Source organism: Dipodomys spectabilis, unplaced genomic scaffold (genome assembly GCF_019054845.1).
Source record: "Dipodomys spectabilis isolate Male_0828 unplaced genomic scaffold, ASM1905484v1 ptg000095l, whole genome shotgun sequence".
NCBI classification, from domain to species: Eukaryota; Metazoa; Chordata; class Mammalia; order Rodentia; family Heteromyidae; genus Dipodomys; species Dipodomys spectabilis.
This window is the reverse complement of record NW_024870772.1, coordinates 41,339,669-41,483,847: the sequence shown is the minus strand read 5'-3', so window position 1 is coordinate 41,483,847 and position 144,179 is coordinate 41,339,669. Positions and strand designations below refer to the sequence as shown.

Sequence of the window (144,179 nt, the reverse complement as noted above, 5' to 3'; positions counted from 1 at the left end):
AAAAAATGTCTCCCTGTTACTTCTTCTTGCTCATTCTTTCTTGAATATGTGTTTGTTTTGGGCTTATTATCTGCCTCTCTTAATAGTCTGTGAGCTCCACAAGGCAGAGGGCATGCTTGCTTATTCACCAATGGATGCTAAAAGTCAAAATGTCAAATGGTGTCTGTTCTAAGCACTCAATAAACATTGGTTGCATGAATGAGGAAGAATGACTGGAATTGAGTGTGGAATGTGACCTGGTACCCAGAGCTTAGGATATGCAATTTATGTTGGTAAATGGCAAAAGGTGAGGATGAAACAACATAAGAGGGAAAAAAAGGAGTAGGAAAATCTGGGTGGGTGAGGACAGTAGTGCAGACATGTCAGAGTGGACATACAGAAGATGTGAGCAAAGAGCAGCACAAAGTGGTTTGGGAAGAGAAGGCCAGATATGGTGGGTCTTGCTGTGGGTCTTTCATGATCTCAAATAGAATGGTAAGTCTCAGGTGAATGCCATGACCGTTTTTCAAAAGCCTGTGTTTGTTCTGTGTTTGTGCATCATATTGTCCACCCTGAGACATTTCACACCTAAGCACAATAATCTACGTTCATGAGTGCTGTTCATGACACCTCTCACATAGTTATTCAATATCAAGAAATCTCTAAAGAAAATCTGAACGAAACACTGGAAGGAATGTGTCTGTAACAAGGCAATAACATGAAGAGAATAACTCTTGGCAACTGTGGGACTATTTATTAAAAGTTTACAGCAGGAGGTGGGCACTAGTTGAGGCTTGGAGATGTCACTGAGAAGACATTTAATTCTCTGTCTCTATAACTGACATGGAATTAAAACACCAGAGCAACAATACCCAGCCTATTTATTCCTCCAGAGAGAAATAAATTATAGTGTTTATGGTAAATCTGATCATTGTCACAGGATCCTCAGCCTCATTCCAACTCATTAATCCTACAGCAAAAGGCCAGGTGGATGGGACACAATCCATGCATTTACAGTGATTCAGATTACAGCCAAGTTTTTAACTGGTTTGACTAACATACCTAAGAGACTCGGTGTGGATATAAGTTTAGGAAAGCGAGATTGGAATGATGAACTGGGTTGAGTTTCTTAGGCCAGAGAAAGAAAGGGTAATCATAAACTGGAGAGGAACAATCTTTCTGTTTTATTCCTTTGGTATGTGAAGGCAGGTATGAGAGAATAATGCTGGCATCATTTCCAAGATGCTTATTATGCTCTTGTGGAGAATGGGAGTGGAATTTTAAGCACACTATTGTGTGAATTGCTCACCTGTAGGAAATGATAGGCATATCCAGCAAGCACTGGATTCTTTACCCTCTTTAGCTAACTGATTAATGGTTCACCATTCCATTCTGGTATGTTATGACAGAGCTGGGCCAAGGTACAGTGCACAATAAAGTTCAAGTCGTCAGAGCTCTTGAAGATCTAGTCCAAAGAGTTATTTGAAGAGACATTTAAAAGCTGCCAGTCCTTCAGGGTTAGAATTCAAAGTTTGAGAAGATGGATATCTGTAATATTTCATGATCAGGTGATACGATTTAAATAAAAGCATAAGAATATGAAAGGAAGGGGTAGGGTATGATGGGCTCAGATAAGTAAGATGCTCCTGGACCAGATCAGCCAGGTCTCTGCTCTTAAAGTTATGATTGTATATCATGACCCAGAACAAGGAGCTATCATACTATGCCCCAGAGATAACTGATCAGAGGTAGCCTGCAATTTCTAGGTTCTTTCATTACTGATTCCTCTTTTATGTGGTTTGGATCTTGAGTGCTTCAGAAAGGCCCTGTGCACAGAATGAGGTTATTGGAAGATGGTGGGAATGTTAGAGTGAGGTCTAGTGGAATGTCTTTAGGTCTTTGAGGATGTTTCTTTGAAGAGAATAATGAGACCCTGGTTTCTAGTCCTTCTCCTCCTCCCCATCCTTTTCCTTCTCATCCTTCTCTTTTATCTCCTGGTCATGAAGTGACTGTGTTCCTCCATTGCTCTTTGCATGAAATGTTGCCTTGCCACAGTACCAAAGTTATGGGACCAATTAATCATGACCCAGAACCTCCAAAACCATGAACCAAATTGTTTCTCTTTAAAGCTGATTATCTCAAGTATTTTGTTACAGTGCTAGGAAGCTGATTAATGTACTACCTAAATCTCTGAGAACAGAAGAACTTCTTCTCAGTTATTTGACCTAGGGTCTGCTCATAGCTAGAACCTCTATTCATAAAACTCACCTTCATTCGAGACGTGTGACAGACTTAGATTATCTTTGAGAGATAGACATTTCTACTGGTTCCCCATGAACATTGCTATAATTTCCCGTATTTACTAGCCCAGTAACTAGAGATTCCCTCAACTCCAAAACTCTAGCTACAACACACTTATAGTGAATTTCATTAAAAGAATAAATATTAACAAACTTTAGTTACCTTAAAGCTCACATGTTATAATTTTTATGGTGACTCCATAAATGTTTACAACTAACTAAGCCTAATGTTACTTAATTGCCTACCAAATACTGCTGGCAGAAGTTTTCATTCCTCTCTACACATGTCTGGAGATTACAGTTCTACTTGAAGTGTCCCAAGTTTCTCTTATTCAGAATTCTACCTGAAGAGAATATGTAGAAAGATAATCCATTCTTTCATTATCATCTGTAACAAAATATCCAAGATACTCACCTTAAGTGGTAAGATGGACCATCTGCTTCTTGAAATTTGTTTAAAGTTTTTTTATTGTGAAAATACTGTACAAAGAGGTTATACATGAGCAAGGTAATGAGTACATTTCTTATCCAGCATTGTTGCCTCCTTTGTTTTGCTCCTAGCATCCCTTCCCTCCCACCTCCTCAGCTACACCCCCGACCCCTGCCTAAATAGTAAAGTTCATTTTTTGCTATAGTGTCTTATACAGCTCATTGTTGCAATGGGTCAATCTGTATCCCTATTTAAACAATTCGTTTTTGAAATTTTATATAAAAGTAAAACATGTAAACCTTAAGAAGGAAAGTATCAAAGAATATAAAGCAGTGGTTTCCAAACCTAAGTGGTAATAAATTTCTCAAGAAGCTTTTAAAGATGAAGACCCCTAATACCTTAAAAACAACAACAACAAAGAAAGACCTCTTTTGTTTCCTTTGTATATTCTTCCCACTATGGTATATCCCTTGTAGTCACTGTACTTGGTTTTGGCAGGTACCTTGCATCTTGTATATACATTTGTCCAATGGGGGGAAGGGAAGAGGAATAACAAAATGCTGAAACAAGGACACTGTGTGACCCATTGCAATAATGATACCCACAAGATACTATGTTGGAAATTAGCTTTACAACTTTGGGTGGGGTAGGAGGAGTGAAGGAGGTGGGGGAGGGGAGGGATAGTGGGAAACAGCAAGGGAAGGGCTAAGAATGCTCTACAAGAAATGTACTCATTGCCTTACTCATTTAACTGTAACCCCTCTGCCTATCATCTTTACAATAAAATAAGATTTTTAAAAAAGAATGAAGAAAAAATGAAAGAAAAAAAGATGAAGACCCCTGGACTCTTAACTCACAAAATTTTGATCACATAGGTCTATAATGTAATGAAGAGTTCTGTATTCTTATATCCACTCCCACAAATAATTCTTTTGGATACTGGATCTGCTAATGTATCACCACGTGGTTGGTTTTTAAAAACCTTGCTATTTTTGAATAATCACCGATTAACAAGTAATTGTAAGAAATAACACAGAGATACGATATACCATTTGCTTAGTTTTAATACTAACATCTTGCACAACCACACACCCAACCCAGATATTGAAGTGACACCACCCACCATTTTTTTTCAAATTTCTCCAGGTGTGGTTATACTTATAGATGTTTGTGTTTTCACTCTTCAGTTTTACCTATATGTAGGATTATGTATGCAACACCACAGTCAAGATATGAGCAGTTCCAGTTGGTTTTGGGTAGCTGTACCTACCCTGATCCCCCCTCTCATAACAATTGCTAATCTTTTCTCTACATCCACAATTGTGTTATTTCTATAATACTATCTAAAGGGAAATGCGCCACACTGCAAGAGACAAAATAATACATCTCCCAGCACCTTTGAATATACTTTACTTGGTTAAAGATACTCTCTGTAAAGTGTAATCAAGAATCATGAGCTGAAGATCATCTTGGATGATCTGGTTGTGTTTAATGTAATCAGAAATGTTATGAAGTAGAAAAGAAGGTTGGAGATGCAATAGTAGAAGAAACAGAGATGGAACAGTTGGGAGTGTTCAAGGAGGGGAACTGCAAACCAAGAATAAAAGGCATCCTCTGAAAGCTGAAAAGACAAGGAATAGATTCTCCCCTACAGGCTCCAGAAAGAAGCAGCCCAACTATTAAATAGTAAATTCCTATTATTTTAATCACCAGGTTTATAACAATTTATAATAGCAGAAACAAGGAAACTAGAGCAATATGTAACTTTGGGGACATTGGCGTCCCCCCTCAAGATAAAAGTTGTGTAAAACAATAGACAATTTTTTCTTTTTTAAAATATATATTTTTGTTGTAAAGATAGTGTACAGAGGGGTTACAGTTACATGAGTAAGGTAATGAGTACATTTCCTATCGAGCATTGTTACCCCCTCCTTTGTTTTTCTCCTTCCTTCCCCACCTCCCCAATTTCTTGTCCCCCCCACGAAGTTGTAAAGTTTTGTTTTCAATATAGTGTCTTATACATCTCATTGCTACCATGGGTCAACCTGTATCCTTATTTCAGCATTTTGTTATTTCCCTTCCCCTCCCAAATTAGAAAAATGTATATACAAGATGCAAGACCCTGGAATCAAATACAGTGAAAACTATGGGGGAAGAACACACAAAAGAAACAAAATAATCACATAGTACATTATTATATGTATATAAAAAAACAACAGCAAGAAAGAAAAAACTTCTCATGTCCTTATCTTGGGGTTCATTTCGCTTAGCATCACCTTTTTTATCTTGGCTAATCTTTTTTTTAATAAATAAGATTTTTTTATTGTGAAAATACCATGCAGAGGGGTTACAATTACATGAGCAAGGTAATGAGTACATTTCTTATCAAGCATTGTTGCCTCCTCCTTTGTTTCCCCTTACCATCCCTGCCCTCCCATCTCCACCCCCCCCCCCCCGCCCCCGGCCCCTGGCCAAAGTTTTAAAGTTTGTTTTTTGACATAACGTCTTGTACATCTCATTGTTGCAATGGGTCCACCTGTATCCCTATTTAAACAATTCATTTTTTCCCTTCCCCTCCATAAATTATACCAACATCAAATACAGTGAAAACAAGGGTTATACTGTGGGGAAGGGACATACAGAGCAACAAAGAAATCATCTTATAAATATGTTAGAAACAAAAGCAAGAAAGGAGAACCATTTGAGTCCTTATCTTGGGGTTCAATTCACCTAACATCAACTTATCTGACCCCTTTGCTTGTCTAAGACACATACTAGTTATTGCAAATGAAGGAAACCATAGGACCTATGTATTTTTGGGCCTGGCTTACTTCACAATATAATTTTTTTACAAGTCTTTCCATTTCCTGACAAATGGGGCAATGTCATTCTTTCTGATGGAGGCATAGAATTCCATTGTACACACACACACACACACACACACACACACACACACACACACACACACACACACACACACACACACACACACCACATTTTCTTGATCCATTCATCTACTGAGGGGTATCTGAGTTGATTCCACATCTTAGCTATGGTGAATAATGCTGCGATAAACATAGTTGTGCTGATAGCTTTCGTATACCCTTGTGTGTGATTGTGTAAATGCTTAAAAGTGGGATTGCTGGGTTATAGGGGAGCTCTATGTGGAGTCTTTTGAGGAACCTCCATACTACTTTGCAAAGTGGTTGAACAAGTTTACACTCCCACCAACAAGGCAGTAGGGTTCCCTTCTGTCCACATCCCCTACAGCATCTGTTGTTGTTAGAGTTCTTGATTATAGCCATTCTAACTGGAGTGAGATGGTATCTCAATGTTGTTTTGATTTGCATTTTTTTATGACTAGAGAAGTTGAGCATTTCTTCATGTATCTATGGCCATTCTTCTTTTTTTTTTTTCTTTTTGGGTCCGCTCATGGGATCTAAAACTCTGGGCCTGGGCTGTCCCTCAGCTCTACACCTCAAGGCTAGCGCTCTAGCACTTGAGCCACAGAACCACTTCTGGCTTTTTTTCTTTTTGCTTACGTGGTGCTGAGGAATCGAACCCAGGACCTCATGCATGCAAGGCAAGCGCTCCACCGCTGAGCCACCTTCCCAGCCCTCTATTGGCCATTCTTGTGTCCTCTTCAGAGAAGTCTTTCTTTAAGTCTTTAGCCCACTTATTTATTGGGCAGTTGTTTCTTTGAGGATTTTTTTTTTTTTGAGATTTTAAGTTTTTGAATTCTAAGTATATTTTAGATATGAGACCCTTGTCCGTTGTATGGCTAGTGAAGATCTTCTTCCAGTGAGTGGTTTCTATTGATTTTGCTAGCTATGTCCTTTGCCATGAAGAAGTTCTGCAGTTTCATGCAATCCCATTTGTCCAACCTTTCTTTGATTTGTTGTGTTTCTGGGTCTTTAGTAAGAAAATTTCGGCCTGTGCCAAGGAGCCCTAGAGTTTCTTTTATTCCTTCCTGTAATATTTTCAGGGTGTCTGCTTTGACTTTGAGGTCTTGGATCCAATTTGGAGTTGATTCTGGTGTAGGGTGATATATAAGGATCTAGCTTTAGTTTTTTACAGGTGATTAACCAATTTTGCCTGCACCATTTACTGAAGAGGCTGTCTTTCTTCCATCTTAATTTTTTAGCTCTCTTATAGAAGATTAGGTGGCTAAAGGTCTCTGGGTTCATTTCTGGGTCTTCAGTTCTATTGTATTGGTCCTCAGGTCGGTTCTGTGCCAGTTCCAGGCTGTTTTGATTACTATGGCTTTGTAGTAGAGTTTGAAATTTGGTATTGATATTCCTTCAGCACAGTTCTTTCTGCTAAGGATTGATTTTGCTATTAAGGGACTTTTATTGTTCCATATGAATTTTTGTGTTGCTTCTTCTATTTCATTGAGGAATTAGGTTGGGATATTGATGGGTATTACATTGAATTTGTAGATAGCCTTCTTTAGTTCTGCTTTAACTTCTTTTTTCATGTTTTTAAAGTTTTCATCATAGAGGTCCTTCACTTCTTTAGTTAACTCTTAAGTATTTTATTTTTTGTGAGGCTATTACAACAGGAGTTGCTTTCCTGATTTCAGCTGCGCTCTTCTCATTATTGGCATACAGAAAAGCCATTGATTTTTGATGGTTAATGTTATGTCCTGCTGCTTTGCCAAAGTTTTGGATCAGCTCCAGTAACTTGGGAATGGAGTCCATGGGGTTCTTTAAATACAAGATCATGTCATCTGCAAAGAGGGAGCGTTTACTTGCATCTTGTCTTATTGCTCTAGCAAGCACTCTAATATAAATTGAAGAGAAGTGGAGAGAGTGGACATTCTTGTCTCGTTTCTAAATTTCGATGAAATGGCTTTAGCTTTTCACCACTAAGTATAATACTGGCTGTAGGTTTGTCATACACAGCCTTTATTATATTGAGGAATGTTCCATGGATTCCTAGTTTTCCAGAGCTTTCATCATAAAGGGGTGTTGGATCTTTAGACCATTTTTTTTTAATGGATAAGTACTATTCCAGTATATGTATATGCCACAGTATGTTTAAGCATTCATGATTGATAAAAACCTAGGTTGTACCTACCTTGGAGGTATTACGAGTAAAGCTGCTGTAAGCATTCCTATACAGATTTTGGTATGAACATATATTTCCATTTCTTGGGGTGACTGTCAAGGTCTGAATTTCAGGGCTTTATGACAAATGTATTTCATAAACTATCAGTGTGTCTATATACTCCTACCAAAAACATATGAGTGATCAGCGTCTGTTGTCACCACTCTATTTTCTAGAGAGTCTGATGGGAAGGTAGAAATACTCGGTGTAGATTGTAATTTTCATCTTCCTATGAACTAGTGATCCAAACTTTCTTTCAATACATATATTTTCCTGTAAATCCTCTTAGATGAAACTTCTCTTCATAACTTTTGGTATTCTATAGATGCATTATTTGTATTTTTACCTTTGGGAGGGTTCTGATTCTTTTTTTTGTTTGTTTGGTTTTTGCTTGTGGAAGTACTGTGTTTTTTAATTCAAGGATTCACACTTACTAAGCAAGCATTCTACCGCAAGCAATGCCCCTAGCCTTCCTCTGCTTTTACTTTTTTCATAAGAAAGTTCATGCTTTTTTGCCAGAGGCTAACCTCAAACTGCTATTCTTCTACTTCTACCTCCAAAGTGGATGGGATTATAGGCGAGTACCATCACATTTGACCTACTTTTAATTCTAGAGAGTATTTAGGCTATGTGGATTTTTAAACATATGGTTTGAATATATAACATCTCTTCATCCTGTTAACAACATATTTTGTAGAACTAAAAGTAGTTTTCTTGTTTGTTTTGTTGTTGTTGTTGTTTGGATGAAGTCCAATTTATCCATTCCCCTTTATGGATCCTACATTTTTCATCAAGGCTTAAATATGCTGAAATTTTCTTTTCAGTTTTTTTCTACAAGTTTTATGTTTGATATTTTATTTGTAAGTCTGTGGTATATTTGAGTTAAGCTTTGTATGAGATATGAGGTTTAACTTGTGTTTAACTCCTTTTGTGTTTAACTCCAATTCTTCCAGCATCATTTGTTGAAAACCCATCCTCCCTCGAATTGCCTTTTACTTCTCCCAAAAGCTGAAAGCATCTACACACATTAATTTGTGTCTACATTGTCTATTCTGATGTACAATGTATAGTTCTGTCCTTCTACCAATACCACAGAGCCTTGCTACTCTTCTATATTGTTCTTTGTTGTCAGGATTATTTTAGCTATTCTAGGATTTGCATGTTTTCATACAAGCATTAGATGAAGCATTAGATATCTCCAATCTTTGCTTGTATTTTGATTGATTTAATAAGAACAAATATATTTACTTCTCAGACTTTCCTGTATATGAAGTCAGCATGCATATCTACTTATTCATATCTCTTGTGGTTTCTCTTGTTGATATTTGATTACTTTTGTCCTGTGCATCTTGTACATGTTGTGTTTAATTTTTATCTAAATGTTTCATTTGGGTGGCGATTCTCCGCATAGACAATTGTCTATGACAATAATCATCTGTACGGAGAAATAAGTCTTATTTTTTTGAGCCAGTCACAAAGTGTTCAGGGGAAATAGAGGAATTAGTACTAAAGAGTGCTACCTCTCCACAGTTCCAAAGACAAGTGACTGTAGAATGAGGCAGCAGGGAAGAATGTACGAAGTTGAGCAATTGCTTCCTTTCAAAGGCACAGGAAAGGCTGCCAGTCCACCACTTATTTATCTGTGTTGCTTTCCTCTGTGTTGAACTGGTAGCAATCCTCTTGGTTGGCTTGGAGTCCCAGTGAAACTGGCACTAGCAAACCTGGTCTTTATTTTGTACTCAAGCATGAGCCAACTGTAAAATCAGCCTCTCACTGTGTGAGAGCTTATAACTTCAACCCTTCAGCGACATTCTCTACTATCAGAGGGGACCCATCTGAACAGGGGACTGACCTAGTTTCTTCAGCTCTGGGAATGACAACAGAGAGCCATGCATTGGGCCCAGAGGCCAAGTCAAAACAGAGACAATTCTCCTTTTAGTCTGTCATGCTAACCACCAGACGATATTTCCTCCTTTCCGTTTCCACCCTGTCTTCCAAATAATCACCTCAGTGCTTCTCTGTGTTTATGACACATGGCATCCATTAAAGAGCTGAGGGTAAAAGGCTGTGCCTGACAAGGCAATGACATTGGACAATCGTCGCAGTTGAACTGAAAGGTAACCTCTGGCACATTGAATCTAGGTTCATATATTTAAAGAATCATTTCAGGGCTATGTACCAGAATTCAAGGGTGTAGGTACTTCTAGTGCTCAGGAAGGCACTAAAATAGGGGTTAGGGAATCTGTAAACATCTTGCTGGATACCCTTTCTTTTCCTAAGGCTCTATGTCATATATTCCTCTTTCTCTTTTCCTTTATTCCTCTCCTTTGTGCCTACTCTTTTCCCCTCCTTCCCCTTTTCCCCTCCTCTTCTTATTCTTCCTCTCTCTCATTTCCAATTACCTCTTTCATTACCCTCTATCTCATTCTCTCTCTTACAGTGTCTTCTGTTTCGGAATTCATGTGATACAACCCAGAAACACACACATTCCATGAATCTCCCCTCTGCCATGCCTTCTGCGGAAGGGGTTCTCTCTGGCCTTATTTGACTCATTAGAAGCCACCTGAGGGCAAAACTTGCAACTAGGAGAAGGGGAACACATAATACAAAACATCTCTGAGGCGCTATTAAAAGGTAAGTTGGAAAAAAAATTCCGTGAGATCTGCACAGGCAAAATATTTGAATAAAAGTATTTCTTTCCGTTATAAATTTAGAAATAGAAAGTCCCTATCTACCAAGTCACTCTGTTTATAAGGTGGCAATGTTGAATTATACCAAGCTGTCATATCCTTCACACTTAATGCGACAATCTGGTCACAGTCGTATTGCCACATTAAAAGCGCAAAACTTGAAAAGCAGATTATTAGATTTTTTTTAAAAACCAATTTAGTTCAGGAAGTATGGAAAAATTTAGTTATCTGATAAAACTCATCTAGGAGGAATGAAAGATTGTTGATAACAATCACCAATCATGAATTTTAAGTTCACTTTCCTGGGTTATATCATCTGTAATATGTCATTTAAATGTTTGGTCATTCATTTTTTTTATTTGAGAAATGGAAAATAATGCCTTCCTGGATTATGCTTTAGTATGTTTGTAAATATAAAATGATTTAGTGCCTATGAAATACTCTTTAAACCATGTAACTCTGTGAAAATGCAAGATAAAATATGACTATCTTCACATTTATGTTTTTTTTAAATAAAAATCTTTAAAGTGTCTCATATTTATTTGTTTTAACATGTAAGTTATATGAATAGTCCTAGTAATTTCTGTAAATTTCGGACAGAAAATATTTTCATCATTAGAGGCAAAAATGAAACAAAATACAATAACTTGCCAAATATCACATAAATAGTTATGGAATAAGACCATCACGTTAGGACATGACATCAAAGAAACAAGTTTCAGCACCATAGTCGAAATTGTCATCCAATTTCCCTTAGAGCACAAAGGTTTTTCTTGGTTTGTAAAATTCCCAGGAAATGATACCCTGCCAGCCCTGAGGATGATGCGAGTGTAGAGATGAGTACCAGCTCTTGAACTTCATTGCTGACCTTGCCCTGTTGTCTACTAACAAAGGGAAAGCACCACTGTACACAGGAATGGGAGCTTTCACTTGTAGAGAAAAGTAAATCCCTATGGCTCTCCAGGCCTCTGAGAATTGCGAAAAATACTTCCAAGTTCCTTAGATGTAACTGAGCCCTCCAGCAGTCAAAATGTTCTGCTTGGTACATTCCTTTCTCTTCTTGATTGATTCAGATATTCCCAATGGGCAAGGATCAACCCCAATGCCTACAGGATTTCTGAAAGCACAAGGAATCTATTAAGCAAAAAAAAAAAAGAAAGAAAGAAAGAAAGAAAAGATTTTGCTTATCTTCAAGACATAACAAAGAGGAACAGACTCATATCACAATTTTAGAAGTACTCCACTAAAGAGATCCCTTAATCTGCTACTTTTATATGTTTAAAAAGAAAGAGTCCTTCAACTTCTTGTTTCTGGTGTTCTGGCTGAACAGAAAAAGTCTTTCCTACTAAAGGGTTTTAGCAGGCTTGTCTTTGAGTATGGTGAATGGCCCTTGTTTATTTTTCTTCTCCTTAATAACCGATATAGTTCTGAGAAGGCCTGAAACTGGAAAAGCCCATCCATTTCATAGCAATGTCATCATTAAGAGCATCTGTTTTTATTTGTTGATTAGGGTCCATTCTACAATAAAAATGCCCAATGAACCAGTCTATTCCGTTTATTACCAACACAGATATCTCAGATCTATTGTGTTCTATTAGTTTAATTGAAACATTATTGAGAAATATAGATTTCCAGTGAAAAAGGAATAAAAATCTAGAGAAATTGTCCAAAATAACATATGGCATTTTTCCTATGAGGCTTGTAAGTAATTTGTTCACCATTTGTTTCCCAAGGACGGGGAAGGGGGGTGTATTAAATTGAAATCTAAAGTAAGGTACATTGATTTACAGGAAATGGTTCCCTTACACACAAATTAATCATTTACAAATACTATTTCAAGAGACTTGGTGGAAGGAAGGCTTGTATTTTGAGCCAAGTATTAGACCAAATCTCTTAGTATCTGTTTATAAAGGTCTGTTGTTGTTGTTGTTGTTGTTGTGTGTTTGTGTATGTGTTCCAATTAAAGGACTCGACAAAGTTAACCAAAGTATTTGTTTCATGTCATTTCAAATAAATAGTATAAAAACATTAGAGCTTTTCAGAGAAAATTGTGTTCAACTGTATTTCACAGAAAACAAGGCAGGCAGGTGGGAACTGCTGGAGATTGATGGGGACTATCGCCATTTTCCTAGGAAATTGTGTTGGTTCTTTCTCAAACTGTGTGAGGATGATCGTGTGTTCTCATATTCTTTAATGTAAATCCCCCAGAACTCTCCACTCAACACTGAGTTTAGAGTCAGTCCTTTTACTGCCTAACAGATTCATTTTCAGATCTGAAAATGCCCATGTGCCATGGAAGATAGGAGCCTTGGATGACAGGTACAACCACTTTTGCAGAATCCAATACCTGAGTTGCTGATGGAAGGGTGGCGTGTCTCCAGAGGAGGAAACTGAAACAGGGATTGTTTTCAGCTCAGACCTATGTGACTTCCTTTACTTCTTTTCACTTGCAGCTGAGCCAAGATTCCATTTTTCCATTTCTGATTCTTCTGACCCAGGACATTTTTTCTATTTCTGATTCTTCTCATCTAAGGCCTTATTGCTAGGAAATTTTTCATCTTTTTGTTAAAAAAAAAAAAAGCAGAGAGTGCCAAGAAGGAAAATGTGTTGAGATTCCAAAGATGTGGGAGTATTTGCCCATCTGTAGAGGATGTGCTTACCTGCTGGGCTGACTTAGGACTGTCTAGTTTTCAGAGGAGAAAATGCAAGGTGGTCAGGAAGCAAGGTTGGGGAGGACTATCTTTCTGTTATGTTTCTCCTTCCTCTTGAGTTTCACATAAAAATATTCAAGAACCAATGCCTGCATAAGTCAAACAAGTTAGTGACTTCCTGGAAGCCAGGTGTTATTCCTGCGTGATTGAGAAGCACTTGAGTTCTGCCATTGCATAGAATGGGCTGGTCGAAAGGATTGTATTTCTTCATGGATGACCAGGACAGGCTCAGTGACTCAGATTTCACTTGCCTTCGCCTTGACTACATAATCATAGACAAAAAAAGCAGAGAACGGATGCATCAGTCGTCAGCCTCCACCCTGAAAGCTTATTTTTCATTCTTCTTGCCTTGGAAATAAGATTTGATCTTGGTTGGTTTCCAAATCTTTAATTTATTTTGCTTTGCTCCCCTGGGTCATCTTTGTCACACGCAGAGGAAGGCAATGTGGATCCCTTTACTTTGTTTAGAATTAAACAACAACAACAAAAAACCAAAAAACTCAAACAAAAACACTGCCAATCCATCTAAGACAGAAGCAAGGTCAGGGGTGTACCTACCCCCACCCATTCTGGTAGTTTTCCCAAATACAACCATGAAACATCTAGCCTTTGGGCTTCTGCAGCTCCAAGGAAACATCTGATTTTATTCAACTTTCTATTGTAGACAAGTTGGATGGTTATGATCCATGACTCTGGGTTCTGCCAGAATTCCACATATTGTAAGACCAAATTGAAAACTACTAATTAAGATTTCTTGTCTTCCTGGATCCACCCAATAACCATTTGGGCTTAACTGTCTGTGTCATGCAAACAATCGATTTGGCCAGGAAGTGGAGGGAAGAGCTCTTTTTGTTTGTTTTAGTGTATCTTGTTGTTGTTGTTTTTTTCTCCAACTAGTGTTGTTTTTTCCAATAAATTTGCATATATTTTACATACCCCACTTCCTTTGTCCTTATTTGTTCCCCCTTTCCAGTTTTGTCTGTGCCAATTTCTATTCATAAGCAGGAAACTTTTATTTCTCTTTTAGTTTGTAACCTACCATAGGCCCTTAAGGTCTTAGGGAACCGAGTCTTTACCTACTCAACTGTTGCTAATGTAGAGAGGTATTTTCAGATTTCTCCTTTGACAAGACCATACTTTTGAGGTATACCAGGCATCTGGGCTCTTCTCTTTCAGTGTTCAGCTTGCTTCTTTCTTTCTCTTCCTTTCTTTCTTTTTTCCTTCTCTCTCTCTCCCTTCCTTCCTTCCTTCCTTCCTTCCTTCCTTCCTTCCTTCCTTCCTTCCTTCCTTCTTTCCTTCCTTCTTTCTTCTTCATTCTTCTTTTTTCTTTCTCTCTTCCTTCCTTTCTTACATATTCTTTCTTTCTTTTGGTGTGGGGTATGACAGATTTGGTTACAAATTTTCATTTCAAGCCTCATATATTTCATTTCTCCACCCAAGTGATCTTAACTCTGGCCCAGAATACCCTTAGTCTACTTCATTTGTCCCTTCCAAACTTTAATATCTATTATGCTACAAAGACACCCTGGGAGGTAAATGAGTATCTTTTCTTTTCATTTCACAGATGAAGAGGCTGAAAGATGAGAAGGACTAAGAGTAGAGCACCAACCTAGTGGTAAACAGTGATTCAAATTCTCAGTCTTCACTTCTAGCACAGGAATGCTGTTCTGTCTAATCTCTTTGTGTAACCTTTCCAACATCTGCAATTCTTTATGAATGCCCCAACATACAGGCATTGCTTGTGAAGCTAGACCTCCATTCCACAAGGAAACTGCCCTTTGCAGACTAGATACTTCCACCTTTCTGATTCAAAAACTTCCAAAGCATGCCAAGTCTCTCCAAGGATACACATTAGATGTGTGTGCACCCACTAGTGTCAGATAAAATTGCTTTAATTGGTCTTAGGTGGTCATTGTTTCATGATCTCTACGCTTCTCTCTCTTATCTCAAATTTCTCACAGCTACAAAGATTATAATCACATAACTTCTGTAGTATAGTTCTTTCTTTAACCTTCCTGCCAGTCAAATGACTATAACCCATTTCAGGTAATGACAGAAAATGCTAACCATGGCGATTAGCCACAGCTCATCAACAGCTTTGGGAACCTGCTGGAATTTTCCTCAGAAATCATTGCACTCAACTGCAATGTGCTGATTGAGATAATGAGCTACAAGATGAAAATTAAGGAATAATAAAATGGATAACCTTCCCCACCTCAACTTCTCTAAGAGAAAGAAAAAGATAAGGAAAAAGGAAATCAGAGGAAGCTCAGAATTAAATTTTATGTTCTAACACATTTCTCACTTATTTTTTTTCCTCTAAGTCTGGTTAAATCTACTACTCTCTACGGCTTTTGCAAGTTTCTGCTACCTGTGGCCCTTAGGCCAAAGTCTACTACTCTCTACGGCTTTTGCAAGTTTCTGCTACCTGTGGCCCTTAGGCCAAAGGACACCCCTGCAGAAATGGAACTTGAATTTGACCTTGGTGGTTTGAGTATTAAACACCACTGGACCAAAAGCTTTTCTTCCCTTTCCTTTTCTTCTTGTTCCTCCAGTGGCTCAGCTTTAATATTGGCTTTCATTTGGAACATGAACCTTAAGTTGAGTGTGTGAGTTCCAGTTGCAGGCTCACAGACAGAAACCACATCTACCATTGTTCCCCTGGATTTCCCTGTGTGTCTGGCCACCTGCCACTGCTGCCCACTTGTGCTGCAGCCTCGTCTCCATCCTACTATTCGATGTATAGCCTCTGCATCTGCCCACAGCCTCTACCCTTCTCTTTTCCAGAGCAAGGTGAAACCGAGAGGAAAGACAGTTTATCTCAGACATTTCATTCTTTGAAGTCTCTGTCTAGCTCTTAGGGAGAACAACGTCGGTACAAATCTTGTTTTTTTTTTTTTTCTGGTTTATTCACATAACGAACTTCAATTATGAGATTAGAAGAATGAAAATGAGATTTTGGAAGGAAGCGTGCGCACATATGTGTGTTCTTCTGTTTGTGTGTGCTTTGTGGGTCCTGCTGAGGGAGATGTGAGTGGCATAGGTCTTAGAAGAATCCTTGGTGCAATCCTGGATTACTCACATGCTAGACACTTTCAAAGCAGACACGACCATATAACCACACTTACCTAATGTTACCTGACCCTGTGGCTTATTTGCCGAGTTGCCTTTTTTTGGAGGGGGGTGGTAGGGGCAGGAAGGGAAGGAGTACTGATACTGAGGCTTGAATTCAGGGTCTCATGCTCTCACTGGTTTTTTCATGCGAGGCTGGTACTCTCCACATGAGCCACAGCTCCAATTCTAGTCATTGGTTAATTGGACATAAGAATCTCATGATTTTTCTGCCCAAGTTGGCTTCAAACCATGACTCTCTTATCTCAGCTTCCTGAGTAGCTAGGATTACAGCCATGAGTCATCTGGGCCTTGTGTGTTTCTTGTTATTATATGTATGAGGTCAACATTAAACTTCTAAACTACGTATCACAAAAATAACTGTACCACATAAAAATATGAAGTGCCTGTGTATATGCATACATAAACCAACAGCTTGAAATTGTATATATAGAGAAAAGAAAAAAGAGATAATCATCAACAGCTTGAACCTAATTAAAAATGAGGGATACATTTATTAAATTTCACATGAAAAAATATTGCTTTCAAATGTCATACACACACATGCATGCATGCATACGTTGAAAAACAGTAAAAGAAAACATTCACGTGTATGGCCATGTTTCCCATTTCTCATCTGGTTTTCTTTCATTTCCTTACTGATCATCTCTTTCCCAGTCCAGACTCTGTTGAAGTGACAAAGTAGTCTACTTGTGAGGGAAATAGAGGTACAATGCCAGAGATCCTGGGTTCAAATCCCTCCTCTCTCAATGCAGTAAGTGATCTTGACCTGTTTCTTTAACCTTCTGTGTATTAAGTCCATGAACAGAAAGAGCTCCTGAGATACCTAGTGGGAAGTGGGAAGGAAGTGATGGTAGCTGGTTCCCAGCATTGTAAGACCTCTCTACTGAGACCCATAACCCCATCACTTCTAACACCTATAACACTGGCTCATGTTTTGATGCCTCTGAATTTAGAGCTCATTTTACAATGGAGGATATACCTTAGTTCATGGACAGCCCAGCTTTTTCCTTAATAGTACACAAACAATGGTGTTCTTACAATTCATAATGCACATTTAATAAAGTATTAAATTGAATCAAATACAATTTGGGTTATAAGCTTTTAGCTGGTTTATAAAAACATTCAAAAGCTGCATGTAAGCTGGGCACCAGTGGCTCATGCCTGTAATCCTAACTACTCAAGAGGCTGTGATCTTAGGATCGTGATTTGAAGCTAGCCTGGTCAGGAAAGCCCAAGAGACTTTTATCTCCGATAGGAAGTGGCCCTGTGGCTCAAGTGGTAGAGTACAAGCCTTGAACACAGAGAGGTTCAGGGAAAGAGCCAGGCCTTGAGTTCAAGCCCCAGGACTGGGGAACAAAAAGTTGTATGTGTCCTTATCAATAAAAAATGAACCATGGAAATTAGCTCCCTGGTCATCTGTTAACAGCTAAAAAAAAGTCACTGGGTCAGAGAGCAGAAGAACTAGAAAGATAAAAGGGAAAATGTCTTTCTTGTGCTTAAAATGACACTTCCTTTGCTTTAATGACTTTTTTCATTTTTAATATAGTCATTCTACATTATCCTGAAAATATTATGTAGTATATCTTAGTGAGAAATTTACTTGGTTAAAAAAATTAATGCTTCTTGGGCAGAGAACAAGAGAAATGTGGTTCAATGACAGCCTTGGAAAAAGTTAGAGTGACCCCCATCCCAATAAAATAAGTTGAGTATGGAATTATATGCCTATAATTCCAGCTACTTGGTAGGAAGATCATAGCCTAGTCCAAGGCTAGCAGCCAAGGACAAAGCACTAAAAGAAACCAAAGTACTTGGAATGGCTCTCAACTGGTAGAACATCTGCTAGTTCAAATCTCAGTACCAATAAAAAACAAAAGCAAGACAAAGTAAACAAAACAACCTTAAAAATCTATTGATTCTTCTTGCATTCACCAACTGGCTATAGGCAGGGAAAATCTTAAACATCTTAAAAATAAGATCTGAGTGTCAGGTGCTAGAAGCTCACCCTGTCATCCCAGCTATTCAGGAGGCTGAGATCTGAGGAATATAGTTCAAACCCAGCCCAATGAAGAGAGTCTGTTAGACTTTTATCTCCAATTAATCACACACACACACACACACACACACACACACACACACACACACACACACACGAAGTGAAGCTATGGCTCAGGTGGTAGAGCATGTCAGCCTTGAGCAAAAAAAGCTAAAGACAGCACCCAATTCCTGAGTTCAAGTCCCAGTATTGGCAAAAAGTGGGGATGGTTCTGAATATGTAATGCTTTGAATCAGAATTTCTAAGCACATGGTGTCTGTTTTCAGGAGTTGCATTTCCTTACTCCTTGAGAACAGCTCACATTGACCTTTGGAGTTTGAATGCTAAAAAGTGATGATATACTTTAAAACCTTCATCTTTTAAGATACAGGTCCTTAATGAAAGCCCATGTACTTTCTCCCCCCACAGTTTGAGGAACAAACTCACTGAAACTTCAAGACATCTTTCCATATCTATGCTATCTATATACAGCGGATCTATAAAGTTATTTTCATAGCATAATTTTATCTAGCATAGAATCATTGTAAGCACTCAGGGAAGAGCTATTCTGGCTCTGTGTGTGTGTGTGTGTGTGTGTGTGTGTGTGTGTGTGTGTGTGTGTGTGTGTGTGTGTATTGTCAGTCGTGGGGCTTGATCTCTGGACCTGGTTGCTGTCCCTGAACTCTTCAGCTCCAGGCAAGCACTCTACCACTTGAGCCACTTCTAGTTTTTGGAGATAAGAGTCTCACGGACTTTCCTGCCCAGGCTGGCTTTGAACTCTGATCCTCAGATCTCAGCCTCCTGAGTACCTAGGATTATAGGTGTGAGCCACCATCATCCAGCAAGGCCATATATATATTTTTTTAATCTCCATCTGACACCTACATTTTTTGTTGTTTTACTGGGGCCTCTTTGGTCCAAGCACACAGAAAATTTTCCCTGCTGAAACCAAAGGAAATAAAGGTATTATTAAGGTATTTCCTTTCAAGTTGATCATCTGCAGATTTGATCCAGCAAGAAATTGTGAGCATCATTCTATAACTTACATACCCAAGACCTGAAGACCTAGAATTCCTGGGCAATTTACATGAAAATGTTGTTCGAATGAAACTTGGAATAACATCTTGTCCCTAAAAATTCCACAGGCACAGGGAGGGCTTTTATTTCCAAGTGAATGTTTGCATTATTTTTTGCCTTGCTTTACAATCTAACAATGTAAAGTTTCCCCCAGTATGAATAGCCTGTGTAAAAAGCTTTAGAATGGTTTCTGGTGAAAGTCTCTGTTTTTATCAGAGCAGAAAAAAACAATAATGAACAAAATTAAGTAAGATTGTTTGAAACAGAAGAGAATCTATGAAATTAAAAATGAATTATGTACTTATTACCTTATTTATGCAACTGAAACCCCTCTGTACAGCACCTTTACAACAAAATAAAATATAATAAAAAATGAATTATGCTGCTATGGTGGCACACACCTGTAGTCCTAGCAGGCTAAGGTAGAAGGATGTAGAGTTCCAGATCAGCCTGGTAATATGTAGCAAGACCCTTTCTTAAAAATAAAACAAGCAGGGCCAAGCACCAGAGGCTCAGCTTTCTAAACCTAGGTAAAGAAAACCTGAGATCTGAGGATTGTGGTTCAAAACTTGTCTGGACAGGAAAGTCCATGAGACTCTTATCTCTAACCACCAAAAAATCCAGATAGCTCAGGTGGTAGAGTGCTATCTGAGAGAGAGAGACTGAGACAGAGACATAGAGAGAGATAGAGATAGAGACAGAGACACAGAGAGAGACAAAGACAGGGGGAAGAGAGAGAGAGAGAGAGGGAGGGAGAGGGAAAGGGAGAGGGAGAGGGAGAGGGAGAGCACTAAAGAACAGAGCCCAAACCAGAGTTAAAGCCCCAGGACCAATACGGGGGGGGGGGGGGGGGAAGCAAACAGAAAAGCAGTGATGGAAATCAGTGCACAGGACATCAGAACATTCAAACCTAGTTATTTCTATTTCCCATGAGGAATGCATGCATGGAGGAGAACAGCTAAACCACACTGACTTTGGGATCCAATCCACTATGCAAAATCTTGAAGGGATGAGGATGGAGAATTCTCTTGAAAATTTCCAAAAACAGAATCAGTAAGATCTATCTTACCTCCCAATCTAGGCATAGTCTCTATAATATGGAGAACTTAAACAGGTCTAATGACTCATGATGGTAATCCTAACTACATGGATTGTGTCATGAGACTAGCCAATCTCAATTCCATGACAACCAACAAAAAGATGGGCTTGGTAGTACGAACTATGTATCACCCTAGTGACGTGGGAAATATAAATAAGAGAATGGCAGTACAGGCTAGCCTAGGCAAAAAGTGAGAACTTATTTGAAAACTAACAAAAGCAAAAAGGGCTAGGGCATGGTATAAATGGTAGAATGGTCACATTACAACTGAAAGGCCCTGAGTTCAAATGCACTACCACACACCCAAACAAACAGAAAGAGGTACTTATCTTCAAATGCAGCCATTATTGTCATATAAAAATAATTCAATGGCTGTGAAGATCTAACAAATATCAGAGGACAGGCAATTTTAGAGCTTTGTCACTTTCCATTTTAAGGCCAGAAGAAAATTGTTTGGGAGTAAGTGGTTCAGAAAAACTGTTGTATGAAAAAGTGCTTAATGCAAACTATTTTCTGTTGATGGTTTTCTGGCCAGATCAATCCTACCCAGTCCTCATCCCACAAGACATATGGCAATGACTAGAGACATTCTCACTGATCACAGGCAGAGTACTGCTAACATCTAGTTGGTAGAGGTCAAGGACATTAAACATCCTCCAATACACAGGAAAATAAAGATTTGTCTGGCCAGCATTGTTAATAGCACCATACTTGAGAAACTCTGTACTATTTTATTCCTAGAATACTGAAGACAGACTGGCCTCTTTATAAGTCTCTTTCACACATCTACAATGAGTCCCTTCAATCCTGAGGCGGGAGGTGGGGGGGGAGTTCACCCTCTACATGCCTTGTCTTATACAGACAAACAGCAAGTATCCTGTCTTTGCCATCAATCCTCTCTGTGTTCCTCCTCTGCCCTTTTAACTACACTAACTCCTATAGGCTCCCCTTCCTCTAGTAATTGGACCAACGCTGCCCCCCCGCCTATGATTTAAACAGCTGGAAGCTTGTCTTTGACACTCAGAATTCAGGAGCTTTACAGCTTGAAGAAGCGGAATTCTGTGCAGAAGCTTAAAAATAGCCTGGCTCAAAGTGTGTCAAAAGGTAGGCGCTCTAATCATACACATTAGGGAGTATTCTAAAAACGTGCCAAGTAGAATCTGAACATCTAGCAGAAAGTCCTCTATTGGCTTGATTTTATAGGAAAGCCTGTGTTTGAAGCTCTCAAGGTTATGTTATTAATTTGTAATAACTCTCTCAAGACACTGACATCTCTTCCCACCTTAACTTCCAGTTGCCCATCCCTATGGTGCTGGAGTTTTTATGCCAATTTGTTGCTATCCCATTTTGACTTCTATTTTTTTCCCCTCACTATGATGTGGGAAAATGACTTTGGTGGACATTCCCACTGTGAATATTTGCATTTTTGAACATTACCTGAATGGCACCATGAATTCAAACAATTTGAAATCACAGAGCCTTGCAGGTAGCAATCAGAGTAATTTGATACGGATGGAGATTATTATGCTGCACAGGAATCCATGGCAGTGCACTGTAAAACATAAAAGTAGCCAGCCCTAGAATAGCAATAAGCAGGAAACATTTGTCTGAAGCACACAAGAAAATATTTAGTTTACAATCACTTTATTCTATTGGAGCCATTTGCATTTCTCTTTGGCACAAGCGCATGTTGATTTTTAAGTGCATATCTATATAAATTTATACGTGTATACACTACACAAATACATATGTATGTTTTGTTCAATATCTGTGTTATTGTTAGCAGTGATTTTTAAGACATACCAGAAAACCTTATAAAATGAGTATTAAACAAGTAGTCTGGGAAATTTCAGAAGCTGAGAATCTACTCCAACCTGCAAATGTGAGTATATTAGATATTTCCACACAAAATCTTTGTTTTTTAAAGTGGAAGAACAAAAGAAAAGTAACATTGATCAAGATGCATTGTACATTTGAGTGTTGGTGTCTCACACCTGTAATCCTAGCTACTCAAGAGACTGAGATCTGAGGATCACAGTAGCCAGTCCAGGCAGGAAAGTCTATTAATAAGACTCTTAACAAATTAATCATAAAAATGCTGGGAAAAAATGCTGGAAGTGGAGCTGTGGCTCAAATGGTAGAGTGCTAGCCTTGAGTGAAAAAGGATAATAACAATAATAATAATACTTTTAAATTTTAATTTTATTATCAAGGTGATGTATAGAGGGGTTACAGTTAAATATGTAAGGTAATAAGTACATTCCTCCTTCATTTTTCTCCTACTTTCCCTCCCTGCAACCCCTCTCCCAAATTGTATAGTTCATTTCCAATGTATTGTCTTGTGAGTATCGCTATTGCATTGGTTCTCTTTTTGTCCGTTGTCTCGCCATTTTGTTGTTTCCCTTCCTAATTCAGATAAATGTATATATAATACCCAGGGTCCCAAAATCAAATACAGTGACAACATGGGATAAACCATAGGGAAAAAAAAACGCAAAAGAAAAAAAGAAATCACATAGTACATTAAAATCAACAACAACAAGTTCCAGCCCGAGCCAGCATGATCCACTGGGCATTCAGTGCATCGCCTAGAAAAGCTTGCTCACCAGGGATCAGAGACCATCCTTGAGGAGAATGATTGAGACATTATGGGCCACTCACTGTGTATCTGCTCATGGGGAACTGTCATCATTGACAATAAGCATTACCTCTTCATCCAGAAATTGGGGGAGGACAGGACCAGGAGGAGGCCCAGAGAGAAGCAAATATGCATGGCCTCTTTCATCACCCCAACATCCTTCACCTCATGGCTTACTCTCTGAGAGAGCGGGGTGCTAAGTATGAGGCCTGGCTGCTGCTACCTTTCTTCAAGAGAGGTACACTGTGGAATGAAATAGAAAGGCTGAAGGACCAAGGCAATTTCCTGACTGAGGATCAAATCCTTTGGCTGCTCCTTGGGTATCTGCAGAGGCTTGGAGGCCATTCATGTCAAAGGTTACATTCACAGGGACCTGATGCCCACCAATATTTTGCTTGGAGATGAGGAGCAGCCAGTTTTAATGGACTTAGGTTCTAGGAATCAAGCATATATTCATGTGGAGAGCTCCCGACAGGCCCTAGTACTGCAAGTCTGGACAGCACAGAGGTGCACCATCTCCTACTGGGCCCCAGAACTCTTCTCTGTGCAGAGCTACTGTGTCATTATGAGCGGATTGATGTGTGGTCTCTAGGTTGTGTGCTTTCTACCATGATGTTTGGGGAAGGCCCTTATGACATGGTGTTCCAGAAGGGTGACAGTGTGGCTCTTGCTGTTCAGAACCAACTCAACATCCCACAAAGTCCCAGGCATTCTTCAGCCCTGCAGTAGCTGCTAACCTCCATGATGATTGTGGACCCCCAATAACGCCCTCACGTTCCTCTTCTCCTCAGTCAGTTGGAGGTACTGCAGCCTCCAACTCTTGGCCAGTCTACCACTGAAATATGAACATATCAGTGTCCATGTGGAGAGGGTGGCCCCTTGTGATTTGGAAAGAGGCTCTCATGATCATGGGAACTCTGTCATTTCTACTAGGACTGCTCTTACAGAGGACAGGGGTGGGGACCACGCTATCTCAATCCCATGTCTGTTCTGGGCAAGGGGCTGACTCTGGGTGGGGTGGGGTGGGGAAAGTGGAACAAAGTATGTTCTATAGCTCTGAGCTGGACTGCTGGGCTCACGTCATGTTCTGCATCCAAATTTGGGGGCAGGAGAATATCTAAACAGGAGAATAAAGTGAAAGCAGGTTGGTAAAACAACAACAACAACAGCAAAGAAAAACCTCTTGTTTCCGTATCTTGGAGTTCATTTCACTTAGCATCATCTTATGCACACAATAATACTTTTTTTCTTTTCTTTTTTTTTTATTGTGAAAATACCATACAGAGGAGTTGCAATTACATGAGCAAGATAATGAGTACATTTCTTAAGCATTGTAGCCTCCCACTTTGTTTCCCCTTCCCATTCCTTCCCATCTCCCTCCCCACCCTCCCATACTCTCCCCCCCACCTCCACACCCCCCCCCCCCCACAGCCAAAGTTGTTAACGTTAATAATACTTTTTTTCTGCCATTGTATGTGTGTCATTGTATGTGTGACAGGGCCTGGGCCCTGGCTAATGTTTTGGCACTCAAGGCTGACATTTTACCACTTAAGCCACAGCTCTATTTCTAGCTTTTTGGTAGTTAATTGGAGATAAGAGTCATAAGTACTTTCTTTCCCAGGACTGGCTTCTGATTACAATTCTCAAATCTCAGCTCCCTGAGTAGCTAGGATTACTGGCATTAGCTACCAGTACCCGGCTTCTCTCATAATTCTGAATCAATCACTTGTTAGCTGGAGACAAAGAAAACTACCTAAGCCAATGGGATCCACCATATCTATAATCTTCACCTTACTACCTGATGCTGCACATGGCTATGACTAAGGAAGGGGATATGGTTGCCTTGACTGGTTCTGTGATCAAATAAAACAACAATGGTGGCAATCAAACAATAGTTTGACCATTTTCCAAGAGTCAGGAACAAGGCTAAGCTCTTCACATGAATCTTCTCATTTAATGTTCACACCCCTTTATAAGAGAGGATTTATTACGACTCCTATTTTACATATGGAAATGCTAAGGTACAGTAGAACTAAGTCATTTGCTTAGCTCAGTAATTAAGCTGTGGAGGCCACGTGAGCTCTTCCAAAAATTAAGACGATACCTAGATCATGCAGTGAAGTGGCATTCTGGGTAGAAGAGTTGTAAAGATGTCCTTCTTGCCACTTGGGCTCTGCTCCCAGGCAAAAAGCTTCTGGTCTAGTGGAGAAGGTGGGGCCAGGAGGGGTGCCCTGTCTATCCATCACATTCCGCTGCAGTCCTGTGGTGGACACAGATTGGTTTGGTCCTGTAGCTTAGGGCTGCCATGCAAATGTGCATCAGTGACACTCAACAACTGGAGAACGTAGATGAATCCACACTAAGTGGGGGCTTCTGACCAGTGTTGCCATTGCAATGAAAACGACATGTTGAATTGTATCTTTGAGCACTCCCACTTCGTTGCCTGGACAAGCCCAAGGATCATCTGTGGAGAATCGAGGGTGGCAGGTGAGGGTGAGGAGTGGAGTCACATGACTGACACATGTTGGAAGAAAACTGCCCTATCTCTTTCTTGTTCTGGCCATAGCTGGGACTCCCGAGGGACTGTCAACTGAAGCTGACCTTCTCAAGAATAAAGGACCCGTCCTTCTTGGTAGCAGCCTCTGAGCAGTAATGTTGCGTTGCATAAGAATGGAAATCAAAGAGGGGTGTGTGTAGAAGACTAAGAGGACTTTCTGTCAGAAGCCAGAAACTGCTAACCCACTCTAACTTTGTTCCACTCTAATGTGGGTCCGATAAAGTTGATGCCATATAAGGAACATGGGTTTTGAAGTAACCTGGAGTGAATTCCAAGGCACAGCCAGGAAATAATAATGCTCACCTTTGACAGTGACTGGGTAAATAGGACAGTGGACAAATGTCCTCAGGCCTCATACTTGCCACAGGAAACACAACCCACAGCTGGCTGTGGCTCTTCTCAGCCTTCTCCCTATCTGAACTGAACCGGTTTTTAAAAATATGTCTCTCTCCAACAAGAAATATACTCATTAACTTATTCATGTAACTGTAACCCCTCTGTACAGCATCTTTATAATAACATAAATTTTTTTTAAAAAAAAATGTGTCTCTGTGGGTAGCAAATAGCTGGACAGCTAACATATAAGGTCCATGCCCTGTAGAAGGTTTGACAACAGTTTTGAGGCCATTATAGGCATCCTGGGACAGAGAGAGTGGTGGAATTGGGCACTGGTGGCTCATGTCTGTAATTCTAGCTACTAGATAAGCTGAAATCCAGATGATTGAGATTTGGAACCAGTGTGGGCAGAAAATTCCATGAGATTCCATCTCCAAAGAAACTACAACCAGGGAAAAGCAGGGCGAGGAACATGACTCCAGCAAGCTGAGCAAGTGCTAATCCCTGAGTTCAAAACTGGTAGCCAACAAAATAGAGAGATGGAGAGAGACAGAGAAAGAGAGAGGGAGAGAGGAAGAAAGAGAAAGAGAGGGAGGGAGGAAGAGGCAAGCAACTGCAAACAGGTGAAGACAAACAATTTGCTTGAACAGCTTCTTGGAAGGCAAGGAGGAGAGGTTGAGAAAGAGGAGTGTCCTGTTACTAGAAGGGCTTTAGGTACCCATCACTGCTCCAGAAAAAAAAAAAATTCAAGGAAGCTTTGATGCCTCAGTTTCTCTGTATATTTTATTTATAGCTCATCACTTCCTACACCTTACTCTTTCTCGCTGTGCAATCTTCCTGTATCCATTAATGGACAGGTTAGAAAATAAATATAGCAGAGTGAATTTCAAATTAACTTATTGGTCGAATGGGATAGGTGCTTGTTATAAAGGTTTCCTGAGTCAGAAAGGCCATTTCTAGAAAGTTATTTATAGATTTCTTTTATCAATGTTCTCTGACCCCATCTTTACATGGAAAAGGAAAGCAATTATTTTATTCTGATGCACACAACATAGGAGATTTTTAAATGATAGTTTTGCTCCAGAATGTTTCGCTTGTCTGCACAAAACCCACTGCAGGTGAAGGGCGTAAGATGTTAGCAACTTAAAAGCTGTCAGCATAGAGCAGAAGGCCTGCCTCAGATGATCAAGGCTTGTTTGGGGCATTATATAATTTATTGTACCTTTTGTAAATGTACTGTCCTTGTGGATTGTCTTCCTCTCACTACAGGAGCTGTAATGAGTCATCTGCTACCTCGGTGCAGGATTTTCTTTTCTGTTTTCATATTTATAAATGTGGCCTCCTGGAAACCATCAAGGCCAATTTCTGCCATTTGTTGTAAAAATGCAGCATGTTTAACTGAAGGTGATGTTGATTATGCCGATATCCAAATATAGATCTGGGTCTTTGATATTACTTAAGGATTGAAAACACTTAGATACAAATGCGTACAAAGGCACAAACAAAACAAAGAAAAAGAAAAACATGAAGCTCAATGGAGCCTGCAACATGTTACTCCTTAGCTCTCAGAGTTATGTGGTTATGAGGATGCAGGGTCTGGTTAATGCAGGTCTGATTAATTATGTGCCTAAAATGAATCTTTGAAGGTAACAATTCATAGATAACAAATTAAGTTTTTCAGTCATATCTTTGGGTTTTTTTAGCTGATGTTTTGCTTCTCTGGAAATGAACTTTTTGGTTTACAATACTGCTATTATTGTTACTATTGTTTTCTTTTGAGACAAGATCTTTCTATACAGCCCAGACTAGCCTCAACCTCATGAATCCTCTGCCTCAGGCTCTCAAGTGCTGGAATTACCAGTATGATCTACTCTATGAGACTTAAAAAGAAAAAGTAAACTGCAAATTCGACTCCATAGTTATTTTGTGTGTGTGTGTGTGTGCGCGCGCTCACTCACACATATGCACGCACGCACATGTGTGTGCCAGTACTGGGGATTGAACTTAGGACCTGGGTGCTATCCCTGAGTTTTTGATATCCAAGGTTAGTACTCTACCACATGAGCAACACTCACTTCTGGTTTTTTGGTGGTTAATTGGAGATAAAAGTCTCACAGACTCTTTCCTGTCTGAGCTGGCTTCAAACATTGATCCTCAGATTACAGTCTCCTGAGTAGCTAGAATTGCAGGGGTGAGCCACCAGCACTAGGCTTCCAAAACTATTTTGAAATGAAACAAAAACTGAAGGAAAGACTTAAGGCTCTGGAAAACATTTCATGCAGATTATAGCTCCTGAATCTCAACAATTTCCTCTAGACGCAGGAGTGAAAGATCAAACACAGAAGATGAACAGGGTTGAAAATACCAAGGAATGATACTGACTCGTTATTCCCATTCATTTTGGGAAAACCTATAGATAGAGATAATCATCCAGTTAAACGTCAGAATCCGTGAAAGAGCAAAGGTGACAGAGGTCAGATGTGAAAGCCCACATCTACTAACATGAGTGCAGTGGGTCAACTAGCAACCTTCACTTGGAAAAAAATGAACAGGAGATTTATGTCTCCTGAGAATTGAAATGCAGCCTAACGGAAGGCGAAATAAAGACATTTTCAACATGGAAAGACTCAGAAGATTTAATACCTAAGCATCCTTCCATATAGACCATTGTCTACCACAACAAGGGAATAAATCAAGACATAAATTAAGGAAGCCAGGGTTCCAACAATAGAGCTAGAAAGGGAAATCTTGAAATCAACACATCCTGATATGAAAGAAAGGAAGGAGGTCACTGGTTGGGAGGTTTCCAGGGAAAGAGGAAATCTGTGAATTATTCCACCAGATTTTTAGATGTGATTGGGACCAGTGTAGGCATTGTTGCTTTATTTTATTTTATTTCATACTTTTTTTGTGTGCTGCTAATAGGGCTTGAACTCTGGGCTTGGGCACTATCCCTTAGCATTTTGACTCAACCACTTAAGCCACAGCTTCCCTTTTTGGTGATTAACTGGAGAAATATTGAGTCTTATGGACTTTCCTGCTTAGCTAGCTTTGAAATGTGATCCTCATGTCTCAGCCTCCTGAGTAGCTAGGATTATAGGCATGTACCACCAGTGCCTGGCTACTTTAGCACTTTTTAAAATTTTTACATACCATTTTGGCCATTTTAAAGCATGCATTTCAGGGCATTAAGTACATTGGTATTGTTGGGACACCTTCAGATGTACCAGTCTCCAGAACAGTCTCATCTTCAAGTGAAACGTTCTGTCCATGAAATGCTAATTCCCCATTTCTGCCATGTGTCCCAATCCCAGGACAGTTGCTACTCTACTTCCTCTCCATTTGAATTTTCTTTTTTTTGGGGGGGGGGGGGTCTGGTCATGGGGCCTGAACTCTGGGCCTGGGCGCTGTCCCTCAGCTCTTCAGCTCAAGGCTAGCGCTCTACCACTTGAGCCCAGCACCACTTCCAGCTTTTTTCTTTTTGCTTATGTGGTGCTGAGGAATCGAACCCAGGGCCTCAGGCATGCAAGGCAAGCGCTCTACCACTGAGCCACCTTCCCAGCCCTCCATTTGAATATTCTTTTACCATGTGTAAGTGAAATCATAATAATCTTGTCTTTTGGTGACTGCCTTATTTTGCTTCACATAATAATCCTAAGGCTCATTCTTATCCTTGCTTTAGTCAAAATTATCTTCCTTTTATTTTATGTATTTTGCGTGCTGGTCCTGGAGCTTGAACTCAGAGCCTGGGTGCAGTCCCTGAGCCTCTTTGTGCTCAAGGCTAGCTCTCTACCCCTTGAGCCACAGTACCACTTTTTTTTTTTTTGAGTAGTTTATTGGAGATAAGAATCTCATGGGGACTTTTCTGCCCAAGGTGACTTCGAACCATGATCCTCAGATCTCAGTATCCTGAGTAGCTAGTATTACAGGCATGAGCCACTGGTGACGGGCTATTTTTCTTCCTTGTTAAAAATGCATAATATTTCATCATATGTATATATCACATTTAATTTTTTCATCCATTCATCAAAGAATGCTGAGACTGAGTTTACATTTTGGTTATTGTGAATTATTCTACCATGAAAAGTCTGACTTCCTGTGTGAACCCCTGACTTCAAGTATTTCACACATACCAGTAGTAATATTGGTGGACATAAGGTAATTTCCACTTTTTTTTTTAAAGGAATTACCACAATATTTCCTACCATAGTTCTACTACTTTATGTTTCCATTGGCAACCTGAAAGGATTCCTGCTTTCCTCCATGATACCAATGTTTTCCTTTCCTTTATAACAAACAATCTAATGTCAAGTAATATTCTCATTGAGTATTGAATTTGTACTTTTCTAATAAGTAGTGAGTATGACTGTTTTCTCCTGTGCTTACGGGATTTTTTTTATCTTTGGAGAGAGGTCCATTAAAGTCCTGTGCCCATTTTCACCTATTTAATATATTCTTAGTGTCCTTTGGTGTATAAAACAATTACTTTCAGTGAAATCTAGCTTGTCTGTATTTTCATTCATGGATTGTACTTTTGGTATGATATCTAAGAGATTATTACCAAATACAAAGTAATAAAACTACTTCCCAATGTTCTCTACTTTTAGTTCCTATTGTTTTCGATGTTACATTTTGGTCTTTAATCCATTTATAATCAGTTTCTATGGAGAAAGCAAGGAGTCCACATTTAAAATATTCATTTGTTATGGACGGATTGTTCATGTTTCCCCAAATTTATATTGAGGTATAAAATCAGCAGGGGAGAAGGTTGATGAATAAGAGAGGAAGTGTGGGAAAATGGCATTAAAATCTTCAGTGTAGATATGTAAAAATGGAACTAGGAAAATTGGAAGTGTGAGGTGCATGGGAGGAATAGAAAAGAATGATGAAAGAGATGCCATTGGTCAATATGCATTACACTCATAAACTGACATGCTGAATTGAAACACCTTTGTAGAACTACTTAAAGATAATTATGTTGGAACCTTAAGTTCTAATGGTATCTGGCATTGGGACTTTAAGGAGAGAATTTGGGTTAGATGACATCATAAGGATAAGCACCTGAGAATGAGTTTAGCACACACCCTCTCCCTCTCCCTCTCCCTCTCCCTTTTCCTCCCTCCCCCTCCCCTTCTCTCTCTCTCTCTCTTTCTCTCTCTCTCCTCTCTCTCTCCTCTCTCTTTCTCTCTCTCTCCATCCCACAACAATCCTCACCTACTTTGTAAGGGCACAGCAAGCAGGGAGCCCCCTGGAAGTCAGAAAAGAATCTTTTTCTAGAAAATTTACTTTCTGGAAACTTGATCTGGGACTTCAGGCCTTTAGAGTTGTAAGAAAATTTCTTTTATTGTTGAAGCCAATTTTATTATGTCGATAATAATTAAGTTAGTATCAACTGAATAAGAGGAAAAGGGAACAGTTTACACTGAGCAAAAGGAAAGAAATGTACATATCCCCTGATTTGAAAGCAATAGTTGTATTGTCAAAGTTTGTAGAATTCACAAAGTTTGTGGACCATGATAATGATAATTTGCCTTGTGAAGGTTAAAATGTGTTTGTAGCTTTAACTAGTATCACTATCCCACAATACTGTGAAGTTTGTGAAATTTATGTAATCTCTTAAGCTTAATAAAAATTATTTTTACAAAAGACAGTATCAACTGAACATTTTCTGTGTACATGACACTCAAGTAAATGTGGAGAAAAGATGTTTTGTCATGGAAGCTCCCCAGAATACCATGCTTAAAGTTTTCCTAGGTGACAACCATGCAATAAAGGATAGCCCCGAGAACCTAACCACTCTTTCCATCCCCACACATCCCTATAGCCATCAGTCAGTGCTCCTCAGTAAATCTGTATTTCAGCCCTCACTCAGTGTTCAGGAATATGAATCCTTCCAAAGCAGGAAATTGCACCTATATTTTAACCCAGGAAATTCCACTGCACATTCAACAGAGAGTGAGAAGGAAAAAAAATCAAGTAGCTTCTTGGTGCTATGATGAAATTTAAGACAGTTAAGTTGGTACTATGGTGAGTCAAGACATTGTTATTTCAAAGTACACTCAAAACTTTACTGCATACAAAACTTAACAATTTACAATCACTTAATCCACTTAAAGATATCTTTATATGGGAATATATATATATATATATGTATAGGTATCCAGGCTCTTCCATTAAAATCATATGATTAATTCTGTGTTTCTTAACCCTAGGAACTTAAAAAATACTTATGTGAAATGATACAAACCTGTAATCTCAGCAGCTGGGAGGCAGAGGCAGGAGAATGGTGAATTTTTGGACAGCCTGGGCACCATAAAGAAACACTGTCACAAAAATCAACCAATCAAACAACAACATGAATTTGATTCCACTTCAAACCAATTCAATCAGTTTGGAAATTAAAAATGTATAAATCTAATAGATGATTCTAACGTAACAGCCATGATTGAAACACATGGGATTAAGGAAGCAGAATATAAACCGCAGAAGCCAAAAGTGGACAAACACGCGTTGCTTCGTTAGTCCAGTTGCCTAGGTCAGGATCTTGGTATTAATGCTAACTAGCTATGTGGCCTTGCCCACTATCAGGTGCTAGCTCTCTCACCCCTCCATTTCTTTAGTTGTAAGTTGGAATAGGAGTGGTTCCATCTGCATGATTATTCTGGGGAGTAAATTCATTCAGGTATGGAAATCACATGGTCAATACTCATCAAATATCAGCATTAATTATACTAATATTAAGCACTGCAGAATCTGACTGGTCAAAATGTGAATTAAACAAGTCTAGCGGGATAAAAAGTAAGATGGAAGCATTTGATACAGACATTTGAAGAAGATAAATTTAACATGAAGGCAGTTGCATCTCTAAATATTACTCCAGCATAAACTGGCTCAGTACAGTTCAGGGTCTGATTGAACAGGGTGTTTTTATTTTGTGTTTGTTTCTTTAATCCTTGATGAAGAAAATGACTCAAGCTAGTAGATTTGACCATACAGGACTTTTGGCGATGGTTAATGGGTTCTGAAAGCACTTATTGATCTTCAACAGTAGAGTTTTCATATCTTGAGAAAGGAATTCCCCTGAAACCATGACCAACCAGGTAGCCATACTGCATCAACAGTCCCATTGACTGTGAGTATGTAAACATTGATTTGGCATTCATGTGGAAATACCAATCAGAGGGTCCTGTTCATAAATGAAGTGTTTGGACAAGAAGAAAAGTTACCACAGACAGAGTTAACTTGTCTATAAAGTCAAATAAGAGGTATGAGGTATAAATTAAAATGATGGTGTCCACATCAAGAAATATTTTGGATATATCAAAATAATCTGGTTAATTTGGTCAGTGTTGAAAAATCCAGAACTCTTCCAAATTGGTACTCCATCTTGACCACAGTATTGAAATAATGAACAATGTTGATTTTGTGTTTTCAGTAGAGGAATAGTGTTCAAAATGTGTAGCAAAATGATACAATATGGCTGGGTGCTGGTGGCTCATAACTGTAATCTTAGTTACTCAGGAGGCTGAGATCTGATGATCCCAAAGCCAGCCCAGTAAGGAAAGTCTGTGAGACTCTTACCTCCAATTAACTACCAGAAAACTGAAAGTGGAACTGTGGCTCAAAGTGAAGTGGCAGAGCACTAGTCTTGAGCAAAAGAGGTCAAGGACAGTACCCAGGCTCTGAGTTCAAGCCCCATGACCAACAACAACAAAAAACGGGGTACAATATAACATATATGGTACATTACAGAAACTCACAGTAAACATTTGCTCAATCAGACTCAGTATCTATGGTAAATGCTGACTTTGTCTATACTTACTATATCCATGGACCATTAGCTCAGAATAAGTATCATGTCTTCTCTCCTTTTTAATCACACTTTGATAAAAACAGACTCTTCAAAGTATTTTCCACTAATTCTAAATGGCTTTCTGTACTCAAGCAGTTTAACAATCCAAAACAACCCCAATTTTGTTGCAGAAATATTGGGAGAAGAAAGAATTTTTAAAATTATTACTGTCAATGCTCTGAGTCCTTTTTAAAAATGTCCATTTAGAATATTGCTGATATTCTGGAAAAATAGCAGAGTAAAACACAGGGGCAAAAATCAGTAGTGTAAATTCCATCTCCAGCACAATGAAAAGGAACCAGTGTGTTTTCTCATAAGGACTGAAAAGCAGTGAAGATCAAGATATCAGGAGAAAGTGCTCACAGCTGCAGAACTCAGAGAACCACATACAGTCCTACAATGCTTGTGCTTTATAGGGGTCAAACAATAAGAATTTGTCTTCTTGAGAGCTTCAGGAAGCATGGACTTATTATTAAATAGGGTTCGGCTGGAGATATACCTCAGTGGTAGAGCATTTGTACAATGTCCTGGGTTCAAATCCAAAGAATTATGCACGTGTTGCACACCCCCCCCCACACACACACAAGTCATCTCCACATGAAGACTCTCTGTCTAGTTAGAGAGTTTAGTTAGAAAAAGCAATAGAGCTTCAGTAACTTTTCACAACCACACTCAACTCTGAAAATTAAGAACAATTTTCACTAGTCTGAAACATGGCTAGTACTGATTATTTTTCTAAAATTGCCATTCAAGAAAACATAATTTATATCTTTAAAGATACCACAAGGAGGCAAAGAAAAATGAAAACAGAAGATTTCAGTACAGAAAGAACTTAGAGAAAAATATTGCACTTAACAAATAACATTTCCGGGTGGACTGGTGGGAAGGCAGTACTAGAGATTGAACTCAGGGCCTAGTACTTGCTAAGCAGGTGAACTACTACTTGAACCGTGCTTCTAAGCCCCTCTTTCCATGGATTATTTTCAAGGTACCATCTCACTCGATGATGAGTCAGCCTGTGCTTTGATCTTCCTACCTGGGCTTTCTCATGCCACTGCAATGACAGGAATGTGCCACTGTGCCAGCTGTTATGCTTCCCTCATAAGTGGGAAAACAGGCACACAGCGCCATGTTCTACCATGTTTGAGTTGGAGTCTTGCCAACTTTAATGACTGAGCAAGTAACTAGGATTACAGGTATGAGCCACTGTTCTGGGCAATGATAGAATATTTTAACCAAATATATTGTTATAAATTTTAAAGCCTCAAGTCAAGCATTTCTCTAAATTAGGACCATAAGTAGAAATATAAGTGCTCAGAGAAGCCATACTAGAGAAATAGGAGATGATAGAAATAAAGATGGAGATAGAGACAGATGATAGAGAAATAAAGCTATATGTATATATAGAGAGAGAGATTAGATAGATAGATAGATAGATAGATAGATAGATAGATAGATAGGCAGGTATTTCCTCTAATTGGAGAATTTTTTTCAACTATTTTTTTTTTAAATAATAGTTCTGTCCTGCTTCTTTTTTTTTTGTTCCAGTCATGGGCCTGAACTCTGGGGGCCTGGGCGCTGTCCCTCAGCTCTTCAGCTCAAGGCTAGTGCTCTACCACTTGAGCCACAGCGCCACTTCCAGCTTTTTTCTTTTTGCTTATGTGGTGCTGAGGAATTGAACCCAGGGCCTCAGGCATGCAAGGCAAGCGCTCTACCACTGAGCCACCTTCCCAGCCCCTGTCCTGCTTCTTCTGTAGTTCTTTAATTAATATTGATCTTCTAGATGGTGTCCCTTTAGTCTCTTAGGAGCTGTTCACTTTTCATTATGTTTTTTCTTTTTGTTCCGCAAACTAAATGACTCCAAGTGACTTGGATTTGATGTTCGTTTGATGGCATCTTTTGGATATTGAACCATATAGATTTATTATCTATTCATAAATAATCCAACTGACAACTAAGGACCACAAAGGAGGACATTTGAATCATCTTTTACCTAGTGAATTGAAGTAAGCAGTCTTTGTGAAAATATAACAAACAGTAGTAAAGAGAAAAGCAAGACTGGCAGAGAAAAGAATTGTGCAGTATGTGACTCTTTAGTGCTTACTATTCATTAGATCATCTTATTTTTCAGTAATCCCCCTAAGTTAAAGTTACTTAGATAGCACTTAATTGAGACCAAAACATAGGTAATGATAATGACCAACATTCATTTAACCAGGCATCATTTTCAGTGGTGTGAGTGCGTTCATTCATGCACCCATCTCTGCCTCCAATAACTCTTCATGCCACATGCACATACTATTATCTGTGATGTTCTGAGGTTAATCTGGCTTTCTGGTTTGCCACTACCTCATAGTATTCATATCAAGTAAAGAGTTACTGACTTACAAGGGCAGATGACAAAGCCATCTGCCCCCAGTTCTACAATCTAGGTTTCTGGGCAGAGCTTTCAAAGACATCATCACCTCCCACAACTGGAACCGCTCCAAAAACATAAGGTCCTCCAGAAGTCATCAGATGATGATGATGACCCCTTGGGATGACCTGACCAGGAGCAAATATCAACATTCAAAGACAATGTTGCTGCAATTTCCTGCTTAGAAGGCTTCACATTCCTGAGCACTCAGTGAGCACTGAAATACAGATTTACTCAGGAACAAGGGCTGATTACCATCTGTAGGGAATGTGTGGAAAGAGCAATTAGGCTCTCAGGGCTTATGCTTTATTGTATGGCGGTGCCAATTGTTACATAGGAAAATTTTAAGCATGGCATTTTTGAGGAAATTCAATGACAAATGATCTTTCCTTCACATTTTTCTCAAAAGTGCCTGAAATTCCATAGGAAGGGTGACCTACTGTCTGCCAAGCCCATTTGAAAAATTTTATATGAGCCTCTTATATGCATATATGTATATATTTGAAGGTATATGTATATGTGATTATGTATTATATGCATGAATATAACAGAACATAATGAAGTGGCATAATATAATCTTATGATACAATATAATATATAAGTCCACATGAATATGTTACATGATTAACACTAAAGAAACTGAATTATTTTTAAAAATCAAAAGTATAGAAGTTAGTCAGATAGTTGCTCTGAAACATGTGTCTTAACTCTGTGTCTTAAGATAAACTTCCTTAAATCTGAAGACTCTCATCTGTAAAATGAAGGCATTTCTCATCCCATAAGCTTGTGTGAACTAAATACACACACACACACACACACACACACACACACACACACACACACACACACACACACACACACTTGATACAGAGTCCAGTTAAATGTTCCACTAACATTGACTTCCTCCCACACCTTCCTACCCAATTAACCCCATCCTCTTGGCAGGAAAGTGAAAACCTGACTACCTTGCTAGAAGCTGGCCCTTTGTGGAATGGCCACCCACACTCTTTTGTTCATTGCACTCCCCTGACCCTTGACCCAGTCTGCTTACTCAGTACACTGCATGTGAGCCAATCTCACAAAGGGACATTTCCTACCTTTGAAAAAAAAATGGGCAAGTAACCAACAGACTTGTGGTGCCTGCCATTTCCCATCTGTAAATTTCTCAAAATACTATTCCAGTAAGCCATCTCTTAGGGTTCATGATGTGATTAATAATATTGTGTGTCAGTCATCTTGAGCATTCCAGATAAAATAGTTTCTTAAGAACACACCGTTGTTGTTGGGTGTCAGTGGCTCACGTCTCTAATCTTAGCCACTCAGGAGGCTGAGATCCAAGGATTGTGGTTCAAAGCCAATGCAGGCAAGAAAGTCTTATCTCTAATAAACTACAAAAAAGCTGGAAATGGAGCTATGGCTCAAGTGGTAGAATTATCTCCTTGAGCTTAAAAGCTCAGAGACAGTGCCCAGGTCCTGAGTTTAAACCCCTGGACCAGCATCAAAAAGAAAAACAAACAAAACAAAACATGCAGTTGTTGAATTATGAATGGAAGACAGTTCCATCAGTTTTCTCTTTATATGGGTGCTGCAGTTTTCTCACAGGACTCAATCTAAAATAAATGTTTCTACTTGATTCCCACAATACATGAATAGTTTTGCTGTAGGAACAAATCTAGTGTCATCTCCTGCCTCTAGAGACATTAAATCAAGAGGGCTAAACAGAGTGGGTAGAGTAGCTTTACTTGGGAATACAATCCTCACATTTACATTCACCTGAAATGTTGCTGTCATGAGGTTGAACCTTACAAGTGCAAGTATGAATGAGTACTCTTTTCTTTCTGCAAAACTTGGTTCACTATCACTTAATATTATTGTCAAAATTTGCTCCTTACACCACCCAGTTTGACTACTGGGCCCATACTATCTACTTCCCATGAACTCAGAACAACCTGTAGGACCTCCCCTCCTCCCCCTCTCCCCTCCTCCCCACACTTTTCCAGACTTCCACTATTCTCTCTCCACTAAACAGGCCAGGCCAGTGTTCCAGTCACCCTCTTTATCTGCCTTCACATTCTTTCCTCTGCCTATTCATGGAGCCACTGAGGGCTGGTCTAGCTTCCTGTAATTTCATGGGTGGTGGGGACTTTTCTCCCTTTACCATGGCCTCTGAGTTTAGTTGTTTTGGGTAAGTTATTTCCTCCCCTCTTCTCATTTGGGTTCATATAGCTTCCTTTTCTCAGCCACCTTAGCCCCCTTCGCCAGTGAGAGGTCTCTTTTAAGCCCTAGAATCTCAGGGTGCTCCTGTGTTTCCTCTCATCAGAGAGCAGGATTTCCTGAGCCAGGGATGTGTATGATTGAGGCACAGCTAGGTTCTATCCTGAACATACCTCACAAACATCTCCCTAATCTTTGTTCACTATATCCCAGGACAATGAAGCCTGTCCTCTGTTTTTACTGTGAGATATCCTTTCTTAATACTCTGAAGATGAGCAAAGAGGGAAATCCTTCATCTCCAAGTTAAGCTACTCTCTACTCTCACTCTGGTTTTGATTTGGAAGTTTTCTTTCTCCTTCAATCCCTAATGTGACAGATTTAATGGGAATCAAGGTTAAATAAATAGCTAGAAAAGCGAAATGTCACAGAAAAGTAAAGTATCAGATGATCTTTTGAGTACCTTATTAAATGCATTGAATTTTTTTTTAAAATATGATAGGTAGAAATATCTAAGTGAGGGTAAATTCTCAAATGCTCTTTTGTGTCTATTGGGAAAAATGTAATTTGATCTATTAACAATTTAAAATGTATATGACATATAGGAGAAGAATCCTGAATAGTGACTAGAAAATGACCATAGATCTGGATACTGGTAGCTTGCACCTGTAATCCTAGCTACTCAGAATTCTGAGATTTGAAGCTCATGATTTTGAAGCCAGCTGAGGCAAGAAAAATCCTGAAATTGAGGTGTGGCTCAAATGGTAGAGAGTTAGCCTTGAACAATAAAGCTAAAATTGAGACTCTAAGTACAAGTTTCAGTACTGACACAAAAAAGACAGACAGACAGCCAGACAGAAAGAAAGAGAGAAAGAAAGAAAGAAAGAAAGAAAGAAAGAAAGAAAGAAAGAAAGAAAGAAAGAAAGAAAGAAAGAAAGAAGAAAGAAAGAACGAAAGAACGAAAGAAAGAAAGAGACAGACAGAAAGAGACAGACAGACAGAAAGAAAGAGACAGACAGAAAGAACGAAAGAAAGAGACAGACAGAAAGAAAGAGACAGAAAGAACGAAAGAGACAGAAAGAAAGAAAGAAAAAAGAGAAAGAGAGAAAGAAAGACTAAGAGATAAAAAAGAACAAAGAATGAACAAATGAATGAAAGAGAGGAAGAAAAACAAGAAAATAAGAAAATGACCACAGAGAAGTCCACTCTAACCTGAAAAAGTAATATTTACCATGCAGACTCAAAGGCAAAATACTCTTACTGTTAGATAACAGGAAATTCAACTCCTGCCTTCCTACCTCCAGTTTTCCCACATTGCCACTCTGAATCTCCTGATACAACCCTGAAGATCAGTCTCGGCTTTCCACACTGACTTTTGGAGCAGAGTCTCAGAGACACCCCTTTGGATTACTCTAAAGAATTCTCTATTGGTTGTGCCCTAGCCACAAAGCTAACGCTTATTGCAACTGTTCACAATCAAGGTCAAGAGCTCCAGACTGGACCTTTCAGTTCCTACTCAATCTCATGGGAGTTAATGTAGTTCCACTAACTCTTCTCTTAAAGCTCATCTGAATAAGACCACAACCAAATGAAACTGAATGCCGCATGTTGGCACTCAGATTCACTTTCTCTGGCACTTACTCGGGCCACCAGACTGCCGGCAAGGGAATACTTCTCCAGCATTCATACACTGGGGTCTCAAACCACCTGCTGTGTTGCTGGGAACCAACAAAAGGGTTCCCATCTTTCTTTCCTTCTAGTATGGTTATGTATTTGGAGGGCTTCACTGTTCTTTCATGACACCATGCCTCTCCATTAAACATCTTTCCTTAGCTATGACTCCAAGAGAATAGGAGCTGGCAGTCTTGTAGGCATCTGGACAATTGCCATGTGGACTATTCACTCCCTCACGGGAAACTAAAACCTTGGATTATTTATTGTTTCCACTAATTCCAGCTCAGTGCATAGCCTATTGTGTCCTAGATTACGAACTCCTCATGAACATCTTGCTGGCTTACACAATGCTGACAGCTCCTGGAGCCAAATAAATGTGCAGTGTAAACAAGCTGGATGGCTATGGTACCCTGCATCCATTTTCTCCTTCTAAGTGATACTGGTCACTTTTAACTCGGTTCAAATTTCCCAACTCACTGCAGTCTCTCATTAATGTAGGTTCCACCACTTACTGCTGACAGTTGTTCTTTTTCTTTCTCTCTCTCTCTCTCTCTTTTTTGTCAGTTGTGGGGTTTGAACTCTGGGCCTGGGCACTGTCCTTGAGCTCTTCAGCTCAAAGCTACCGCTTGACCCACAGTGCCACTTCCAGTGTTCTGGTGGTTAATTGGAGATAAGACTTTCTTTCTTGGGCTGGCTTTAAACTGCCATTCTCCGATCTCAGCCTCCTGAGTAGCTAAGATTATAGGCATGAGCCACTGACGCCCAGCTGACACCTCTTCTTTGCAGTGCCATTTCTGTCAGTTTTCTGTCATCATTAATAAATACCCGAGAGAATCAACATATAAAGGTGAAAGGTTTCTTTTGCCTCTCTTGCCAATGTTTCAGCCCAGGGTTGCTTGACTCTGTTGTTTTGAGCCTCTGGCAGTGCAGTGCATCAGGATGGGAGCATGTGGCAGAGGAGCTTTTCACCTTGTGGTATCCAGGAGGCAAAGACAGAGGAAAGGGTCAACCATACTTACTCATTTCAACCGCACAATCCCAGTGACTTCTTTCTACAAGACTCTAGCTTAGGCTAGGGACTAAAACCTTCAACACATGGGCCCTAGGAATACATTCAAGAACCAAAGTCATAGTATTTTGCTCCTAATTTCCAATCACTTATATCTAATTCCTAATGTAAAACATATTCATTTCTTCTCCAAATGTTCTCAGAGTCTTAACATAAGGTCCCACATTGCTCAGAAGTCTTTAGTCTCTTCTGGAACTTGAGGCAAAGTCATAGCTGTGACTTCTGGGGAAAAAAATCAAAAGGATAAGTACTAAAGTTCCGAATGCAGTAACATATATTAGTCAGTCACATTCCAAAAGGAAGAAATAGGGGCATAGAAAGAAGGATTCAGCTAAAGTGGTAACAAGACCCAGAAGTGCAAACAATAAATACTTATGCTTCATATCTATCATCTAAGGCACATGGTGGTATAATGTGAGTTGGGTTGGGCAGCTCAGCCCCTACACCCTTTCTAGCTGTAGCCCACATGACCACTCTCCTGGGCTGGCTGCAGCATCCTTGGTTGGAATTTTGTATTCCTGGAATCTAATTTTTTGTGCTCCTAATTGAAGCATCACCTTATTCATTCAGCAGTGCCATGTCAAAGTTGCTTATAGAGACCCCAATTCTGAAACCTGCGTCTTTTTCTTCACTTATTTCTATTTCTCTTTTCTCTTCTCTTTCCTCTCCTCTCCTCTCCTCTCCTCTCCTCTCCTCTCCTCTTCTCTTCTCTTCTCTTCTCTTCTCTTCTCTTCTCTCCCCTCCTCTCCTCTCCCCACCCCACCTCTCCTTTCCTCTTTCCTCCCCTCCCCTCTGCTCCCTTCCTCTCCCTTCTTCTCTCCTCCTCTCCTCTCCCCTCCCCTCCTCTCTTTTTCTCCTCCTCTCCCCTTCCTTTCCTTTCCCTTCTCTTCTCTTCCCTTCCCTTCAATTCTCTTTTCTAACTTAATCCCAATTACAGAAGAAACCTCTTTAATCCCACAGCTCTTGCATACTGCATGCTTATAAAACTAGAATCATATGGACAATGTGAAGGTTTGCCACTTGTATGAGCTATGCCAAGGCCTATTGGAACATGGATACACTAACTCCTAAGTGTCTTTACGACTGAACACAGGGAAATGAATCCTGGAGAAACTATTCCTCAGGCTTCTCTTTGTAAGCCTAAATTCTATGTTGTCTTGATATTCTTCCACCTTGAAACTCAACCTCATACAAAGTCTTAGGGCATGAGCAAAATGTAGTCAAGTTCGGTGTTGCAAGCATACAACACAGATGCTCTCTAGTCTAATCCCCATTGCGGGTTTTATTTCCACTTGAAACTTCATAAGCATAACTCTTACTGTTCCTATTTCCATTGGCATATGGTCTCTGAGCCTTCACCAGAATCATTCAGTTTTTTCCACTTAAAGCATTTTAGGCCATCTCTAGCCTATATCTTTATATATTTTCATATTCCTCTCACATTGTCAAGTATAGCTACGGAAATAACTTTACTTCTTGCTATCTATCACCTTCTGTGTTACTCAAATTCCTGCCAAAATGCTGGAGAAAATCAACTTGGAAGGAGGAATATTTTATTTTGGTTCATGGTTTCAGTCTACGACCATTTGGTTCTACTGGGACTTGAAATACGGCAGCACATCATGGTGGAGAATCTGTGGTAAAGCAAAACTACCCCACTTGTGTCTGCTGGGAATAAAAACAATCAAAGAAAACAGGAAGGGACCAAGTTCCCCAATATCTCCTTCAAGGGCATGCCCTCAGCAACCTAGTTTCCATCCCCTGGAACCTTCTTTTTAAAATGGCTACCATCTCCCAGTAGCACCTCAGGCTGAGGACCAAGCCTTCAATGTGTGGGCTTTTGAGAAACATGTAATATAGAAGCTGTAGCAATTACCATCAATTACCCTGTGTCTGAGTTACTCTTTGCAGATGAGTCAGATGGATTATGTTCTGACATAAACTGCTGCTGCTATTTCCCGAGTTCAAAGACTAGAAGCTCTGGTCTCATCGTGAAGTTCATGGCAGCAACTTCCAGATCCAGACTTCTTATTACCCCTTCTCAATGTAAGCTGTTTTGTCAGTAATGGACCCTGTTGTGAGCAGAGTAAGCAATGTCTATGCCAAGCCATGTTGCAACCAACTTGCTTCCTTGCCTACCACTTTCTTGCCTTGGAATCTATGCGGTCTGGGACCACTTGTAACCCAGCTTTCATTTCCTCTAATTTGAAATGAAAAATTTTCTCCCTTGGCTTGAGCTTACCATTGTTTTTAGACCTTCAACAAAGAAGGACTAGAAAATCCTCTCAGTAAGTGAATTGATTATGGCCACTCTTAACTTGAGGAGGACCCATACAAGAGATAGCAGGTGTTTAGATGTCCTAGGATTAAGCTGAGACAGATTCTGGGTCATTTTCTTGTGTGGAGTTTGAGTCTAAATTGTAAACTCAATATAGAATATTCTGTAATACAGAATACACTTAAGTATCCTGCAAGAGTCACTTAAAAATAATAGACAAGCTGAGCACCAGTGCCTTATGCATGAAATCCTAGCCTTGGGAAACTGAGACCTGGAGGATTGTGCTTTGAAATCAGAGTATGTAAGACTCTGTCTCCATTTAGCCAGCAAGAATGAAAGGCTAGAGTGGCTCAAGTGGTACAGTGCCAGCCATGAGCAAGCAAGCCAAGAGAAGAAGGAGGTGGAGAAAGAAGAGGAGGAGGAGGAGGAGGAAGAGGAGGAGAGATCCTGAGTTCAAAACATGGCACTAGAAAAATAAAAATAAGAGACACATTTCCTGAGTCTGAGAATTGAACATAAAACACAGAAGAGAATTAAACAACTTCAAAATAAGCTATTACTTTCATTTATGATATTAGGAACATAGAAAGCGAAACTAAAAAAGGAATAAATATTAGTTATTAAAAGCAAGCTTTTGTACTATTGACCATAAGCAAGTTTTTACATAATGTTACCCTACTGACCCTGAGGCCTTCAAGCGTCTGTCAAGGACAATATTTCTATCTATTTGAGATTTCTTAGCATAGAGCCTAGGATTGAATGGTACAGCTTTGTCTCCATCTGCAGGAATGAAAAGAATTCTTATTTGTCGAAAATACATGTGGCCTTCAAGATCACCATTAAAATAGGGACCTAGCCAGGCACCAGTGGCTCATGCATATTATCCTAGCTACTTGAGAGGCAGAGATCTGAGAAGCACAGTTTGAAATCATCCCAGGGAAAAAGCCCATGAAACTCTGATCTCCAATTAATGCCAGTAATGAGCTGTGACTCAAGTGGTGGCCTTCACCAAAAAATGTTAATGAACAGTGCCTAGACCCTGCCTTCAAGCTCCAGAACCAGCATGTGCACGCACACACACACACACACACACACACACACACACACACACACACACACACACACACACATAGTACTCAAGCTATACTGACACATTTTTTGTAATAAGTTAATAACTGCTTCACAAAAGTTAACAAGAAACATAACCAACCTGAAGCATCAGCTTTATTCTCTAACTTTTTATGGAACAGTACTACACATACAGAAACACTTGGAGTCATCAATGCACCATTTAATGGATGTACAATAGATACACACTGGGCTGTGGGGACATGGCTCATGTAGAACATCTGCTTAACCATCATGAGGTTCTGAGTGCAAACCCCTGTCCCACCAAAAAAGAAAGAACTACCACCCTGATTCAGACACAGGGTGTCAATATCAGCAGTACCCTGAAGTTACCCCATAAACTGCACTTGCATTTAGTTTTCAACCCATTCTTCTGCCACATATCATAGGAGAAGGAAGCCCATGGAGGGATGAGCCTCTAAGCATCATGGAAGAAGACAGCAGCCTCTGACCTTCTATGGCTCCTGACTCTTACTGAGACTTTAGATATGACCAGCTGTGTTCATGATCAAGAGTGTGTGTAGCCTTCATTTTTCTTTAGCTGAGAATTTTCTATAAGTCAGACCAGATGAAAATAAAACAAAGATTGAAGTTTTCCTTCTTCCAAACTGTTTTCTTCTTACAGAATCATGGCATGTAGTGTTTAGGTAAGACTCTTATCTGACACAAGGTCACAACATTCCACTCTCGCATCGAGTAGGTAAGTGAACTCATTTGCTTATGGCCCAAACTGCATCTATTAATCAAAAATAATTCTGCATCTGCTTTAGGTTATCCTAAGCTTTCCATTGTTCAGAATGTTGAAAACATTTTCTCAGATTCTTGGTGTTTCAGACATATAACTCATCTCTTTACTCAATGATGGCTAGAAACAGAAATCTAGAAGTTTCTTTCTGATATTCCTGTAGGAAGAATGAAGTTTTGAGAAAAACAAAGCACCTGATTATTCTTTTTTGTTTCCTTCTGACTTATTTTTTATTTTATTTTTTTATTGTAAAAATACTGTACAGAGGGGTTACAATTACATCGGTAAGATAATGAGTACATTTCTTATCAAGCATTGTAGCCTCCTCCTTTGTTTCCCCTTCCCATCCCTTCCCATCTCCCCCCCGGTCCCCCACCCAAACCTCCCCCCCACACCAAAGTTGTAAAGTTCGTTTTCAACATAATGACTTGTACATCTCATTCATCTCATTGTTGCAATGGGTCCACCTGTATCCCTATTTAAACTATTTGTTTTTCCCCTTCCCCTCCACAAATTATACCGACATCAAATACAGTGAAAGCAGGGGTTATACCGTGGGGGAGGGACATACAAAGCAACAAAGAAATAATCTTATAAATGTGTTAGAAACAATTGCATGAAAGGAAAAAAAAACATTTGACTACATATCTTAGGGTTCATTTCCCTAACATCAACTTATCTGACCTTTTCTGCTTGACTCAGACATATACTAGATATAAGCACCTGATTATTCTTAAGGTTTCTTTATCATGGTTTTTCCTTTACTCAATGTGAATGGTTGCTAGTTTGGGGACCATACAGTCACAGAACTAGACATATATATTCAGGCTTAGATTTAAAATCAATTTGGAGTTGGATACCACTGACTCATGCCTGTAATCCTACTCAGGAGGCTGAGATCTGACCATTATGGCTCAAAGTCAGCCTTTGCAGTAAAGTCCATGAGACTCCTAGCTTCAAGTAACCAGCAAACATCCAGAAGCAAAGCCATGCTTCAGGTGGCAGAGTGCCAGCCTTGAGCGAAAAAGCTGAGGGACAGATCCCAGGCCCTGAATTCAAACCAGCACAAGAATTAATTAATAATTAACTAGATAAATTGTAAAACTCCTCTCCCATTGGTTGAATGAGGAAGGACAAATCCACAACTTAATGAAATGAATACCAGAGAAAGAGGTACAGCATGAATAAGCATAGAAATTAAAGCAGGAAACAGACATATTACAAGCTTTATTTTTATTCCAAATTTTAAAATATTATTATTTTATAACCATTTGTTGAACTACACTGTACATTCAGAAAGGTTCAGTGATCAGTGCACAGCTATTGGTTAGAATATTTGTAATATGGAATGCATTTGTTAAAGCTATAAGGTAAAAAATATAGATGTTTTTTCACACCAAGGGTTGAGCCAATCCCCGTAAGTGGCAATGCGGGGGGGGGGGGGGGGGCAATACAGGGGTTAGCGACCCTGCCAGGTGCTTTGGTAAGGGGGAAGGAACAATGGTCGAGTGCATACATATTGTGGGCACACTTCAGCTATTCAAACCCAGACAGAGGAAATGGGGTGGGGGAGGGATGGGGCTTAGAAAATGAATAAAGAAAGAAAAAGGGTCCCAAACTTTTTGCTGTGGCTCTTCAAGTGATGAAAGCCTGCATTGTGAGAAGCTGTGGGTCAAAATAAGAAGGTTATTCAGCGATCACAGACTGCACAAAAATGCAACATCCTTCCATTCCAGTCAGATTTTCATACTACCCCCAAAGCCCTCTTTATCAGCTACTAATTTTTTTTTCTATGATCCACAATCATTTCATATTTTCAGGGGGAAAATTTACTTCTTTAAATCTCTTCTCTGTCAACTGAGTTTGCATGCTCCATGAAGTTGGATGAATGTTTGGACCTAATTTGACATTTTCAGTAGAGCCCTCCCTGTCCCTTCTCTTCTCTAAAATAGCTTCCTCTGAGTCCATGTCCCCACCCCGAGGCCCTTCACCTCTCTCCATTTTTCTTGGATAAGAGCCTCCTAGTGAATACACAACATATTTGAGGGAGGGGAAGAGGCGGTTGAGAAAAAGAATCAGAGGCCAAATGGGGCTGTTGGGGGGAAAAGAATGTGGAACCGCTGATATAACTCAATGGTATTCACTGTTGCAGAGAGTAATGAACTTTTTACTTACTTAGCAGCAGCAGTTCACCTAATGTCCCCCACTAATTTGAGGCTTTTTCCAAGAAGAAAAGAAAGCCATGTGGTTCACAGTCACGCATCTGTGCCCAGTGCTGAGAGCCCTTTTGCCTTTTCTTGCATAGACTTTTGTGCACGGGAAATTCATGCTCTTATCTTTGTCTCTCTGCCTGGTTCCTTGTGTAATATTCTTCCATATGAATAAAACACAAGAGGAAATTAGACAGCTCATTATCCATGCTGAAAGGTTAAATTTTGTCTGAAAAATTATGTACTATCACTTGATTTCATTTTCCATGTTGCAATGTCTCAGACTTCTAGTATTTGACTGTATCTAAAATGTCCAAGCACTGAACCTAAAGCGAGCTAGTTTATGAAGCTGACTGAAAGTAAAATGCATTGGGGAAACTACACAATCTCTGTTCTTGTTTCTTCCAAATTAATATGGATGTTTGACCAAAAGTAATATAAATTCATTTTCATTTGTTGCATTAATTAGTTTGCCTCGCATACAACAGACAGTTCTATTAGGAGTTCCAGGGATTACACACTGGTGGGTAACCTGTATGCTTGCAGATGACCTTGACTTCTAGAGTTAGGAATATGTGATGCTGTATAGAATTCTTCTCTTTATGGTGGCAAGCTTGTTGATGTGAGGGCTGAATCCGGGAGAAATAGGTGCTGATTATGACTTACGCATCTGCAAGTAAAAAAAATGTGAAACTCTCATCATTTGATTTCTGATACTCTCCTGGAATATCCCAGGGGATTTTGATTGCACCAGGTGGTAATCTCTCTAAGATCTTACATGGTTATAAACCTATTCATGTCTTGGCCATCAGAAAGTTTCTTTCAAATTAGGAAATACTGTGATTTTCTCATAGTCCATACCTAGTTAGTATTTAATTTTATTTAATCTAAGATAGGATCTGCTCTAGATTATTGAACAATATTATACTATTTATTCCTGATTGTTCCATTCTCAGATGTGAAATGGAGGTAGGGAAAAATGCAAGTGGTTTCTAGCCCTGATCTATTTCCTCTGGTGTCAGAAACCTGGCTGTGAAGATGAGTTCAGGCTGGAGCTCTGGAGAGACCCTTGTTCAATGAAGCTACATTAGAAATCTGAAAGGGAAGTGGCGTTGTGGCTTCAGCTTTGAGCTGAAGAGCTGAGGGACAGTACCCAAGCCCAGAGTTCAAGCTCCATGACCAATGGAAAAAAAATCTGAAAGGATCTCTTCAAAGGTTCCTGGTTGACTCATGAAGGCTCCAACTGGGATTATACTTCCAATTTCCATAGAAAATGGGTGCATTTTGATTTTTCTCACCTTCTTGCTGTTGAACGTGAGAGGAGTCCAACACCCTGGCTAATACCTCATCAGGCCATTTCCTCTTGCAACAATGCAAGATGCAGGCTCAGAGTTCAAGCCCCAAGACCGACAAAAACAAAAAAACAAGCAAGATGCAGGCTATTGGTCCTGGATCCCCAGTGTCCACATTTATCCATGCCCAATAGGAGAACATAGAGATTGCTTTATTTATAGGAAGGTTTAAGGGTTCTCCATGATGATTTAGGAAGAAAAAAAAACTAGCCTCCAGATTGCCTCCATCATAGGCCAAAGAGGTCCAGACTATAATTAAGTGCTCTCTGGGGAAAGCCTGTCATAAAGTAAGGATTCTCAAGAAATGTATAGAGAGGCCCACCTAGGAAAGAGCAACAACCTAGCCAATAGGTGAGGCTCATGAGTGAGACACCTGGCAGTGGGTCTGGGGCTTCCTGGCCTAGTCAAGCCATCAGATAATAACAACCGTATGAGTATGATGAATGCTAAGGTAAATCCACCCAGCACCTAGAGAAACGGTGAGATAATAAAAGTTCATTGCTTCCACCACAAGTTTAAAATGATTTTTATATCTCTACAGATGACTCTAAGTGGCATATCAATCCAAGAGGAGCTGAAAGCAGAGTTGAACCTTATCTCTGCATCATTCTGTCTTTCCCATTGCCAAAGAGGTTATTTAGTAAACTCTTGTTGATAATAACTACTCAAAAAAACATATTATCTAACATGCAGAAAAATCTGACACATTTCTAGACCCCGTGAAATCCAATAATGATGAACTCTACATCAGCAGCCAATAGTCACTACCTTCCTTTTGTCAATATAGATTAATGCTGATTGACCTCTTTTGTCCAAGCATTCCTTTTCTAGGTTCTAGAAGAACATTCTCTTTATTAAATAGTACGCTACTTCCAGCAAGCCTATTACTATAACTTAAATGAGGTCATTGCTTCTTAGAGGTCCATTCTTGACCTGACAATACAACATAGTCACCTCAACCAAATTGGATATGCAGTAAATCTATTGATATCAAATATTGACCATCTTTTTTACCATCTATTACTTTCTTCCCAGGAGGAAAATATGAGCAACTCATTTCTTAGATGGGAGTATTTTGATAAGCGGGTTATCTCCCATGGTATGGTGATTGGGACTGCTCAATCCTCAGAAGGATGTCATAGTGCCATCTTATTGATATAATAATATGAATGCTGAGAGTCCTGGGGCTCTGTAGAGTGGAGCCTCAATATATGATAGCTGTTGTGTCTTTCCCATAGGTGCACTTAGGAGCATACTAATCTTCGTCCGGAGCTGATGGACAATTTTCAATAGGTAAGTATCATTTGACATAACCACATTGGTTACAGCAAATGATAAGTTCCTCACTACTCACTTTTTAGTATCAAGATAACTTAGAACATCTATCTACTCAGGGATTTGCCAAGTACTTGGTGAGTAACTTCTTGAGTACCTAGATATGAGGAAAGCAGATATTATGATAGGCTTCTAGTTGCTGTGATAAATATCTTAAACAAGAGGATGAATTTTTTTTCCCATGGCTTCAGAAGTTATAGTCCCATGGGCCAGCTCTGTTAACAGTTTCTGGGCCAGGGTTGGCCATGGGATAAGGGAGTGGCAGAGCAAAGTTGTTTTCCTCACGATGGTCAGGAAGCAGCAACACAGGAAAAAGCCATGGCAAATAGAACTCATAAGGACACTCCTTCAATGACCTACATCCTCTAGCTAGACACAACCTACTGAAGTTTCTACACCTCTTAGAATAACACTACCAGTTGGAGAATATACCTTAACATATAAGTCTGTGACTTTCATATTCAAATGATAACATGGCCTTAAAGATATGAAGAAGAGTTAACCAAATCCTAGAATTCCAACATTCATTGTCTTTCAAGAGGACATATCTCCATCTCATCATCTCATTGATGCCATTTCTATTTTCCTTATGTCAACCATGTTACTCCCCTGCCTATACCTTTGCCACAGTTCAAGTTTTCTACCAGGAAATACAATGTTTTCTGGTTTCTGACTCTGTCTTCGTATCTCTCAATAATTACCATGTTTTTCAGCCTAGTAAGATTGAAGTCAATGTAGTTTCCTGAGCAACCATGCTTTCCTCCTCCATACACACATATACATATACCCTTCTAACCCAGTGAATTCTTTCTAAGGATTCAACTTAGAGTTCCATCATCTTGGAGAGTACCCTTCTTCCTATTACATCAGATTTCTGTTCTGACATCTCTCTCTTCAGTGCTTAGTGTCCTCCCTTGGTCATGCTCCAGCATTTATTTGAAACTAGTTTCATGCAATGTTTATCCTGTGCCAAATGCTTCTCTCTCCTCATCACATCATGAGCTCTGGGACAGCAATTGTAGGATCAAATTTAACTTGGCACACTCAAGTGTCTGTCAAATAGTAGCCACTTAAGAAATGAGATTGTATATGCGAAAGACTTAGCACTATTGACAGTGGACATAGGAAGTGCTCAATTATTGCTGTTGCTATTGTTAATTTATGCTCAACTGCTCCTAACAACAGTTAAAAAGAGTAAGGCTGAAGAAAAAGAAAATGAATAAATAGAACAGGTAGATATAAATCAACAGAGACTCTAAAAACACCAGTGAAAGGAAATCTAATAAGCTAAATCAAATAAGACCAATTAGAAGATTAAACAAAGCAAGGTGAATCTGAGAAACAAGATAGTTTTTACTAGGAAAGTAGCAAACTCCCTTTAGCTCAAGTTACTAAAGACTGGATCAGAGGAGTCACTTGAATGCATGCAACATTAGACATTAGCCTACTGGCTAAGTTAGGGTGAATTTTTAAGATATTGTTTATTAACACATATGAGTTCTGCAAGAGGATTTTTCTCTGGCATTTCCATCATGCATATATTGCACCTTGATCAAAATTACCCCTTTAATTACTTTCCCTGGTCTCCTTTTTCCCATTTCTTAAAACAGTGCCAGAAGATTTCATTGTCCAAGATCAATGCTAAAAATACAATACTTAATCTCAAGCTATACTAGAGAGTCATAGTAATATAAATAATGTGACACTGCAAGACAAAACAAAACAGACAGATAGACCAATAGAATAGAAGATATAGAAATAAGACCACACAGCTCAAAATATACATCAGAAAAAATTACAGCTTCTTCAACAAATGGCACTTGTCAAACTGGATGTCCACATGTAGAAGACTGAAAGTAGATCCTAGTCTCTCACCCTATACTCATATAAACTCCAAGTGGATGAAAGACCTCAATGTAAGACCTGAAACTTTGAAACTATTCCAAGAAGACATAGAGAAAACACTAGAAGATATAGATATAGGCAATGACTTCTTAAATAAAACTTCGCCTGGAAAGTGAGCACAAGAATTGCATCAAACTCAAAAGTTTCTGCACCTTAAAGGGAGTTGTCACTGAACGTAAGGGATGGCCTACAGAATGGGCTGGTTTAAGTTCCAATTCTTCATTTTTAAAATATTTGTAATAAGCTCACAACGTATTTGTGATATCTTTACCCATTTCCCTCTTCATTATTTTCCCAGGGAAAGTTGAACAGTTTCAATATTGACTTTGTTAACATGAACAGGCAGTGGTCTTTGAAAAATGAGAGTGGCTAATGTTTAACAATACACTGGAGTAGATAGAGCTATTTTAATGGAAAGTTTTCTGACGCAACCTTATTATTCTTATTAGGTCTATATTGGGAATTAAAAAAAAACTAGGGGCAGATTGCTTCTGGGTGTTTGTTGATTTATTCCTTGAATAAAATCGATCAGAGTAAATTTCCTTAAAATAACAATTACATATAACATACAAGTTGTGCTTTGTTTCTTCTGCCCCCCACTCCTTTTTCTCCCTCTTCCTCCCACTCATCTCCCTCTCATCTTCCCATACTTGCTAGAAACAAAGCCAAACCTGAAAATAAAAGAGCTGATACTACTATTCTCTTGCAGTTGTTTTCTTTAGCTTTTTAAATATAGTCATGTTTTTCAAACTCTTGTGGATCAAAATTTTGCCTAGAAAACATCTTTCAGAAATATCTGAAAAGAGACTGCTTTAGAATATTTCTGGGATTCATGTTAGTTGATTTCTGAATGCTTTCTATTGTCTTGATAACAGTCAAAACACAGTAAATTATTAGGTTTTCTGCACTAAGAGGGGAAAGGAGAAAAGAGCCTCCCAAGCCAGCCCCTCATGTCAGCAATGAGAATACAAATCCCCAGATGTCCAATCAGCTCACAAGCTGATAGCAATGGTCAGCATAACAGACATCCCAGCTCTTCACCAGCAGATTTTCCAGTCATTCCAAACATTAAGTGACTAGAGACAATAGAGCTGATAAAATATGTATCATATATTGTATATGATATAACATACATATCATATGATATATAGTGTATATTATATTTATAAAGAGATATGCTAGATATTATCATATGATAAATATGTCATATATGATATATATTATGATAATATATGTGTATATATATATATATACACACACATATACCCGTATATTACTCTGGGTACACACACATATACACGTATATTACTCTAATTCCAGTAACGTAACTATGAGAAATACACTCACCAGACCAAACTCAAAGGATAGATTTGGACACAAGAAATGCAGCAAAATTGATACTTTAATGATAGGGTGGGTATGATGGTGGATACACTGGTCCAAAATTACAATGAGCAATTTTATACCTATCACATGAATGAGAGATATATAGTGAGAGAAATATGGAGTTCACATATCTTCCCAATATCATCTAAGTTATATTACTTATTTTGGGGTGAATTGAATGAATATGTGTACTTGTTTGGGTTGATTGAATTTTAGAAGTAGACTTTTGGCTGTCTCCACTTCTCTTTGCTCTCCTGTAACAGGTACACTTATGTGCTTTCTGGCACGTGCACACAGTTTCTACCCATTTTCTCATTTTGTTGCTGTCCCTTCTTCTTCTTGCTCATCAGCCCTCTTTCTAATCCATCCTGTTTATCTATGGACTTTCCAATGCATGAATTTTGTCACATCCACAAGTTGCTATGCAATCAAGCTACTGGTAATTTCTCACTCAGATCTGAATTGAAAATGGACCACCACTGACTTTATTTCTAATAGAAGCAGAGGGAGAACCCGCTGAGCAGCTTCTAATAAATGAGAATTATGGTGTCCAGCCATTTCAGTTGATAGTGGAGAAATGTATAATAGGCATGAAAACTGCCTCTGTGAGGGTTTAAGGTATTCACTGTTAGGAGACTTCAAATCATATTCAAATAGCGAATGATTGCTATTTCTTTCATGGCCCAAGTCTCTTTCCAAGAAGTAGGTGCATGTAAATATCCCAAGTGATTGATCTGCACCCTGGGAAGACCCCTCTCCTTCTGATGCTTTAGAACAGATTTGCTAATTTTTCTATCCTTGGCATTTGAATGGAGGGAAGGGTGGAGAGGTAAGAAGAACATGAAGTGGATAGAAATGTCTTTGATCCTTATTGTGCCATACCTCAGACCTTCCTGGTTCTTGTCTGAAAACCACCAAGAGTTAAGGCCCATGTCTACCTTACAAGGCTAATGTGAGGACAAGACAAGCCATAAAATATAGGAAGTGCCTAAATTTGCACAGGTGATACAAAATGTCAAGTTGACTGGGGAGAAGGAGAGGCGGGAGGTCTTCACTAGCAAGTGACTGCCCTGTAACTGGAGCAGCTAACGACATAACTATAAAATTTGGGTGATTTGTAAAAGCCTTTGGATTCTAAGCAGGGAGCAAGAAAGCCCAGGGTCATTGTAAAGAGGTTATCTATTTTCTAAAGGGATGCCAAGCTGTATCAAGTAGATGGTGACATGAATTGTGTTTAAGAGTCAAGTCGAAGGCTCTCAGGCCAGGAAAACAGAACCTGAGCAAAGTCCCTAGGCCAGGACATAGATCAGGGATGTGACAGTACAGTGGATTGTATTTCAGGTGCCTTAGAGATCTCTTTCAACTGTTAAACAAGGCTGGCATCTCTGCAAACAACACCAAAGTGAGTAAGTCCCAACACCAGCCCTCCCCTCAAACAATGGAGTGCTGAGGAAACACGGTCTTGTGAGCTTCTCAGGGCAGGCACCAGGTCTATTTTGTTTAGAATTGAATGTGTGGTGCGGCACCAAATACCTGAGCATAATAGGACTCAAGAAATGTTTATTGAGTAAAGTATGAAAAGAAGTACAATATGAAGCAGGTACAATCTATTCTGGAGGCCCATGGCTGGGTGCATGGGTACCAATGGATTAGTAGAGGCAAACAGGCACATTCTGATGAAGGATTTTAAACAGCAAGAGTGAGGAAAGATGTTTCAGGAGCCAGCATGAGCACAGGTGAATCGTGGTGATACAATCTAAGGTCCACTTCGTTTTCTCTGCCAATTAAAGAATTTAAAAGGCAGGAAAGTGTTAAATGTAAACAGGGCAAGCAAAGGAAAGTAGCTAAAGAGACAGAGGTGGAGATCTGCAATCCCATTACCTGGGCCCAACCTCTTGTGGAGTTTTTGGTGTGTGTGTGTGTGTGTGTGTGTGTGTGTGTGTGTGTGTGTGTATGTGTGTGTGTGTGTGTGTGTGTGTGTGTGTGTGTGTATCTTTGGTTTGATTGGGCCCAACCTCTTGTGGAGTTTTTGGTGTGTGTGTGTGTGTGTGTGTGTGTGTGTGTGTGTGTGTGTGTGTGTGTGTGTGTGTGTGTGTGTGTGTGTGTGTGTATCTTTGGTTTGATTGGTTAACACGCGGCAGGAGACATTTCTGATTGGATCCCTTGCCTTGGAGCCTGAACGCATAAATTCCTTTCTGATTAGGTTGCCCCACCTCCAATCAGGAGAAAGGTAGTGAGAGGACTTCCCGTTAGTAAAGCACATATGTCCAAGTGTTGGAAACCCCACAGCCTCATGAGAACAAAAAAGGTTTTGTGCTGTGTCATTAATTCTGGCCATACTGACCTTTGTCCCAGTCACCATTTTTCTATCCCTAATAGCTGGCGTCAGCCGATTATCCATCCATAAGATGTTTATAGAACTCATCTCTTTAGACACATGCTGGGAGCTGGCTGCAAAGCAGCACCTGGCCTGGTGACTGCTGGGGAAGAGGCCAGCACTTTAGGACTTCATTTCAGAGGCAGTCTGTGAACGAGATGGTGAAAGTTTTATTTCTCCTTTGTGCCAGGCTTCAGCCTCTTCACCTCTCTCTGGCTCTCTGCTTTTACCCTGATACTAAATACAACACCAGGTATTAGGTGGACATCAAAAAAGAGAATTTTCAGGCAGGAGGATGGGATACAAAGGACCTTCCAGCCATTTCCAGTCACTGTAGGACCACATATGCTTTTTAGTTACTCCATACAATTTAGCTCTCAGAATGTTGCTTTTCAAGGAGGCTTAACACAGCTTGCCAAAGGTGAAGCGGTCGTCTGCATGATATTTTCAGGCAGACAAGATGACAAGAAGGGGGTTTCATGCACCTGTATTTGGGGAGCAACCTCAGTGGGGAGTTGGGAGGACTATCTCCAGAAGTGGGGAGTTGGGAATAGGACTATCTCCAGATGAGCACTGTCTTCCTGAGTCCAAGTGCTTCCATGATGGCTCCTAAAGTCCTGTGCAACCTCACCCTGACAACCACATGACAGGCCTGGGCAGTAAGGTGGGGCTTCACTGAGGTGTCTAAGGAGGGCTGATACATTGGTAACCCCATATTTTACTTCTCCATCCTCCATGGCTTTTGGGATACACATCTGGCTAACCTTTTCTGACATGAAGGTGGAGCATGAAGCAATGCTTGCAAATCATGAATTGCTAGTCAAGTGGACAACTGCATTTCAGTACCTGCAGAAACTAAGCCAAGGGTGGCTGGATGTGTCACCCAGTGAGCAGTGTGCAGTAAGGATGGGCTGGGATTTGCTGGGCATCCAACAGCTCTGCCCATCAGCCTTGTGTGCAGTGACCCTAAGTGGTGTCAGACCTTCTAGCTGGTCTGGCAGGCACATAGGAGAGCCTCACCTGGGCCTGCAGGGATTTGATCTGCATCTACATTTGACATCAGGAACAGCTTAAAAGACATAGAGTTTGTTTTTTTTTTTTTTTTTAATGAAAGGGAACACTAAAGAAACTGATTAACACTATGGAGTGAGGTCTTGTAGCGAGAAGGCAATGAAGCAGAAAAAGCACTTTTGAAAAACCTCCCAGCAATAAAGGGCTCTGTAACTACACGCTTCGCTTGTTACTAAACTTTTCAGTAATTAAAACTTGATTCAGAGGAATAAAAGGCTGTGATCTTAAGCCTTTTCCATTCCAAATAAGCTTTTCACAATTAATTCTTGAGCTGTTCCTCTTAAAGCAAATTTGACAGTGAACTTTGTTTGGTGATTCTGACTAATGACTATAAGCTACCTCTAGAGACTCAAATGGATTTGCTTTTCTTTTTAGAATAATAAGATGGATTAAGTTAAATAACACTGAAAAGAAAAATGAATAAACACCTACCAGGATGCATAGTACAATAAGGCAGGGGGAGGTAGTGGGAAAAAAATTGGATTCAGTGACAGAAGACCTGGGGTTTAGTCAAGCTTCTGTCAGGAAGACGGATCACTTGTTTCTAACTCTGCTTTTTTATCTCTAAAAATGAGACCAGTAAAAACATGTAACATTGAAGGCCTCAGAGGCAAATTAGAGATTACAGGTGCTGAGCTTTGCGAGAGCCCTGTGTGAATCTAGGTTGAGCTTTGTGAGACCCCTGTGTGAATCTAGGTTGAATTGGGCATCCCTCCTACCAAATATAGTCTGCCTTTCTTTCTTTCTTTCTTTCTTGCTTGCTTGCTTGCTTGCTTGCTTGCTTGCTTGCTTGCTTGCTTGCTTGCTTTCTTGATTGCTTTCTTGCTTGCTTTCTCTCTTCTTTCTCTTTCCCTTCCTTCCTTCCTTCCTTCCTTCCTTCCTTCCTTCCTTCCTTCCTTCTTTCCTTCCTTCCTTCCTTCTTTCCTTCCTTCCTTCCTTCTTTCCTTCCTTCCTTCCTTCTTTCCTTCCTTCCTTCCTTCCTTCCCTTCTCTTCCCTCCCCTCCCTCCCTCCCTCCGCCCTTCCCTCCCTCCCTTCCTTCCTTCCTGAGATTAGATTAGAACTCATGGTCTTATACTTGCTACATCACTGCTCTGCTCTGGGGCCAGGCTCTCAGCCTTCCCACTGGCTGTCTCTAATAACAGCTTCATCACTGCCATGGAGCTTTGCTGTAGCTTGATTGCCTTATGGGGCTCTGAAGGCAATGGCAGTCCATAGACAGTTCAAAGGGAAAACTCAACTAATATGCACAAAGCATCAGCTGTAGTGGTGGATGTTAATTAGGTTAGTTATCAAGATTCCCATTGGTGAAGCTAATTGGAAAACAATTTGCATGATATATGATATATACTATGAATATATCATAATATATGTTCCTATACTATTATATTAGATCTTTATCTTTGCAGGATATAGTAAAGTGATAAACAATACATACCAAACAGTTATTTAGAACATCCTAAACAACAGCACAAGGAGTGCAGGTTATAGTTGGCAATGTTAAGGCACCAGGATTTGGGACGATGTAACATTTTCATTAAGGCAAGGAGTTCAACCAACATGATCACAAAATGTAAAGTTCTTGTTTCCATCAATGTGGGTTTCCATAGCAAAATATCATAGACTGGGTAATTCATAAACAGCAGGTATTGATTACTCACTGTTCTGGGGGCTGAAAAGTACAAGATGAAGTGCCAGCAGATTGGGTTTCTCTTGAGGACTGCTCTCTGCTTCAAACATAGTACCACTCTTCACATGAAGGATGGAGTAAGCTCAGTCCTTATTTATGAGGATACTCACCTCACCCATGAGGACCCACCCTTAGGATTTATCACCTTTCAGTCCACTCAGTATGATCACCTTGTATGTTTAAGTTTCAACAAATAAATGTGGGGGGGGGGGCAAAAACATCTAGATGATCACAGTATTGTATTCAATTGCATTCACTTTTAACTCTGATCTGAACATAAAGTAATTGCTAATGATCATTGTGTGTCTCACACTGTGATATATTACTTGGCATTGCACAGATTATTTAAGTCTAGCAAATAGCCTATTCTTTATTGCAATTGGTCACCTGTGCTTTATAAATGGGAAAATTGAAGTTGGTAGAAAGTAATAACTTTTCCAACTTTTCTACAACCAACAAACAATTGGAATTCATATTCAAATAATGCTCTTAGTCCCATTTGATACTGCCTGGCTGGAGGAAGGATGGCCTGCTTCAGCCACTCTGGGCATCACCTTAAGCATCCCCACGCTCTCTGACCCAGGAACTGTATTCCCAAGTGGAGGAATTCTCCTGCACTTACATTAGTATCAATACACAGGAGGGCTATGGAAGTACTGCTCAAACAAAAACTCTGGAAAATGCTCAAAATTCATATGAGAAGATGGAGTGGTGAAGATGGAGGTACTATTCTGTTGGGTAGATCAATCCTTAACATTGTACAAAGTGGAAGAAATGGTTTCATCTTACAAAGGATGAATGTAACATACATATGGGTGAAATTTTATTTACTTATTTTTTAAAAAGTAAAGGTATGGACAAAAGTCTAGCAAATGAGAGGGATCCCTTGCATGGAAAGGCAGGATGTGGGATAGATATACATACAAGATTTAAAAGAAGTCCATAGACAATTGCTTTGTATGATTTGTGGCTACCATATAAATCAAGTAAATTATACTAATCAGATACCAGATCACTAAAACTTTATTTTTTCCTTCCTTCTGCTTTCCTTTCTCTCTTTCTCTTCCTTTCTTTTTTTATATTTTTATTGTAAAGATACTCTACAGAGGGGTTACAGTTACATGAGTAAGGTAATGAGTACATTTCCTATTGAGCATTGTTACCCCCTCCTTTGTTTGTCCCCTACCATCCCTTCCCTCCCCTCCTCGCCAACTCCTCCGTCCTTCCCAAAGTTGTAAAGTTCATTTTCAACGTAGTGTCTTGTACAGCTCATTGTTACAATGGGTCAACCTGTATCCCTGTTTCAGCATTTTGTTATTTCCCTTCATCTCCCCCAAATTAGAAAAATGTATATACAAGATGAGGTCACCGGAATCAAATACAGTGAAAACAGTGGTTATACCATGGGGGAAGAACATACAAAAGAAACAAGAAATAATCACATAGTACATTATATATACATTAAAAACAACAGCAAGAAAGAGGAAACAACTTGAGGCCGTGTCTTGGGGTTCTTTTCACTTAGTATCATCTTATGTGGCCATATGTACATAGTTTTTGACCTTTTCTGCTTGTCAAGATTATCCTAGACGTATGCTACTAGACACACTCTTTCTTTTCTTTTTTCCTTCCTTCCTTTCCTTCCTTCCTTTTCCTCCTTCCTTCCTCCCTCCCTCCCTCTTTCCTTCTTTTTCTCCCTTCTTTTCCTTCCTTCCATCCTCCCTCCCTCCCTTTTCTTTCTCTCTCTCTTTCTTTCTTTCTTTTTCTTTCTTCTTTCTTTTTATCTTTGTTCCAGTATTGATATTTGAACTTAGGGCCTTGGCACTGTCCCTTAGCTTTTTCACTCAAGGCTGGCACTCTAACACTTGAGCCACACCTCCACTTCTGGCTTCTTACTGATTAATTGGAGGTCTCACAACTTTCTTGTCCAAGCTGGCTTTAAACTATAATCTTCAGTTCAGCCTCTTGAGTAGCCAGGATTACAGCCGTGAGACATGGGTGCCCATAAAACTATCTTTAAAAAGTTATCATTGAGAGTTAGCTTCAAAACTCAGACGGTTTATCAGGAATTTCCCCTTCCCCCTACAGTGAAGGCATGAACAATTAGGTGAGTACAAAGAAAAACATCAGACCCAGGGTGCATGCATGTGATTTCACTGGCTTTTTTCCCCCCTCTTAAAACTACCTGACTACCCAGGGTTCTGAGATCTGGGTCTGGGTAAATAATCCTACTAGCACAGCAAAGCAGATGAGGGAGATCTGAGCCACCCACACAACACTGAAGAGCTCTACTGGGTAGGTCAGAAAATTGTGACTGTCCTTGCCTCCAGGCAGTGATAAGCCACCTGCTAAGTTCCAGTAGAAGCAGTTGAAGTATTAGCATGTCAGGCCCAGCTGCCCCCAGTCCCTAGGACCAGTAAGCTAATGTCAGGGAGATAGCAACACCCAGGCACTCCAGCTGAGGTAATTTAAGAGAGTGCATAATTACATGTAATAGAGTTAAAATATAATTGCCTCATTAAAATGGGTTACTAAATCTCATTTTGCATGAGTGTGAAGAAGACAGCGAGTCACATATGTTAAACTGCCAGGAAAAGAAATGGCGTAAATGATTGTGAGCTGGTGAGAACTGATAGTGCCTGGCAGTGTCACCAGGATAGCAGAGGACTCTGGTTGCTCAAAGACCAGGGACTGAGGGACTGAGTTTGGGTGGCTCAGAGTTAGGGTCTCATCGTCTGCAAGGAGGTCTCCAGTCTGGAAGCCAAAGCTCTTGTTTAGAGACCCTCTTTCCTTATCCTTTTGCTCTCTCTGGAGTTCACCCTTACATGCTTGTCCATAGCTGTAAACTTGAGTTTTCATGCCTGGTACAATTCAGAGGTAGAGTTCGAAATCTGGCCAAGTGCTTGTGGCTCTGGCCTGTAATCCTAGCTACTCAGGAGGCTGAAATCTGAGGATCACGATTGGAAACCAGCCAGGGCAGGGAAGTCCATGAGACTCCAATTAACAAACAATAAAGCAAAAGCAGAGGAATGTCTTAAGTAGTAAGAACATCAGTCTTGAGCAAACAAACGTGAAATTGTGAATCCCTGAGTTCAAGCCACTCCAGTATACAACACACACACACACACACACACACACACGGGGGTGAGAGGGGGAGGAAAGAGACAGAGACAGAGAGTGAAGGTTAGAGCCTAATGCAAAATACATGCCCAAGTCTCTGCCATCCTGTAAAGGAGCAAGTACAGGTGATATCTTCCCATCCTGGAAGTTTGTACCCCATCAAGTTCTGAATAGAAGCAGTAATCAAAGCTTCTGCCATTACTCTCCACAGAGATAACACACTTTTTTCCTCCGTCTCCAAAATCACCTATCTCCTGAAGGGAGAAAGGTCTCAGCTGCTTACCCACTTTGGAATATTTTAATGAAAATAATATGTTTCCTGACCATAACCTGGGGATCCTGTTACTTTGAGAAAGAGGCGCCTCATTTTGTTCCCAAGTCTCCAGTGTAAGCTGAATCTGGCAATTAGAACAACTTAGCCCGGAAGCAAAATGTTAGCTTTTTGTCCCATTAAGACACTGCAATGAATGAGGTATTTTCTTTTCCGTAATAAATGCAGATATATGTTAACAATCTAGTGTCAATAAGTTTCATTAACAAGACCCAAAATACACAGGAGTGTTCTTATAGGTGTAGCTTAAGCAAGGAGAGGGAGGAAGGAAATAGATAAGGAAAAGAAAGCGTGGTGACATACTCCAGCCCCTAACCACGTACAAAGCCTTGATTGGGCCTATCATCCTGAAAACCAAGTGGCATCAAGTCTGCACGGAAGAGCTTCAGACTTCAAACTCATCAGTCTTCATGACTCACCTCTGCGGGTGAGCCCCTGACTTCAACGGCAGGTTTTCACTCACATGGATGCGTGCGTTTCTATGCATGATTAAATACTCCGTGGATGCCTCTGATAAGTTCAGGAGAGCAAAAAAGGAGGAGGAGAAGCTTTTTAATTATAAGCAATTCAGTCTGGCAAGTGGAACTCTCAACCTGTCCAAGTCCTGGACTTCTGAACCTTGCCAAGTTCTCCATCTGCTCCTTCCGTGAGAGCTGTGGAAGTGGTGCAGATGCAAGTTCCCACAGAAAGAATTAGAAGATATTGGACCAAATGCTCAGCTCTAACAAATAAGAGTCCCAATTCTAGATAAAAGTTGGATTGTTAAGGCATTCCATTGCTCTGGTTTTTGAGGTGTGGGGGGGGAAGAATGGTGTGGAAGGGGGAACAAACACACCAGATTTCAGTTCATCTTGATGAAATTTACGGAGTTACAAAGGCTCTCCTTGTTTCCCTTGGTTTTCTGGGTTCAGGCCAGGGACTCCTGGATGTCTACAATGCCCTGAGTGGATCTCCCCACCCCATCCCCATGCCTAGTTTCTCTGAGTGCCAGGATACTCCAGAATCCTCTGAATGGAGGCCTTGAATGTTATGAAACAGAAATTGGCAACTCTTTCTTTTAAGTTGCCAAGCCAGAGAAAAGGTGGTGGGTGGGAGGTGGAGGCACAGGAAAGGTGAATGCCATGTGTCAGCTGGATGTCATGACTCAAGGAGAAAGGTGCCTGCAATGGAGCACCCACTGCTCAAGTGGCAGGCAGAGGAAGGTAGATTGGCAAGGAGGGTGGAGACAGACAGTATTTCAGAGAACATCTACCAGCCAGATTTGGCCTGGTAGCAGCTGCTGAGTCTCTGCCAGACTGGCACAGCTATCAGGAAGCCTGGAGTGCCACCCTCTGGTAAGGGAGCCAAGGGTTGGTTACTGAATCCTGTAACAGAACCCTCCCCACAGGCACTTGGCATTTGAGCCTTAATGGCATTGGCACTTGGCCTAATTGCTCAGAATATGTGCTCAGTAGAGAGTAATTCTTCCACCACTCAATAGCTGTCTGTACACAGTACAGAAGCTGTGATGTTTTTATTCCAATGATTCCTTTGCCGACCACCAAGATTCTTTGAACAGTTCTCTGAGGCAGTTGAGTATAATGCAAACTTGGAGCTTTACATTAAGTGTAGGCCAATGTAAAGGTTTTAAAACCAATAGGATGCCACCTAGAAGAAAATGTGCAGCACCCAGTTACAAATAGGATGTACACTTTGCCTTAAAAAACTAGAAGCCAGAGGCTGGGAAGGTGGCTCAGTGGTAGAGCGCTTGCCTTGCATGCTTGAGGCCCTGGGTTCAATTCCTCAGCACCACATAAGCAAAAAGAAAAAAAAAAGCCGGAAGTGGCACTGTGGCTCAAGTGGTAGAGCGCTAGCCTTGAGCTGAAGAGCTGAGGGACAGCGACCAGGCCCAGAGTTCAGACCCCACGACCGGACCCACCCACCCCCCAAAAAAACTAGAAGCCAGAGAGCAATGTGACATGTTTATAATTAAGTAAGTATAATTAAGTGCCATAGTTCATTTTAAGATAGGTTATTTTGGTTAATGAAATAAAGTTATCTCTAATGTATAAAAATCTCTTTTAGAGATTAAGTCATATGCTAGTATTCAAAACTCAATCTAAGTAGAATGACTGGGTAGAATTTAAGTCATTCATTCAATCAAGAGAGAAAAAGAGAAGACGAGAAATGAACAAAATGAAGGGTCCCTCAACATGCTGTGAGGAGTTGGCATACTGTACCACGTGAACAAAGCAATTGGAGCTGCCAGTAGTCTGCCCAGCAGTGATTAGTTTAAAGGGTAAGTATACAGAATAGGAGACAGACTGAAAAATTCACCAGAGGGGCATGGCAGATCAATTTTATCCTCACCAATTGTGTCTGTGCGCATGTGTGCGTGCGTGTGTGTGCACGTGCATGTGCATGTGTGTGTGTGTGTGTGTGTGTGTGCACACGCGCGTGCGCGCCTTTACTGGGCCTTGAACTCGGGCCTAATGCTCTTACTTGACTTCTTCACTCAAGGATAATGCTCTACCAGTTGAGCCATAGCTGTACTTCCAGCTCTTTGCTAGTTAATTGGAGATAAGAGTCTCTTAGATTTTCTGGCTGGGCTGGCTGTAAACTGTGATACACATATCTCCACATCCAGAATAGGATTATAGGTATGAGCCACCAGCTTCCTCCTCACTGATTTTTTTTTTAAGGAACAGACTTCATTACTCCATCCCTGCTAAAAATTTCACTAGCAAAAATGCAAATTATATATTTCTAAGTAGCTCACAGTTCGAACAAGAAATAATAAAATCTGAATACTTAGAAATGGCCTAGTCATATACAGCTCAAACTTACAAAATTAATAAGAAATATATAAAAATCTATAATCACAGTTAAAAATGACAAAAGTCTCAGCAGCTTATTGAGCTGCAAAAATCAAAAAGGAAAAAAAAACCCTAACATATCTATCCTCTTATTTTAGGTAGGGTACTACACCAGTAACTTCAAAAAATACTTCATTTCCTAGCCAAAAGAAGACAATTTATTAAAATAGATCTTAGCTGGATATATTGTCAGTAAATATAAACAAATGTAAAAGGATTGATATCCATAATATATTTTTGGTCACAATATAACTTTGCTTGAAATCCATAACAAAAGACAACTAAGAAATAATGTTTGGAAATATACTTCTAAATAACATATAGATCAAATAAATCACTATGGAAAATGTAAACTATTTTGAAATGAAAGATAATAAAAGTCTAACATAAAGACTTAGGGATATGGCTAAACTTGTATTTAGATGGAAGTAGAGATGAACATATTAAGTGGGTATTTTCTGGGTTATTTTTAAACTACTACAGACAAAAGTCTCTAGATCAATCATATAAGCCTCCATTTCAACAAAGGAAAACAGAAAAGCAAAGAAAGGAGAAAGAAAAGCCGCATGCCGGTGGCTCACACCTGCAATCCTAGCTACTCAGAAGGCTGAGATCTGAGGATCACAGTTCAAAGCCAGCCTGGGCAGGAAAGTCCCTGAGACTCTTATCTCCAATTAACCACCAAAAAACTGGAAGTGGTGCTGTGGCTCAGATGGTAGAGTGCTAGCTTTGAGCTGAAGAGCACAGGGACAGCACCTAGGCTGAGTTCAAGCCCGACGACTGAAAAATGAGAAAGAAGAAAATCCTAAGGAGAGATCAAAAATAAATGAAAACAAATATACAATTAAAAAAAAAGTGAAAAATCAATTTATCTGAAAAAAATACATAATTAATAATTATTTGTAAAGGCAAGAAATAATTACCAGTACCATGTCTAAATGGACATATGCCTTGAAAAATAAAACTTACTAAAGCTTACACAAGAAAAAATAGCATGTTTGCATAGTCCTAATAATATATTTTTTTTAATGAGCCTTTAATTTCAAATATTTCCTCAAACACTTTTCCAGTTCTAGTTCACCTCACTGAGATTTTTATACACAGTTAAGTAAGAATGAATGAAAACCTTACACAGAGATATCAGACAACAGGAAATGAGTGAAGACTTCTTAGTTCATTTCCTGTACCAGTTATTAAAGGTTGACAAAGATTAAAATAAGAAAACTTGCAGGAAATTTTTCTCATGAGCAAAGATGCACGCACGCACACACACACACATACACACTGGAACTTTACTCATGCATTAGGAATAACATTGTATCATTTGCAAAAAAAAAATGAAAAGCTCTGGAAAAAATGGTGTTAAGTGAAGTAAGTCTGGCCCAGCGAGACAAACGCTTTCTCTCGCTCTCTCGCTCTCCCTCTCTTGTGGGCCAAGGGGCCTGGGCACTGTCCCTCAGATCTTCAGCTCAGGGTTAGCACTCTACCACTTGAGTCACAGTGCCATTTCTGGTTTTATGAGTGGTTTATTGGAGATAAAAGTCTCATGGACTTTTCTGCCCAGGCTGGCTTTGAACCATGGTCCTCAGGTCTCAGCCTTGTGAGTAGCTACGATTATAGGCTGCATTCTCTCTTATGTGGAAGCTAGAACTAATTTATAAATATATACATGAACACTTTAGGGTGGTATCCAAGTGCACATAGTGAATTAACATTCAAGGGAGAACTGAAACGGTGTAATCCCTTAGAAAGGCTAACTCACAGTCCAGTAAAATAAACACAAAGAAACAAGTACTCGAAAGTAGTAGGGTAAAACCAAAGGCGAGTAGGGGTAGTTGAATGAAGACAGGAAGGAGGAGAGAATGCAGTCATAAAATTCAATGTGTATCTTAAAAAGTTAAGAAAATTGAGGGAAGAGGTAAGGTAGGAAGGGATGGAAGAGTAACACTGATCAAGATGCATTGTATTCACTAACTGCTTTGTTGAATGACAACTCCTTAAACATAATTTAAGGATAATTTGTACTACTAATTACAGATAATTTAAAAAACACACCTAAAATATTGCTTGCATAGTGAATGGTAATTCTCTGATGATAGATTGCATTATACAATAAAACCAGCTACTAGTTGTATTTATTTTAGTATACATTTTTCCCCTTGCTGGTAAAGTAAGAGTCTGAATATTAAAAACAAACAAACAGATGTTTATTGCAGCATTATTTACTATAGCTAAGATATGGAACCAACCCAGATGCCCCTCAATAGATGAATGGATCAAGAAAATGTGGTATATATACACAATGCCTCTATCAGAAAGAATGACATTGTCCCATTTGTTAGGAAATGGAAAGACTTGGAAAAAATTGTATTAGGTGAAATAAGCCAGGCCCAAAGAAACATAGGTCCCATGGTTTCCCTTATTTGCAAAACAGTCAGGTAAGTTGATGTTAGGCGAAATGAACCCCAAGATAAGGACTCAAATGTTTTTTCTTTCTTGTGATTGTTTCTAACATATTTATATTTCCTTGTTGCTTTTTATGTCTCTCTCCCACAGTATAACCCTTGTTTTCACTATATTTGATGTTTGTATAATTTATGGAGGGGAAGGGAAAAAACTAATTGTTTAAATAGGGATACAGGTGGACCCATTGCAACAATGAGATGTACAAGATTTTATGTTGAAAAACGAACTTTATAACTTTGGCATGGGGGAGTAGGGGAAATAAAAGAGGAGGCAACAATGCTTGATAAGAAATGACTCATTACCTTGCCCATGTAATTGTAACCCCTCTGTACGGTATTTTCACAATAAAAAAGAAAACAAACAAAAAACAAACAGGTATATTGCTAAGGTAATACAATGACACTGAGGAAACACAGGTATCTGGTTCCTAGCAGACCACCACTGAGGAAAACTCACCAGGATGCAGAATATGGTCCTCAAACTAAAGATGCTTGATTCATTTTCCCCACAACATTGCCCAACTTCCACTAAAGACATGTCACCTTTCAGTGAACCTAAAATATCCATGTATTATTTAAATTAAATGCACTAAATTTTAACTTGCTTTTGGGGGCACCATTTGCTTTATGGGAGACAAATTTTCACAGGGCTCAGTACATGAATTGTCAAGAAAAATAATATAAATATCTGATGACATATAATCAGCATCATAAAATCAATTCTATTTCTATATACAACTCACAATTAAAAGTGTAATCAATGAATACATAACATTTACAGTATTAAGAGTTATAAGTTTCTTAGGAATAAATATACCAAAAATTTCAGAGATTTACATGAAGATTAGAAAATATTTGGAAAGACAATTACCCTAAGAAGGAAAATTTAATGTTATGATTTTGATTATCTTAAAGATCTATTCTTACAAACTGATATATAGATTCTAAGTAATTCTCAGTAGCTGTTTGGGAAGTGTAAGTTGAATGTCTATTATATTGAGCAATGTAACTTGCTTTTTGTGGAGAGGAGCAGAAAGCCAAGAATGGCTAAGATGTTCTACATGAAGAAAATAGATCACCACCCCACGTACCAAGAGTTTTAATAAGGCTCCAATAATTAACGTGTTTTTATTGGCAGATTAATAATCAAATCTACCAGAAAACACACTCAAATACACAAATGCACCACATCTATGGAAGTTTGTTTTATGACAGACATGGCACTAGTCTCTGTCCAGTATTAATTATTCACAGAAAGAGACTGTAGGTTACCAAGCGCATTAGCTTGTGACTACTTGGTGCAAAAATAGTTGTCTCTTTTGGAAGACTCAAAATACAGGTAGGGCACTATGTTTAGTTTGTATTTTCTTTTAAACAACATTTTGGGGGTTGTTAATGCTTACCTTGCTAATATCTTTGTTTCTGAAAAGGAATTGATAGAGTTTTAAGCCAGATAAATTACTGGTCTGCAATTAAATATGTATTACAACTATGTAGAGACATATTCAAATCTTTCATTTCCTTTTCATGACGTCAAAGGCAATCTTTCTACTTCAGTTCAATCCTCATAGCATTTTACAGCCTATCCAAGGCCTGCCTAGCAAAACAGCACCAGCTCTGGCCTGAACCCTGCAAACTAGATTATTCAGATGGCAACTCAGGAAATATCCTTGGCTTCCCAACACAGGAGACCTAACTTTTTATGCTGGCTTACACTCTAACTTCTTGTCATCTTGCTTTTAGTAAGCTGAAACTATGCTAGCTGCAGTGCAATTTCAGATCTAGACACTGATGGAAACACAGTCTCACGGTGGCAAAGTTATACACTTTACAAATTCTAGAATCACTTAGATTTCCAGTTTTAAATATACAAGAAGAAACGACATTGTCAGAAAGCTAGGTACCACCTTGAAGGCAGCAAATATTTTATATGAAAACTTTTGGCCCTATCAAAGTTTTCTCCAATTCAGCTCATTTTTTTTTGTAAGCTTACTACAATTTATGTTTACTTATTAAATTACCTGTGCTAAGAAAGTTTTTATTTCTAACATTTTCTGTCATTAATGTTAGTTATATATTTGACAGGCTAGCATCCTGGTGTTAGTAGAGCTATATTATTAATTTGTCAGGTAACTTGCAGTAATTTTATCTTTGAACTTTTAAAAACATGTAATTATAGTATGAATTTCCACAGGCACACTCAGTAGAAAATTAAGTATGCATTTTCAACAGATACTATCATGACTGATAACCATGTATAATTATAAGCCCAAAGTAACCATATGTGGGCCAAGCTAGATTACCTAAACTATATTTAATAAGAGAAAAGTCAACTTACATGCTGCAAGTATATAGTATTATTATATGACTGCAACTGATAGTCATTATTGCAAGAGAAACAGTTCCTTGTTTTTTGTTGGCCTCAACGCTCTCAGATGGTATGGCTAAATCTCGAAAAAAAATTACAGTTAGAGCTCAAAATCTGAATTTAAGACATGCAAATTAGCCTGTTGTAGTTTCTCATTGGGATAAAATTCATGTAACAAAACACTATGTCATAGCATAAAATTCATTGGTTTTTAGTATTTAATACTGTGCAGCCATCATCACTATTTAACACAAGAACTTTTTGATTCTCTTCTCTCTCTATTCCATGGAAACTGTTCATTTATTTTATGTCTACATGGATTGGCCTACTCTGGACATTTTATTCAAATAAATAAAAGGAGATGTAGCACGGTGGATTGCTACACTTCTTTCAATTAGTATAATGTTTTTAAGATTCATCTATCTTGTAATATGTGTTGGCACTTAACTCCTTCTTATGGATTGATTTTACTGTATGGCTCTATCACATTCTGTTTACCTTCATTGATGATATTTGGGTTATTTCCACTTTGCAGCTATTGTAAATGATACTTTAGACATTAGTATAAAAGCTTTATGTGGTCATAGAGGTTTCCAAAATTTTTGGCATACTGAATTGCTTGGTATGATCCATCAATTCCTTCACATACACACCAACTGGTTACTGTCCTTTCAACTTTCTAATATCCCTGTCATCCTAGTCTGTGCAAAGTCCTATCTCACTGTGGTTTTGATCTGCATTTCTCTAAGATGTTAGAGCTCTTTTCATGTGCTTACAAGCATAACTTCTTTGGAGAAATACCTACTCGAATCCTTTGCATATTTTAAAATTCAGCTGTCTTTTGGAGTTTTAAAACGTCCATTCTGAAGATATGTAGTCTGGGTACTAGTTCTTGGCAGGTATATGGTTTACAAATATTTTCTACCATTGTGTGGTTGTCTTTTCATTTCCTTGATAGTGTTTTTATTAATGTACAAATTTTAAATTTTGATCACATCTAAATTTTTTCTTTGGGTGCTTGTATATTTGGTGACATTTTAAAGCAACTCTTGCCTAATACAAAACCATGATTTATACCTACAATTATTTTTGAGAGTTTTAATAATATAAGTTCTTACATTCACCTTTCATTCATTTTGAGTTTATTTTTTAATCTGGTGTGGTAAGGATTTACAATTGTTTCAACTCCATTTGCCAAACAACAGACCATTCTTTCTACCAGGGAATGATCTTGGCAGCCTTGCAAAAAAATAAACTGAGCATAAATGTATGGGCTTATTTCTCCCATTAAATTCTATTCCATGGAACTACAGATGGACCTGCCTTAATGACAGTTCATCTTACCATGTTCGACCTTGGGAAGATAGGGAAGTGATATGCTATCAGTAGAACATGCACACTTCAGTCTTGTCCTGGGCAACTGACATACTATGGCTAACCTGTGGTAGCCAGAAGGTTAGGTGTATTAAATATACTTTTGATTCAATGTACATTAGTTTGCTTGTGATATGTTTTCTGTATATGTCACCCCTATCAATATCATACTGTTCTATGACTGTGGCATGGTAGTAGGTTTTGAACATGATGAGTTTCAAGATTCTTTGGTAATTCATTGGCCTCTGCAAGTCTATATAGATTTTAGGACTGGCTTTTTCATTTCTGGAAGACAAAACAGCAGATGACATACATTGTCACAGGGTTCACGCTGCAGGCAAGTGTGGGGAGCGCTGCCAGCTTAGGTCTTCTACTCTCTGTCATGCGTTTCACTTAAGATTATTATTATTTATATTAAACTTTTATTATTTAATTTAATAAAATTTTACTTACAGCAAATCAAGGTCTATGAGATATATAAAAACACATCTATAGCCAGCTCATACCTGTAATCCTAGCTATTTAGAAGAATCAAAGTTCAAGGATAGCCAGCATAGAAAACTCTATGAGACTCCATCTCTAAAATAACCAGTAACCAGTAAAAAGCAGGGCTGGAGGCATGTCTCAATGGGTAAAGGGTCAGCCTCACAAGCAAGCTGAATAAGTATGACATCCCAAGTTCAAATGCCAATACTGGCAAAATATATACATAAAAATACTGTGAAGATTATTTCTCTAGAAATAGTTTAATGCTTTATTTAGGAAACCAGATAAAAAGCAAAATAATTCTTCCCTAGAAAACAAAGGAATTCACCAATGGCAAGATATCAATCTTTTCTCACAGAAGAAATAAATTATGCAATGTTAAGCCCCTAACTTTTATTATATTTTATTTGTTGTATATGACAATAAAGATTTATACAGACTAAAGATTTATATTTAAATGGTTTTCTCCATATTTGTATATATACATATATACACACATATGTATATATGTATATTTAATATATTTGTATCTTTAATAAACATTTACTTACAGCAAATCAAAGTCTATGAGACATATAAAAACACATCTGTAGCCAGGTCACACTTGTAATACTAGCTATTCAGAAGAATCAAAGTTCAAAGGCAACCAGAGTAGGAAAATCGATTGAGACTTCATCTCTAAAATAACCAGTAAAAAAGCAGTATATACATACATATATATATATATATATGTATGTATATACAGATATACATACATATATGCATGTATGTACATACACACACTCTTGTACTAAGAATTCACATTCCTGTGAATAGCAGATAAACTTGGTAGTTCTTGGAATTTAGGGTTCACATAGTGTGATAAAATCCTGTCTCTGTCTTGAAATGTTGGGCTTCTTACTTTAAGCTCAGGTTGCATAAACACCTAAAACACATAAATTGCTGAGTCCCATCTTGACCTCTCTATGCAAGGCTTCAATGAAGTCTACCCTATTTCAATTCTTTTCTCTCTTTTCTGGCTGCTTATTTTAAATCACATAAAAATATGTGTAACTGATGGTGCAGTGTGGCTGGAAATACAACAGCAACACAATCTGCAGTTACTTTTTTCTCTTCTGACAACACTGTTGGACAGAGAGACACAGGCTAGGTCACAAAATGCTTCTCAATATACCTGCTCACATTAATCACTAATAAGCAAGTAAATGGATCTTCAGATAGATATTTATTGATAGTGATAACTCAAGTTTAGACTAACTTTTATTAATTTAGAACTCGCTTTTTAAAAAAAGTCCTTCAAACCTACCATTTTTTTGGTCATGTTTCAGAATAAAAGGGAAAGGGTTAGGCACCAATGTCTCAGGCTTGTAATCTTAGCTACTCAGAAGGCTGATATCTGAGGGTTGTGGTTCAAAGCCAGCCTGGGCAGGAAAGTCCATGAGACTCTTATCGCCAACAAATTCCAAAAAAAAAAAAAAAAAAGCTGGAAGAAGAGCTGTGGCTCAAGTGGTAGAATGTTAGCTTTGAGTGAAAGGGCGGGGGGAGGGGGGAGGAAAGGGGACGGGGGGGGGGGGGGGGGAGGGGGAGAAAGGGGACGGGGGGGGGGGGGAGGGGGGAGAAATGAAATGCAGAGTAGAAAGGCAATAACAAAGAAGAGAGCCTAGCGATCTAGACAGCAGATACAGAGCAGTACTAACTCAGGTCCACATTGATTTATTTCCACTAGTGAGAATCAAAGACCTACAATCTTATGATTAAAAAAAAAAATACTCTCCAATCTCAAAGTACAAATTAGTAGACCAGGAACCCAACAACATTTAGTGTTTTAGGGAAGTGATATTTTAGTGACCCATGGAGATGATCAGGAGAGCAGAGTCTGCACTTGCTGGGGTGGCCGGTGCAGAATGCTCTCTGGATCTTTATATTGGTTGTCTGGATTCATCACAGCTGCATACACCTCACCATAGGCTCTGCAGACCAGTTCTGTAGATTGTTTCACAATCTGTTCTCTGTTGACAAACAAACAAAATATGAACATGTCATCTGAAAACACTAAGAATTGCTAAGAAAGCTTCCCATCTGAATTAATGCACTACATTTTCATACTTAACAAATGACTGTTGTTTAAAAATTACTGTAAGCCAGATGCCCATGACTCACACCTTTAGCTAGGATTACAGGAAGCTGAGATCTGAGCATTGAAATTCAAAGCCAGCCTGGGCAGGAAAGGCCATGAAACTCTTATCTCCAATTAACCATCAAAAAACTCGAAGTAGAACTGTGGCTCAAGTGGGAGAGTGCTAAATAGCTCAAAGACAGAGTCTAGGCCCTGAGTTCAAGCCCCAAAATTTGACACAACGATACAAAACAAAAAAGAAATCATTGCACAACTATACAAGTTACTTTTTGATTGTGGGATGAAAGACATCTTAAAAATATTTATCACTTTACTAAAGTCTTCCTAATTGCTAAAGTCTTCCTTATTGCTAGGCCCCAAGATAGCAGGGACAATGTTTTGTTTGTTGCTATGTCCTTATGGTTAGAACAGTGCCTGCCATATATGGATACTCCTTTACTTAGAATGGGTTCATGCTCTGATAAACCCATTGGAATGTGAACACACTGGAAATCAAAGATGTATTTACTACACTTAAGCTAACAAACACAGTAACTTAGACACTGGATTAGCTGTAAATATGTTCAAACAATTAACATTAGCCTATAGTTGGATAAGTCATCTAATACAAAGTCTATTCTGTAAGTAATGTTGCCCAATATCATTCTCCCTTCAAAGTCACCCCCAATGACTTAGCTTTCTTAGCTTTTTCATGCTTGGCCCAACCTCCTAACAGTTCCACATCTCCAGATAAAACCACAGGCTGGCAACCCAGTCATTTGTGTCTTAGGGGGTATTTACAATTCAAACCCTAGTAAGCGCCTAGGATAACCACTACATTTCCTAGATTTCTTTTAATCTCTCCCTGGTACTGGGCTAAAATATGAGTCTTGTGATAGAACAGATTGCAGTATTCTCATAAATATACATCTCTACAAAAAACACACATGAAAAAGAATAATGTAGTGTAGCAAATGCTTTAAAACTATCCAGCTAGAAAAATACTGGGCTCATTAAATCTGCAACAATTCTCACTATGTTGCCATGGTACTTACTTCCTGCCATTCCCCAGACACTTGTACTATTCACGTATCACTACATTGAGTTCTGAGAACGCTGACATTCACTTTCTGATTCCGACAATAGCTAAATTAAGAATGTGTCTTTTAAGCTTTTGTCTTGAGCTTACTTTCCTCAGAGTGTTTCCTATTTCTGCAAAGGGCATGCATAACCAAATCTTACCACCTCAGTCAGGGGTCTAATGACTATTGTCCATCCAGAGGACATAAGAAAATTTTCATTCAGTCTTCCTCTTCCCCAGCTATTTCTACATCCATGATAAGCACTGCTGTTAGATAAGCCTTCTGAAGCAGAATAGTAACTATGTCTTGCCGTTACTTGGGCTCTTCGATAAACTTCAGTGGAAGTCAGAACTCCTTCCTCTGATACTCTGCATTGGTGCAGCCACTCCAGTCCAAAGTAGCTCATTCTTCCTCTTGGCTCTGTGCTTAATAAGACCAGCATCTTTGCTGTCAATCCTCCATTTGCCAACTTAAAACCCTTGCCACTTTCAACACACTTTAACGTTCTGCAAAGATGTACTTTTGCATCTATGAAACCTCTGGTCTTAAAATAGATAAATACTCCTTTTTGGAAGGTCCACAATACTTTTTCTGTCCCTCTCTTATACCATTTGCCACTCCTTATCTACATTAAAGCTTGTACATTTCCTTAGACTCACACTCCAATTTTTCTGTGTTGAGGGAAGAGGTAGTTCTGCATCAAATGCATGTAACAAGTGAAATAGAACCTAACTTGAAGAATCAAAATGTACTTTCATAAGTATTTATAATTTAATAAAGATATAAAGTTTAATTCTTAGCTATCCCATAAGACTTTATATAATTTGATATTGCTCACTTTCATGTGCCCCTCAAAATAGTATATTTGGAGTGTTCACTGAAAGCTTGAAGTAGACCAAGAGGCTTTTATAAATTTAAGGAGTCCTATTCTGGGCCCATTGGCTGGCTTGTTCTTCTTTAAGTCCTGAGTTATTGGCTATTTCAGGTTGAGCTCTTGTGTCATGTAGTGACTGGCTGAGCAGACCAGCATAATAGTACAGAGGCAATAACAATTGTTCATTGTTGTCATACAAGTCATCATACAAGTCAATGCAATGAAGTCACCAAGAAGAGAATATATTCTTTAGGTTGTTTTCCTATAAACTATGTGGGTGATTTATATAAACATTTATATTGAAATGGATCTCATTTTATCTGTATATATATACACAAATATATTTACATATATAAGTATATTTAATGTATATATTTAACAAAATTTTACATCAAATCAAAAGCATAGGAGATATATAAAAACACATCTGTAGCCAGGCCACATTTGCAATACTAGCTATTTAGAAGAATCAAAGTTCAAAGGTAGAGTAGAAAAATTCATTGAGACTTCATCTCTAAAGTAACCAGTAAAAAGCAGTATATATATATATATATGTATATACAGATATACATACATATATGCATGTATGTACGTATGTACATACACACACTCTTGTACTAAGAATTCACATTCCTGTGAATAGCAGATAAACTTGGTAGTTCTTGGAATTTAGGGTTCACATAATGTGATAAAAGCTTGTCTCTGTCTTGAAATGTTGGGCTTCTTACTTTAAGCTCAGGTTGCATAAACACCTAAAACACATAAATTGCTGAGCCCACCTTGACCTCTCTGTGCAAGACTTCAATGAAGTCTACCCTATTTCAATTCTTTTCTCTCTTTTCTGGCTGCTTATTTTAAATCACATAAAAATATGTGTAACATTTCCAGTGTGTCTGGAAATGCAACAGCAGTTACTTTTTTCTCTTCTGACAACATTGTTGGACAGAGACACAGGCTAGGTCACAAAATGCTTCTTAATATACCTGCTCACATTAATCACTAATAAGGAGGTAAATGGGAGTATGGGAATATGGGAGCGTATGTGTGTGTTGTTTTGCTTTTAATAATAGCCAATGCAATACATATGTAGGATGATCTAAGGAAATGTAAGTTTGTGGCCAAGAAAAGAATCTAAGTAGTTGAGTAAGATGTGGAGGGAAATCCACTTCAAAATCTTAGTTCAGTATCTAAACCCCTTGATAAGACAAAGTAACTTGCCATTTTCAAAGAGTGCTAAAGCTCCCAAAATCAGAATAGAGAGATATGCTTAGTACATGCTCTGAGCAAACTGGGCTAGTATTATCTCCTTTATGCAGGAAGAGATGATACTAGAAACTGGTTTGGAAATTTACTTAGCAAGATGGCACTTTGCCCTTTGATTGGTGATCTTTCTTTTAATTAATGGAGTTTCACAATGAATGCAACAAAATGATGCCAAACTATTTTTCAAAAAGGAAACAGCTCAAAAATACTAGTAGGTAGTATTCTGAAAATTGGCTAGACAGATTGATAATGATTTTGTAACAAGTCAGATGGTGGATTTTAGAAGTAGCATTGGGTTCTTTACACTAAACAATACAGATTTTGGGGGTGTACAAAGCATTCATTACTCACACTTCATCTTTATATAATAATCTATGGTCAGTCTGGACACAATGTATATAATAGAAGTACACAGAAATAGGTTATTACTTCTTCCAAGAAGGTCAACATCATAATAAGATACAATAAAGAATAGTAAAGATAATTTTTTAAAGTACAGAGTAATTGATAAATGCAGAATAAATTATTCAAAATTCTGAAGTAGTAAGTTATATTGTTCTCAAGGCCTAACAAGCAAATTAAATTTACTGAAGTGTTGTTGTAACTCAGGGATATTTCTGTTTCTAGGCTAAATTAGCTTATAAATGTCTCTAACTCACAATGCAGCTGAGAAACCATTATAAGTCTAAAATAGGGGAAACTAGAAAAAAGCAATACTGCTTAAACACAGATAATTAAACCAAACCAATACACCCCAATGAAACTTTTTAACTTTATTTTAAATGTCGATGCCTAATAGCATTTGTTTCAATCTGTTCCCCAGTTTAAGAAAGCACTGAAGCTGGGTGCTAGTGGATTATTCCTGTAATCCTAGTTACCTAGGAGGCTGAGATATGAGGACCATGGTTCAAATTTAGCCTAAGCAGGAAAGCCCATGACTCTTGTCTCGATTAACTAGCAAAAGCCAGAAGTAGAGCTGTGGTTCAAGTGCTAATACTCAGCACAGAAGCTCAGGTACAATGCCTAAGCCCTGAGTTCAAGCCACAGTACCAGAACAAAAAACCTCACCTACAGCTTTCAGCTTTAAAATTATTATACTACCCAATTGAAGCAAGCAATTTAATGAACTCTCACTTAAAAAAATTGTATTTACACATGTGCGCACATACACACAGGCATGTACGTACATGTTACTTTAGGGATTTAGATTCCCTTAATAATTATTTATAATAAGCATGTAAACTCTTTGTATATAAAAAATGAATGCTTCTATAATGCTGAACCTGTTATTATCTATTTCATTTTGTATTTTCATTTTAATATCTCTTATTTCTAGTAATAATTACCATGTAAACTAAATCCATGATGACAATAAATAATCTCTATCTGGTCACAATGCTTCTGGAAGCTTGGAAACATATCCACTGAGCACTGCATTAAAATTACTTCCCCTTTCTGGAGTATATGGTGGCATTCAGCCTTTATCTGATCAACCTTAGCTAAGGCCAGAGCTGATGGGTGAAGAATTATTTCTGTAGTTCTGCTTTTTAGAACACAAAAGAATAGACAAAAAGGGGATGGGGGAAATACGTTATTTTGATATAAGCTATGATCATCTATATTAGCTTCTCAGGTGTCTTTGTTACCAGGAAACCTTCTTGGGATTAATTTATTAAATTCTGCCCCACTGGCAGTTTAATAATTTATGCAAATACAAGTATAATTTTCAAAAAATAAAAATCACGACTCTTATACAGATTAAGAATGAACACATGTAAAAAATGAATACCTCATTAGTAAGGAAAATACTAACAGGGTGAAGACCTTTTAAGGAATTGCTCATAGCTATAAGGGCTATCCTTCTTATTGGGCTGAATCAACAAATCAATATGTGGACAAAATTTAGGACTTTCAATCAAAAGTAAAAGGAATCTAACAGAAGTGCTATCTCAATATAGCATGCCTGCCTGACCTGTTCACAATCACTCAATGTAACACCAAACAGGGAGGTATTTTCCAGACCTCATTTACCTTATTTCCAATATCAGAAACTTTTCAACATATACACCTAGAAAGCATCCATTATACCAGTGTAGCATCTAATAGCAAATAAAAAAAGCATGTGGTTAATTTACTGTTACTAGAAAGGAAGAACTGAGGGAAGAGGAAATCAGCTCCAAAATTTCAGAGCAGCAGCATCTGCAAGTCACTTCTGCACCAAAATTCCATGGAGTAAGAAATTCAATTTGTCCACTTACAAATGGTAGTATTGTCATAGCCTCGTAAAAACGTATTTCAAGATTCTTAAGGAAGACCGATAATAGAACCACATGGCAAAATGATTCTAATTTTAAAATAGGTTCATAAAATTTGACTAGATTTTACATAATTATTTAAAGCATTGACTTGAGCTAGGAACTACTTACTTCTAGAATTGGAGAGCTTGTCATTAATCAGTACTTTAGGATTTGGGTTGCCATAACAACATGATACAAGTTTCTTCATTACCATAAACCTAACATGTCTAAAAATAGCTGATTTCAGCATTCAGGTTCTGTGATCACTAAGAATGAGCTTTATTATGGCACCACAGTTACTGCAGTCAATGTACCACAGGAGTGGGGGTGCTAAAGAGTTAAGGATGAAATTAAGACAAAATAATATGATTATGAATACATAAAAATACAGCAAAAATATCACAATGGGTCGAGTCAACTGTTCATTTCAGGTTCACTTTCTGTATCTCAAAGTGCAAGTATAGCATGTTTTACCTGAGATTGAGGACACATCTCACCTTGTAATCTTTTATACAGGCACATTATCTTTTAGGGACTCTTTAAAAATACTAGAAAACTTATCGGCAACATAGAAAATTTAACAAGAACACAGTCCAGTCAGTATTGGAAGAGAATAGGCAATGGAACCAGAAAACAGTAGGTTCAAATCTTGGTTCTGCTTCTAATTGTTGGAAATTGGTTTGATTGTTCAATCTTCCTAATTAGCCATGGAATCAGGAGAGGAAGCAAATGACATCCAGTGTGCTGGGCTGTCCAGCTATGATGTTCGGTAGTTCTGGCTCAGTAAATGCATTTCTGGCTTACATGTTAAGCTTGAGATGAGTTTACTAGAATGTTATCCTCATCTGTAATCTAGGATGGCATATATAATATCAAACAATTTTATAACTTTCTACAGAAAACCTGGGAGGTCCAAAAGAATCTAGCTTGGTCAATCCACTGAGGAGCCGAGGCAGGAAAAATGGTTGAAAATCATAGCTCTTCAAAGACAATACTACTGGTCTTGAAAATATTTTTTTCCAGGAAAAATACTTGATATTTACAATTATGTGGATCAGGCAGAGTACTGGTGGCTCATTTCTATAATCGTAGCTACTCAGGAGGCTGAGATCCAGAGGATCATGGTTTGCAGCCTGCCAGGGCAGAAAAATGTGTTGAAACTCCATCTCAGATTAACTAGCAAAAGGCTAGACTAGATGCATGGCTCAAGTTGTAGAGCAGCATCTATGAGTAAGAAAAGCCAAGTAAAGGCATAAGGCTTTGAGGTCAAGCTCTAGTAATGACCAAAAAGAAAAGAAAGTGAATCTTTCTTCCTCAACTAATTAGTAGCAAAACACTCACTTTACTGTGGCACTTAGGAGAAAATTCAGCTGTGGCATTAAGAGGTTGTCGGGGGCTGAAAGGTAACGATCAAACTGAACCTAAAAGAGAAAGAGAAAGAGAAAGGTAAGACTGTATATTTTGCTAACAAATAACTCAACACAACTATTTCTTTTAATGGTTAAATCTTAGGAAAAATGATACATCTCAATTAACTAGTTGCTATTCATATGGGTATTTCTAAAATATTCTAGGACTCCCTAACACTGCCAACTTTTAAATACAGTCAATATAAACAATGCTTTTACAAATCCAAGGATTTTTTAAATAGACATGCCAGTGGCTCATGTCTGTAATCCTAACTATTCAGGAGCCAGAGATGTGAGACTCACCATTCAAAGCCAGCTTGGGCAGGAAAGCCCATGAGGCCCTTATCCCCAATTAACCACCAGAAAACAGGAGCTGGCACTGTGGCCCAAGTGGTAGAGCGCTAGTCTTGAGTTGAACAACAACCACCAAAAAAATCCTAAATGCCAAGGCGGCTGCCTGGGTAGTAACTGCAGCATTTTAGACACCAGTTGAGCTGGAGGGAAGGTTGGAATTTAAAAACTGATGTGTAATAATTACCAGGACCTGGTTACTGATGGAAGAAAGGGGATGGCTTCAGCATGCTAGATGTGTTTAGACTAGCTTACATTATTACAATACACATATGTGGTCTTTGCCCATTTGTTTTGTTGTATAGTAGCTTTATCCCTTACTAGATCATGTCTGTTTCCATCACAGTTCTTAGGAGACATCTGGTTATTAAATGGGAACTGGACAAATGTTCTTACTACTGTTTAGGTGAGGAACCCCTGGAAGCAGATCTGGCTCTGGAGAAGCAGACTACTTGTGGGTATCCTGAAGCATCTTTCAAATATCCCACAGGAACAATTGTATAGAAAACCATGAAATACATTTTAAAAAAAACCACACAACAGAGTCTTTGTTGCTTTAGAGATATGGCATGTTCAACTTAGTTCTATTTAATTACATGCATGTTTATTTATTTATTTAGGACAAGACCTTGTTTTGCTGCCCGAGCTGGCCTTGAACTCATGATCTTCCTGCCTCTGCATTTCCAGGGCTCAGATTACAATCGTGGCCTGTCTTGCCTGTCAACTTAATTATTTTTAAAATTAAGGCAAGGCACATAAGAATTTCACTATTGATTTTATTTTGGACTATGTTAGGAGAGAAGGAAAAATAGAGGTAAGAGACACTTAAAGAGAAATAAGTAATTTTATTAATTTTTGCAAAACCCTATCTCTTGGGCTGGGAATGTGGCATAGTGGTAGAGTGCTTGCCTAGCATGCTTGAAGCCCCATGTTTGATTCCTCAGTACCACATAAACAGAAAAAAGCCTTAAGTGAAGCTGTGGCTCAAGTGGTAGAGCACTAGCCTTGAGCCAAAGAGGCTCAGAGACAGTGCCCAGGCCCCGAGTTCAAGCCCTTGACAGGCAAAAAAAAAAAAAAAGAGACATATCTCTTTGTCTTTGAGTTTTTTGTTTTGGTTTGGTTTGGGTTTTTTTACCTTGACATGAATTTACTGGATATCCTGTTAAGTTTACATGTAACTTTTTAGGAAGCTTAAGTTTTTTTCTTAATGAATCTAAATGTCATTTGTTTTCATTTCTTTTATTTCTAATTTAATTTTTTAACTTTATTTAATTTACTTAAATTTCCTTTGTGGTGGTACTAGGTATTCAGGGCCTGGGTGCTGTCCTTAGCTCAAAGCTGATGTTCCAGCACCTGAGCTACAGCTCCACTTCTGGCAGTTTGCTGGTTAATAGGAAATAAGAGTCTTAACAGATTTTCCTGCCCAGGTTGGTTATGAACCATGATCCTCATGGATCCTCAGCCTCCTGGGTAACTAGGACTACAAGTGTGAGCAACTGGTACCCAGCTTATTTTTTAACCTCAGATTTTTCTTGCAGTTCTATAGTTTTTGCTGGTATAGTATTTGTTTAAAACATGGAAATTATGATCATCACTTTTATACACAGCATCTTTTGTACTGTATCCCTATGCGTCCCAGTGAGTGCTGTACATTCCACTATATCAGTATAGATCATTTTGCCTTCTTTGCACGACAGGTAAATTCTAAGCTTCTCCCTTTACTTGCAGTTATTTTTTGTTCTGGAAGATGAGGTATGGCCAAGCCCTGGTATTGGGGGAAAAAAAGGTCTTCAAGAACTACTTATGAAAGTCATACTATTTTTGTGGTGAGCTTTTTAAATACTTAGGACGTGCAGCAGAGCACATTAAGCTTACAGATGCTAGAGGTCTACTTCCAGGAGCGAATGGCATTATCATGAGGATAAGTGCTAAAGCAGGAACACTGATTGCATACTCAGTAAAAGTTAATGGCTATTGTTGATCATTGTTTTTATTACTATTACCGATGGTTGTATTATCAAAGGGAAATATGATCAAAATACTCATATATATTTCTCAAAAGATATACATAACTTAAATGTCATACAGTAGATCAGTGTATGTATGTATGTATATATATACACATAAACATAGCATGTATTTGCAAAGTATGTACTTAAGACATGGAAACATACAAAAAGTGGTGCTCATGCAGAACGAAGGTCTTCACATGAAAAACAGGCAACAAGAGAGCTCTTGTGCTCAAGAATGATATCTGCATTAAGACAGAAATCCAATTTCTGCTATCATCTCAGAAAGAAGCCAGAACTGTAGACTAGGGATCAAGACAGGAGTAAATCTGTGACGTATCACCTAACTTCCTCATCAGCACCTCCTGTTCCTGTTAGGTTAGGAATCCTAAATGAAGGCATCCCGAAGAGCAAGAGAGAAGCTACCAGGCTACAGTAGTTTGTCTTGGTCAGACTTGACTAGTAGAAGGAATACATGCTTATTATTTCTGAACTCACTGTGAACACAGTGTATCAAGGTGATAAAAATGATCACCTGTGAAAAAATAAGAAAAAAAAGGAAATATAAGTTAAAATTTTTTCTTCTTAAATTTATGTACTTACCATTGCAGCCTTCAATGCACCAGAATCTAAGCTAGGTAAATTAGCTAAAGGGCCCTATTAAAAAGAAAAAGAAAAACAAGATGTAAATATGGGGACACACGTTCTCATTCACTTAAGTAACAGGAGTTGTCTGGATTTGGACAACTCATATTTCAGTAATTTCTGAAGAATTCAAGTGCCACCTTCAAGAACAGCTACTATAATCTCGAGAAGAAGTACAGTAGATCTATTAACAGTGAAAGTACAATGATGCTTCAGATTTTCTCATGAGCCAGAAAAAGAAGGCAATGCAGCATCTGGTAGATGCCAGTGACACATGGAAGATGGAGAGCTTTATTTTGATAACTGGAAAATACAAATAGTAACAGAATTGGTTCCTATTGGTGTAAAATTGTTTACTTTAGCAAAAGAAAATAATTTAAAAAACTGTGGATTTTGAGAAATATATTTAAGTGTTTTTAGCCTGTCATTTGAAAGACTTATTTGCTATTAAAGGAAGTGTCCTGAAGCTAGGTGCTGTTGGCTCATGCCTATAATCCTACATACTTAAAAGGCTGAGATCTGAGGATCATACGGTTCAAAGCCAGCCTGGGCAGGAAAGTCTGCAAAACTCTTTTCTCCAATTAACCAGCAAAAAGTTGGAAGTGGAGCTGTGTGGGTCAGGTGGTAGAGTGCTAGCTTTGAATGAAAAGGCTAAAGTGCCCAGGCCCCAAGTTCAACCCTCAGGACACAAAAAAAAAAAAAAAAAAGAAAGATTGTGGCCTAATAGTTTAACTACAGCATATGTTGGGCACAAAAACTAGTATGTTTCTTTTAATGATTTAATGGTTACAATTCCTCCCCTTCCTCCTTCCTTCCTTGTCACCCTTCCCCCTCTTTCTCTCTTTCATTCTTTTAGCAGGGTATGTATTCCAGGCTGGCCCAGAGCTGACTATACAACTTAGTCTGCTCTTAAGCTCAGAATCTTCCTAGCACCTGCCTTCGAACTACTGGGATTATAGGCATGTACCACCACATTTGGCAGAATCTATTCATCGGTTAGCTAAAAATGACAACTATTTTTTTTTCAATTTAAAAAACTTTATTTTTTTTAAACAAAGGATTCCCCACTTAGGATGAAAATATATCTGGTTAAGTACAAAATATAGTTTTTTTTAACTCATACAAAAGATATACAATTAAAAATAGACAACTATTTTTTAAAATACCAGTATGAACCTCCTTTTCACATTTTCTGATACTAATTTATATATTTCATTTTTTTCAGACAAAAGTCTTTGTATTTGGGGGTACTCTGCTATATCTCAGTCATCTAAAAACTGCATGTGTATCATCTCACTTTATGTTTAGAACAACCCTATGACAAAGATATTAGCCCCAATCTGGGGATGAGAAGACAGACTCAGAGGGTTAAGTCACTTTCTCAAGAAGTAAGTGGCTGAGTCAAGATTCAAACTTAGAGTCCAGCTCTAGCCATGCTCTAGCTGGCATAGATCTCAAATTATGTATGTACTCACCTGTTCAGGTTTATGTTGCTGTACAGTATTGTAGATATAACTCAAGCCTGCTCTAGTTAAAACATAAGAGGCTTGCTCGTTTATAAGTGTGTCCAAATGTGCTTCAATCTAAAATAAAACACAGCAGAAAGAAAACATTTAAAAGAAGAATAAAGAACATAATGAGGGCAGCAGCCCACCCTGAAGGCTGGGCTCCTAATCGTAGATTGTTCCTTAGAGTGGCTCAGATCGTAGGGCACAGGAGGCTTCTGCACAAAGGCTTTCATCCCCAACAGAGGAGGTCCTCCTGCGAAAGGAGGACAAAGTCTTATTGAAAAAAAAATCACAATCAAGGAGAACTACAGGACTAGTGACTGGCCAAAGAAAAGAGATTGTGCCTCTACTTAAAAGCAGAACACAAACAGAAACAACAAAAACAATGGGCTGCAAGTGGCCAGTGGGAAGCTTGAGGGGCCTGACATCCCATCCTCCTGTTGGTGCATCTTGTTGTATGAACTGCCCCCACCTCTGATCAGACATTTGAAGAAGCCTAGAGGAAAGCAGCCAGAGTCCTCCCAAGGATAAAGCAGGGCCAGCTGAACCCTAGACAAGTTTTATGGTCAGAAATGGCCTAAAATCTGGCTGGGATATGAGTGTGTCATGCTCCCTGGCTTCATAGTCTTGGAGGAAACTATATAATGCTAGTGGGAGCATAAGTCAACAATGGGAACTCCCGAAATGGTTAACACATCCATAGAACAAGTAGCCTCCTCCTCCTTAGTTTCAGTCAGCCCTGAAAGGCTGGAGGTCTTCCTTCCAGTCCTCCTCAGGAAGTTGCCCCAGTTTCCCAGTCTGTGCGCCAATGGTACAGAGCTCTGTCAACTGCAGTCTGCCAATATCTGAATGCCTGCCTTGCATAAGCAATGCCAATAGCTCCACTTTCCTAGGAAACCAGCTTTCATTTTTTTTTTTTTAATGAAAATGCCTAAGAAAATACAATTAAGACTCCCTATCTATTGGCATCGTTGGAAATCAGAGAAACAAGACAAATAAAGAGAGAACCATTACTGGTAAAAGCAAAATTAGTAGTTTGAAAGAAAAATGGAAGAAAAATTATGCAGAACAAGTATCAAAGAAACAAAGTAGAAGAAGGGTTTAAAGAAAATTAGAAGAGAATCCATGAAATAAAATAAGTCAATGGAGGGCTGGGAAGGTGGCTCAGTGGTAAAGCGCTTGCCTTGCATGCCTGAGACCCTGGGTTTGATTCCTCAGCACCACATAAACAAAAAGAAAAAAGCCGGAAGTGGCGCTATGGCTCAAGTGGTAGAGCTCTAGCCTTGAGCTGAAGAGCTGAGGGACAGCACCCAGGCCCAGAGTTCAGGCCCCACGACCGGACCCCCCCCCCCCCAAAAAAAAGTCAATGGATAGGAACTTCAGAATATTAAATGAATATATATAAATATAAATAACACATGGGAAAATGATGCTTAAAGAATTATATAAAATTTAAATTATATTAAGTGAAGTAAGCCAAGCCCAAAGAAACATAGGTCCCATGGTTTCCCTTATTTGTAATATGTATGAGTCAAGCAGAAAAGGTCAGATAAGGTGATGTTAGGAAAATGAGCCCTTAGATATGTATTTAAATGATTTTTTTCTTTCATGCATTTGTTTCTAACGCATTTATAAGATTATTTCTGTTGCTTTGTATGTCCCTCCCCCACAGTATAACCCCTGCTTTCACTGTATTTGATGTCGATATAATTTGTGGAAGGGAAGGGGAAAAACAAGTCGTTTAAATAAGGATACAGGTGGACTCGTTGCAACAATGAGAAGTACAAGTTGTCATGTCGAAAACGAACTTTACAACTTTGGTGGGGGGTGGGGGGAGGTTGAGTGGGGGGACAGAGGGAGGCTGGGAAGGGATGGGAAGGGGAAACAAAGAAGGAGGCTACAATGCTTGATAAGAAATGTACTCATTATCTTGCCCATGTAATTGTAACCCCTCTGTACAGTGTTTTCACAATAAAAAATAAATTAAAAAAAAAAATTTTACTGAGTGAAAGGAAAATTGCCTAACACCAATTTCCAAATAAAAATGTATCTACCCTGTGTAACACATTCTGCACTAGCTACCTAGCTTGAAAACAAAAACACAGCATATTATTCATAGTTCAAAAACATAGCATATTATTCATAGTTCAGAATCTGAAATCTACATACAGCACTGAATAAATATTATAATTAATCAGAAAAAGCTTCCTGATCTTCATTGTCTAAATCAAGCATCCTAATCATTTCATATCTGGCATCTTTCTCTAAAGCTAAAAGCCAAAATAGTGAATATGATGTGTGTGTGTGTGTGTGTGTGTGTGTGTGTGTGTGTGTGTTCATCCTTCTATCAGATTATATGAACAGACTCATTGACAATTAGGTCACTCAATTTAGTTCAAGTCAGTAACTTAGAGCTAACCTATGAAGAAAAAATAGATTGTCTCGCAGTGAAGTTATTATATAGCAACATTTACCTGAAACTGTAGCATTTCCAGACGTCTGTCAGTGAATTCAAACAAAGCTAATGTTGTCTTCATCATGTACAGGGAATTGACCATAAATGTGGCCATGTCAGCTGTGCCCAAATTGCTGGCTGACACTGTACACATCTGGAGAAGAGGATCCAACACACATGATAAAACCTGCAAATAAAAAGTAGAAAATAATGCCTTATTTCCTAATCAGGGACACCATCTTCTGTTCATGGCACTTCAGAGTTACTAGTTACTAAGCTAGAAGGCAGCTAGCTTACAAAAGTATAAGAAAAAGATTAAATAATGTAATGCCTATATAGTTTAAAATGAGCATCACTGAATTAATACTTTATAAAGAACATTGGTTTAATATCAAAAGAAAATCAGTAAGAAAAGGGGTTGTCCAAAAATATGTGTTATAAATGCCAGCATCTGAGCAGACTGTACAATAAAGGAGCAAAAGAAAGCATGACCAAACTGAGTTACAAGCTACCTGCACAAAGTCAGCTTGACGAGCATCTAGAGGTATGACCGAAGAATCGTGAGACGCCAGAACTTCACGCAGCAAAGTGAGCGTCTGATTCAGTGCAGAACTTGGTCCAAGATCAGGAGGAGGGAGTTCAACCTAAAGTAGACAATGGTTTATCCACTGTTTGTATTTTTATTTAAATTCTAAAGTATATTAAGACACTTTAGGACAAAACAATTCATATAAAAAATAGATAGTATTGGGTAACATGTTAAAATTTTGTAACTTATCAATAGCTGGTTGTGAAATATACCTAATAGCATGGAAAGTGAAACAAGCTTCAGTTAGATTAAGTCATGACCAATGTGACAGTTGTCACTCAACAATTTACAAGACAAGTTATTATTCACTTGAAGTGTAAATTATATTTGATATACTTGAAATGACCTGGAGGTTTTGCTTTACTATCATTTTGAGCCCATGTCATTCATTTATTTAGTTATTTAAAGGCAGCAATCTACAAATCACCAGTATCCCAAATCCAGGCTCCCAACTCCACCTCAGGCTCCACCCTCCGGAATCCTGGATCACTGTGTTCAGGTGAGGGTCTAAGAATGAGTCTTTCATTGAGACAGGAGTCTCAGGAGGCAGGTCCATAGCCACACTTTGCAGCATGACACAGAAATGCTGTAGATATCATTACAAAAGGAGCTCTGGAGTTACACTAAGTTTGAATTCTGTATCTACCAATTAGTAGTCACAGGACTTTAAGAAGGTTACTGAACCCCTCAGCAACTGAGAGGGATTCTGTCAAGATTACATGGAATTGTTACACCAAAACTACTAAGGCTAAGAAGTGTCTCTACTTTCTATTTTTAAATTTCTATTATTTTATCCATTATTTTATGTCTTTTTAACAGGGGGAAAAAAAGGCCCACAAAATGTATTGGATTCCAAAGGCATGAGAGTGTTAGGCTTTGACTATATTTTTAAAACCATTTTCACAGTGAAATTTTGTAAACTGAACAGTATTTGGTAATTAGAAGTCTGCGTAAACTCTCTATCTATGTCTAGTAAAAAGCAAAGCACAATAATTTTTTTAAATAAATTGATTTTTTTAAAGAATGCTGCTCATATAAAATGTAGTGAAATCAGTAAAAATGGCAAAGTGGAAATGCTGTTCACTTTATTAAGAACAAGAACAAAACATTATGAGATGTGAACAAATCAAATATGAGCCATGACAGAAAAAGACCAATAGCAACTCTGCCTGATAGGTCAAGACACTGGGCCTCCTAGACAAAGCCTAAAATGTGTTTCAAGAACCATACTGAGGAACAAAAGGAAAGTATTAAAATAATGTCTCTACAAATACAGAATATCAATAGCCAAAATGAGTGAAAATTTGAAAGTTGTTGACCCATTGTAACAATGAGATGTATAAGACACTATGTTGAGAACCAACTTTACGACTTTGGATGGGGGAGGGAGGAGTTGGGGAGATAGGAAGGGGAAAAACAAAGGAGGGGGTAACAATGCTCAGTAGGAAGTATACTCATTACCTTACTCATGTAATTGTAACCCCTCTGTACAGTATCTTTACAATCCAGATAGAGAGATAAATAGATAGATAGACAGATAGATAGATAGATAGATATAGATATAGATATAGTTATCTATATATGTATATATCAGCATGGAAACAGAAATGCCAAATAAAAGATAAAATCTTTTTTTAAAAAAGAAGAAAAAACAAAAGAAATCTTACTACAAGGGATTTACAGTAAATTTAATCAGCAGGATAAATAATCCATAAGTTTTTTGTTGTTGTTTTTTTGTTTTGGCAGTCCTGGGGCTTGAACTCAGAGCCTAGGTGCTCTCTTTGAGCCTCTTTGTGATCAAGGATAGCACTCTACCTCAGCACCACTTCTGGCTTTTTTAATTAGTTTATTGAAGATAAGAGACTCACAGGGACTGTTCTGCCCAGACTGGCTTTGAACCATGATTCTCAGATCTCAACCTCCTGAGTAGCTAGGATTATAGGTGTGAACCACTAGCTCCCAGCTAATAATGAATGATTTTAAAGGTAGGTCATAGTTGAGATGATCTAGTCTGAGGAGCAGAGAGAAAATGAATAAAAATGAAACAGGTCTGAAAACCTAAGCACTAATGGGAATTACAAAAAGAGGACCAAAATGAGTGGAAAGGATATTTGAAAAAATATTGGTAAAGCTCACTATTTAAATTGCATGTGGGATAAATTCACAATGATATACACCTAATAATATCAAACTGTCAAAAACAGAGAATGTTGAAAGCAACCAAAAAGAATTCATGAGATAAATAGATTTCCACTGAGATGAACAACTGATTTTTCATTAGGCTGAGTAACACATATTCAAGAGTTAAGGAAGCAAGCTGCCAACTAAGAATTTTGTATCTAGTATGAGTAGTTTAAGCACTGAAAGAGAAATTAAGCTGTGAGCAATAAACAAGAACAAAAAGTTTACAGTGCTCTACAAACACTACTAGAAAGGAACTGGACACTAGGTAGCCACTCAGTTAATACGGATAAAGAACAACTGTAACGGTTCCAAAGAGGTAATTATTAAAATAGCATTAGTAACTTTTGTTGTGACCAATTATTTATCTGATTGAAAACACAGCTCTAGGAAGCAAGGATTATAAACATGCACTGATGGACATACAATGTAGTGAGAGGAAATACAGTTTAGATTTAAATATAGAAACAGGCTGAAAGTAAAAGGATAAAAAAGATATAGCATGCGGAAAGTATTAAAATAATGCCTCTACAAATATATATATATGCAAACATATAAGTATATATATAAGTATATATATATATATATACACACACACACACACACACACACACCCAATGGAATTTAACTTGTTCCTTATAAAGAATGATTTTGTACCATTTGTAAAGAAATGGAAAGACATGGAAAAAGTTATGTTAGGTGAAGTAAATCAGGCTCAGAGAGACAAAGGATGCATGTTTCCCCTTATATGTGGAAGCTAGATTTAATATACACTTGTTAGTAAATACACTGGGTGTGTACATGCAAGTGTATACAATTATATTAACTGAAATATGGTAGGTTCAAGGGAGAACTTAGTGTAATGTCTTAGGAAGGCAAAGTCAAACTTTAGCAAAATAAAATACGAGGAGGCGCGTATTCAAAACAAGTGGGGAGGGGGGTCAAGGGGCAAATGAAGAGGAATAGAGAGGCAGAATGCTGTCAAGAATCCAATGTATATCCTACAAAACTAGGATGAGGGAAGGGATGTGTAAGAAAGGCATAGGTGAGAATGCTGAAAAGGGTTGACACTGATTAAAATAAAGCCAGCCCAGGCAGGAAAGTCCGTGAAACTCTTATCTCCAATAAACACTTAGAAAACCGGAAGTGGTGCTGTAGCTCAAGTGGTAGAGTGCTAGCCTTGAGCTGAAGAGCTGAGGGACAGTGCTCAGGCCCACAGTTCAAGCCCCATGACCAACAAAAAAAAAAGATTGTATTCATGAACTGCTTTGTTAAATGGTAACTCCTTTGTACAACTAATTTAAAAAAGGCTAAAAAAATGTAACTTGCCAATAACCAAGAGAAAGCTGGAATAACTACAGTAATAATTTGTCTAATACTGACAAAACAGACTTTTACAATACAATTTATTACTAGAAACAAAAAAAGAAGTTTTATAATGATAAAAGGGTCAACACATGATAAGTATATAGCAATTGTAAATATGTGCATCTAACAATGGCACATAAAAGTACATAAATCCAAAGCTGCCAAAATTGAAGGGAAAACATTTTCTGTAGTCAAGAAATAATTACTTTAAGTACCACCATTCATACAGTTTTGTTACATTTTCTTCTATTATATTAAAATAAATTTGAACTAAAAAATTTCAGAATGTCATCCCATTATTATAAAAATATTCCATCCATTCATATTTTAATGAAATATTTAGAATGTTAGTAAATTGATGGTTATGGTGGTTAATATGCAAGGCTTTTGGTTGTTTTTACTTTCATCTTTATGTTCTTCTAAGTGATTAAGATACGTACATGAATTTAGGACATGAATATCAGTTACAGAAAAATAACAGTGATTCCTGTCTCTTCAAAATTAATGAATTACAGCCAAGTTATAAATAAGAGAAAATTTGAGTGACAAGACAGAGGTAATTTTTGTGGCTTGAAAAATCAACTTTTCATTTCATAGAAATCAATGCATGAATAATTTAAAATTTGCAATTATATATAAAAGTTTTGGCTATGTACTTATGCATATGCATAGGTAATATAAACTGAATAGAAGATACTAACAAAAAACTACTCAATGGAATTCTTTCCTAAGCATACATTGGTAAGATTTGACCATAATCTTAAACTCAGCATTTAGAAGTAGGCAGCTACACAAACCAAAGCAAGCAGGTTCATTTGTGTTCTAATTTTCCAACACTTCTCTTAAGAAGAAAAAAAAGGAGTCATCAAGAATTTAACAGATCATGCATGAGAACTTGGGTTCTATTCCTCAGCACCATATAAGCAGAAAAAGCCAGAAGTGGCGCTGTGACTCAAGTGGTAGAGCGCTAGCCTTGAGATGAAGAGCTAGCTGAGGGACAGTGCCCAGGCCCAGAGTTCAGGCCCCACGACAAAAAAAAAAAAAAAAAAAAAAAAAATTAACAGATCTTCAGGTGTGGGGGGGGGGAGGATAGAACTCTAATACAACTACATGCTTAGTTCTTATACAGTAAATATATAAATTTCTACTCTAATTTATAAAATATAGTTTCCTTTGGAAGCAAAACTGGAGAGCAGTAGTAAAAACCTTAGGTAATAATGGGAGAAAGTTAATTTTATTTGTATACTTTTTGAAGTCTTTTAGAGCTATTAAAATTTAAAGCAAAAGTTCCCATCTTGCCATAATTCTACTTAACTTACTTCATTCAACAAAGTGCTATTCTATGAGGCAGTTTTACACTGGTATAGGCCAGAAACTTTTTAAAGCAAACTAGTAATTATTGGAAGTAATCACATAAACAAAGCTTAATCTACAGTAAACACAGAAAATCTGATGAGAAGAAATATCAGGTGGAATGAAACTAATTCACTTCATTTTAATATCATCTGATTAGAAAACTCATTTCTAATGGGTAAACTTGTAAAAAACAAGTGTATTTCTTTTGAAGTTCTTCCTACACAGTTTATGTTCCCGTACTGTTTTTTGTAGCTGCATATAAGGTTATGGAACACAAACACTAAAATTAATTGGACTTTATGACTTAGAGAATCCATAACAAGTACAGGAACCATCAAAGCAAGTCTTATAAGCCTCACACACTACAATAATCATACCAAAATTCCTATGCGCTTGAAGCTGTGCAGGCAGAATATCTAAATTTAGTCACAATTTGCTTCCTTAGAAATCAGTAAGCAACAGCAGTGTGGCTGAGAGAGAAAGAAATAGCTATAGCATTCATTATCACTGCTGCTTGGGCCCAGATTTGAGCTAGTAACAGAAACTTTTTACAGATAAATAAAAAACAATGCAGACAATTTGAAGATTTGTCCTACAAATGAAGTTTCCCCATTTCTTACAGTGACCCACGTTTGGCCCTTTCTTCTATTTTCATCCCGATCTCTAACTCTCAGATATTCTAAGTAGAGTGGTACCCTGAGGCTGATCATATCTAACACTAACATAGCATTTACAGCTAGAACTTGTAAGTACCTGTTCAGGATAGTAAACTTTGTTCTAAACATGGCCATACAGAAATATGCCTTGTAAATATGCGTCATGAATGCAAACACATTAATGTTAATACATGGAAACAAAACATGTATTATATTCAAACATCCTCTTTTTGTTGTTACTGTTGTAATTAAATCCAAAGAACAAAATTGCTAAAGTAATTTGGGAAAGTGCCTTCATTTTAACTAGACTGTACACTTCTTATTTCAGGGATTTTATCCATGACTCATCTTTCTGTGTTTTTACATAAATATTTAATGAAAAATACTTACCATGTTCATAAAACCATGGACATAAAACATATACATATGTAAACTTACTACCATTAAGGTATTAATTTCTATGAATTAATCTATAGATATAGTACATTTTCGGAAGTGGTGCTGTGGTTCAAGTGGTAGCGCGCTAGCCTTGAGCTGAAGATCTTAGGGTCAGCGCCCATGCCCAGAGTTCAAGCCCCACGACCGACAAAAAAAAAAGAAAAAAAGAAAAAAATATAATACATTTTCACTCAAAATTTAATATGCACTTTTTTTTTTTTGGTCAGTCATGGGCTTGAACTCTGGGCCTGGGCGCTGTCCCTCAGCTATTCAGCTCAAGGCTAGCGCTCTACCCCTTGAGCCACAAGGCTATGTCCCGTTTTCAGATGATTTATTGGAGATAAAGTCTCATGGACTTTCCTGCCCAGGTTGATTTGAACTACAATCCCCAGATCTCAGCCTCCTGAGTAGCTAGGATTACAGGTGTGAGCCACCGGTGCCTGGCTGCATTTTTTTTGACAAGCTGATTTTAAAATCCATATGGAACTGCAGAGGACATAGCCAATGCAATGTTATACAAAAAAAAAACAAACAAAAAACAAAAAACTAACAACACAAACAAACTGAAGAATCTGCATATAACAGACACCAAAGCTGTGAAGCAATTAAGCGATTGTAGGATTAGTGCCAGGATAGAAAAACAAATCTAGGAAGCAAACTCACATGCATGATCATGTGATATATGGCAAAGATTCAATGGGAAAAAAGACCTTTACAATGAATGGTACTAGACCAAGTATATTAGCCATAGGGAAAAGCATCAATCTTAACTTCTACCTCATGCCATAGTGAAAAATTACTTTGAGATAGATCAAACACTTGACTGTGGAAGCTAAAATACTCAAGGTTTTTAGAAAAAAAAAAATGGAAGAATATCCTCATGACCCTATGTTAGGCAAAGATTTTTTAAAACAGATCATAAAATGAATTAACTATAAAAGATTAGTACACAGGGCTAGTTAAAAGTGAAGTACTTTCATTTATCAAAATATAGCATTAAGTGGGTGAAAAGACACTCTGAAATATGGCAGAAAATGTTCAGAATACTAACTATTCCATAAAGGGATTATATCCATACATATCGTACTAAGTCCTCATAAAAGAGTATAACCATTAATAAAAATATGAAAATTACTTATTACATTAGCTCTAACCTATAATCTGCTTGAGATGTGGAGATGGGAGGACCACAGTTCAAGACAAGCTCAGACAATAACCAATGGCTGTGGGCTCCGTGGCTCCTCCTGTTACCCCAGCTATGAGGAAGCCCAATTGCTGGTGCAGTGGTGCAAACATCATCACAAGCACTGTGCGGAAGTGCAACAGGAAGAGTGCAGCACAGTCCCAGGTACAAATCAAGACCCTAACTTGGAAAACAGCTAACACAAAAAGGGATTCTCCAGTCCAGGCCTGGCTCAAGTGGAAGAGTCCCTGTCTTGCAAGCTGGAAGCCTGAGTTTAAGCCTAGTATTACCAGAAAAATCCAAGTTACAAACAAATGACATATTGCCATATACTTTTCAAAATGGCTAAAAGTAAAAAAACATCTAAAACTATCAAGGACCTGAGTTGGTCAATCAGATCACCTAGACAGAGGCCATTTATCAGGATACACACAACAGTATTCAGCAAACGGTGTGTACAGGAATATTCATAGCAGCTATATTTACAATATCCAAACCTGGATACTACCCAAATGACAATCAATAACAGAATGGGTCAATAAACTATAATGAATTATACAATGGTTAAAAAATGAATATGATCACAATCATGTATTTATAATGATATCACAATCCTTTGTGCAATTAATATACACTAATAAAATTAAAAACAAAACTACTGAACATTCAAGATTAATGAATCTCACAGATACAATGTTAAATTAGAGCCAATTAAAGTACACATGGTCTGAGTCTGGTTAAATAAAGTTACATAACAAGAAAAACAGAAGACAGTCAAACAGTGATTTAGCCTGAGGAAGTACTGACTGAAACCAGCTTGAAGAAGATCTGAGGTGTGAGTGCTATTTATATCTCGGTAGGGGTGATAGTTAATGAGCATATTCAAACATAAAATATCAGTGAGCCGTGTACTTAAGGATTGTATGCTTTAAGATCTATCTTCACTTGGTACCCAAAATTAATAAATAAAGCAACCACTAATAATTCTTAATGCTTAAGAGTTTAATGAAAGTCATATGATTCTATGTATAATTCCCAAATGACAAAGTTCAGATAGGAAGAAAAAATTCACATTTGAAAACATTTGGTCTAGTAAAGACATCATCCTCTACACAAGACTCTCTCTTGTAAGTAGGCAGAGATCACCATGGAGAATCCTAGGTACTTTGTACTCCTATTGGAGTATAGGTACTCTAAGTTTACCACAAGAAAATGATAAAAAGATCACCATAAAAAAACTGCAAAAGGTATACAAGGTATTCAAATTTTCTGTTCCACAGAGTCTAAGACCTCTTTCCCTCTGAATCAAAAACTAAAACCAAATGCAAAGCAACCAAGAAAACTTTCCTGTTTTTAAGTTTCCTAGTTCTGTGCTTAGATTGCTTTTGCTCTGTTCTAGTAATAACTAATAGGTGAAAATGAAACTTTTAAGTCAGCAACACTGGCCGAGATAAATTTAAGAGTCCAAACTAATGTTTATCTGAAATGTTAACAGCATTCTCACTGCAAAATATTTCCTTTGTTTTTTTTTTCCCCTCCAGGCAGAACAGTCCACTAGGAATAATGTAAAACTCAGAACTGTTCAATTAGAACAGTACTGCTCACATTTTAATGAGCACAGTTAAAATGCAGATTCTGACTCAGCAGGGTTGGACATATGCATGTCTAACAGCTTCCTAGGTTATGCCCACGCTGTTCTTCCAAATACACACTTGGAGTGGTAAAAAGAGGCTACACAGTAACATTTCTAGAATTTAAATTGCAATTTCTTAAAAGATCACTTAGGTTTTTGTCAGCAGACTGTGCAGATGGATTATGTTGTTAATTTGACATGATCCATGAACTTCATTTTTTCATTTTGAATGATTCTGTCTTCTTTACAAGTATGGTATATTCAAGTGTGCATCTTCAGAAAGGGAGGGTACAGAACTCAAAGGAAAAGGGTGGAAAAGGGCAGCAGTGGAGCTCACTAGACATGGATGAAAGTGAACTATAAAACTCGTAGGTGGAGACAGGAGGGAGGGACTGAGAGTAAAGGAACAGAAGACACTGTATAAAAAGAAATGTGCTCATTATCTGACTCATGTAATTGTAATCCCTCTATATATTACCTCTATAGTAACAGTAAAGTAAATTAATAATAATAAAAAACTATATCAACAAAAGCTGCTTTGGGTGTTTGCTAATGAAGAACATTCTACAATGCCTGTTGTTTTCTTAAGGTCAAAATCACGTTAAAGAAAGGAAAGTAGTTTATAAGCAGTGAAATAAGGCAATTATATAGTTCTTATTAAAAATTGTGTCATTAAAATTAGAGAAAGGAAAATATTTTTGAAGGAATCTGAAATGCAACATCTAAGTTACAAATCATAATCCAACCTCAATTTAATGTTAAAATATATCTAAATACATAAGTATGATTTTAGTTTCTTCTTTTTCCTCTTTTTTGTGGTGCTGGGGTATATGGTCTACCACTTGAGATGCATCCCCAGCCCTCTTCTCCTCTGATATTTCCTCTAGTTATGTCTCATTTTTGCCCTGTGGCTGGACTTAGACCATGATGCTCCAACCCCTGACATGAAGGGATGACAGGTATTGGTTACCATGCCCAGCTAGATGAGGTTTTGCTAAGTTTTTTCCAGGCTGGCTCCAACTGTGATCTTCCCTATTTCTGCTTCCCATGTAGCTGGGATTACGGGCTGAAACCAGCATTCATGGTGATATTATGCAATTTCTGAGAAAAACATTTTCCAGGTTCAAATTCTACATGATCATAGCTATAAATTCACATGAGCTTCAGTATTAGCGTTTAGTTTAGCATTAAATAGATGGAAAATAAAATAAAGGGAAAAATGAAATAAATGGATAAATATTCATGAAATATAACTAACATCCTGACCTCTCAGAATGGACAAAAATAAACTTCAAGTAGCTTTTAAAAAATTGATATAAAAGAAAAACCACACAAATAATTAAGAACATTTAACTTAGTACATTTGCTGAATAACTCATAATCCACCCTAACTCTATTATCAAGTTACATTCTAAATGTATTCTCTTATAAGGAAGTTTTCAAACTTGGCATATTTTCAAGAGAGAAACAAAGGGTTAAAACTTTGGATTTTATTATAAAAATATTAAAAGTTGATGTGCCATAAAAGACTATAAGCAAATTTAAGAAGCAAAGGGTAATATGGAAGAAATACATACATACAAACATACATATGCTTTACAGAACTAATATTCTGACTGTGTAAATACCAGAAATCAAAATTTTTGAGCACTGCTAAGAAATGTACATTCTCAGTTCCAGGAGAATGAAAAATCTGCTTATGGGTGAAGTACAGATTCCATTCTGACACATTCTATTTGTTTCTTTCTTTTTTTTTTTTTTTGTCGGTCGTGGGGCTTGAACTCTGGGCCTGGGCGCTGTCCCTCAGCTCTTCAGCTCAAGGCGAGCACTCTACCACTTGAGCTACAGCGCCACTTCCGGTTTTCTGGTGCTTTTTATTGGAGATAGGAGTCTCACGGTCTCTCCTGCCCGGGCTGGCTTTGAACCGCGATCCTCAGATCTCAGCCTCCTGAGTAGCTAGGATTACAGGCGTGAGCCACCAGCGCCCGGCTTATTTGTTTCTTGTACTGAGAATGCCACTTGTTTTATCTCCTTCAACTTTCAAAATCCTACATGAAGTTTTCTCTGGAGAGCTTCCTCTCTGTAAAGGTAGAACACTGTACATGTAGATTAGTACATGTATGTCTCCTCTTGCACTAATAACGTTCCCTAGGCACAGCAATCATTTATTTGACATTTTCCACTAAAGAAGTAGCAACTTCAGGTCAACAGACCTTGAGCCTTTATATTCTCATCACACTAAGGAGTCAGGAAGTAGATTCTATTAAGATTTCTCCAAGCTTCGGAAAGTTAGGATTGACCAGGTACACTGAATTAGATTTTTACTCTTCTCTTCTACACTATTCTATATTACAAAATATCAATAGACTACTACAATTTTTTTTTTTTTAAAAAGGAAAGGAAAATGAAGAAAAATAGCCAGGTGCTGCATGGCTCACTCATGTAATACTAGCTAATCCAGAGGGCTGAGATCTGGGGATCAAAGTTCAAAGCCAGCCCCAACAGTAAGATCCATAAGATTCTTATCTCCAATTTACCACTAAAAAGAGCTGGAAGAGAAGCTGTGGCTCAAGTGGTAGCTTACTAGACTTGAGCAAAAAAGCTCAGAAGCAGCGCCCAGGCCCTAAGTTTGGGCCCAAGATTGTCATAAAAAGAAAAGAAATGAAAAGAAAAGAGAAGGAAAGAGAAGAGGAAAGAAGAGGACGAGACAAGGAAGAGAAGAAAACCACAACAAAGTAACCATGATGCATTATTGAAAACTTTGAGTCCTTAGATCTGAACAAAAATGAAGAAGAATCTGATCATTATAGAGACTGATTCCTCAGGTCCTGTCAAAGTACCTTACTCACCTTAGAATATTACATTTTTCATGACTGTGTTTGTGTTTGGTTTCTGTTTTTGTTTTGTCAGTCATGGGGCTTAAACTCTGGGCCTGGGGGCTGTCCCTCAGCTCTTCAGCTCGAAGTTAGTGCTCTACCTCTTGAGCCAGTTTTTCTGGTGGTTAACTGGAGTCTCACAGACTTTCTTGCTGGGGCTGACTTTGAATTGCTATCCTCAGCTCTCAGGCTCCTGAGTAGCTAAGATTACAGGCATGAGCCACCAGTGGCCAGCATGTGTTATTTTTTAATGGGGTATTTTTCCTTGTTTCCATCCATTATTATAATATATAATGCAGAGGAGCATACATTTCTGACAGCTTTTTCTGGAAATATAGGTGTGACTAAAGTGGCAGAGTGCCATCCTTGAGGAGAAAAAGCCAAACGAGAGCATGAGGCCCTGAGTTCAAGTGCCAATACTGGCACACCAAAAAATGAGGAAGGAAGGAAGGAAGGAAGGAAAGAAGGAAGGAAGGAAGGAAGGAAGAGAAGGAGGGAAGGAGGGAGGGAGGGAGAGAGGAAGGGAGGGAAGAAGGAAGGAAGGAAGGAAGGAAGGAAGGAAGGGAGGAAGGGAGGAAGGGAAGCAGGGAGAGAGGAAAGGAAGGAAGGAGGGAGAAAAGGAAAAAAAAAGAAAAAAATCTTTTCCCACAGTTTTCAAGTTTTCAAGCCATGTTGGAACCTTATTGGTCATCCAAACACTGTTTGTTTGGTTTAGTTCAACATTTTTGGTTACAAATAGTGAAACTAGGGCTTAAGATTCTTTCTCCAGTTATGACTCAGTTACATAATTCCAGGAAGACAGACTATAAGTTTACATCCAATAAGAAATTTGTTGGTTTTAAGAATTAAAAAAAAAACACTGTACAGAATGAGAAAAAAATCATCAACCAATGTAAAGACATTGAAGCAACATCTTCAAATGTGAAAGATTTATAATCACATAGGTTAAGAGATGCAGTTTGCAAACATACCTTATCCATCAGTTTACTTGCATGAAGACTCAAGCTATTGAAGAATATTTTTTTGCTTAGCAGATGCATTTCTTCAATAGTAGTCAATAAAGTAGTTGCACTATTTCCAACAATGGCACTAAGAGCAAAGAACATTTTAGGTTACAAAATGGAGACTAAAACAATTCCAATTCTCTGACTACAAAGCTTTAAGGACATGTAGATTTAAATAAAAGAATTTATGTAGAATACAATGTATAAATTAAAAACAAAATTCAGAAGGTTTTATTGTTGTTGTTTGGTTAAGTAATCAAAACAAGAAAAGAAAAAGAAAACTCAATAGGTTGAGCATTCTTATTTTAAGAATTCAAAATGTGAAAAAAAAGAAATGTACTCATTATCTTGCCCATATAATTGTAACCCCTCTGAACAGTATTTTCACAATAAAATATATATATAAAAAAATGTGAAAAAGTTACAATATCTGAAACTTTTTGAGCATTGCAATATCTGTTTAAAATGTTTCATTGGAATGAATCAAGAAAATTATATATATATATGGGAATTCTATGCCTCCATCAGAAAGAATGACATCGCCCCATGTTAGGAAATGGAAAGATTTGGAAAAAATTGTACTAAGTGAAGTAAGCCAGGCCCCAAGAAACATAAGTCTCATGGCTTCCCTTATTTGCAATAACTAGTATATGTCTGGGACAAGCAGAAAAGGTCAAAAGCTATGTACATATGACCAGATAAGATGATGTTAAGTGAAATGAACCCCAAGATAGGGACACAAGTGTTTTTTTTCTTTCTTGCTATTGTTTCTAACGTATTTATAATGTACCATGTGATTTTTTTGTTGTTGTTGTTTCTTTGTATGTTCCTCCCTGTTTTCATTGTATTTGATTTCAGTGCCCTGCATCTTGTGTGTGTGTGTGTATGTGTGTGTGTGTGTGTGTATATATATATATATATATATATATATATATATACTTCTCTAATTTGGGGAGGGGAAGGGAAAAAACAAAATGCTTAAATAGGGATACAGGTTGACCCACTCTAACAATGAGATGTACAAGGCAGTCTTGAAAATAAACTTTATAATTTAGGCGGGGTGGGGGTGTTGGAGTGGGGGGTGGGAGGAGTGTAGTTGTGGAGGTGGGAGGGAAGGGATGGTAGGGGAAAAACAAAGGAGGAGGCAACAATGTTTGGTAGGAAATGTACTCATTACCTTGCTCATGTAACTGTAACCCCTCTGTCCAGTATTTTCACAATAGAAAATGTATTAAAATTTTAAAAATGTTTCATTGTTAAAAATGTTTCAGATTTCACAGTGGACTGGCAGAGATTAGGAGATGCTTGACTGGAAAAGCCTATGCGCATGTTCTAAAATCAAAAACAAAACCCCCAAACCCACATCTGCAACACTTCTGGTCCCAATTTTGATGAGGCACACTTGATTTGTGCTATGTGTCCCGTATTTCCCAGTCTATTGGCCAAACTACGTTAGTACCACCACATGTGGTATGGAAGCCCTTTTGCCATTCTTTCTCTAATGCAGTACTCTGATTATCCAAGAAGGCATAACTCTAAGGAAATCATTCTAATAGCTCTACTGTATTAATTAAACAAATTGTATCACGCTGAATTATTCTTCTAATTAAAACTGGTACAGCCTATAATAATATACCTATACATTATGAAGTATCTCCATTTTTATACAACTGCTGAAATAATGGTATATTTGGACTAATTATGAAGATTCTGGTAGCAATTTAAAATAATTAATTATATTAGTACACACATTCTGCAATAGTTAATTTTGTATTAGAAGGATGTTTTGTAGACACAGACAAAGGGGTTTTCTCAATTTTGCCAAGATCTAGGACAGATATATACATAACAAACATCTCAATTTTGTCTTTGTTCTTCTAATAATAATAATAATGATTTCAATTTTTGTGGGGGAAGTTTGTTAAAATTCTGTAGAAAATCATAATTTCCAAAGGTATAAAAAAATTACACCATACATAAAATCATTTAGGTTGCTAAAGATGACTATGATGACATCATTAAGTATAGGTAAAATGTATACTAAAATAACAGCAAGTTTACTAAAAAGTTTATGTGTACTTCATGTACATACTTACACTGTAAACATCAATATACTTTGAAACTAAAATGAGTTGGTTAAGGCTTTATATAGTTTGTGTAAATAGTATTTATATACTATCAAGCTGCATTTGGTACTCAAGGTTAGCTTTCACTGGTTTTCTCTATGAGTACATTACTAGAAACCTGTGACTGGTCCAGTTACTTTTAGATGTTCTTTCTTATACTTTACTCTATAGTTCCACTATGCCTATTGTTTTTCATTCTTAAGTATTATATAGAAGTCCCTGGTATAGACAGGGACTCCCCAACACAGTTTTTCTCCACCACTCCACCCAAACTTCACATTCCCCAGGCTTCCTAATACATTTAGAATTGTAGTATTCCAATAAATACATATTTAATGTTTATATTATTACTTAGCATGTAAATATCATTCAAAGCTGACCAAGGAAGCAAGACATACAACACAAGGGAATGAGCAAACGGTTGGAAAGACAAGCCCTAATGTGCAGTCCCAGAGTAGGGCTGGATGTCTGGAGAGCAACCCATCTAGCCTGGAGAAGGGGTTCCAAGAGGGATGTCAGAGGAAGGGTGGGGTAGGACTACTTGATACGTTTACTATGTCCCTAGAAAAGGTCAAGTTCACCTAGCACTTTGGATCTGAACAGTGATAAGGACATTGGAAAATAAGCAAGCACAAAAACAAAGCAATTATAAACTGCTGGGAGAAGTTTTACAGGAAGGACAAACAATATTATGCTAGACTCCTTATTTCCCACATCTTCCTTGTTAGGGGTTTTCCTCACATTTTTCCCGTTTTCCTCCCACTTCACTGTCTATCCCTTACCTGTTTTCTTTATGAGTTTCTCCTCTTCTTGGACCACTGAGTATTGAAGTGCCTAGGAATCAGACTGAGGTCCTGCTATATACCTCTACTCACTCCTTCCCTTCTTACATGACCCTTCCTAGGTTTTGAAGAGCACCTATATTCTGAATATTACCAAATATAGTGTCAGCCCTGATTTCTCTGTGGCATTCTTACTCATCATGTGGCTTCATTTTATTGAAAATATACCAGTAGGATGTAAACAAAGCCCATTTGGTATACTGACATTTTAGTTAGCTACTTTCAGCTGTTAGGAAGCTGGTACCATCATCACAGTAATCTGGGATTTAGTGACTGCTGAACCTCTCCTCTCCTGGACACTAACTTTGGGTTTTCACATTGATCTTTTGTTCTTAATTCTAGTATAATGGAAAACAAATGACTTTTAAGTGCAGACAACTAATAGATACATCAAAGAGACAGTGAATGCAAATCTTGGCATCAAAGACCACATCTTAAATAAGACAAAATACTTTGTAATCAGGTAACATGGCTTTTGTTTAGGGAGACAAAACTATAATTCTATTTTTATATTGTTACTTGTGACAGACAAATATTCAAAATAGCTTAAGTTATTTACACCCAGAATAGGACATCTAGTTCATTATGCTCTGTTCAAAGTATAACTTGTAGCTGCTTTAGTTGTCATAAATTTTATTTACTAATGAAAGAAGACTCAATCAATACTTTATAGATTCCATTGACATAATATATACATATATAGTGTGTGTGTGTATGTGTGTGTGTGCTCACGTGCGTGAATGTAGTTATGCTTTGAGAAAAAAGAGAGAAAAGGAAAGGACAGAACTCAAGGTACAGCAGGAGTAACATGCACAGTGCAGAGGGTCTACTGGTCATGCTTAGTTGGGTGTGCAATGAAAACAATAGGCATTGAATTCATATGCCTTGAAACGTGAAGCGATATCTCTTATAATTTCCATAAAACCTCACTGAGGTTTAGTAAGCCCTTTGTTACTCCACTTACCTGATTGTATGGTGGTAAAATTTGAGGAGATTAGAAATTTTATACAGTAAAACTGCCCCGGGTTCAGCAAGTATTACTTGTTCAATTCGAACCTATTAAAGCATGTGAGAAAAGAATTAAACATTCCTTATATGCACACCTTTCTTCATTAATGACACAGTATAAACAAAGCAAAAAAATCACCAATACAAATTTCATTACTGTAGCAATCATAAAATACCTTTCAAAGATTTCAGTATGTTAAGTCATCGTTGAACAACCTTTTAACTATAAAACTTGGTTCAAGGCAGGCCTTGATCGATCATTTTGAGGTACCGTCAGCATAGAAATTAAATTAGCTTAATATTAAATCACAAAAGCTACTTTCCTTACAGCAGATTGATTCTCAGTGGATATATACTGCTCAGTCACCAAAAAAGTGGAAGAATTCTTGTTTTTAAACTATAATACCATGCTTGTTACCATTAACCACAGAATAAACAGGAAAGCAGAAGAGCATAATTAGCACCAACCCAACTATAAGACTATTAAGGTAAAAAAACAAAAACAAAACACCAGATCTGGGTTAGGATGAAGTTGTTCTGCCTCAAGTTCAATCACGAGGAATCTTTTCTAATTAAATTTCATTCCACCCTGATCTTTCCATTGCTTTGAATTTCCTCATTAACAAATGCCATGGAAATAACCCTGATCCATGCCTACTTGCATGCTGTACTGGAACTGTCCTTAAGTGACTATTCACTTTCATCCCTTTCCAACTAGTTTCTAAATGCCTGTAGATAAGGGACTGTCTGCTGCCTTACACCTCTGCAGCATCTGCTAAAACACTACATACACAGATGTTTTGCAAGCTGAAGGTTCTCTACATGGACTTCGCACATGTCGTAATACCGACAGATATAATGTGAAAAAAATGAGATTTTTTTTTTTTTATAAATGCATCCATAATGGCACACAAAATCACTTGAGTTTTTGAAATAAATTTGTCTTTACATCAATATGTTTATGAAACTGATTCATCTCTCAGCTTCAGGCAGTAGACTAGATAACGAACTTCATTTCAATTTCTTTTTAGGCCAAGACACAGTAATTTACATTATACGTTCTATCTGTAAAAGTGATGTTTTCTGAATTTTAATATAATTATTAGAGAAAATAGAAAGGATGCTAATTATAGACAAGACAACTTTCCCCAAACATTTATAACATAATCTCAGCTACCTGGCAACCCATCTTCTAGACTTTAGACATCAAGAAACTAGTCCTCATTTTAAGAAAGGCGAGAAAGGTATATAGAGAGAACCAAGAAGTAAAAAGAAAAGAGGGGAAAAAGGGAGGAAGGGAGGAGAGAGAAAGAGAAACCATGTCACCCCTTGTTACACTGTAGGCGTCCTGGGGAAAGAGGCCGCTGCAGGCTACCTTAGAGATCACTCAAAGGAAGGCTGAAAGTCAGACTAAATAGGACACACCAGGCTGGCATATTTGCCACACAAATACATTCTCTCTTAACACAGGTAACTTGTAACATATATAAAAACAAAATATTCTACCTTTAGAGGTCTGCAGACACCTTCAGTGATATGCCCAACAACTTCTTGAATACTTTCTTCAACACCTAAAGTGAATTACTATACATAAGTTTTTTTACATTATAAATTCATATAAATAAATATGCTTCATATAAATTCAGAAAGCAAACAAAAATGTCTATAATTAATGACATTAATAACATTCAAAATAAGCATAGGTTATTTTTGAGAACATTACATGTTATGTTAGTAACACATTACTAATTGTGTTAATATGACTAATGTTAGTATCTAGAAGGCTTTGATTCATTTGACTGTTAAGTTAATAAAATGAACATTTTTGTTTAAAATAGTATCTGAGATGGGGGTGAGGAGGGAGGACTATGAAGAAAACAACGTCAAGATGATTAGAATTTGTTCGGCAAACACCTTATTCAAGGCTTGCAGCAGTGTGCAATGGCTGAGGGCAGAAAGATGAAGACAGAGTGTGCAACATAACACAGGACTGATGAGCAATCAAGCACTGTACTGGGTACTCAACACTTGCTACTCATAACCACTTTCACTTTTACAGCTAAAGAAACTGAGGTTGTGAAGATTTAAGTCATTGCTGTGGAATTTCATTAACTGTGATCTATATCCCAATTTCAACAATGCCCCTCATACATACTTTTCTAAAACATTTTTGAAGTAATGCACTCTTTTAAACTAGATAATTAGGATAACAACAGGGAAAAATGTTTAGCAATATATTTGTGACTCAGATCTATACTGAGTCTAATCTCAGTACGGAAGAGATGACGTTTATGAGGGTATTACACCAATTTACACATGGACTCTCCTGGGGTCATGAGTTAAACAAAACAGTCATGTGAAACCATGTATAATATTCCTCTTGACTTCCTATCAAAAACAGAACATTCTTTAATTACATGCTAGTCCATCAAACTCTAAAACAGGCCTCTTAAGCCAGTCACAATTCAGATGACTTGAAATTCTATAGACAAGATATTGGCAACTCTCAAATGTAATTACTGTTCACTGTTCTCCCTTGAAACCAAGACAAACATTTTAAGTACATATGGTAATTACTTAAAAAAAAGATAATAACATAAAAAAACCTTTAGGATGGTCTCATGAGAATAAAAATACGAGGATGGATAGTAGAAATAAAAGAATTAGCAGCTTAATGACAGTAAGCAAACCACTCAGCCTGCTCACTCATAAAGATAGATAATCCCTGAAATGTCATACTGAAGTTCTGAGATAATGTATGAGACACTCCAGAAGTGTCTATGAGTAAAGCATGGGAGTGTAGGCTTCATATGCACAGTTAAAGAGCCCACTGTAAAACCGAACAGTTAAGAGATAGGACACCAGTATGGAAAAGAAGCCTAAAGCAGAACCAGGGAGAATAAGGTGAATTAGGACACTCACTCATTGCACCATGTAGGAGTCAATGTTTATCTCCAGGAAAAAGATGTTGTTGAGAAAGGAAACAGAAGCTTATATTCTTTCTCTGTTTGGCTATCAGATTACTATCAGTGCACTCACCTTGGGCAGTCACAAGCTTTAAGAGGGCCTCCAGGTGCTCCTTTTCAGAGGCCGTAGCTTGGTGGAGCCATGCCAACATATCTCCCACATACCTAACAAAAACTACATGTTAGTAAAGATGTCCTTGGAAAAGATCTCAAAGCTTCTACTTTGTGTCTGATTACTATACCTCAAAGGGTCATGGGAGTGCATTTCAATGGGTCGAGGTGTGCCTCCTGGGCCACCTCTTGTAAGAGCATCAATAAATCCACGGACAACTGTACTTCGTCTGGCTGTCCCAAATTCATCTAAGGTATATCTAGAAGAAACACATTGTATAAGAAACATGCTTTTTTTTTTTCCCCTGATGGGTTATATCAAATTACTCATGCAAGACATTTAAATCCTTTTTAGGTATTCTCTCAAGCAATATTGCTTAATTTTTTTAAAAAGACAATTATGAGATAAGTTTAGCATTCTGAAAGTTCAACTGATCCCACTATTCAGGAAGAATAGGTGAGAAGATCATGAGTTCAAGGCCACCTGTTTCCAAAGACTCGAAAAATAATTCAATGTGGAAAATAACTAACAATTTTTGCTCCTCCTAACTAAGAATGTCTGAGACTAAAACTTAGCAGCAGGGAAGAACAACAGATTTATTTAGTAAGGCTAGCAGACCCATGTGGGAATCCTGAACTCTCTAGGCTTCAATACTTTTCAGGCCAAAACAAAGCTGGTTCTGACTCTAAGACTTCCTTCTACATTAAAATTTTTTTCCTTATGATTACTTTTACAATTTACCACCAAATTGGGGCCCTAAAACTGCTAGCTTTTTTTTTTTTTTTTGGTCAGTCATGGGGCTTTTTTGTCAGAACTCTGGGCCTGAGTGCTGTCCCTCAGCTCTTTAGCTCAAGGCTAGCACTCTACCACTTGAGCCACAGTGTCATTGCTGGTTTTCTGATGGTTTATTGGAGATAAAGAGTTCAATGGACTTTCCTGCCCAGGCTGGTTTTGAACCAAGATCCTCAGATCTCAGCCTCCTGAGTAGCTAGGATTATAGGAATGAGCCACGGGCATCCAGCCTGCTAACCATTTTTTTTTTTTTTTTGTCATGGGGCTTGAACTCTGGGCCTGGGCGCTATCCCTCAGCTCTTCAGCTCAAGGCAAGCACTCTACCACTTGAGCTACAGTGCCACTTCCGGTTTTCTAATGGTTTATTGGAGATAGGAATCTCACAGTCTTTCCTGCCCGGGCTGGCTTTGAACCGCGATCCTCAGATATCAGCCTCCTGAGTAGCTAGGATTATAGGCGTGAGCCATCAGCGCCCAGCTTAAATGTTTATTTTGACTCACAATTTTATAGCTTTCAATCTATGGTGGTCTAGCTCCATTGCATTGGGCCTGTGGCAAAGAGAACATCATACTGGGGAAGGTGTGGCAGATGAAACTCATTCACCTCATAAAACTGGGTCAAGAGGGAGGGAGAGAAGGAAAAGGAAAGGATGGGCTTGGATCTCAGTATCCTTATTTCTCAATGAGCTTGCTTCCTTTCACTAGGTCCCACCCCTTCCTTCAAATAATACAGTCTGGTGACCAAACCTTTAATACATGAGCCTTTTATTTTTCAAGTATACAGGAAACAAAACTTAGCAGTCTATACTTAGCAGAATCTATACTTACCCATTGTAAAATCCCTATCAAACTAAATATTCAGATTTTACTAACCAACATATAAACAAAACCACTAATATTTCCAGAATTCATTTTTTATATTCTACTGCTTTCTCTAAAATGCTGCCAATTTAATGAAAAACACACATTTTTTTAAGTACAAGAAAGCTGAGTTTTACTTCCTCTTAAAGGGGAAGAGTGGGTGGCAATCTTTATGAATCAGAACCTTTTCTGAGGACCCCTCACTCTTAACTTTGGTTCTTTGTGGGTGTGTCCATTTTCAGTTGAGAGGATCTAGTTTTGAAATTCTCTGCAGACATGACTGTACAGGAACGAAAAAGTATGGAAACCAAGCCAAGCTTTGCTGAACTACATAACTGCCCTGCAATTATTTCAATTTTTTTAAGCAAACTAGATCCAAAATGTTCACATCTTTCCCTTTTCTTCTTGCTCTTCAATTATACAGATGGCTGATGTGAACAATGCCTTCTTTTAAATAATCACCTCATTCTATGAAATAATGAACTTATCATTGGATGACTATCAGAGTAAAGAATGCATAGCTATAACTCTTTAAGAATATATCAAAATAATATTTCCCAAGATCCTAGTGACTGCAGGAATCAGACACAACATAATTTTGATGCCAAGGATCTTTTACTGTGACCACCATTTAATCAAAAATGTTATTCCAATAGCATTTTAGAGCCACAACTATTGAGCCAGGTAAACATGAGGACTTAATAGAAAAATATTAATAAGCATGAACATTAATGTTGATCCTTCAAGAACAAATGTAATTTAAGCAAAAACAGCATGAACCAATGAAAAACCTTCTGTTGTATCATCAATGAAACAACTCTGTCAGAGACAGAGAAAATGGTTTTCACTAAAATCACTCTCTTCCAACTAAAAATTTCAAAATGTAGCTGTGTAAAGAGAAGCTTTACATAAACTGCATACACATTCTTAAATGCTTCCAGTTGAAAATAACAGTCTCATTTTTATTATATCTATCTGTATGAATAGAAAATTCTAGTCAAAAGCAAATGAAAACAAAAAAGGTACTCAAAAAGTAAATTAAAAAAACAAAAGATTAATGTAGAATTTCCTCTTTAGAATGCAATGGAAAGACATAAAGAATAAACAAAAATCAGCATTGTACAAATTACTACACTTTCAAATAACATATGTTTACCAAAAGAGGAAATCTTCATGTTTTTCATTTCCATTTAGAATAAATTCAGAAAAAAAAGTTTTGTCCTGGTTTATTAAAATAACACATTGCACTATGTAAGAGCAATGAGTTAGGCCACTCTCCCCAAGTATTTCAATAATTTGCATTTTATTTTCTGTTATTTCCAACTTTCACATAAAGACAATCAAGAATGATGTACTCGTTATCTTGCCCATGTAATTGTAACCCCTCTGTATGGTATTTTCACAATAAAAAAAGAAAAAGAAATCTTCACTGTAAAAATTAAATGAAGTTCACATACTGCCATCTAGTGGGTACCATGAAATAGTGGGTTTTCCCCCTAAATTTAGAAACTTGGAAGGCAATTTTTGTTTTTTAGCATTCACTGTATCATAATCAACTGGATCTAAAAACCCCTTCTCCACTCCGCTCCCAAATGTCCTTAAGACCTTTCAAATTGTCATTCCTGCCCTGTGAACTGGCAACAAGCCTTTCAGAGATAAATCTTTGCTTTTCCACAAGCCTGTCTATTCTATCTTTCAGATTTTCCCTGTTTTCAAAGAAGCCTTAACTGAGACCTTAGAATCACATTTTACAATGAGACTCCATCTCATTGCAGTTGGAATGGCTACTAAAAAACAGATAAATTCTGGTGAGGATGTGGAGAAAATGAACTCTCATATGCCGGTAGTGGGAATGCAAATTAGTGCAGCTACTGTGAACTATGGTATGGAGGTTCTTGGAAAATTAAAAATGTAACTACCTTACGAGTACCACTTCTGTGTATATAACCAAAGGATACGAAGTCAGCATGTGAAAGACAGACCTGTATGTCCATGTTTATTGTGGCATTGCTCATTATAACTAAGATATATGAATTCATCAAGTGAATGGATAAAGAAAATGTAGGTACACACACACACACACACACACACACACACACACACACACACACACACACACACACACACACACACACACACACACACACACACACACACACACACACACGGGATACTATTTAGCCATGAAGAAAAATGTCATTTGTAGCAAAACAGATGAACTTGGGTAACATAATTTTAAGCAAAATAAGGCAGACACAGGGAGACAAGTATTGCATATTCTCTCTTCTATCTGAAAACCTCAAAAAAAAAAAAAATTGACCTGTACTCATTATCTTGCCCATGTAATTGTAATCCCTCTATACAGTATTTTCACAATAAAAAAAAAGATAAAAAACAAACAAACATTGACCTGAAGCCAAATATGATTATCAGGAACTGTGAACGAGGTTAGAGGAGTAGAGGGTGAATGGAGGGGGAATGAATATGTACACTGTGTGCATGTATAGAAATATCACAATGAATTTCACTAAGATGCATAATGAATACATGTCAGAAAAAAATAGATATAAAAATAATAATTTAGTAAAAACTTATTTGTATGGCAGAAGTTAGCTGTCCTATTTAGGAACTCAAAACACAAGAGGACATATAAAAGATTAATCTTGTGAATAAATATCTGTAGACAATATAATACTTGATTAAAGTCACACACCAAATGTCTTAAGTAGCAAAAGAATATCCTAATTATTTAAATTGTCAAAATAAAAACATTGGCAAAGAAATTGTGAAGCAGACATCAAATGCTAAGCAGTGGATCAATGGTAACTGAGAGCTGATACGTACATGTACAACACTCAAGGCCATTACGATCTGGCCTGGCTACTAACTCAACAGCCAGTTCAGGGTTTTCAAATGGATTCACCACTGCTGGATCTTTTTCACTTCACGTCTTGACATCTGCCACTGGCTTAATGTGGAATGTTCTGCCATACTTCTTATTGGGGAGAAAGCCTACTCAACTTTAGAATTCACTGTCTGCCTACTCCCTCCAGGAGGTGTTCCTCAGGGTTCTCCTGCCTCTAATTCAGAGTTCTTGAGCCATACCGCACCTCGGAAAAGCTCTGAGACTAGCAATATAATAGTTCATTACAATATACTTGCTTATGCCTGGCTTTATAAAATAGAGCAGTTTGGAAGGCAGTGTTGTTGTATCCATGCTCTAAACAGTATGTAACATGTAGTAAGTACTAAGTAAGCAGCACAAAGTGCTATCATTTTATATAGTAAAGAGACACTTGTGTTCTGTAATCTTATTATAGGATAAGCAATAGTCCAGTCCTTATGTAAAGGAGGAATCTTTAAAAATCATTCAAGATCCTCTGCAAGAGATGATTTAGGGCCTTTGTAAGAGTCCCCTAGCTGTCTTCTGAATAAGTGCTACCCTCTTGGACTCTTAAAGTTTGTCCTCAAATCATGCAAGACATTTAAGAAAAGTAGTTTTTGGTTGTTTTGTGAGAACTAAGATGAAATAATTAAAATCAGGAATAATTTTTTGTAAACAAACTAAGCCACAGGATTCTCAGGCAAAGAAATCTTTTGGTTGGCATAACTTACAAGATCAAAGACCAGTCCTATTGATGGAACCTTGATTTTAAATGACTGTTTTCATCTCTGGGTAATAATATTTCACAGTCTCTATATGCCTGCCTTTTCTCTAGGGCAGGTTGATACAGGAGTTTAATGAATAAATGAGATGACAAAGTAGTCAAGTCACTTGGCCTCCACATGAGTGGGAAGCAGTCTGAGTATAAAGACCTCAGTCTTCCCTTTCAGACTGTGCTCTACGACAAGAAATGTTCAAGTAAGCTGCAAAGATACACAGGTGCAAAGAGATGGCATAACTTACAATTACTCAAACTACTGTGTAAGGATTTGAAAACATTTTCAAGATTCCAACAAATCAGCAAAGAAAAAGTAGGATTTCCTACTTACTTATATAAGACTGGTCTATCCTGTAGGGCTTCCATGGCTTGTGTTAGTACTGGAGATATATCACAGGATTCTTGTGTCAGTGTTCTGCATTCATCTGGAAAATTTGTAACATTGTAACTTTTATTCAATTAAAATGACTTCTCTAGTATGTCCAGTACATCCCAATAGTCTAAATTCTTTTTTTTTTCCGGTAGTGGGGCTTGAACTCTGGGCCTGAGCACTGTCCCTCAGCTCTTCAGCTCAAGGCAAGCGCTCTACCGCTTGAGCCACAAAACCACTTCCAGTTTTCTAGTGGTTTATTGGAGATTAGAGTCTCACAGACTTTCTGGCCTGGGCTGGCTTTGAACTGTGATCCTCGGATCTCAACCACCTGAGTAGCTGGGATTACAGGCATGAGCCACTGGCGCCCAGCTTAATAGTCTAAATTCTACAGTAGATGATCCCATGCTTAGAAAAACAGAAAGAATATACCAACCAAAGCCTAATTTATACCTAGGCACCCCAGTGGCTCACATCTTTAATCCTAGCTGAGAACTGGAAGATGAAGGTTCAAAGCCAATCCAAGCAGAAAAGCCTGAGAGACCCCATCTCCAATTAACTGGCAAAAAGTCACGCTACAGGTATGGCTGAAGTGGTAGAAAATCAGCTATGAACAACCAAGCCAAGAAAGAGCAAGCTAGTTGAAGCTGTGGGGGGAAAGAGGGGAGGGGAGTAAAGGGGAGAGAAAACCTCAAAAAACAAACAATACACAAAATCCCACCTAATTTATGTTACCAACCAAGCTGAAAAAAAATCAAGCTTGTGTAGCACATATACTATCAGGTACCCTTCAAAGCTATGTTTTTTTTTTCAAAGCTATGTTCTTAATAATATATATGTATATATGTATATATGAATTAGTGCCTTAACCATGGCATTATAAATTATTTATACTAAAAGTATATTCCAAGTTTCTTTCCTCAGAATCAATCTTTAAGAAGTTTGTTCATACAGATAATAAAATTCTAACAGTCTGAGTTTTAGGAAACTTTTCTTCCAGGGTCTTATGCTCTTTAGGCAAGTACTTCACTACTGAGCTACATACCAGCCCCAATGTTTTTGTTTTTCATTTTACAATCCAGTTTATTCCCAAAATGCTTACAAGTACCTACTATCCTCACAGAACTTAGTTTTTATTCAGAAATCCAACCTGTTGTGGTATGAGGACTCTCCTAGTATATTTCCTGGTAGGCACTGAGGAAAACTCACACGACACAATTGCAGACAGTTTATAGTTAAAGAAATAACTATAAATAGAAATAACATCAACTGTCCCAACACTCTAAGGAGAAATGTTGTCCTCATTTTCATTCATACTCTTCATGGCAAATGTTCAAAGTATAAACACCAACGTGCTATGATGAAATGTAAAAGTTTAAACTCTTTTTTTGAAAAACTCTTGTGTTATTAAATCAAAATATATCAAATAAAGGCCAAATGAAATTTTATTGTGTCTGTTTTTTTCTGTTTATTTTTATTTTTTTGTTATTAAAAAAGTGATATACAGAGAGGTTACAGTTACCTAAGTCAGGTCCAAGTGAAATTTTTTAAAAATCAAATATTAATATTCATGAATATGGACATGAAAGAAATTGCTTACTTTGAGCCCACCGGTAAAGTCTTTCATAAGCTGTTTCTTGAAGCAAGGCCATCTGTTCCATAATTTCCAGACTGAAAAAAAATTATAAATTAATTACAATTTAAATTTTTTAGTCAATAACTATATCTAAAAAAGTAATCATTTTTGCTTAATTACTAATAACTAAAGACTGATTACAATAGCTTTCTATTATTTTATAGAATGATTTTTCAATTATTTTTTTCTAGTGCTAGGGATCAAGCACAGGGCTTTTACATGCTCTTTTCTTATTTTTTTTTTTTTGATCAGTCATGGGCTTGAACTCTGGGTTTGGGTGCTGTCCCTGCGCTCTTCAGCTCAAGGCGAGCACTCTACCGCTTGAGCCACAGTGCCCCTTCCAGTTTTTTAGTGGTTTATTAGAGATAGATAAGAGTCTCACAGACTTTCCTGCCCCAGCTGGCTTTGAACCGAGATCCTCAGACTCAGCCTCCTGAGTAGCTAGGATTACAGGCATGAGCCACTGGCACCTGGCTTGCTAATTCTTTTATACTTAAAGAAATGCAAATTTTAATTCCCTTGCTATTGATTATACTTTACTGTGAACATATAAAGGTATAATTTCCTCCTTTTCCAAGAATAAAGATCATATTCCCATTTCTCAAAATACTATATAGATTCAAAATTTCAATGTCTTTCAAATTTTGTAAGTATGAGTAGCAAAACAATTTGTGCAATGAATACTCACCCCGCCGTTTGCTGGTTTGTACGCAAGAGAACTTTGACATCATTATGAATCTGTTTCACTCTTCCCAGAGCCTTGAAAAAATCCTTTAAAATTAAGAATGTGATTTTACAAGGTTCATACTTTCAGGTAAAAGTGTAGTAATTAAATTAAAAGATCAACACAAAGGGAAAACAAATTTCAACTCTTCCAATGATGTTATCCTTCATTGCTCATACGAAAAGTTTATGCTGATCTCAGCTTTCTTCCAAGTTTTACAGAAGTTACAAGAGATATTTCTTCACAATTTAAGGCATATTAACTCAATGCCTAATATTCCAAATGGCATGATGGCTGTCAGGAATACAAAATTTATAAAGACAAAATCTCTGCCTTCAAGATATGTACAGTCTAGTGAGAAAGAAATGCAAACTTAAAGAAAATCAGTATTTACTTTTGAGTTAAGGAACACTCCAGATGTTTTATGTATTTGTTGCATACTTATTGATACCTCCTTATCTAAGACTAAAATAAAAATCCAAATACATAGAAGATGTTCATTAAATACTTAGGTGTTGTCTGGTGTAACATTTTTTTTTCCTTTACAAAGATAAATTGGAGTTTTAGATTACAAATGTTACACAGTGTGCCACTGAGAAGCTGGTGCCCGTGGCTCACGCCAGTAATCCTAGCTACTCAGAAGGTTGAGATGAGGATCACGGTTTAAAGCCAGCTCAGGCTGGAAAGTTGGTGAGACTCTAATCGCCAATAAACTACTCAGACAAAGCTGGAAGTGGCATCAAAAAGAGGCTCAGGGACAGTAACCAGGCCCAGAGTTCAAGCCCCAGGATTGGAAAAAGAAACAAACAAAACCCAAAAAAACTTTTTTCCCCTTTGATTCCAGAAAAATTATAACAGGTCTAAGTTTATAGTTACTCCAAGTTAGGAGACAAATTTTCTTTTGGAATAAATTTCATGGTTTCAAAAAAAACATTTATCATTTATCTCATTATTTAGCATTTTGTGATGTCTTCTAATTCTGTCATTTTACAAAAAAAATGGCACAACTTAAAAAATTATATGAAAAGATAATCAACTTCTAACTACAGAAAAGACACAAAGTTATAAAAGAAAAAATATAAAATCATTTTAATATCACTAATATTAAAACAAAATATAACTGTCCTATGATGTTGAAGTAGATAAAGAGAATGTACATATATATTTGCACTGGTAGAGGAGACAGAAGATGGAAAAGGCTAAATCCTCATTTTTCTTTTTTTTCTTTTGGTCAGTCCTGGGGCTTGAACTCTGGGCCTGGGTGCTGTCCCTCAGCTCTTCAGCTCAACGTGAGCACTCTACCACTTGAGCCACAGCGCCTCTTCCAGTTTTCTGACAGGGCTAGCTTTTGAACTACGATCCTCAGATCTCAGCCTCCTGAATAGCTAGGATTATAGGCGTGAGCCACTGGTGTCCACCTAAATCCTCATTTTTTTCCTGGCACAAAATCAATAGAAAATAGATGATCAAAACACATTCTTTTCAACTGCAGGTTTGAAATACAGAATTCACAAAGCAATTGCCAATGTTGTAGCTAGTGACAAAGTTCTTACAGAGATTCTTGGTTTTTCTAACCAAGCTGTTTTAGATGTTTTCATTTTTAAAATCAAAAACTAAAAAGTAATTAAAATATGCACCTTAATTTCCACTGTAAAAATACTTTCAGACAAATTACTTTTTCAGATGGGAAGATAAAAAGTTCACAATGTCAACTCCCAAGCTCAGAGTTCAAGCCCCACCACCAACCAAAAAAAAAAAAGTTCACAATGTAACGTTTCTACATAACATTTAAAAGTGACATAGTTTCAGTGACTGTAAGAGAAAGCAAAGTTACCTCAGTTACAGGTCCTTCCTTTGCCCCTCGAAGCAGACCCATTTCATCAGTAGTCAGCTGGAACTTGGATAAGAAGGCATCTGCCACTTGTGCTCTTATTTCTAATCTTTGGCTATAATAAAAAAAAAAAAAGAAAGATCAAGTATATACAAAGTTATAGTTCTGATAACAACTTCTGAAAAGAAGACGTGAAAGATTCTCAAACATCTTTGAAAGCCTCATTTCTGCCTCAAATGTTGGAAGCTACTAGTCATGTACATGGTAAAATCATTACATTCAGCAGACAGTGAATGATCCTCACAAAGGTGAAGAAGTAAGTTCACAGTATTTGAATTACAAATTTCCAGGCACTTACAAATACTTGAACAATTAATTACAGTATAATGAGGTCATTGTTCAAGAGAGAAATATAGTTTTTAACCAATTTGTTGTCAGTTACTCTCTCTCTCTCCTCTCTCTCTCTCTATAATACATATATGTATATGTATATGTGTGTGTATATATATATATATATATATATATATATATATATATATATATATATATATATCTCCTAAGCCTTTCACACAAAGTATATAGTACACAACCAAAATTCAGGTCTGTTATAGTTTTTTGTTTTTTTTTTGGGTCCGGTCATGGGGCCTGAACTCTGGGCCTGGGCACTGTCCCTCAGCTCTTCAGCTCAAGGCTAGCGCTCTACCACTTGAGCCACAGCGCCACTTCCAACTTTTTTCTTTTTGCTTATGTGGTGCTGAGGAATTGAACCCAGGGCCTCTGGCATGCAAGGCAAGCGCTCTACCACTGAGCCACCTTCCCAGCCCAGGTCTGTTAGTTTTTAAGTTAAAAAGAGAAGTTAAGGAAGCCAGGTATGGTGGTATACATTTATTATCCCAGCACTCAGATTATTGAGAGATGGAATATACAGAGTTTGAGGGCAGCCTAGGCTATATACTGAGACCTTGTTTTTAAGGATCTCTCTCCAAAAAAAGGGGAGGGGGGGGGAGGGGAGGGGAAGGGAAGAGAGGAGAAAAGAGAAAAAGGAGAAAAAGGAGAAAGGAAAAAGGAGGGGAAAAGAAAGAAAAAAGAAAAGAATGGAAAGTATTTTCCTTAACTCTAGTTCAGAGAAAAATTTTCCTGAGCCTCTTGCAAGGCTCCTGGCCCTTGCAGAAGATAATATTTTACTTCCTAAAAGGCCAACAAATTCATAACTTACTTAAATAATTATTATAAGCAACTTGTATAAGTTACGAGAATTAATACACAGAAGCACAATGTTCCAATATTGCCTTCTATAGACATTAATCAGAGTCTACAGCATGTTATGTTACTAGCTCTAATACAGTGCTTGTTTTCTGTTTTCACTCTATGTTCCTTTTCTGCCATTAGAGTACGAACTTTCCATATCTGCCAACTCAAACAGTATTTTTTGAATTTACAATGTGCTAGGGGACTGGAGATACAAAAACAGAATAAGAAACAGTCATTGTTCCCAAAGAGTCATAGTTAAAGAGGAAAAGATGTGTAAATCAACAATTACTCTATAAAATAACTATGGCAATAAAAATGGCAACAGAAAGAATTCATTCAGCAACAGAAAGATTTAATTCAGCACAGGGAAAATTCAAATAAGTCTTGTAGATTAGGTTGGTAATTGGTTTTAGTCACATTTTTTTTTTCAATTAAATCAGTACTTGTTTATCAGCCAACATTAAATTAAGAAAAGAATCATGTTCTGAATCACTACTTGGTAATTTACTTTTTTAAGTTATTGTGTTTGGGGTTTTTTCAAAAGAGCTGCTGTAATATGAAAAACATTCTAATTGCAGGACCCACGGGGCTCAAGCTTCTTTCTGTATGCAGCAATTCGACCTTCTGGCACAGTCTTTTCTGGTAGAGCTGACTGGCTGCCCTGCAGTCCAGAATCCCCTCACTCTGTATTAGTCTGCAACTTTTCTCACCACCACCTGTCCCCACCAGGACAGATCTTTGTGATGACAGAGCTGTTTTGCATCTCGACTGCGTGGTACACCCACGAACCCTCACAGGTGAGCAATATCGTTCTAAGATGTTGATGAGCACAAGTAAAGCTGAGACATCTAGGCAAGACTGGAGGGCTGTGAATGTCACTGCCCGACTACAATACTTATTATACAGAGATATCACACAAGATGTATGCATAAAGGAAACTGGGAAAAGGAAACAGGGAATCTCGCATGAGATTCCTGGCCTGGGGATCCACAATCATCTCAAAATAAAAGGTGATTCATTTAAAAATTAATTTTTCAAAGCTTAACAGGAGATGGGAGATTGATAGGAGGGATTCACATCCCAAAGGAGATGAAAGATGTGAATGATGTTTTAGCAAAGGGAAGTTTTTCCCACTGTAATCTGTGGACTACTTACATAGAAAGACCTGGAATACTGTTTAAAAAGCATTGTCCTAGCTAGGCACTGGTGGCTCAGCCTGTAATCCTATCTACTCAGGAGGTTGAGATCTGATCTAGTTAGAAACTAGGCAGAAAAGTCCCCATGAGATTCTTACGTCCAATTAACCACTTAACTGGAAGTGGTGCTATGGCTCCAAGTGGTAGAGTGCTAGCCTTTAGCAAAAGATCTCAAGCCCTGAGTTCAGACCCTGCAACTGACAAAATTAAAAGGGGGTAAGCATAGTCCTGAGCCCAATCCAGGACCTACCAAGTCATGAAAACAAAATACAGGTGTTTAATTTTATTCTAGAAGTCTATGAGGATAGACCTGGAAGGTGGCACTCTACTGAGCCTGAAGGTGTTCTATGCTCACTGGATACAGCCTCAGATGGCACCCATGACACCTATGATGAGACTAGGTGATGTAAAGAGCACTATTTGAAGAAGCAACTGTTCCAGTTGTAATGGGCAAAAGAAATCTGTGCTCATCCTTAGTCAAAATGTGCCACCTATAAACTTCTACTTAGTTCTATCTGCAGTCGTAATACAGAATAGGTCTAGTCATTGGTAAACTAGAATGCTCATCAAATATTTCAGAGAACCATCATGTCCCTTGTAGGCTTGTATTTCTAAGTACACAATTCTGTCAACATCATACCACTTTTCTGAAATCCTTAATACCCTGTTAACCCTTAGATGCCCTGCTTTTTCTTAAATGCTTCATCCTGTTCCTGCTATGTTATACTTACTTACTGCTTACATTATACTCAATGTTCCATACTACTGTGATTCACAGTCATCCCAGAGTTATCTGTATCTATATATCTAATATAAAGGAGACGTTCTGATATCCAACAACAGTGTAATCTCTACCAAAAAAAAAAAAAGCATAAGAAATGTGATTTGTTGGACTGGGAATATGGCTTAGTGGTGGAGTGCTTGCCTAGCATGCATGAAGCCCTGGGTTTGATTCCTCAGTTCCACATAAACAGAAAGAGCTGGAAGTGGTGCTGTGGATCAAGTAGTAAGGCGCTAGCCCTGAGCACAGAGTGGCTCAGGGACAAACTCAGGCCCTGAGTTCAAACCCCAGGACCAGCAAAAAAAAGTGATTTGTTTATAAAATTGGCCAAAGTATTTTTAAATGATGTTAATTTCCAATGTATTTCAATTTATTAATTTTAGCAAATAGCACTTTCTTCTACATGTTTGTCAGATGGATTACCAAGAAATATTGGCCCCGTCTTACCTACAAGAAAACATTCCAATTAACCTTAACATCTTTTCTAGTCCTGCTTTTGTGACTCCTAATACACTAAATAACTATACAACTCTGCACTGTTTGTAAATCCCATCATACCTTAGTCTAAAGAGAGCTGTGTTAAGAATGATTAAGGTCTGGGTATGATGACACATGCCTGTAATCTCAGTACTAGGAAGGGAGAAGGATCCTAAGTTTGAGGCTAGCTTGATTGCACGAGACACTATCTAAAAACAAAACAATGATTAAAACCTCAATATGCAAAACTAAGGAATGGTGGGTATCATATACTTGCCAATCCTGACCTACAGGAATGTTTTCAAAATTATTTTGATTATGATGCACATTAAGGGGTATATTTTAAAAGCTTCACAAAACATTCACCCAAACTAGTTACTATTTCATTGTATCCTTTTTTTTTTTTTTTTGGCCAGTACTGGGGCTTGAACTCAGGAACTCAAGCTCAAACTTAGGTTTTTCACTCATGGCTGATGCCCTTCCACTTCAGCCAGGCCTCTAGAAGCAATACGTATAAAAAATATAGGAAGAAAGTTACTAAAAATCTGAACATATTTACATCTTGAAGAGCAATCATTTCTGAACTTCACAGTAAGTAACAATACATTATCATCTATATTTCAAAAACAAAACAATCTTCTAAACCTATGATCAGCTTTAATGCTCACTGCTTTATGTTTAAGTTGCTAATAGATAACAGTTTAGGGCCTTAAGTGTTTTATCAATTGTGAACAACATTGTAACTTTAATTCTGGTTTAGTTATCCATACTTTTCTTTCTACTTCCAGATTAATGAAGAGGTGACATACAAAAAAACTTACCTTTCAGCTTGAAGTTTAGTGGTTTTTACTATTAAATCTTGAGTCTGCTCCTTTGCTGCCTAAAATAATAAACACATCTCAAATTAGTACATTTGAATTTCATTATAGTTCAGAAAGCTAATCGTTACCTCTTTCTGAGGTTCAGGCTAACAACACTGAGATCACTCTCTAGAAAACAAAAGTTTAAAAAAAGATTGATATAACTGAAATTGATGTTCCAAGACCTACCTTTAATACCTGATACATAAAAACAGTATTAATATTTACACAAAAGTAGGAGACATAAACATTTTGAGTAACAGACCATAGACAGATCATACAAGTAAACTATGATTACTTTATTGAACACAAACTAGTGATTCTTCCTAGATGATTGTTGCTGTCCATAATTTCAGGAGAATCTCAGACACATAAAGCATGTGTCTGCACTTGAAAGATGCATAAGGAAACGCACTGAAAGCAGTTGAATAATAAAGGGGTGAGGGAGCTGTGGAAAGAGCAATAGAGGAGGCTAATCTGATTAAAGTTTAACACATATATTTGTGGAATGCATGGTAAAACTCCTTTGCACAGTATCTATACATACAAATGAATGACAGTCATGTGTAGCAGGCTGTTAGGAGATAGACAGCAGTGGGAAAGAATCAAAATAAAGAGTAAGGAAAGATGAATGTGGTTGGAGTACTTTATGTGCATGTATGAAAACAGAGCAAGAAAACCTGTTAAAGTTGTTTTTTTTTGGGGGGTCCAGTCATGGGGCCTGAACTCTGGGCCTGGGCGCTGTCCCTCAACTCTTCAGCTCAAGACTAGCACTCTACCACTTGAGCCACAGCGCCACTTCCGGCTTTTTTCTTTTTGCTTATGTGGTGCTGAGGAATCGAACCCAGGGCCTCAGGCATGCAAGGCAAGCGCTCTACCAGTGAGCCACCTTCCCAGCCCCTGTTAAAGTTGTTTAACAAAGAGAGGGAGGAGAGTTGAGAGAGAACTACGGAGGGGGTGAATATGATTAGGGGACCGCATGTGCATGCACAGAAACATCACGATGAAACACTCCTGTATCACTAACAAAGAAATTATAAATAAATAATAAATAAAATGTGAAAGTGTTAGACGTAATCATAACTGAGTGTTAGAAATAAACTATTTTATTCCTGTTCTAAAACTACTGGGTAAGGACAAGCGGGTCAAATTCAGAATCGGCAGCTAAACTAGAGATTTAGGATTGCCTAAATAAGTGAAATCAATATTACGTGCATTTCTCTGAAACTCAGGCTGAACATGAATCAGAATGAAGTGAGATCTTTATAAAGGCGCATTTCAGCCTGAATTTACCTTAGGGCTTTCTATTATATAATTCATTCCTCTGGACCTCTGGAATTGAAAGGTTTATTACCAGGTATGGTGGTGCACATCTGGAATCCAACAATAGAGTGGCAAAGACAGGAGAATCTCCAGTTCAGAAACAGACTGAACTATATAATAAGTGAGACCCTGAGACCCTGTTTTCAAAAAACCAAGCACTTGGAGATATAGCTCAGTGATTGAGTGTACAAGTCCCTGGAATCAATCTTAACCATCACAACACACACACATACATACATACACTCATACACACACACACGCGCGCGCACGCACGCACGCACGCACGCACACACGCACACAAATAAGATTTATCATAATTCTTTTGGTAGCTCTGTATTCACTAGATTGGTGTTAACCACTACCTCAAGAAACAAAAAGCCATTTCTAGTTTTAAGTACACTTATATTCAAACTTCTAACAAGTAATATATCCTATATCCATATATTCTTTTGGTTCTTGAGGTAATGGTTAACACCAAAACCCTTTTTATTTCAATCTAGTGAATACAGAGCTACCTGTATAATTATGATAAATCTTATTTGTGTGCATGCATTATATGTGTATATGTGTGTGTGTGTGTATGTTGTGATGCTTGAGATTGATTCTAGAGACTAACACACTCAATGACTGCGCTACATCTCCAAGTGCTTAGCAATTTTTAAAAGCTCACTTTGTATCAGAAACCATGCTAAAGCCTAGCCCTCCTCATACTGTACCTGTAGACGGCTTGTCATGTCTTGACAACAGCTACTCATTGCTTGAACATCTTCATTGATGCTTTCAAGTTCCTGAAAAAGAAAAAAAGTAACATCAAATATTCTATCTACTGCTTAAAAAAAAACAAAGTTCTCTCAGCTAAATCCTTACTTTAGCCCCACATTTTTTTGTCTAAGTACTACAGTAGATCCCATATTTAAAGGTAGAAATATTTTAAAAGAATAATAACTAGTGTTTAAAAGAAGAAAATGGTGTACTCCTTTCAAGTGGTATAACAGCTGATGCTTTAAAACTATGGGCATCTTTGTTTTTGTTTTGTTTTGTTTGTCAGTTGAGGGGCTTGAACTCTGGGCCTGGGCACTGTCCCTCAACAATTCAGCTCAAGGCAAGCACTCTACCACTTAAGCCACAGTGCTACTTCCAGTTTTCTGGGGGCTTTGAACTGCAATCCTCAGATCTCAGCCTCCTCAGTAACTAGGATTACAGGCGTGAGCCACTGGTGCCTGTCTGGGTATCTTTTTATATAAGAATTCTAAGAGTTTATCCTATGATGACAAAATACACAGCACAGTTTGCATATGCTTTAAAACATATTTTACATGATAAAACATATTTTTAAAAAAGAAAAAAATCCGACATACTTATTAAGTATGCATCAATATGTTATATAATATATATGATTATCAACAGTTATCTAAAATAAATGGAAAATGTAAAACATTTCCAATCACACCACAGAAATCTGTGTATACATTAAGAATAATGTTTATTAAAAGATGTCTACATAAAGGAAAAAAAGTCATAATAAATACAGATGTCTCCTCATTTTAAAAAAAAAATCTGTACATGCAGAGACCACAAGTAATGTTATACAACAGAGACAACAGCTATTTCTCAGTGGTTAGATCTTAATTGTTGTTCTACTTCCAATTCATCTAACATTTCTACAATAAATGGCACATAAACTTTAATAAAAATAAGAAAAATTGAAAATTAAATAAATTGTCAATTCCTCTGGCTGCCAGGTTCCCTACAGTTCAGAGGACAGTGCCTATATTATCTGGCTCATAATGACAACAGTGCCAAGGCGCTGATGCTGCATCGAATCCATAACTCCAACAACAAACGCACCTTCTACTATTTCCTCGTTACTTATTAGGTAGACTACAGCTGTGAGGAGCTGCCTCCCCTCAACAACTGTACATAGTGATATAAAGCCGGGGGAGTGGGGGGGGGGGAGGGGGAGAGGCAAGCACTTGCTGCACTCTTTTATCAGTTTCAAAATAATAATTTGGTTTCCTTAGAACTACCAGAAGTAATCAGTGAGGGTTCTACTTGAATTTCAGTATTATGATCTCATGGTTTAAAGACTGGTATATTTCGTACAAATCTGACCATCCTGTCTTTGGCCAAGGAAGTCCTCTTACATTAGCTCCAGAGTCCTTCAACACTGATCCAATATCCTTAGATAGACTTCCTGCTTTCTGGTACCAAAAAGATTGTGTTCCAGTAGAAAACTGTCTTTAGAGATAGCAATCTGGATGTGTTTATCACTATTGTCTCTTCCTTTTTTATATATTCTACCAAGCTTCCTTCCCAACCTTCTAGAATACAAGCCTACGGTGAATGAAGTCCTACTAAACTGTAAGAAATAACTCACTTTTAATAATAGTTTAGTGAAACCATACAACTCACATACAAATGTGTTATTATTATGTAATATAAATATACTACTTAACATATAACTATGAATTAAAAAGCACTGCATAAAACATTATTACAAAAAAATTTACTTTTATCCTACCATGAATAGGCCATACTCAAGCACGGTGGAACATTATACACTCAAGTGCTTGATCTTGACCTGAAAATTGTATAATTTAAAGCATAGTAAAAGTTACTCAGTGTTAATCAATCTCTACTAGAGAAATGTTTATCCAAAAGGGGTTTATTCAATGAGGAAATTTCTCCTGGAAAAACATCCAGAGAAATGTTATATGTTGTTTTTAAAAAAGTTAAAATTCTTATGAGAATTTCTTAGAATAAATGCTACAACTGTCCAAAAGCCAGTGTCAGGGAAAGTCATAGGTTTAGAACTCACACTAATTCAAATAAAGACCCACAGACATCAGCAGAGTAAAAGTTTTAATTCGAATAAGACATACTAAAAGCAAATATACCAACCTACTTGAAAAAAAAATAACTCATCACAAAGCCAAACATAAAAGTTCTCAATAAATGCTAAATAAAAAGCACTTACATACCGTCCTTACTGCCTTGAAAATCTTCACAAACTCCTCATTGATGGCTAAACTTCTGCGTTCAATATCTCCACGTAAATTTCTTCGAGTCCTCAAGCTGTTTTCAACAAAAAAGGTTGAAAGTGCCTTGAGAGCTTCCAACATCTCCTACACAATTAGCAGCAGAACACAATTAGTATAACTGCTTTTAAAGTGTTTTCCTAATCTCAAGCCAAAATGCAATGAAATAATTTTCAGATGATCTGTTTGTATTAAACAATACAAGAAATACTGAATGACTTTCAAATTACTGAAGACTTCCCTCTAAGAAAATTACCAGCAGCATGCCCAATCCCTATGTAGCTTAGGAAAGTTATGAGATTTAAGTCATAATACCCAATTTTGGTGGCTATAGCTAACAATGACTTGGTGCCCCCGAGCCTTCTCTCTTATTCATGAAATAAGTGATGTTAATCTTATTTAATACAAAAGCATCCATTTTTATTGACAGTTTATTTTCATTTACCTAAATATATACCTAACTAGCTCTTTTTTAATTATATAAATATTGTTTTATTTGTGTGTGTGTGTGCGTGCATGTCCTGGGGCATGAACTCAGGGCCTGCGCACTGCTCCTTAGCTTTTTTGCTCAAAGTTGACACCCTACCACTTGAGCCACAATTCCACTTCTTCCATCCCTATTCTTTAGGCCACATAGACATGACCAATTTACCAGACCGCCAAACGATGACCAAAGCTAGACAGACAGTTCAACCTGCTACCGGAGAGGAACTTGGGACACCTGAGCCTAAGTTCACTTAGCACCACAGAGACCTGCAAATCACAGACAGTGCTCAGCGCACAACAAGCACTAGCAAAAATGAGTTTATTGGAGCCCTGGGCAGGAAACACCCTCAATTGGGGGTAGGTAGTGGTTGCTGTCGTTTCTTTAACCTATTGAGAAAGCTCTTGTGGCCCTCACATCTCTCCTACGTCCATCCCTGTCCCCTTAAGTGACAGTGCTTTCCCAGCCTGCCAGGAGCCCGGACCCCCGACCCCTCTGGGGCTGAGGGGGGGGGGGGGGAAGCACTTTCCAAAAAGTCGTGAGGTTTCCAATAAGTCTTTTTTATTTAATGGAGGGAGGGAGGAGTGACGCCCAGGAAGCCCTTTACCTTGTCTGGGGTACCCCTTGCCTCACCGCCCCCGCCCCCCCCACTTCCTGCCCCGCGCTGGGGAGCCTGCGGAGCGGACCCGAGAGCGGACAGCAGGTGCAGGGCAGACGTCACTCCGGCCGGCTCGGTTCCCCTCGAGCCCCCCCCCCCCCCCCGGGGACCTCCCCGTCGCGAACCCCCCTCGGGGACCCCGGCACTCCGGCCCGGCCCGCTCCGGCTCGGTTCGCCTCGAGCCCCCCCCCCCTCCCCCGGGACCTCCCCGTCGCGAACCCCCCTCGGGGACCCCGGCACTCCGGCCCGGCCCGCTCCGCTTACCTTGTCGTTGTCCAACCTGGTCTCTAGGATCTTATGCAGCTTGCGCGACAGCGGGTTGTTGGACTGCGCCGAGGTCCCGCCGGCCCCATTGCTGAGACCGTTGGCGGCCCCCGAAGCCGACACGGCGACCACCTCCCCGCTGCCCTCGGCCATAACCAGATCCAGCCCACCCCGCAGAAGGCGGCTCTGCCAGCTCAGCCCCGGCAGTGACAATACTGCGCATGTGCGGCGCGGAACACGCATGCGCGCTGAGCCTGAGCAAGTCTGGAAAGGGCCAGTGGAGAAAACTCTGAGCTGAGCAGGAGGGGAAAGACATTGATTAAAATAAAAGGGACTTGAGCATCTTGAAGCCACTTCTGTGCTAATTAGATACCATGGGTAAAACACGTAGAAAGTTTTGCCTGAAATGAAGTTTTAATAAATGTGACTCTAATTGAAAACACTGAACTCCATCTTTTTTTTTTGTCGGTCGTGGGGCTTGAACTCTGGGCCTCGGGCACTCTCTCTCTGAGCTTTTAATGCTCAGGGAGAGTAGTGTTCTACCACTTGAGCCCAGCTCCATTTCTGGGTAGTTTGTATTGGAGATAAGAGTCTCACAGACTTTCCTGCTGACTTCAAACCACAATCTTCAGATCTCAGCCTCAGGACATGAGCCCCCAGCATCAGGCTTTCAGTCCACAATTCTTAAGTATTGAAGCTCCTTAATTAGAAACAGTCATGATTTCTGTTTTTTTTTTTTAATTTTTCAATTATATATTTATTATTTTTAAGCAGTTGTTCAAAGGAGTTGCCATTCAACAAATCAATTTATAAATACAATGCATCTTTATAAATGTCACCCCTTTCATCCAGCCTCATTCCTTCCAACTTTACCTCTCGATTATCTTAAATTTGTAGTACAGGCATTGGATTTTATGACTGCGTTCTTCCTCCCTTAATTTGTCTACCCTCATCCTCTTGACTCCACTCCCCAACTTTCGAGTATCAGTTTCCTTATATTCATAGCCTTTCTAAGGAATTATGACATTTGAATTTTCCCTTGAAAATACCATATTTCGGTTACTTCATTTGTGTACACTTGCATACAACCCTGAGGTGTTTACTTATATTTATATTTATAAATTAATTCTAACTTTCACATATAAGATAAAACATGATTCCTCTCGGGGCCTGACTTACTTCACTTACCATCAGTTGTTTTTTTTTTTTATGTCCTTTCATGTTGTTGCAAATGATGTAATATTCTTCATAAGGGATGAGTAATATTCCATAGTTTATATATACTACATCTCTCTCTCTCTGATACTTCAGGTTTGAAAGTTTTTTCAAGTTTCTCATTTCCTTTTTGTTTTTCCAGACCTTTTTGCAATCGTTTACATCCTTTATATGGCCCATGAAAATCCCCCAGTGGTAGATTCAAATAACTGAAACCATCAAAGACAAGGAAGTAACAATCTTACAACTTTTTAGCAACATTATCTCTTAAAAAATGAAATTTTCAGGAGGACAGCAGGGACTTGATGAACAGGGCTCAAGACTCCAAAGCCTTTCTCCACCAACTGTTCTGCTCTTGTTATTGGTACAGCCACCCTTCTTTTCAATATTTGTTCAGGCGCTGGGATTGATTACAATGCATTGAGCAGGGTTCTTTATTGGGAGGATATGAAAGCTGCTTGGATGACTGAAGGAAAGGCTGAAAATTCAGCTGCAAATCAATCAATAGCATGGGATCTCAGAAGCTAGAACGACTTGATAGTTTTCAGGGAACTACTGTTACTATTTTTCTGCCTTTGGTCCAGTATTTAAAGTCCTGATCCACGCCTATTCAGGACACATGCCAATTCATTGATAGGAAAACCATGATTTACTATCCAAATCCATCAGCACAGAACAAGGAAGAGGTAATTTTAGTCAATGTAGTAACTATAAATTTGTGGTCTGTGAGACAAGTAAGGAAGTAATCTATATAAGAAAAGGTGAAATATCCAAATAGATAGTTAAAAGATTAGTCACAGTGCCAGGTTGGGGAGTAGAAAGGGCTGTTGTACACAGGTAATGTTTGCAGACAGCAGTGCTGATTGCAAGTAGGTAGTATGCAGATGGAAGGTGGGTTGGGAATAAGATACCAACTACCCAAATTAGGCAATTTAATTTAATGAAGGAATTACGGTGAGAGTTGAGCCAGAAGTTATAGTAAGTAAGATGAGTGAGAAATGGTTAGATGGAATTATTTGCAAGGAATTTGTCAAAATTCCCTTTCTATATGAACAGGCTCAGTGTATCAACACGTAGCTCAGGTTGAACACCTAAGCATCAAGTCTCTGTCCAGCATATTGAACACATCTTCTAGATGGTTTAAAAAGAAACAGAGGAAATTGAATTCTTAGGATCTACATTTTCAACCAAATTTAGGATGCAAAATGCAAGTCGAGGTGATGACAACTGCAGAAAATAAATGAAAAAGAACAGGGCTGGGAAGTTGGCTCAGTGGTAGAGCACTTGCCTTGCATGCATGAGGCTCTGGGTTCGAATCCTTAGCACCACATAAGCAAAAAAAGAAAAAAGCCAGAAGTGGTGCTGTGGCTCAAGTGGTAGAGCGCTAGCCTTGAGCTGAAGAGCTGAGGGACAGTGCCCAAGCCCAGAGTTCAGGCCCCACGACTGGGACCCCCCCCCCCAAAAAAAAAAAGAAGAAAAGAAAAGGAACAATTTGAACCATGTACAATTGTCTGAGTAATGTGCATTGTTCTTTGTTAGTTTTGTCTGGTCCTGGGGCCTGAACTCAGGGTCTGGACTCTGGCTTCCTTTTGCTCAAGGTTAGTGCTCTACCACTTGAACCACAGATCCACCTCTGGCTTTTGGTAGTTACTTGGAGATAAGAGTCATGTGGACTTTCTTGCCAGCATTGGCTTTGAGCCATGATCCTCAGATCTCAGCATCCCGAGTAGCTACGGTTATAGACATGAACTACTGGCACCTGGAATGTCTTTAAATGTCAAAGAAACAATATTATTTGACAAGTGTTTCTAGTACAGTAACCCTTTGTTTATATTTAAAAGATGTGGTCCAAGACCCTCCCCCATAGCCGCAAACTCTCCCTATACACTGTGTTTTTCTATACTCACATATCTATAATGAAAGTTAATTTATAAGCTGGGCACAGTAAGAGATAAAAATAATAGCTAAGAATGGATTAGAAAAATAAAAATAATATTCTCTGATATATTTCTGGAATTATCCATCCAATGTGTATGTATTTAAATAAACTGAACCATTACATCCTTAGCATTGGGTTTCTATATACCATTATATGCTTATAAAAACATCTTTATGTTAAATTTATAATTCTACCTTTTTACTTGTTTGAAATACTCTAGGAAAGTAGATATACTAAATATTTGAAGTTGGAAGTTTTTAAATAGCTAAATCAATCACATTTACAAAGGCTTTTGAATATTCAGGAGAACATACAACTTGAACGGATTTAGTATGAAATATCTAAAATAGCTTATAAGCCAAAGTATAACATAAATGTAAATGCTGGAAGAAATTTAATATCCTAAACTGATAATTTGTTCTTCTCAGCTGAGGATAAATCAACAATCACTCGATGCATAAGTAGATTTTACTAATACATAAATTTTATCTACAACTTACATGTAAAATTCTAATATTTCCACTATGAGTGAAAATGAATATAGGTGTAAAGATTCCTTTTCTACACGAAAGCTATCTTTAAAACATAAAAACCTGATAGCTTTCCAAATAGATTTAGGTGTTGTCACCAAAACATGGTGTTTGACAGTTGAAAAGTCACAGATGTACACACACTGTGAGGCCACACACACACACACACACACACACACACACACTGAAAAAAGAACACCATAGGGCTCATATTTCAAAACTGCTGTTCAAATGCTCTGATTTTGGAGTTAGAAAATCTGGTTTGAATCTCAATTGTGCCAACATATGACAACAGACAACCCAGTTTTTGCCTCTGAGTCTTTGTCTCCCCATCTGAGAAACATCACAATATCTAAGTTACAGAGCGAGAGCCTGGTGAAATAAGATGTATACAGCTGAATTATATAGTTTTCAAATTAATACAAAGTTGCCACATTTATCTGAGCAATTTCACACCACCATCCACAGAGTCAAACAATAATCTCTCCTTCCTGCCCAGTCTCATACAAGAATCTCATATTCTCTGAGACAAAAAGAAGAAGAAAAAAGACATATATTTTCACACAGTTCTTATCCCCTTCCTGTTTCAAATTTTGTCTGGGATATACATGCATGCACATAAACACATTGTTTAATTTGGAGGCATAAATACCCACACACTCTCTAGACCTCTAGTTAGGCCCCTTTCTTGGGTCCGGTCGTGGGGCCTGAACTCTGGGCCTGGGCCCTGTCCCTCAGCTCTTCAGCTCAAGGCTACCACTTGAGCCACAGTGCCACTTCCGGCTTTTTTCTTTTTGCTTATGTGGTGCTGAGGAATCGAACCCAGGGCCTCAGGCATGCAAGGCAAGTGCTCTACCACTGAGCCACCTTCCCAGCCCCCAGGCTCCTTTCTTTATAGGGATGTATTTATTCTTTAAGAGCAAACTTTTAAAGAACAGGTTTGTCGCTGTGTTCAAAATATTCAGGGTTACCAGCTAGTTCATCTTACTTAAAACATACCATATCTAATCCCTGGATGGTCATGTATTTAATCATACTTCAATCACTCCAGTTAGCATTTTCACTTTTCACCTTCTACACTACAGTTGATTTCTAATTGGCATTCCACATCCATATTCTGTATAGACCTGACAGCTTTCAGCTTTTAATTGGCTGCTATTGATTTTCTTTTTAGAATATATGGGCCTGTGGCCTCTTAGCAGAATCAAGCAACATACTTTTCACAGGGCATCTTGATTTCTGCTGCACTCCTTTTCTGCTTAAGTTTCCTATATATGACATGCTGTGGCTTGGTCATCCTGCCTCTCTTCCTGGAATATATCTGCTCTCTTTTCATCTAACACCATGTGTTCATTCCTTTAGACTACTCAGGGGCCTCACTTCCCAAACATCTTCCATATTGGATAGATATCCTTCTGGGGACATCTTCCATATTGGATAGATATCCTTCTGGGGGGTCTTCAAATTATCTTAAAAGTGATTCCCTCATCGAAATTTCTATGTTCTGCAAAAATACTATGTAAAATTAGCATTCTCACTAGTTCATGAGCCCCTCAAGGTTAGAAAAAATTTTTTATCTTTAAATGCTTGATAATTTGTGTGGTCTCTGAACTTAGTATATTCTACAAGCTGGATATCTGCATCTCCCCAAATTCAGCTGTTGCAATCTTCAATCTAAAGACAATGATATTAGGAAGTCTTTGGGAAGAGCTGCCATTTCCATGTAGAATGACCACCAGAAGCCCATGTGTTCAAAGTTTGAAGCCTACCTTGTTACTAATTGGGAGGAAGAAAGAGGTGGGGTTTAGTGGGAAGTCGTTAGGTTACTGGAGACATGCCGTTGAAAGAGATTGATCGGTTGACTTGATTTTATTAAACTATGACCCCAATTAAAGAAAATACATTCTGTTGTAAATCAAAGCTTGCTTGTGTTCATGTCTTTGCCTTTCTTTCAGTTACTCTCAGGACAAGCTCACAGCTCCTTCTCTTTCATCTAATCACTCCCCTCACTTTTCCTGGTGTTATGGTTGAATTCTCAATGTTCCCTATAGGCTCATGTATTAAAGGTTTGGTCACCAGACTGTATTATTTGAAGGAAGGGGTGGGACCTGGTGAAAGGAAGCAAGCTCATTGAGAAATAAGGATACTGAGATACAAGCCCGTCCTTTCCTTTTCCTTCTCTCCCTCTCTCTTGACCCAGCTTTATGAGGTGAGTGGGTTTCATCTGCCACACCTTTCCCAGTATGATGTTCTCTTTGCCACAGGCCCAACGCAATGGAGCTAGACCACCATAGATTGAAAGCTATAAAATTGTGAGTCAAAATAAACATTTATTCCTTTTACTTTGCCGGTAAGGACTCATTTATTGAGCTCCTGTGCATTCCACTTCCATATTTTCTAATGGATTCCACTTCTTTCTATTCTATTAGCTGCTTCCTCTGTGCTTGCACTGGATTATCTCAATAATTTACTAGTCAGCTTTCTACTTTCTCCTATATCTCATCTCACACATTAGTGCTATTCTTCCTATCAATATATCATTTTAAAAACCAATTCTAACTAATAAGCTGATTTGATGTTATTAAGTATAATTTCCTAATTATATTTTTACTACTATCATTTACTAGTTGTACAAAGGGATTCCAATTCTCTACGTCAGTTTATGAGTACATCACATCTTGACCAATGTCACCCTTTCTGTTGGTCTCCCCTATCTGTGCCAACCCCACCTACCTCCTCAATCTTCCTAGTTCAAATATATATATATATATATATATATATATATATATATGTATTGAATATTTTGGCTGTATTCTCCCACCCTTCCTCTCTTCGTTCATCTTCCCTCTCCACTTGACCTTCCTCTCCTGCTACCTCAGGTTCCAGCTTCCTGGCATTCATTTTGTTCAACTGCAGGTGAGTTGTTCAAAGGAGTTGCACCATTTGATTTCTTCCCTGAATGTATCTACCATACTTCAACACATTTGTGTATGTATGCATATATGCTGAGTTGGTTTACATAAATATTATAAACCAGTATCTTGATGTAATTAGATCTCACTTTCTGGATCAAAAATGTTGTACCCTTACTCCAAAATGTAAGATAATAGTCTCTCAAATGTTAAAGATGACTGCCCCGTCTCAGGAAAAACAGTTTAATAGTTTAAGAGTGCACAGTCTATAGACACACAAACAATACAGTCTGCTAATATGCAAGGTCTTCTGTACATGAGGGATAGATGTTTAAAAGTTGAGATAAAGAGAACCTAGACATGTTCAATCATTTTAATCAATGTTTCAGACAACCTTCTGGCTCTTTAAATTTATAGCATCAATATTATGTCATGCATGTTTATTTATATATGAATAGAATTTTAAATTTATATCATCAATATTATGTCATAGATGTTTGTATATAACTTACCTGTGATGTATTTTTACTTTAAACTTGCATATGTTACATTTAGTCATGTTTATACCACACTACTTTTTAAAATATTGGTCTAGTATTTCATGATACAGTAACTAATGTTGATGTTCTAGTTCCAAATTCCATCGGTTTCATCCCCTTGTTCAAACAGCATGGGCTCCAGAGGGAAGTGGCATTTCTATAGTAACTATTTTGACTCTATCTTCTGTCTCACTGTTTCTCCCTCTCTCCCTCATTTTCACAAGCCTATACAATGACAGATTTACATATAAAAGAATTAAGTGGAATTTGTATTCTGGTTACTGCATAAAGGCCTCATTTGTTTTCCAAGCTAATAAAAGACACCTTCAGAGCTCTTCTGCTATTCTTCTGTACAATCCCAAGTGACAATTAGTATAATGCTTTGTGCATTTAGTAAGTATTTGTTCATCAAGGAAGAGATGAATCATTCCCATTGGGGGGGGGGGGGGAAAGGAGTTTTGTTTTTAGAATGTACAAAATCACCCATTTAGAGGTGGTGGATATTTAGTTAATATGTGTGCTTTCTATTATGTGTTCATGGAGTGTTCTAAGCATAAACATAATGGAAGTTAATTACTGCAATTGAGAAAAACAATCTCAATTAAATGTCCTACTAATTCAGGATCAATAACATCATTTTCTTATACTTATTAAAGTCAAACTCATAGCTTAGGGCTTGAATGTAGCTTAGTGGCATGCACAAGGTCCAAGGTTCAATCTCCAGTAGCACAAAAAAATAGGTCTATGTCAGTAAAACATATTCAGTAAATCATGGTTGGTGATTATAATATTGACATTGGAGTTATAATACCTTTAGGCATTTGGCTCACTGGAAAATTATGTGTCCTACCGGCAAACTAAAATAAATTTTAGCTTTCAGAAAACTGGCAAATATTTGCTAATAACCAACCCACTAGAAAACATACATGTTATTACTGAAATATGATGAATTTTGAAAATGCTGAAAAAGACCTTAAAATCAAACACAGATGGTTGAAAGCAATTTCTTTCATGAGCACAGATTTATGGCTCAGTTAATCAATATTTGAATTAGATGCCTGTAGCTCAGTTGTTAAGCCATTTCTCTACAAGCTGCAAATTAATATTAATGAGAAATTCAATGACATTCAGCAAGCAGCATTCCATCACTGTGCTAGAGTAGTCATTGATTTTAATTTTAAATATTAATGCAATGCAATTTTTTGTCAGCTTATGGAAATTATTGCCCAGATACAGCAAGACCTAAGTCAGGTGGGACTCTATCATAAGACATTTGAGAGCAGAGCTGTCAACAGTGACTGGCTGGATACATTTCCATCACTTTCCTGAAATCAGCAGATGATTATGAATGATTACTTCCCTTATAATGAATAGTTGACCCCTTGGGTTATTTGGTTTGCAATGTGTGGCTAGTCTGTGTCAGACTAGCTGATGTCAGAGATGAAGTGGTTCATTCTGAACATTCACCACAGCCATTGAGCAGGATCACCCAACCCAGCTGGTGCTTTGTATCAGAGAGAAAGAAAAATAGACAAACTTGGGAAAAGAGTGGCAATAGATGAACCCTTCAAATACCTTTCTGATGTCCTCTGATCTTGATTGTGAGAGCTGATAAAATATGGAAATATTTTAATATATAATAAACATGAACAAAATATGAATTATGTTCTATGTAATCATATTAATTATTAACAGATTAACATCTATATATTATACATTATATTAATCTATATTATTAATACCTATTAATATACATTAATTATAATAGACATTAATTATATAATAGATATTAATGCATATTATATAATAGATATAAATGATGGGCTGGGAAGGTGGCTCAGTGGTAGAGCACTTGCCTTGCATGCATGAGGCCCTGGGTTCAATTCCTCAGCACCACATAAGCAAAAAAGAAAAAAGCCAGAAGTGGCGCCGTGTCTCAAGTGGTAGAGCGCTAGCCTTAAGCTGAAGAGCTGAGGGACAGTGCCCCAGGCTCAGAGTTCAGGCCCCATGACTGGACCCAAAAAAATAGATATAAATGATATCATAGATATTAGTAACATAATACATGATGTTATTATGGAATGCTGTCTTATTTTTTACATATGATGGATATCTAATCTTGGAAATGTGTGTGTGTGTGTGTGTGTGTGTGTGTATGTGTGTGTGGTCTATGAGTAGCATATGTTTGTGGTGTGCTCTTTATTCAAAGTGAGAGGATTCCAAAACCTAATTTGTATATTTCAGAAACATTGAGAACAAGAAGTAGCCAGATCCAGTCACCTCTGGCAGAGTCCTCAAATTAGGCATAATCTCTTTGGGGACTTCTGACCTAGAAAGCATATCAGATGTGTGATAATTGGCTCTCTTTTTCCCTGCATGACTCTGGTTGGCTTCATAAAAACTCTGTATCTAATGCCTCTTTATATTTCGTAATTGTCATCATTACAGTGGCTGTGTTTGTATATGTGTGTGTGTGTGTGTGTGTGTGTGTTGGTACTGGGGCTTTAACTCATGAGTGCTTTAGCTTCTTCATTAAAGGCTGATGTTTTACCACTTGATCCACACATCCACTTACAGGTTCTTGCTACTTAATTAGAGATAGGAGTCTCCAGGCTTTTTTGTCTGGGCTGATTTTTAAACTGTAATCCTCAGATGTCAGCTCCTGAGTAGCTAGGATTACAGGCATAATCCCTGGTGCCAGGCTTTGCAGTGCTTATTAAGAATTGCCGTGTAATTATCTACCTTTGAGAAGTAGTTGGCATAGTAAGAAAAAATGAACTATGTAGCTTATGACTGTCTTTTGCCATGCTTGGCATAATTGTCCTCTAACAGCCTCCTTTCTGTTATAACTTGACATAGATGATGATTTATTTATTTGTATTTTTTAAATTAAAATGAGAATACATTAAACATACAACAAAACAAACAAAAAGAAAACCCTAGAGCCGAAAGGGCTGAGGAATGTGACTGATGTGACAAAGTGGTTGTTTAGCAAGTTACCAAGGCCTGAGCTCAAATTCAAGCTTCAAGGCCACCTAGAGAGTGATGGAAAAGAAAAAACTGTCCCCAAATAAACCCTCAAAAGCTCAAGTATACTTCTGTATATTTTTTCAAAAGGATACATAGACCATTTAATAAATAAAAGACATTTTTTCCAGCAATCAGAACTGGACAAACTGAACCTCCCTGGACATTGGCAAAACCAAAATGTCCAGTGAGAGTCAGAGGAATATTATGCAAGTAGGCAGAGGAGGGAGAGGGAGAAAAGATGCATGAAATCATCCTTGAAGTAAGCCTGGAAAGATGAGAAGGATTTTCTTTGACAGTGAACTTTATTACTTTGTAAAGCAGTGTGGGAATACATTTTGAGCATCTGATTTATTTCCTCTCATTTTAATTTTTTCGTTTCCTACAGCATTCATTTCCATTTTCAGCACTTAAATCCTCCCCACTGAAAGGCAAGGGTAACGCAGATATCTTAAATCTATCAGACAACTGTAACCACATGATTCACGAGTATTTTTTGTGAAGGTATCTAGGAGGATGGAGATAAGACCACACATCCTGTGGTTGGGTGAACCTTTCTTCTGCTTCTTATTCCTTGTGCAGTTCTGATCAGGACAGCACATCTCTGAGTCTGCCCATTCAGAGCTAGAGATAATCCCTCTTTGCTTGTGTGGCATTGTTATTGCACAAAACTGAAATCAAAGCATCACCAAAACATTCTAGGTCTTTAAACATGTTCTTTATCTAGTTCTTCAAACATGGCATGTTCTTCAAATGTAGGAGTTCTTGCAAGAATATACAGAATACCAAGGTGAGTATCTAGCAAATATCTCTTATTTGTGAGATGAAAAAACACCATGTTGGAATACTTGTAAATTTATGGAAAGTTTGCAGGCACAGTAGAATGTGCCACTTCCTCCATTTTAGCCTTAGTTTGTCCTCAAGCTGTTATCATATGTTCTGGGATTTGAGGCATTCTGGTCAGGTGCTTCAGAGAATAACCTCAGATGGCATTGAAGGGTCAAAGCACTGGGTTCGGGGGAAGAACAACACACAGGTGAAATGTTTTTGGTCATATCACTCCAGGGACACCTGGTGTTCACATACCATCACTGGTAAGGTTCACCTGGTCCCCTAGATAGGGTAGTGTCTGCCAGTCCTCTGAAGTGTAAAGTCACTACACTTCTTTTTCTACACTGAAGTTTTTTTTCAATGAGTCATTCAGTCCAGCTCCACTTTCAGGGTTCATCTACTGAGAGGAATCTCAGTTGGTTCCATGTCTTAGCTATGGTGAATAATGCTGTGATAAATATAGTTGTGCTGGTAATTTTAGTATAGCCTTGTTTGTGATTGTTTGGGTAAATGCCCAAAAGTGGGATTGCTGGGTCATAGGGGAGCTCTATACGTAGTCATTTGAGGAACCTTCATACTTCTTTTCAGAGTAGTTGAACAAGTTTACACTCCCACCAACAGTGCAGTAAGGTTCCCTTTTGACCACATCTCCTCCAGCATCGGTTGTTATTAGATTTCTTGATTATAGCCATTCTAACTGGGGTGAGGTGGAATCTCAATTTTGTTTTGATTTCATTTCTTTTTTTTTGGGGGGGGGGTCTGGTAGTGGGGCCTGAACTCTGGGCCTGGATGTTGTCCCTCAGCTCTTCAGCTCAAGGCTAGCGCTCTACCACTTGAGCCACAGCACCACTTCCAGCTTTTTTCTTTTTGCTTATGTGGTGCTGAGGAATCGAACCCAGGGCCTCAGGCATGCAAGGCAAGTGCTCTACCACTGAGCCACCTTCCCAGCCATGATTTGCATTTCTTTTATGGCCAGAGAAGTTGAGCATTTCTTCATGTGTCTATAGGCCATTCTTATTTCTTCTTCAGAGAAGTCTCTCTTTAAGTCTTTAGCCCATTTATTAATGGGGCAGTTGTTTCTTTGAGGATTTGTTTTTAGAGGATTTAATTTTTGGAGTTCTAAGTATATTTTAGATATGAGAGCCTTTTCTGTTGTATAGCTAGTAAAAGTCTTCTTCCAATCCGTGGGCTTTCTATTGATCTTACTATTTATGTCCTTTCCCATGCAGAAGCTCTGCACCTTCATGCAATCCCAAATGTTTAACCTTTCTTTGATATGTTGTGTTTGATAGAGCCCTAGAGTTTCTCCTATTCCTTCCTATAATGTTTTCAGGGTGTCTTCTTTTGCTCCGAGGTCTTTGACCCATTTAGAGTTGATTCTGGTGCAGGGTGATATATAAGGATCTAATTTTAGTTTTCTGCAGGTGTTTGACCAATTTTGCCAGCACCATTTACTGAAGAGGCTGTCTTTCTTGTATATACATTTATCTAATTTGGGGAGGGAAAGGGGAATAACAAAAGACTGAAATAAGGACATAGGATGACCCATTGCCACAATGACACTCACAAGACACTATGTTGGAAATGAGCTTTACAGCTTTGGAGTGGGAGGTGGGGAGGAGGGAGAAAGGTGGGGGAAGAAAGGGCTAGTGGGAGAACAACAAAGAAGGGGTAACGATGCTCAACAAGAAATGTACTCATTACCTTACTCATGTAACTGTAATCCCTCTGTACAGCATCTCTACAATAAAAAAAAAAAAAAAATTAAAAGAATGAGAAAACTAACCATTCAGCCAACTAGCAGAGAGCACGAGGAATATGGAGAATCACTAAAGACATAGAAAATACAACTAGAGCATCTCTCTCTCTCTATCTCTCTCCCTCTCCTCTTTTCTTTTTTCTTTTGCATTGTTTTCCATGCTTGATTATTACAAGCACATCAGTGCCCAAAGCGGGGCTTGCCCAATGTGACAAACTATATTCCACAGACCAGTAGGTGTCGCTGTTGAGTCATAGCTGTTGACTTTCTTGCTCATTGCCATTAAGCTTTTGCTTAATTGTAATTAAGACTTAGGAAGCAAGGAAGCAATTTGCTGACAATGCCCATTCTTTTAGTACTTCTTTGGAAGCTATTTATAACTTGAATAAGAAATACAACATTTATTTAGTATCTGAAACTTGACCAAGGTAAAATTATGTGTGTGGAGATGGGTTCTGGGAAGTGGTTCTAAAACCATTATAGCAGACCCATGGGCAAATATTCAATCTAATTTACTAGGATCTAGTTACTAGGATTGTTCACGTATCTGGTACTCTCGAATGTATTGTAACTACTAAACACAGACAGCACTGTAAAGAATTAACACATCTTTGATTTTTTTCAGACTGATATATTTTATGTTTTAACCACTAAAGACTTTTTCAAGAATAATGTTAGTGTAATGGTTGAGGACTGCTTTGCTTGTGATCTAATGTTGTTTAGTAAGGTTATGAGGGGTTTTATGAGTGTATCTCCTCTACAAGATCCGAAGTGGTTTCACAGCTCGAGGTTCCTTTGAGATGACCTCTAGTTCTCAAATTACAGATGACAATACTTTAGGTAGCTGGTAAGATGGACTGTCGACACAGCTTCAAAGACAGGAGGAAGAAGAAAAGCCCAATGAGAGGAAAGAAAATCTACTATTTGGATGCTTCATGCTCAGATTTCTTGAGCTCAGAGTAGACATAGGTTTCTGCCACTTCCTCCATGCTCAACTTTCATTAAAATGTAGCAGAATGAACAATTACTGACACAGGAATTTTCATTGGTAATCATTTTTGCTTAATATAGTAAGCTGAATAATACTTCCAAATTAAGGCACATTCTGATACTTTATTTATTGAGAAAAAACCTTGTCACCTCTTGTAAAAAGGAATTGTAAAATATATATAACATTGTATGGTGAATAATCATATCATAATCATCAAAATTTTTTAAAGATAGCTCATTTGACTTTATAAAACAGTGTATCCCCTAAGCAGTAGTGTTAGATTATTTTTCCTAAGTTATTCCAATATAGTGAAAGAAATAGTATATTAAAGTATATTTCTGCCATTTAGTAAGTCACTTCATGTGGAAAACTGTTTTAAATACTTTATAGACATGAATTAATTCAGTGTTTAAAACTAATGCCCTTGAATTATTATCTCTATTTTTTATATTTTTTTATTGTAAAGATACTATACAGAGGTGTTATAGTTACATGAGTAAGGTAATGAGTACATTTCCTATTGAACATTATCTCTATTTTTAAGATGAGCAAACTGTGCTTTTAATGTATGCTGAAACTAGGAAAACAGTGAATGTCAATGCTCAGAAACTGCCTACTGCAAATTATAGCTGGTATTTTCTTTTCTGTCAGTCGTGGGGCTTGAACTCTGGGCCTGAACGCTGTCCCTCAGCTCTTAAGCCCAAGGCTAGTGCTCTACCACTTGAGCTACAGCGCCACTTCCGGTTTTCTGGTGGTTTATTGGAGATAGGAGTCTCACGGTCTTTCTTGCCCGGGCTGGCTTTGAACCGCGATCCTCAGATCTCAGCCTCCTGAGTAGCTAGGATTACAGGCACGAGCCACCAGTACCTGGCCAAGCTGGTGTTTTCTAACACTAGAACAGATCAATTCTGTCTTGGTGGAGTCATTGAACTGTCTCTTATCCTTCTGTTTTTGTTTGTTTGTTTGTTTTTTGTCAATCTGTCAGGCTTTAACTCTGGGCCTGGGTGCTGTCCCTGAGCTCTTTAGTTTGAGGGTAGCGCTCTACCAGTTGAACAACAGCTCCACTTCCCATTTTCTAGTGGTTTATTGGAGATAAAAGTCTCATGGATTTTCCTGCTTTGGCTGGCTTTGAACTACGATTACAGGCATGAGCCACTGGCTCCCAGCAATCTTTCTGCCAATGTTATTACACACTAACACTTAATGCAAGACAACAATTCTTCTTATGTTCAAAAAAAGTTAAATTTAAGTACATTTGTTATGTTTAGAGTTTTGATCTAAGCATGCCTCTGGCATGCCAATCTTATCCTGAAATGTATCTTAAAAGGGCACATAGACTTAGTGTAGATTGAAATGTGTGCTAGATCAGAATTTACTAAGTGAATTCTAAGATGGCAGAGTAGAATTCTGCTGAGACTGGCTGGTGAAAAGTGATTTAAAATGGGCGGACTGGATTGATTTAATACATTGAAATTTCTGGAGTCCAAATATTCTATTATTCTCCAGCACATAACATAATTGTGAGTGTGTCTTAGAAAAATTTAGGGAGGGCGGAGAGTATTAAGGGCCTTGCTGTGGCTAAATAAGCATTTTATTAGCTGTGCCATGTTCCTGGCCCTTTTTACTTTAGTTTGTTTTTTATAGTTTCACATTTTTGTGTAGCCCAATCTTGGATCACCATCATCCTACCTCAACTTCCTGAGTAGCTGAGATTACAGGTGTGTACCATCATGCTTAGATAAGAATGCTATTTTTGTCTAGGTATTAGAGGAATACAAAATAAGGAACACAAAATACAAAACAGTTATTCCTGTCCTTTTATCTTTGCTGGCTTTTTTTTTGTCATCTTTGGAGAGGATCAATGATATGCTAGTTTTATCTGGCATATCATGACTAGGAATCTTTTGATACCAGCTCAGTTGGCTACTGGTGATCTTTTTATCAGTCTCATCATGCAAACTATGCTATAGACTGTTTACATATCCCTACTATATATATATACTGAGAGGATATTTAAAGGTTATTGGGTGAGAAGGGCAATGCTCTATAATGGGATTATTGTCCTTAAAAAGAAATGCTTAAGTCTCCCTTTC

General features: G+C 38.1%; 1 protein-coding gene and 1 pseudogene across 1 annotated transcript; one reads left to right on the top strand and one right to left on the bottom strand.

The window, feature by feature from the left end:
* The first annotated feature begins 10,721 nt into the window (after nucleotides 1-10,721).
* LOC122112741 lies at nucleotides 10,722-24,347 on the top strand (annotated as a pseudogene).
* Nucleotides 24,348-73,486: 49,139 nt separating this feature from the next.
* On the bottom strand, nucleotides 73,487-128,502 carry Cog6 (component of oligomeric golgi complex 6). The gene is made up of 19 exons (XM_042685811.1): nucleotides 128,344-128,502; nucleotides 126,881-127,024; nucleotides 124,616-124,687; nucleotides 122,538-122,596; nucleotides 118,015-118,126; nucleotides 116,145-116,227; nucleotides 115,421-115,491; nucleotides 113,782-113,875; nucleotides 108,267-108,395; nucleotides 108,098-108,189; nucleotides 106,565-106,629; nucleotides 105,015-105,106; nucleotides 101,050-101,167; nucleotides 88,311-88,442; nucleotides 87,818-87,985; nucleotides 85,311-85,418; nucleotides 83,794-83,847; nucleotides 80,763-80,842; nucleotides 73,487-73,798 (listed from the first exon to the last, which is right to left on the bottom strand). The coding sequence occupies exons 1-19, from the start codon at nucleotides 128,494-128,496 to the stop codon at nucleotides 73,651-73,653; spliced, it is 1,974 nt and encodes a 657-aa protein (XP_042541745.1). The 5' UTR covers nucleotides 128,497-128,502; the 3' UTR covers nucleotides 73,487-73,650.
* Between the last annotated feature and the right edge of the window lie 15,677 nt (nucleotides 128,503-144,179).

What these genes read in the sequence shown, in the direction of transcription:
- Cog6 (XM_042685811.1), bottom strand. Translation starts at nt 128,496, where the DNA reads ATGGCCGAGGGCAGCGGGGAGGTGGTCGCCGTGTCGGCTTCGGGGGCC. An exon ending in ACATGACAAGCCGTCTACAG is followed by an intron (nt 122,597 to 124,615) that starts GTACAGTATGAG and finishes TTATTATTTTAG; the next exon opens with GCAGCAAAGGAGCAGACTCA. An exon ending in GTGTCTGCAGACCTCTAAAG is followed by an intron (nt 105,107 to 106,564) that starts GTAGAATATTTT and finishes ATGCTTTAATAG; the next exon opens with GTTCGAATTGAACAAGTAAT.